The sequence below is a fragment of the Ochotona curzoniae genome, unplaced genomic scaffold (genome assembly GCF_017591425.1).
Source record: "Ochotona curzoniae isolate NIBS_2020 unplaced genomic scaffold, NIBS_Ocur_1.0 scaffold_1852, whole genome shotgun sequence".
Taxonomy (NCBI): Eukaryota; Metazoa; Chordata; class Mammalia; order Lagomorpha; family Ochotonidae; genus Ochotona; species Ochotona curzoniae.
The window spans coordinates 11,528,582-11,672,760 of record NW_024467087.1 but is presented as its reverse complement, the minus strand read 5'-3'; the positions used below and the strand labels follow the sequence as shown (position 1 = coordinate 11,672,760).

General features: G+C 39.7%; 2 protein-coding genes and 2 pseudogenes across 2 annotated transcripts in view; 1 reads left to right on the top strand and 3 right to left on the bottom strand.

The window, feature by feature from the left end:
• Positions 1 to 14,539: 14,539 nt before the first annotated feature.
• LOC121169611 lies at positions 14,540 to 14,661 on the bottom strand (annotated as a pseudogene).
• An 11,903-nt stretch (positions 14,662 to 26,564) lies between these two features.
• On the bottom strand, positions 26,565 to 50,135 carry LOC121169213 (annotated as a pseudogene).
• A 5,786-nt stretch (positions 50,136 to 55,921) lies between these two features.
• Positions 55,922 to 114,320, top strand: LOC121169463 (P2R1A-PPP2R2A-interacting phosphatase regulator 1-like). Its single transcript, XM_041000058.1, has 10 exons — positions 55,922 to 56,097; positions 65,312 to 65,390; positions 78,347 to 78,403; positions 88,142 to 88,185; positions 88,288 to 88,342; positions 89,631 to 89,723; positions 90,070 to 90,128; positions 90,676 to 90,737; positions 93,917 to 94,016; positions 114,202 to 114,320. The coding sequence occupies exons 1-10, from the start codon at positions 55,922 to 55,924 to the stop codon at positions 114,212 to 114,214; spliced, it is 738 nt and encodes a 245-aa protein (XP_040855992.1). The 3' UTR covers positions 114,215 to 114,320.
• An 8,540-nt stretch (positions 114,321 to 122,860) lies between these two features.
• MOSPD1 (motile sperm domain containing 1) overlaps positions 122,861 to 144,179 on the bottom strand; it is a 21,344-nt gene continuing 25 nt past the window's right edge. Inside the window, exons 1-6 of the mRNA XM_040999912.1 lie at positions 144,078 to 144,179; positions 132,841 to 133,093; positions 132,654 to 132,729; positions 131,065 to 131,282; positions 126,506 to 126,667; positions 122,861 to 124,418 (exon numbers count right to left, since the gene is read on the bottom strand). The exon at positions 144,078 to 144,179 is cut by the window's right edge and continues 25 nt beyond it. Of these exons, the coding sequence (XP_040855846.1) occupies positions 124,387 to 124,418; positions 126,506 to 126,667; positions 131,065 to 131,282; positions 132,654 to 132,729; positions 132,841 to 132,994 (642 nt within the window). The 5' untranslated portion in view covers positions 132,995 to 133,093; positions 144,078 to 144,179 and the 3' untranslated portion in view covers positions 122,861 to 124,386. The remainder of the gene's footprint in view (positions 124,419 to 126,505; positions 126,668 to 131,064; positions 131,283 to 132,653; positions 132,730 to 132,840; positions 133,094 to 144,077) is intronic.

Genomic DNA, 144,179 nt, shown 5'->3' with positions numbered 1-144,179 from the left:
CTTCAAAGCCAGTGCTCCCTTTCTAGGCAGTTGGGGACTGCGGGAGTTAACATGCAGCCTGAGTCACCCTACCCCACACCTGCAGAGGAGACAGTGAGCCTAACGCGCCCCCAAAGGCTGGCATACAGGGGCCTCATTCACAATTCACTGCCTTCCACAGGCACTGCCTCTCCCGGGCTGCTCTTCCAGGGGGCCTCTTTCGGACGAGGTCGCTACTGCTAACAGTCAGGACACTCTAATCTCACAGATAGGCCTCAACCTTCCTCCCTCAGCACATTTTTGAGGGAATGGTGCTCCCCCCTTCTCCCTCTCTCTCTTTTTTATCATCATCAAAATATATTCACAAAACACCCACATCTCTGTCCACACCATAAATCAGGGTGGGGAACCTTTGGCCTGCAGCCCAGATCTGGCCCTCAGCTTGATTCATCTGGCATGTGGGGGATACTGTACTGGCTGCCACAGCTGCAAGCCAGAGAATAATGCCTCCCTCCCCACTGCCTCCCACCCCCTGGACTGCTGGGGCCATCCCATTCCAAATGGAGTCTCAAAAATAGGCAGATTCAGATTGGGGGCAGCTCCTGTGGCTCCCTCAGTTGCCTGGGAACAGGAAATAGGACTACAAAGCCCAAGGGGTGATTTTTATAACAAGAAAAGTTAATGTTTAGTGACCACTTCACAAACTTCCAGGACTGAACTAGGAAAGCACATCACCTACGTTTTCTCATGGAGCTCTCCTGACCTCGGTGCACTGAGAACGCTTGCTTTCCCCTGCAGGGAGAGGAAAGGGGCTCAGGACCTTATCCCACTCGCTCCCTAACCAGGCAGCCACACAGCTGAGCTTCCCATTCACGCCCAGCGCCCACGAGGGCCTCTGCAAGCCTCCACCCTACTGCCTACAGCAGCTTTGAGGGGCTTGTTCTCATGACTTTGTGGTCACATTCCTTATTTGTCTCAGCACTATAAGGAGTCTTCAAATGCATCATGGACATGCATGTTATAAAAAAAGCAACTACGCATGGGTTTCAAAAAGTATTTGCACCACAATAAACTTATTTTAATTTCATTTCCATGCACTTTTGGAAATGTGCTCACACACACAATAGCCATGTGGTAGTTTTGTAGTGACAATAAATGCAACTCTAGTTACTCAAGGGTGATGGCCTCTTCTCTAAAGATTTTTTTTTTTTTTAGTATTTATTTTTATCAGAAAGTCAAATATACAGAGAGGAGGAGAGACAGAGAGGAAGATCTTCCATCTGCTGAGTCACTCCCCAAGAGACCACAATGGCCAGAGCTGAACCGATCCAAAGCCAGGAGCCAGCAGTTTCTTCCAGGTATCCCACAGGGGGTGCAGGGTCCCAAGGCTTTAGGCCGTCCTCGACTGCTTTCCCAGGCCACAAGCAGGGAGCTGGATGGGAAGTAGGGCTGCCAGGATTAGATCCGGCACCCATATGGGATCCCGGTGCATTCAAGCTGCTAGGCCACCATGCCAGGCCCTAAAGATTTATTTTTAAATAAAAGAAACAAAAGGGTGGAAATAGTGTTCTTTAACACACTACTTAGAATTAAGAAAATTATTTCCATGACAATGTAATGAGGGGGAAAGAAAGGGAAAGAGTAAGGGAGAGAGGTAGAGACAGACACACACACACACATGCAGAGAAAGAGAAAGAGGGAGAGAGAGAGAGCTCTTCCTTCCACTAATTCACTAGTTCACTCCTCAAACAGCTACAACAGCCAGATCTGGGCCAAAGATGAGATATAGTAACCCTATCAAGGTCCTCTATGTGGGTGGCGGGACTCAAGTGCTTAGGCCATCTTCCATTAGCTTCCCAGGAACAGGAAGAAGAAGAGGGAATCACCAGTGGAGCAGCCAGCGCTCTGACCAGTGCTCCAATATGGGATGCTAGCATTGCAAGTGGTTGTTTATTTGGCTGCATCATAATGCCAGCCTTGGTACTTAAATTTTTAAAGAACTGTGAAACTTTCCAAGTTCAGATTCCAAAGGGATACAAGAGATTTTCTAGGGCAGACTATCACAGAGATTCTCCTTTCCAACTTGCCTGTATAGTTACCGAGAGGGCAAGAAAGATACAGAGAGACAGACAGAGGGAGCAAATCTGCTGATCTTTTTCGCATGGAGCCCTCTTCAAGCTCTCCCAAGCTCTCCCATGGCAACTGTTGCCACAACTCCTCAAACCCTAAAACACAATGTTGGCATCTCTGGACAGGTGAGCTGAAATTCAAAATTCATGCCCCTCATTAAAATACTGTCTCGGGACACTAAGAAAGGTTTTGTTCAGCTAGAATTACCCAGCAGCTGAATGGTTAACAACTACAGGGGCGCTGGACATTAATTCAAAACCCCTAATGTCGCAGCATCTGTTTACCTAAAAATAATAATAAATAAAAAATAGAAAATACAAACTTTTGCCTGAAGCGAAATCTACAAATGCCAGTGAACCTACAAATGCCCTCTGCTCACACTCCGAGGTAGCAAACAACTGCTTAAGCTTATGTTTAGGAAGAATCAATGGCAACTCTAAACTGATTCAGGAAGAAAAGGCAGCTGATTGGTGACAGAATCCCAGAACCTCTGCTATAAGATTTCTTCTTAAGACCTGAATGAGCAGAGGTATAGAATAAAAAGAAAGTTTGGCTGGGTCCTCAACTCCACTAGTAGGGTGGTCTCTGAACCCAACAGCTGGTACTAACATCCTGGCAATGAGCTACTCGAAATGAGTACATCTTGTTCTCCCAACATCCTTGGAAACTGAAGCTTTGCTATGCTCATTACTGAGAAGGCTCTGGCACCTTTCAGCTCATTTGTATCTCTTCATCCTCTCACTAAACATTTGTTATCCGGCAAGCACAGCTGCAGGCTCCTAAAACCCCTGACCCTAGATTTCTGGGAGACTTCACTGAGAGGGGTCAAGGTAAAGAGTATTTTGAACAGCATTATGTCTCATTTTTAGAAACATGTGGACCCCACAAGACTGAACACAGAAGACCCACGCCTTTGCTTTCATAACCTGTGTGCGTCTCCTGTGTGGGCTCTCCGGAAAGCAGAAATTCAGAGGAGTCTGATCCTACCCAGAAAGAAGTGTATAAAACTGCAAGAGTCTCAGGAAGTAAATCAAAATAGCAGTGTGTCTTGCAGCCTGGTGACCTATTTCCTGGATTGGAGTTGGAATCGCCTTCCCACAGAACAGCCAATTGTGATGTGTTAGTATTTTCATGCTGTGCAGCCCTCTGGCATGGAGGCACTGCCCCATTCCTTCCCAAGGAAATTCCACTGCAGGCAATGTTATGATTAGTGGACTAATAACACTTGTCGTTGGAACACTCCAGACAAAGCTGCAGTGTGGACTGGTCTCCAAGTCCCTTAATCACCTATTTCGTCATCTTGACACTGGAGCCTTGGCAATAAGGATGGGCTTGTGGATCCCAATAATTAACCAAAGGGACAGCTGTTTGCTTGCATGGGGATATCCCTTCCTTCCATTCATAATCCCAAACTGATCTGGGGTGTTAACTGGTATGGTTACCACACTCAATACTGGATGGCAACTAGGAAAAAAAAAGAGATGCTGCAGGCAAATTCTGAAGCAAGTCACCTGCCTATTTACTGTTGACCTTCATGCACATGTATTTTTCTTGGGATTAGTTTGCTGTAGCTCTGCATAGAGGCCAGGGGGAGAGGCCAGGAAATGTTTATATGTTAATGTGCCTGCCACCTGAATAGGGGCACCATTGTTTCAAAATACAATGCAGTGTTCCTTCACCCTTCGCCTTGACAAAGTGGGACTGTAAGGAATGTGGGGTCTATACTCACACCAAGGACTGTAAACTAGCCTGATGGGTCTATGAGAAATCGGGTGGAGGGCTGAAAAGAGACTCTAGCCCTTCATTCTGATCTCTTTTGTCCAGACATCAAGCCAAATCAGCACTGATTAGGCACACATGACTGTTGATGGCCTTTGAATGAACTTGTTCAGAAGTTTAAAAAGAAAACGAGGGTTGGGTTTTCGATGCAGTGGTTAGGACTCCATTTGGGCTGCCCCATTGTTATATGGGACAGAGTGTCTGGGTTTGAGTGCCAGCTGCATTCTCAATTCCAGCTTCCTGCTAGTGTGCGCCTTGGGAGACAGCAGGTGATGGCCCAGCTGGGCCCTTGCCACCCACCTGGGATACACAGATGGAGAACTCAGCTCCTGACTTCTGCCTGGCCCAGCTTCGGCTGTTGTAGGCATTTGAGGAATGAACCACTACATGGGAGATTTCCTCATTTCTCTGATTTTCAAGTAAACAACAAAGAAACAAAGAATGTGACCACAAAGATAGGTAGCGGAGTGTGAAGCAGATATAGTTATACATGGAGGAGAAAAACCTTCAAAAGTATACTTGATCTCCTTGGTAATCCTGAAGGCCACCAGGGCCTCTTGACTACATCTTTAAGGGAAGAAATAAACATATCCAGAGAAAACTGAGATGACTGAGAGGGATGAGTGGTGAGAGTGAGAAAAAGAAACTAAAATAGGGTAAAGGTCAGTTATTGTTGGAAGACAGTATCCTAAGAGCAACGTCTGCAGGCCCTGAGCAGAAGCACTGGCTCTGTGGTGCCTGGAAGCAGCTTCATGGAGAAGTGCTTTCCCAGCACACAGTATTTGATTATTTGAAACACATCAGCAACTCTGGAAAACGGGACAGAAGGCAGACAGACTTCAGCAATTTCCTTACCACAGCTGTTGTGCTTGTTTCCCAAGTTGTTGGCCATTCCTACACCACCCATGGGGGTCAAACAGGTTCATTCCCAGGGTGAGATGACAGCCCCTCAGCCACCTGAGCAAATCCTGGGTCTCAGGTTCTACTGTACTCTGATATGTCAAGAGAAAATTTCTTCTGCTCTCTTCCCCACCCTTCCTGGGAAGTACAGAGTGTCCGGGTGACCAGACAGCTCATGAAGCAAAGGCTCAAACGTTCTCTGGGAAAGTCCCACCCCAATCCCTTTCCCACTGAGCTTTCCAAAATTCATTTGGCTTTGTTTTGGGCTCTACAACTTCTGAAAGTTAGCTTCCAGGGAAGCTCAAGATGAGGCATTCCTAATGTGGGATTTAGAACTCTTCATTTCTACCCAAGTGCCAGAATATAGTTTGGGGGCTGTTTCTCCCTCATATTTAGACAATGACGCAAAACCTGTTGATTTGTTTAGACACAATTGTCCCTCAGCAGGACAGATGGTATTCAACAGAATGGAATAATTAGCAGAGTTAAAAGAAATAATTATCTGGGAAAATACAGTTGGAGTCAAACAGGCCGGGTAATCTATATGACGAATTCAGTTTTCAAATGTGCATAATATTTGTCATTAAAGATTCTGCTGCCTGTTATTCTCAAGCAAAACAACTCTATTGGCAAAGGATGCTTTATGTTGTGCTGTTGAACACAAACATGATTTTTTAAGAATCGTGGGAACAATGACATAAAATGACAGTTTATTTTCATCTCTTCCTGGGGAAACTAAAGTTCCTGGTGAAAATTTTATGAGGCAATGGATTAATTACACTAAATGGCTTTAGAAAAATAACACAGCAGGGTGGGAGTAGGGAGGGTTATCTCATTAAATTGTTTCTTTTTTTGTTGTTGTTACTCAACTTTGAGCTTCCTTTGGTTTTTCAGAGCTTAGAGTCCAAAAGATGGAATTCTTGTTTTTTAAATAGACACATCTTGGGTGCATAAGATCGGTGCATAAGACTCTTTTCTAAGTACCCACCAATCCTCTGCCCACATAAGTGAGGTGGGGAAAGCCCACCTGAGACAGTTGATCTTGAGCTTGTCACACCTGGAATCCACAGGAGGACTAAATGTAGGGAGGAAGATGATTAACTCCAGCTACCTCATTTGGCCACATATTTTGCTTTGTACCACTCCCCATAGCCAAACCCACAATACTTTTTCCATGTATAATTTCAAAAGGCCCAACATAGTGATGGGATGTTCAAGTCAGATTGGCACTAGACAGCACAATCTTTTTTTTGGAAAAAGATTTATTTATTTATTTATCTATTTATTTATTTATTTGAAAGTCAGAGTTAGAGAAGGAGAGAGAGAGAGAGAGAGAAAGAGAAAGAGAAAGAGAAAGAGAAAGAGAAAGAGAAAGAGAAAGAGAAAGAGAAAGAGAAAGAGAAAGAGAAAGAGAAAGAGAAAGAGAAAGGAATTCTCCATCCACTGGTTCACTTTCCAGATGGTAGTAATGACCAGCTCTGGGCCAGGCTGAAGCCAGGAGACAAGTGTGTGAGTTGGATCTCTCAGCTGGGTAACAGTGGCCCAAATACTTGGGACACTTTCAGGACTTTGTTTTGTTTTGTTTTGTTTTTCTTTTGTTTTCTAGCCAGGCAGCTGGATCAGAATCAGAGTAGCTCTGACATGAATTGGACCCATATGGGATGCCAGTTTTGTAGGAAGTAGCATTACCTCCTATGCCACAATCACAACAAAATCTTGCTGATTTAAGTGGTCTTCGAGTTAGTGGATTGGGGATGATTTGAGTTTTAAGTGAGGCAATTTTTCTTGGTAACAAATATTCATTCTAACTTTAAAAATTTAGACTTTTTTACATCATCTACCAAATCTAGACATTATAGACTGTGTAATTTCATTCTTAGATATAACCAACAGAAACATACACACAAATACATACATATTCATAATAGCATTATTCAAAATAGTGAAACTCATTCGAAGGGCTACTAAGCATCCAGTGGAATACTACAGCAATGGCCAATGGGTATGAACACCCACAAATTTCCTCAGTATGATACTGAGCCAAAGTAGCCACCCACAAAAAAGCACATCTTATATGAGCTCATTTATATAAAGTTCAAATTCAAACAAAGTTAATCTCCGCTGTTAGAGCTCAGGACCATTGTTACCTTTAACAAGGATGTGACTTGGAGAGATGAGGAGCTCAGCAAATTGAAGAGTGGCCTCAGAAAAGATATGTTGATGTCCTGAAATCTGCAAGTGTGACTCTTAGGAAAAGGGTATTTAAAAATATGGTTAGGTTAAAGGGCTTGTGATAAGATCATTCTAGATTATTCAGGTAGGCCCAAAATCCAATGACAAGATTCCCTGTAGGGGATGATACAGAAGGATGAGAAAAAGGTGCAGCAAAGACAGAGCTAGAGAATGTTGGAGTTGTGCATCTGCAAGCCAAGGAATGCTTGGAACCACCAGCACTGGAAGAGATAAGGAAGAATTCATTTTTAGAGCCCCTGGAGGAGATACAGTCCTGCTGGCACCTTGATTTTGAACTTCTGCCTTCCAGAACCATGAGGGGGAGAAATTATTGCTGTTTGTAGTGACTAGCTTGTAGTCATCATTACAACAGCCACACGGAGGTATTCTGTTTCTTGACCTGGGTGCTGCTAGTTGCAAGGGGTATGTTCACTTTGTAAACATTTATCACACTGTACATTAATGGCATGTACATTTTACATGTGTATTATATACCAGTAGAGAATTTATTCTAAAACTCTATGACTCTACAATCTATTGTCCAATTACCCAGTATTGTGAGTAGCCAAAGAGGCTCTGTGAGGTTTTATTATTTATGTTTAAGCCACGCTTCACAACAGGAAGGCCTTTTTAACCCTAACAAATGTATACACAGTCTTTCCCACCACAGTAGAATGGTGAGAAGAACTTGGAAAGACAAAATGCCAGAAGCAACAAGCAAACAGCCAATTTTCCTATTTTCTTTTGTTGAAGTAGGTAGTCGAATCATTACAGGATAACAAATCATCAGGACAGGAAATATCTAGAAGTTTTGGATAATGAATAAGTTCAATAACAGAGGACAGATAGAGTAACCAATCCTCCATTTTCTCATCGTGAATTGACTGTGATCTCTTTGCGATAAACAGCAAACAAACACGTTATGCCAAAATTCTAGTTCTACTTTGCCTGGTAATTTTGCTTTGGACAGGAGAGGCATTACATAGAATTCATACGTTATTCAGATTGAAATTCAAAGAGGGAATCTTCTGTTGGAGACAAGAAACACACTTGGCAGCCTGCGAACTACAAACCAGTGGAGGTTTCAGAACTTTCCAAAAGAATGAGATGCTTCCAAACTGAGCATGTTTTCCATTTTCCACTTCCTTCAACCCCAGGCAGATGATTTCGAACGTGCACTCTCCTCTCACTGGCTTCGAAGAAGTCAGTTCTTGCCAGAACTGTGGACTCAAGAAGAAAACCAAGTGCAGATGGAAGTCACTCTGGAGAGTAGGCCCAAATTCCCTCAACGGGGATTACTGAGGAACAAAGCTGGCAGGGTGGAGATTTCAAGCATCACAGGTGCAGAGAGGCTCAGAGTGGGGGCTAGATCAGTGAAGAAAGGCCTTTTTCCACCTCCATAGCAGTCAGTTCTCATGCAGGTCTGCCTAGAGGGGCCCACTGCTGCTTAATTGCAATTACCACATTTATCAACTCAAGAAGTCGTAAGCGAAGAAGTACAGACAAATCCCCTGCTTTCCTCCATGATGGACTTGACCCTTTCTCAATAACCCTATCTAGGTGCTTAAGAACAAAGGGTTGGGCCACTTTGGGGGTATGGAGTAGAACAGTGTTCTTTCAACTCAGAGAGCAGTTTTGAAATCCAAGGTAGAAATGAGCGATGGTTTGGCGATGGTCTGGGCCGTCTGTAAGGGCTAAATTAGGCCAAACTTGATGACTCTAAATCTCCTCCTGCACCAGAATCTTTAAATGCATGTGTTTTGTTTTATATGGATGTCTTGTCTGTCTGCTGCTCAAGTGTGAGCTACAAAGACAGCAAGAGTTGGACCTCTGTTTTCTGTTTTCACCTTCAAGTTGTTATTATGTACATGCAGCTGTTAGTGCAAAAAAAAAAAGGGAAAAGAAAGAATGAAGAAAAGAATGAACGAAAGAAAAAAAAGAAAAAAAGTGAAGACAGAAGTGAAATGGCACATGTTACAAATTAGTCTACTCTGAAATAACCATAACAGTGACTTCTACAGAAAAAAAGAAAAATATACTCAAAGATTGCTCTAGAAAGAAAAATCTGAAATTAGGAGCAAAAAGAAGAACATTCTTCCCCCCTCCCCCAAAAAAAGTAATGAAAAGAAAGCAATGTTTGTAGACCAGATAACAACTGACTTGAAAAGAAGTTAAAATATTAGGTAATACAAAATCCTGGATCTGAAACCTCAACTGTAACATATATTGCATGATTTTTCCTAATTCAGTTTTGTCCGTATAGCATTCCAGCCAAATGTTCTAACCGAAATCCCTTGAGGAAAGACTGAACATGAGACAATAGCTCATAATTCAATTCCATCAGCAGTCACTGAATACTCACTGTGTGCTTGACATTCTGTTCGGTGCTGTGGGTAATGTGTGGGAAGCAGAAAGCACAGTCAAGACCTGCAAGATGCTGGCCATTTTGTTGGAAGAGAGAAGACTTCCAAACATAAAACAACTCAACAACTTAATCAGAAAATAAACACATGGTAAAGAATCAAAAGAAACATAATTGACTGCAAAGCTGTTGGGTTCAGGCAAAAACAGGCAATTCAACACCATAAAAATTCTGAAAATTCTAAAGAGAAGTTAGCAGGATACAAAGATGGTAGAATCACAGGAAGAAAAAAACAAAACCAGCCAGTGTCTCTCTCTGGACCCGATGTTAACAAGAAAAACCCTGTTGTTGCCATGAAGACCAGGGAAATGCCTCAACATCAAGTCAGAGTGATTTCTAGAATCTCAACTAGCCAAGGGCTAGCCAATACAAAATCGGTTATTTTATGTTGATGTGTCTGTGACAAACATTTTTGTTTATCGCAGTATAGATACTGAGTAACATCAGGATTGTAAGGAGTAATCAGTGAGTGTGTACAGCACTGATTAAGGAAGCAAATTTGAGTTTGGGGCTCTTAGAAAAAAGTGTGTTTTAGATGGAAACAGAGGAAGAAATCCAATTGCTACCTTTCTCTGTTTCCATTGGTTGTAATTCTTTAAAGAGGTTATCCTAGAATCATATTGGGTGACCCTCATCCCCCATGTGGCCTCAGCGACTTCAACTTCTCCAAGCCTCGGTTGCCACTATTGTACAATAGAAGTCATAATAACACCTGAATTGTGTTGAGGATTTAACTAATTAATATGAGGACATCTTTAAAAAGTTTATGGAAATACATATTATGGATAGCAAACTATACATAGATTTTGCACCCAAATAAATGTATCTCTTAATTCTGTTTCTCTGCAAACTGAAATATTCCTATGCATGAGAAGTGCTGAGCAGAGGGCCTTCCGCAGAGCAGGAACTCACAGATTTGTTAATCGTGCTAACTTCCTGGTTTCCACCAAAGGCCAGATAAATCTGTAGTTAAGAGTTTGGGATCTGGATTTACAGATAAAAATTAACCTATAGATATTGGTACTTGCTAGCAAGGTGACATTGGGAAATTCAAGCTGTTATTATTGGTTTTAATGTTGTTACTAGTCATACCAACTTCGTTTGCCAGGTATCTAAAACATTTATTTACAATGGCAGAGTTACAGAGAGGGAAAATTTCTATCTGTTCGTTCACTGTCCAAATGGCTACCACAGCTGGCGCTGAACCAGCCTGAAGCCAGGCTGGACTCCATCTGGGTGTTCCATGTGACTCGGGCAATCTTCTGATGCATTCCCAGGCACATTAGCGGGGAACTGGATTGGAAGTGCAGTGGCCAAGACTGCTACAAGAGACCATATGGTTTACTGACATTACAGGAAATGACTTAACCCACAGTGCCAAAACGCCAACCCCTCCCAGCTATCTATGCTAGGAATGGAAGTTAGCGGACATAAACATTTCAGGCATAATTATTCATTGTCAGTTCTGATTGTCAGGAAATAGTTCAGCGTTTCACATTATAGTCCCTCTGAGTCCAGTTTTTATTAGTCCCCTGAATGATCTAACTCCTGTCTCAGTGACCAGCCAATCTCTTTTGCTATCATCAATCTCATCCCATTTCCTGCAAAACAAGAAAGCTGTGCTACAGAACAGAAGTTCAGAGGCAGGTAGCTCAGCTCCTCTTCTCTGTGCTTGTCTTTTTTCAGAGCTACTCTTTGAGTTGACTTTAGCCTTAAACTTGAGTGTGGTGGGCACAACACATCCAGACCTCACACCCATGAAGGAAGATACCTGATCCCTTTTTTAAAAAAAAATTATTTCTTTTTATTTGAAAGGAGGATTTTTACAGAGAGAGATAGATAAGGTCTTCCACCCATTGGTTCACACTCCAAATAACTGTAATGGCCATTGCTATGTTAAGCCAATCCGAAGCCAAGAGCTTGGAGTTTCTGCCAGGTCTCCCACGTGGGCGCAGAGGCCCAAAGACTTAAACAATCCTCCACTGAGTCCCCAGGCCACAAGCAGGGAGTTGAAGCAGAAGTATAGCAGCTGGGGCTAAGACTAGCCTCCATATGGGAAGCGGGTGCTTGCAGGCAGAGGATTAGACTGTATGTCACTGCACCAGCCCCAAGAGACCTAATGTTTAGTAATGTAGAAACTTTACTTAGAAGCTAATGGCAATCTTTTCTTCAGTTCTCATCTGCCCATCCCTAAACTAGTCCTTGTACCTAGCTCTATTTTAAATATCCAGCAGCATAGAAAGATTGGTTCTGATCAATTAAGCCCCATCCCCTGGATCTGGGAGGAAGCCCCCAGAAAACTAAACTACTAAAATTATTCTTTCGCTAAATAATGTGAGAGGGGTTAATTGGGTGGTGGGTTCTCAAAGCACAATGGCCATCATGTTAAGCATAGGATATACACGTGCTCTAACAATGCAAATTAAAAACAAAACACCCCTACTACAAATAATTTGCCACTCCTTGAAAACCAGTTGAAGTTGAGGTCTACTCCAGTGACCTCTTTGGAACTGTAGTCATATCCGGAGTAACAGGAATGTCAGTGCCTGGAAAAACAGGCCCCTTTTCTAAAATGGGCTTTCCCTTCTGGCCAGACTCCTTGGTCCATAACTGTAGTTGATAGGATCTTTGGGAGAGGTTTCCTTGGCCTTTTGTTTGAATGCCGTGCCCCCTTTATGATTCTATACATGAATAGGAAACCAGCCCTTTCCAGCTGTGTCAGGCCCCTGATTAATGCCTCAGGAGCAAGCACGACTCAAACCACAGCGAGCCCGGTTCCTTCCTTTCCCAGAAGGAAGCTCACATGCTCTCCTTTTGTTTGAAGGCTCTGGGTTAAAAAATATCAGCTTTGGTTTCAGAGGAAGGTAAGAAGACCTGAAATCTGTTGCCCTTCCCATTTCTCTACTGCTTTAGTTGAGTTTCAAACCAATCAGCCTGAGAATCCAAGATTTTTCCAAGGATACAGTGAAAGCAACATAAAGGGACACAGGCAAACTGCAGAGCTCAGCATGACACCCTGTTCTGCAGGGCATGCAACCAAAGGCCTGTGGCTTAGGGTTCAATTCCCAGGATTGGCTTCCTCCTTAACCTGGTTTTAATTTTTCAAAACTCCCACCTCTCTTGCAGAACAGTTTCGGTTGCTTGCCTGACCTCTGCTTTGTCTCCCTGGGCACGTTGGCTTGTTCTCCCTTAGCTGGCCAGGCTGGCTGGCTGGCTGCCTTACTGTCCCAAGAGACAGAAAGGCACCCTTTACATCTCTTTGGTTTTGGTCCATTTTTATTGCTTTCTGGAATTAACATTAAGGACTTTAAAAACATCTTGGTAAATGCAGATGTGGAGGCTAGATAGGATTGTGGTCACTTTGGCCCTCATTTTTCTTGCTGCTTACAGGATAGGAAAATTCAGTGCTGTTTTTGGACTTGACCCAACACCTTTTCTGTCCAGAAAGCCAATAACTCATTCTCCAAGTGACTTGTTTGGCTCCTCTGGATGTATCACGTGTCATATATTATAGATGATATATCACAGTCATTGGCAAGCTAACTAATGCCTAAGCTCCACTAGTAGATCCCAGCATTAAGATTGCCAGAGGTAACCATACATTAATGTTAGTGAGACATGGTGGGCTGTTAAACCAATCTGCATTATTTGAGGTGAAAGGGTAGAAGCAAATAGACGTCCAAGTTTCTTGGATTAGTATCAGTATAATTTCTTTTGGACTGTAAATACTTCAAAAGATCGTATTTTCTACATTACTTGGAACTGATTTTTCAAATCATTTGAATGTTGTGTACAGAACATCAAGATCAATGTTCAAGGGCTATGAGGATTTCAGTGAAGGATACATACCATATGCTTTGGAAAAAAACACAAAATAGCCAAGGCAGTATATGCTTAAGTCCAAAGGCATGCTATGAAGCAGGCTGTCTGCGCAACAGAAGCACGGAGGACTTTATCCTTGGTTGATGTATAACAGCTTAAGCTCATTTCTAAACATTGCCCTTGGGCCTTTATATTCAGGACAATGACATACTCTGGGAGAGGTGGGGTGGAACACCACCGACCATCGAGAGTTAAATGAAACCTCTTATTAACCCATGACCAGTCTGCAGCAACAGTGCCTTGTTCAGTCACTAGCTTCTTATGGCTAAAGCAGGCCTATCCAGGAGGCTAAAAGAGCATATGGCCAGTGGTTTATATGGCAGATTGCCCTCTGCTAGGAAAGTGTAGATAAATGTGGAGGGGGCAAGGGAGTGGTGACCTGACTCCCTGGGAAACACTGCTGTATTTCGAGTTGCCTGGTCACTCTACTTAATAATTTTAAAAGAAGACATTATTTTGCTCAGTGGCCTGTGGTGAAGTTTTCAGTTTGCCAAGGAGGAGAAAATAAATGTCTGTGGGAGTGGGGAAATGGTAGGGCCCTCCTTGTGGGACTCTGCTGCTCTCTCACTTTATTAATTCTGAAATAAGACATTATGGCATTGGGGAGAGAACCTTGGCCCAGAAGTCAGGAAACTTGCCATGGGGTGGGCCCGTTAGCAGATGGAGGGGGAATGTCAGCCTCTGGGAACCCAAAGGAGCCATTTACAATGATGAGAACAACACAAATGTGACATTTTACACCGCTTAACACTTTGCAAAGCACTTTCACACTTATTACCATAAAACTGTAGAAGATTAAGAGTGGGAAAGGACTTTAGAACATAGTCAGTGTGCCTTCCTATCCCAGGCAAGAGACCTGAAGAAGTGAGCTTGGCAGGTAACGCCGTCTCCATTTTGCTAAACAAAAGCAAAGCAAAAACCTAATCACGCCAGCATCTTACCAAAGGCATCCAATGATCCTCAAAATGCTTTAGAAACTCCAGATAGTTGCTTAGATTTGTATTTCATCCTGCTTTTTTCTACCTCCCTATCAAAGTCAGGTGTTCTTGGAAGACACTTTTTAAATGCCTGAATGCACTGAAATTGTGAAATTGAAGAATTACTCCTTATAAACTTTCAAAGATTTCATTCTCATCTTTGAACACTTCAGTTGGTTATAGCAGCTGAGGTTACTCAGTTTGGTTGATTTACTCTGGTACCAGGGCTTAAATTGGGAGAATGTCTTGATATTTTTATAGCAAATCACCTTTCTTAACAGAACACCTGGCAGGACAATTGTCTGATATTGGCAAGATGAGATTCTACACTTGATCTTAGCCAAAAGGCCGAGAAGCGATAAGGTGAGATTCTAATAACGGCTTTATTTCTCTTTAAAATCACAACTGGAACTGTAGAGAATAAAGATGATATGCTGGCCCTTTGTGACCATTGGAATGTATTAAATGAAAAACAATGTTCTTAGTTTAAATCTTAATGTTAAAGAAACAGTTCTTATCAGAGTTACTCATCATGGCTTCTGACACAAGAATCAGTCTCGTCCAAGAGCATTAGGCTGCAATAAAACCAAGAAGCCAAGGCTGACTCAGAAATACCCATAGGATTAACTAGCTAGCCAATTGTGCACTTTTTTCTGAAGTTAAAATTTTTTAATTTGGTGAGAGGGTTCTATTTAAAAATCAAGATTTTTTAAGCTGCAATCAAATTCTTTGAAAAAAATCTCTTCAGCTCATAATTATTTAATGTTGTTAACATACTGAAAAAATCTAGCTGACCACTTTCCATTCCTAACTACTCATTTTTTTTTTCATGTTTTTTCTTTTTTCACAAAAAGGATCTATACAGCAATAAGTATCCTCAAGAGGCCAGCATTGTGACATAGTGTGCTAAGTTGTCATCTGAGATTCCAGCATCCCCAATGGGTTGTGGTTCAAACCTTGGCTGTTCCTCTTTCAGTATATATGCTGCCGAAGCGAGCATGGCTGTTCCTCCTTCAATCCAGCTCACTGCTATTTCTCTGGGAAAGCATCAGAAGATGGCCAACGTACTTGAGGTTCTGCAAGCATGTGGGAGATCCCACTGAAGCTCCTGGCTTCTGACTTCTGCTTGGTGCAGCTTTGACCATTGTGGCCATTTGGGGAATGAAGGAGTGGATGAAAACTCCTTCCCTCTCCCTCTTTTCTTTGTAGCTCTGCCTTTTAGATAGATAATGGATGGGTAGATGGATGGATGGATATATTGATAGATATATAGACAGATAAATCTTAAGAAACATCTAGTTCCTAGCTTCCCTCTCAAGGACATCTAGAAATTATGGTAAATAGAAATGGAATTTTACTGAGTGCTTTAATTTTTGTACAAACAGGGAAGCTTCCCTACTACACCACAGATGGATGAATGAGCTGTCCCCGACTTTGAAAATAAGATGAGAGCAAGCAGGAGTTGACATTCACTCTAGACATTAAAAAGCAGATTAAGGTGTCAATGTCCCATATCAGAGTACCTAGCTTTAATATCTGGCTTTGTCTCCTGACCCCAGCTTCCTGCTAGTGCAAACCCTCGGAGGCAGTGGGGATGGCTTGTGGGAGACCTATGGAACCATAAGAATGAATGAAATTCTGACTGTTGCAACTAAATGGACACATTATGTTTAGTGAAATAAGTCAGTAAAAAAAAAGAAAAATATATGTTTTCTCTGATTCTTGGCAGTTAATATAGAATGCAAAAAAAAAAGTATACAGGAATGAAACAGTCATCTTGTTTTTACCATTATTTATACTCCTGTGGAACTGAGGTCTTCTCAGCTTTTACTTGAATGCAACTGTTAGTAGCAAATTAAGCCTGTGATTATAGAGTAGGTTAAAATTATGTCTTTACAAAAATGAATGAAAAGAATGGAGGGAAAGAGGGTGATTGGAAGAGGGAGGGATGTGTGGTTATCTTCTTAGAACTCTACATATGAAATACAAGAAATCTGTTTATAAAAACATATAAATCAATTACAATGAAATAAAACCAAAAATTCTGTTTCTAGATGTCGCTTAACCACATTTCACATGCTCAATGGTTACGTGAGCCTAGTGACTGTGGTAGCACAAGTGTAGCACAAAGTTCTCCTGCACATAGTGTCTTCTGATTTCTTTCCCATTTCCTGATGTCTTTAATTCCCAAGCACACAGCTGCATCACCATCACTGACACCATAAACAACTGCTCTAAAAGTAGCCGTCCTTCTCTTTTACCCACCACTTTCTATATTGTTGCCAAACTTACAGGATGAATGGTATATTCCTTCCTCGGTCCCTTACAACATGTCTTCTGTACTTTCTTTACAGAAATGAAGCCAGACAGTGTTTTGAGTGCGGTTTTTTTTTTCTCCAAAAATTCTTTTCCAGTTCCCACTCAACTACAATTTCTTCTTCTCTATCCTTACCGGATTGTTGGTTAAATAAAATAAGAACCTTCCCTCCTTGATCCTTTACTCCTCCGGGATTCTTTAGCCTACATCTACCGACACTCCCCTGTCCTGAAAACACAGTCCTGTGTCCGCTGAGCTCCCTTTCTGTTCTTTGCCTTTAACTATCTGCTGCTCTATGAAAATGAGTCTCAATCGCACAGCACAAACAGCTAAATTCTCACCTACAGGACTGGTGTTATTGGAAGAACACCAAGAATAAATGTTTATATTGTCAATGAATGCTCCTAGTGATGTAGAGAAATCTGTGTCGCCCAACCTAAACCTGAGTCCCTCACAATAGCACAGGGGCCATCTGATCCTGCAAGAAGTGAGCTGTCCTTATCTAAAAGGCTGCAGTGTAAGAACTCTGAGCATGTGAGGAGTTGGAAGCTCAAAGTCGCAGAAACAAAAACTAAGGTAAAAAGACATGGGACAGTTCTGGTCAAAAGCGTTTTGTCTATACGGTAATTTTGCCGGGTTTTTCTTACGATATCAATCTTTTTCCATTTCATTTCACTTTTTTTCTCTTGGGGATGAGGAGTGTGTTAAGAAGTATTTTGTTAAATCTACACAGTGAGCCATGCAATAGCTCTAGCACATAATGGAAAACCAGTCACTTTCACACAGGCAGTATCACACAGTCAGCCTGAAGCAATTTACACCTTGGTGTTACGTGAAGGAAGTTAACTGGACAATGCTCTCTTTCCCTTCTCAAAATTAATGCATAAAGTACACTGTAACCTTGAGTAGCATGTGATGTCTGTAACTAACATTAAGGCAAATCAGAACTTACTTTCTTCTTTTTTTTTCCCCCCTTCAAGCATACTTAATACTCTGCTGCTTAGAAAGCTAGGAAAGTGAATATGGTTAAATGTACCAAACAAAAATTAAAGTCATGAAGACAATTCTGTGCAAGATGCTTAATTATGTTACATTTAACTTACAAGACCACTAGGACTTAAGCAATGTTCTTGAAATGCCAATCCCCACATGGCACTAAGAGCACGGAGGAAACAGGAGAAATTTCTGTAGGAGGGATGGTGCTCTTCCAACACTTGGTGATCTTTTACTGCTACAAGGTCAGGGCAGTTTTTCACCCATGATTTGTATGAAATTTGCTTCTAAGAGGAAAGCAAATTTAAAGGGACATGTAGTTATATACAAGATAATCAAAGCAGCAAAAAGAACTCCCAAAGTGAATACTTACTAGGCAATTTGAAGTACAATACTATCAAAAGGAAGCTTGTTTGGGCCAGCAAGTCTGCCTTTCTTGCATTTGAAGAAAAGTTGTAGAAAACTAAATGCACTTCTCCAGAACTCCTTTCCCACAGTCTTCTGCCAAACAGATTCTGTTGCTAGGTAAACATAACCTACCAATAATTTATGTACACACATGCACAAACACACACACACATATACATGTATCAAATTATAGTTAAGCAGATGACAAATTTATGTTGTGGCCCCAGAGAAAACAGTTTTTTGACATAATGAACCATTGCAAGTCTCTCTAACAGCTTCCTAGCCTAATAAACGCTGACTTTCATGTCTCAAAGAGCAAGAATCACGCAGTAAAGAAATGAAGCGTCAGGAAGCAATGGCAAAGATAATGGCTCTCTTAGTGCCAGAATTCATCTGTTTTAAACTTTGTGTGTAAGTAAGCAAGAGCAGCACAAAGTAAACCAAACCAGTTCATAATTTATCTCCCAACTTACCATCTGGTTTGAAGTGGTATTTAACAAGTCCAGTGATAGTGATGTCACTGGTCTAGCACAATGACTAATCTAAGGACGACTAGTCCAACTATCATGGGGTGTGAACCCGAGTATATAAACTTCAGTCACTCTCTGCCCAGACAACATATCCATTCCTATCTAAATTTTGTAAAAAGACATTACAGAGACTTGAGGCCCTTCAAGCTCACATTTCTCATCCAAACTAAACTGGTGTTTGTTTAATAAGCAAATGGTTCACCACTGGCCTTCAACTGTCCCACCACATCCTGGAGCAAACTATTGACTCACATTCAGATCCACACTGACATCTGCAGGTAATCAACACAGGACGTGTATTTATTCATTTTCAGACTCACAATTTTCAAACAGTTTTCCTACAGCAGCATGCTAATCCCTAAAACTCTTCTACCCTGGATGATAATGCATTTCTTTAAAATATACTCTGTGTTTGAAGTGCTTTCATAAGCTAAAATATTACATGCAGAGTATGAGTTCAATTATATAGAAGCTTTCACAAACATGCAATTGAGCTCTCTCTGCCTGGTGTAATTATGGTGATTTTTAAATCATTTTAAAATTTGAGTCCTTTTTCTTATTTGTTTTCATGCACTTTCTAACTTTATTGAAGATTCGTTACATAGATTTTAACCCCAAACCTTTAGTTTTTCTGATTTGTGTATTCACATTCATGAAAGTCTTAGGGAAAAACTTGTAAAATGTTGTTTTGCTGTAATAAACAGCTGCAAAATGGCTGCTATTTATAGAGGCTATACAAGCTCCTAAATACCAAGATAGTATAAAAACAGATCTGTGGCAGATTTAAGCTCCTTTAGCCCGAAACTCATGATTTTTCTATAGTGCCTTTCAATTGAGCAACATTTCTAAGTAACATTTATTGGATCAATCTACAGTTACTTTATTTGAAAAAATAGGATCCACCACCAAGAGGCTTCTTTTACAGTGACTGGGGAAAAGCCCATTTTTACCAGGTTTGTGAAATCAAGTGACTCATTCAGCTTCTGAGGTGTAAATCAACTTATAAGGAAGGCTTTATTCTATACCTTAAAAGTGAAACATAATAGAAAAAGACATTAAGGATTTCTAGTGGTATAAAAAGCATAACTGCTTAAGAATGTATTAATATGGGCCCGGCGCGGTGGCGCAAGCGGTTAAGTCCTCGCCTTGCAAGCCCAGGATCCCATATGGGCGCCGGTTCTATCCCGGCAGCCCCACTTCCCTTCCAGCTCCCTGCCTGTGGCCCGGGAAAGCAGTCGAGGATGGCCCAAAGCCTTGGGACCCTGCACCCGTGTGGGAGACCCGGAAGAGGCTCCTGGCTTCGGATCGCCATAGCATCGGCTGTTGTGCTCACTTGGGGAGTGAATCATCGGACGGAAGATCTTCCTCTCTGTCTCTCCTCTCTGTATATCTGTATATCTAAATAAAACTTAAAAAAAAAAAAAAGAATGTATTAACAGGGAACCAGGTAAGTCTGAGCAGTGGTGCAGGTGCGTGGTGCAGGTGCTTGGATACCACATAGCCCATGGCTGCGGCTGAGGGAATCCGTGCCAGGCCAGGCTTCCTGCTGGGGATCATAGCTCGCCATCCACCGCTGCTAGGTCAGGGGAGGGTCCTGGACTTCTGGCGCCGGACTTCACCTGCTGGCTGTCTGGTGACAAGCTCTGGGGTGTTGGGAGTATCAACAATTGCCTAGGGACATCCATGGATAATTGTACGTGTAGGTGAGAAATGAAACCTGAGGGACATCTAATGACAGGGCCACTGCACTTGCAGGTAAGTGAGGGGACTGAAACCTGGTGGTTTGGAGGGGAGAGACCTGACAATCTTTATGGGTCAGACTGATAGACCAGCCCACATGGGAGTCCTGGGTTGTGCTTGTTAGCATGGAACATGGCTGACCACCACATACTAGTGCACACACAATCTATGGCTCGGGGCATGTCTGGCAGGGCTAGATCCCAGTACCTGACAGTGGGTGTCGGATCAGGGTATGGGTCACATTAGACTGGGCCATGACACCAACCAGCATACAAGAGAATCAGGTCCAGAGGTGGGTTCTGTGAGGGATATGTGGGCCCAACCCTACGGAACTACAAGTCCCACTGGTTATCCTGAGAGTTGGAATGGTGGTGGGCATGACCATGGAACTCATCAATTCTCACTGGTACTGAGGCTGGGAACAAGCGGGGCAGGTCCATCCTGCAGCACCTGCATGAGTACCCTAAAACAGATGTGCGGTAGGCTGGGCCACGCCAGCTCATACAAAGGCCGGGATGGATGGGGCATGTCAGGTAAGGGATAAGCACCCGCTGGCATGTGTGAGACCTGGGTCTGGGAGCAGCCCAAGGGGGGGAGCCTTTTATCACCTCCCTCCCCCAAGATACAGGAAGGGAAAAAGAATGTGTAAACAATAGTCTCATTCACTTTCCTCTATCTCTTGACCCTTCGCACCCTAATCAAATATATAAAACTTATTAAAAATAAAATTTATACAATTAAAAAAAGAAAAAGTATTTATTAACAAATTCAGTCACCGGGTATCCATAAACATGTAACTCCCAATATATGTAAATGTGTCACATTTCAAATATTTATAGATTTTTTTGCTTATTGTTCTCTAGAATATATTTTCTTGAAAAAAGGTATGGTAGTTAGAATTCTAAGTTGACTTGCTAAAGTGAAGGTAAAACTTTATAGGAATGTAACAGAAATACAGGAAATTATTTTCACAATTTAGCTAAAAGAAAAGTTGACATGATTTTAGAAATAAGTTATTTCTCAGCTTGTTTAGGTGCATGAGAAAATAATTACAGAAATAGAAAAAAAATAGGGCATTGCAAGCACTTCTCTGGAAATTTCAGAACTTTAAAAATGTCTTATCTAGACATGAGTTATTTAGTGCATGGGCCATCCTAAAGCTTTTACTTTAGTTAACAAAATGAAAAAAGGTGGAAATTAGGAAAATAGGAAATAAATTTTGCTATGGAAACTAGGAAAAATAACTGAAAGAGAAAAGAGGTGAATCAAAGAGAACAAGTTTAGACACTAGTCCCTGCTACCTCTTCACTCATTCATGTAGGCCACATCCGTGACAAATGCTAACTGCACTTCATTTTGTTGCATGGTGCTGTGGATGCCAGTGTGAACAAGAGAAGCTTGGCATTATTCTCATATTTGCTAAGCTAGTATGCAAGATAGCCATGGAGTAAATACGACAACTACAAGTAAGACAAGTGCTATAAAAAGGAAAGCACAGGAGTGCTTCAAGGAAAACCTAACAGTCTAGCATTGCCTTGACCATCACCCCCCCAACTGATCCAGATGGTCCAGCTGATTGCATAAACACATTTGTGTCTCTCTTACAATCTATATAATTGAGTATCTTTTCATATGCTAAAGGTCATTCCTGTGACCTTGTATCCATGTTTTTTTTTCTATTACTCTCTTGAGATTTCTAGCCTTTTCTCCCCTCTAAATACTGAGAATTCTTTATCTATTTGGAATTAATCCTTGCTTTCTTCTAATGTTTGTATGATTTTATCTCCATTCACATTTTAAAATTTTTATTTTGAATTTTATGGTACAATTCCATAGGGTCTGCGATTTTCCTACCCCTTCTGCAAGTTCCCACACCCCTTATAGATTTCCCCCATATTATTACAATAAATAGGCAGTCATAATTCCATCAGTCTGTTATTTAAGTGTTCCCTGACATTGCTGGTACAGATAATGTCAAACACTCCAGCATCCTATTGTCTAGACATGTCCAACGGTTTCACTGGGACTCCATCTTTGATTTAGAAGTAGGGATGCATACTGCATTGTATCTTCACATCTGAATATGATAGTCTCTATTACACTGTCACTACACATTCCCTTAAATGAGAAGCCATGAAACAAATTCAACAGGTATGAATTGAAAACAAAAAATTTACAGCACCTTGGAGTCAAAAAAATGCGCTCCTAAGAAATGAAAAAGAAAACACAAAAGCCTCTTGGGCAAAATGACATCACTGTGTGATCCAAGAGCCAGCGATGTAAATTATAAGATCAATAACTCTTTCTATACTGTTTTTGCTGCATCCCACGTGTCTTAGTGTTTTTTGCTTTGTTTTTATTTTCATTTCTTCCAAATAGTCTCTTTTCTCCTGTCGAAGTCATAGCATTTATTTATTTTTTAAATCCATCTTTCCCCTAGTAATTTGGTTCATTATATGTTGAATTTTCACATACATTTAGGTTCATTTCTGGACTTTCTTCTTTGTCCCATTGATCAATTTACTCTTGCACCACTATCATAATGTTAGCAGGTTATAACACCTGGCATAATTTATTCAAAAAAGAATTTGAAGTGCGATGTGTAAAGAAGGGGGGGGGGTCAACTTTAAAGAAAGTAAGCTTAACCCTAGCCCTAGGTAACCAGAACTATACTCGCTAATCAATGTGAAATGACAGAATTAAGAAACCACAGCTTTGCAGCCACCATCTTAAAACTTGATTCAATAAGCGTAAAAATATTTAGAGACCAGGACATTCACCTAGTAACATTTTTACAGTAATTATTTATTATTAATTATAAAGAGGAGAAAGACGATTTTATAGTAACAAGTAGAGATCTTGATCACGTGACTACATTTGGCATCTCCAGTGAGACACAGTGTGATCATGTACCTCTTTGTATGATGCACGATGAAAATAACTGATGGGAAACCAACTGGCACTCATATGGGGTATTGGCATCATAGGAAGCAGCATTACCTACTACATCACAATACTGTCCCCTATTCATTTGGGACAGCAAGAGCAAGATAGACATTCCATCTGCTAGTTCACTTCCTAGGCCAAAGCCAGCAACTGGAATCTCAATCTTGCTGCCTCCCAGGGTCTACACTTGTAAGAAGCTGGAAGTCAGAGCAAAGCTGGGACTTGAACCCACCCACTCTAAATGGGACAGGCACCCTAACCAGCAAACTAATCATTAGGCCAAATCTCTGATTTTGTGCTCACTTTGGCGGCACATATACTCACCGTTTCTTTTATTCATTTTGAAGGGGATTAGATGTGTAATAAAGATGTAGGAGTGTGTGTAAACTTACAGCATATAGGTATTCTCATACATATGTTTTCCCTAACTGTTGAAACAATGATGCTCCAGTCAGTATCAATAGTCACACCTCATGCCCTCAGCTTAGTTTTCAAATGCTATTCTCTACTGAAAGGAATTAACAGTGGCTGTTGTTGTGGCATAGAGGGTAAAGCTGTTGCCTGCAATACGAGAATTCCATATAACCACGAGTTTGAGTCCTGGCTGCTCTACTTCCAACCCAGCTACCTGCGATGGCCTGGGAAAGGCAGTGGGAAAAGGTCCAGGTGTTCAGCCCCTGCACCTATGTGGGAAACCTAAAGAAACTCCTGGCTCCTGATTTGGCCTGGCCCCAGCCCTGCCCATTCATTGTTGCTGTCTGCAGAGTGAACAAGCAGATTAAGATCTCTCTCTGTCTTTCCCTCTCTCTGTGTAACTTCTTCAAATAAGCAAATGTTTAAAAAAGAATTAAGGATCCTTAGAGAAAAGACTGATCCCAGGGGCTAGGACAAGGAAAGAATGAGTCCGGGATATCTTATGCCATTAAGTGAAAAGCTGGTAAAACAAAAATAAAAGGGAATTGTTGAAAGCACACAGAAATGGGCTTAGAAGCACTCTCTGAGCAAATGTGAGAAAAGCTATCACAACAATCATGGCAATAGATTAAAACACAATGACAAAAAGAAGGCCATACTGATGCAACTAAAGGAGAAGGCAACTTTTTCTTCTTTAGATTTATTTTTATTGAAGAAGCAGATTTATAGAAGGAAGGAGAAACAGAAATCCTCTATCCACTAGTTCACTGCCCAAACAGCCACAGTGGCCAGAGCTTAGTCAATCTGAAGCTAGGAGTCAGGAGCTTCATTTGGGTCTCCCACACAGGTGCAGGGTCCTAAGTTGTTGGGACATCCTCTACTGCTTTTCCAGGCCGCAAGCTGGGAGCTGGATGGGAGGTGGAGCAGCTGGGACACGAACCAGCACCCATATATGATGGCAGCACTGCAGGTCAAGGATTAGCTTGCTAGACAATACACCAGCCCAGGGAATTTTCTTCTTTGTAGCAGAATGCCAGTTAATAAATGTACAAGAAATTATTGAATTAACAAGTCACAATTATACCAACAGGCAACAAAGATTTATGAATTTTGTAATGGGGATACTTTGATAAGGAAACATGGCATTGAAATTCCTATTTCAATACAAATGATTAATTTCAGTAGAAAAGACTAACTGTCCAGTGGAAAAGCACAGCAGACACCACCCTCATCAAAGGATCAAGGCTACCATAAATAATAAAGAGGAAAAGTGACAACACATACCTTCTGAAATGACATATTGGGAACAGAGTATTACTTTAGTGTTATTTCAGCTCAAATTTTTAATAACCTGGCCAGTACTTTTGGAAAATATAAAGATCACAAAAGACAGTTACAGAACTGCCAATCTGAAGGAAAGTCATGACATGTAATGATTAAATGCGACACATTAAGTTTGAATTGACATCTGGACCAAAAGAATATTTCTCTTTTCCTTCTGCTTAAAAAAGCATTACTGGAACCATTTCAATGGGTTTGTAAATGAGGTGGCTGTTATGGTTCCAAGTCAGTTTCCTGATTTTGATAGTTGTTTCAGGCGGTTCAGAAACACACACAGAGAGACTAGGAAAAATGGCTCAACTAGTTAACCTTCTCCTTGCAAAGCACTTGGATCCCATATGGATGTCGGTTTGTGTCCCAGCTGGTCTACTTCCCATCCAGCTTCCTGCTTACGGCCTAGGAAAGCACCTATGCAGCAGATTTAGAAGAAGCCCGTGGCTCCTGATCATCTCAAATCCAGCCACTGTGACCATTTGCGGAGCAAAGCAGTGGATGGAAGACCTTTCTGTCTTCCCTTGTCTCTGCAAATCTCCCTTTCCAATAAAATAAATCCCACCCCCCCAAAAAACACATATACAGATAATGATGAAGAAAATGTTGCTAAATATTACCTGAGGCATCTAGGTGAATGATATACATGAGTTCTTGCAACTCTTATGAAGCAGAAACTACTTCAAAATGTGGTCTTTTAGAATGAAGATCATATATTTTTAATTGAAAATAAGATGGGTGTTGTGCCACATCAGGGTAAGCCCCTGACTGCCTGGGATGCCTGTATCTTAGTACCTGCGGCTGAGTCTGGCCTCTGCTTCTTATTCAGCTTCTTGCCAGTGTGCACCCTGGGAGAAAGCAGCTGATGGCTCGGCTCAATGTTGGCTCCCTATATCCTTGTGGAAGACCCAGATTGAGTTCTGGGGCTCCTGGCTTCATCATGGCCCAAGCTGCTGCTGCCATTCAGGGAGTGAACAAGCAGAGAGAAGATCTATCTCTCCCGTGACCCCAGATACAGGGGGAAAAAATTATAATATTAGTGTGGAAACAATGGTATTACCCACTTTTATCCTGTAACCTTTGACCCTTTGCACCCTAATCAAGTACGATTAATAAAAATTAAATTAAAAAGAAGAAAGAAAAAGATCTCTCAAATATATAACTTTTAAAAACCTGAAAATAAAATTTAATATTTTATCTTGGGTTGTGCACAAAAGACTTATTTTTTTCCATATGACTTCTAATCTTGTTCTAAAACAACTTATGGAGGCATATAAATATATAAAAAATAGAAGATAAAATGAAGTGAAACAAGGAATATATATGAGTCTGCCAAGAACCTTCTAAATGGTCAGATTCTATGAAAATTCTTTAAATGCTGACATACAATGTGGAGAGATTACTTTTTTTTTTGGAGGGGGGTGCCCAAATGTCAATATAGCTATGAATTCTTCTGTGGTTCTGATAACCTTTGACTCAGAAATTGACCTGCAATTAGCACATAAATTAACTATTAGGGTACAAAACCAGAAAAAAATATTAGTAAGAACAAAAGAAGTAAGACTGAAAAAAACACTACTAAATTTGATAAATGCTTACATACTTTATTAAATTTGCATACTAAGATATACACAAGGCCAGCATTTCACAAAACTATTATCCCAAAAGCAGTTATGAAATACAATGATTATATAAGTCAGTGAAGCAAAAAAGTATATTTAGGATTCTCTTAAAGTATCATCTCTTATGCTTTTCAAATAGAAGCCTGAAATATATAATATTAGAATAGAAGAAAGAATCTGACTGTATAGCAATGATCACTTCAAATATTAGATTTTATATAAAAATAAAGCAGTGCTATCAATAAAGCTAATCTGTGGGTTACCATTTCCCTCTTTTGTTTATTTCAAAACAATCCCTGCATAAAATTACCTATCCAGTCTATTTGAACAATAAAAACTCAAAAAGACCTTTGTTTAAACAATAAAGTGAATAATCTAGTCTAGTTCTCATATCATCAGAAAATTTTTAATCTCTTCCATAGTCTTCTCCCCACAGTGAATTAATTTAAAACTGTAAATTTATCACATGAATAAGGTAATTTCTTAATAGCCCCATGTTAGAGCCCAAAAGTGTCCCTTTAAGGCAAAGAAGAGTTCAGAGTGAAGGTGGATAAATTTCCTGAAAGACAAAAACCATCTATCATCATTACAGGGGAGACATATCTTAAAATGGCTCTCTGACAAACAGAATAGATACACTAAATAGTATGGAGGAAATTTTTCTTTAAACTGGCATAATAAGAGACAATCTTCATAATAGATGTGTTAGGCTTGAAGACTTGCAGAAACTTCCCAGGTGAAAGCAATATGAGGATTAAAGCTACTAATGGCTGTTATGGCTATGATAACAAGTGAAAATAAAGACCATGTCTGATGCTGTGACAGAATTACTGTGAGCCACGTGATGCTCTGTAATAACTGAAAGAGAACGGCTTTCCCTTCCAGCCAGAGTGTGTGAGTGCCTTCAAAGCACACCATTTTCCTTTAAAATCCAAGGGTCTTTGCCTTCAAAGACACAAATGCAGTAGTTTTCATTTTCTTACATTCACTTAAAAATGGATTAATGTGCACATTAAACAGAGACAATCCACCTACGATAGGTGAACATTAAGAAGTCTATCACAACAGACACTTTCTACAGTGCAATAAATAACGAATGACAACAGAGTACGCTGAGCTTTCTTAAATAGCTCAATCAGAACTTTCTTTTAAAATTTGAAAAATGTATGGCACACCTTATACTTATTAGCATGTATACTGTTTACCAGTCAACAGTTTCTTAAAAACAGAATAGAGCAACAATGACATTTTTAGCTCCTAAAAGCATGTTTGCAAATATTAAACTGCCCTTACTAAAACGTGGTAATAATGAGAACTGGCTTCCCATCTGGTGGCAACATGATAACCAAAACACCAACAAGCACGATAAAAGAAACAAATCCAACTGACAAAAATAAATCAGAAAAAACAGCAGCTGAAGCAGTATGTAGCAATCACACACCCACAAAGATCCCCTTTTCTACCCTACTTCAGGATATACAGCCTGGATGGCACAACCACGTACCCCAAGGCACCTAAGGCCTCACTATACCACCCGATACCCAGACAGCTCCGAGGATGCTTTTGTACAGTGATTTGTATGTAAATAACATTATTCATTCATTTGTAGATGCTCCACACATCTGGTCAAGGCAGGGATTTCTTCTCCTTGATAACACCACCTAGAAATACCAACAATATTATATATATTCCTTAGTGCAACAGATTTGTGGGGAGAAATAACAACTGGGGTGGCAAAGTCATGAAAAGATGGGATGACAAACAAGCATCCTATAAATCCATTTGCATTCTCAACATAAAATCAATCCTCACCTCATACATTCCAACACAAGTAAGCAACAAAGGTAGTAATGAAAGCAACTACGTGCTTTTTCACCTCAGTGAGAAATGGCAAGTAAGCAGCTCAAACAGGAAAGGGAAACAAAATAATGTACTTGAAGCTGATGTATGGGGAAAAAAACTTACATAATCAAAGCAATTTATGTTTTACTGTGAAACAAACAGACCGGAAACTATGTGGTCAACATAGAACAAAAAAAATCTCTCAAGCAAGAGAATTTCTGATCAACTTTGTCATATCACTGCTGGGGAAGAAAACCATGGCAGAGAATACACATCAGTGCCTTCTTCAAAAGTTTACACTTGAAAATAGGCAAGGCACTAAGAAAAACATATCCTCTAAACAATCAAAAATGAGCATCTGAGATTTAGTTATCATATCCAAAGTGAGATCAGTTAAAACACAGGTATTAGTAAGATCACTACATTTGCAAAATGGAACTTTAGAGATGCCAAAACATAGTAACACCAGAATGGTGGAAATGTGAAACTTTAATCCACAGTATGGATCAAAGTTCCCTGTGTTCCTCACTCAATGTCTTGTGTAGGAAACAGCAGGTAAAATACGGAATCAAAAATTGTTAAGTCACTTGGGTGAGAGATCATCCATCAAGGTGAACGAAGAGTATGGATTGGAGCATGCTACTGAAGACTCTGCGGAAGCGCTGCCTGTAGCCTGTGAGCCTGAGGACAAGCCACTGCTGCTACTACTGGCATCCAACATATCAGAACTGAGGACAAAGCAAAAACAATTATAAGCAAATGCATCCATCAGGGTAAACATAACATGCAATGACACCATTTCAAGAGCTCACACATTGGTAAAACATTTTAAATGAAAAGCTTCAACGCAACAACAACAAACCACACAATGTACTATATGTAGATTCTTGCACAATCGTAACGTCACAGAGATTCAAAATAAGATTTCCAAGGTGCTATATCATGTGAGTGCCCACTCACAGCCACCAGACTGCCCAATGCACAGTAAGTGTTCCACTTGCTACACCATGATCTTCCCGAGGGTGTTGTTCCCTTACCGTCAGCTCAAGAGATTTCTATCCTGAATTTCTCTTCTACCTTCCCATCAGGCTTGGAAGAAGAGGAAGGACCACTTATTGACCACTCTTGGGCCACCTGAAATGTTCTATCAGGCACAGTCCTTCTACCCTGAAACAGTCTTTCAGCTGCCCTAGAGCAGACTACTTCCCCTTTCCAAAGAGGCCTTCAACTCAAACCCATTCTGTTCTGATTTCCCCCTCCAATGAAGCCTTTTATATTCTTCACATTTTTATAAATGACTTCCCTTCAGAGGCAATGTCTTCCTATTATCTTCATAATTCCCCCTTTCTTTGATTTCCTTAGTTACTCTCCAGTCCAAACTTCTATAACAAATGTTCCATATTCCTCTTATATGCTGTATCTTGTTCTATATTCATAGACTATCGATTCACACAACTGGCTTCTATCTGCTCCTATCCGTCCACTAAAGCTCTTGGTCCAGGCATGAACAACCTCTGTAATCCAGTCCAGGGACACTGTTCTCTTCCAACCCAGGGGCTCACTGCTCCAAGCAGGCAGTCTAATCTGCCTCATAAATCTAGCTCAACACTTCGGCAGGGAGCTGAGAGCCTTCACAACTTGGCACTAAGTTCCCTTTCTGGCTTTGAGTCCCATCAACCCAAAAAATAAACTTCATGGCTCTATATTTGCCCTGAATGCACTTATTCTAATACTTAACTGAGAGCCTGCAAAGTACAAGAAGTAATCAAGTTACTGGAAATACAGTGGTGTGCAATACACACAAGATCTCTTCCTCATTGATTTTACACCATAGCGCAGTAGTCAGGCATTTAAATAATCATGCAAATAAACATACAGTTACAATTTGCGATGTAAAAAACAAAGAAGAGCTATAAGGAAGCTATGAGAATCTACAACATGGGTAACCTGAACTCATTTGGAGGAACAAGGCAAGGCTCCCCTGGGGTGATATTTACTCGAATCTAAATGATGATCAGCTATTAATTCGGAAAAGTTTGAGAGGGAGCAAAGATGGCTTTAGCAACCAAAGGCAGGCTAATGTGGCTTCAGGACAGACAACAAAGACAAAGCTGGAGTGGTGCCAAGGCAATTTTGCAATTTACGCACACTTTTTATTTTCCAAAAAGGAAGAAGACAGAAAATTGGAACAGGAATTATGAACCAGGAAATACAGGCATGAGTTTAAGTTTCATCACTAGCTTTTTTGATGAAACCTCATCCTGATCTCACATGCTGAGTTCAAATGTTGTGACACTTCAATATCACTTCTGTGAATTTCCAAATTAGTACATGTCAAGCATTAAGTAACCTATGGTACATTTGGAGGTTCCTGGGGCCTTACAGCATCCTAAATGAAATCAAGTCTCCCCATCCAATGCTTCTCTAACCGACTTTTCTTGGAAATGCAGTTTCTTTCTATTGCCTGTAGACCGTTTTTAGGTGGAGACAGACTACAAACAGGCTTCGGAAAAGTAAAAATAAAAAATAGAAACAGTATATTCCACACTGCTCCTACTCTGTGCTCACTGCTGTCAAATGCATCATTAATAATACTGCTTTTAAGTAAGAAGCTTGGAAAATTTAGCTGGCTCTAATATTTTTTAACCCAACGGCAAAACGGTTCTAAAATATGAATTATTCAAACTACTGAAAGAAAGTTGCAGCACAGATAATTCAAGACATCAGAAAATCAAAAGACCTTTCTATTTGCCTTTGGAACATATGTGAATTTTCCTCCTGCAGTTTTTTGCCTAGACTAATATTAAAATGAATTTACTTTCCTGAAGCACATATTGGCCAGGCAGCCGAAGGACACACTCTATGCTACTTGGCAGGAAAAGACAGGCTTAGATTAAAATTTGGCCACCAAGCAGATAATCTGAATATAAATAAAGAATTCCTTATTCCAACCAACAGACTTACAGTGAGCCCTGGGTTAAAAGATTCTGCTTGCAGTAAAGACTGCTTGCGTGGGTGAATCTTGTATTTATTCAAAGCACAACCACACATGACTCATGCAGTGAAATTTGTCTTCTAAAACTGTTGGTTACCTGAAGAGAAATAAGCTAATGGAGAAGTTACTGAGAAACTAGGAAAAAGTAAATAAGTCTGAACATCTCACTTTAGAATTTCTTCTCCATTATTCAATATAAATGTATATAGTTTTGTCACTAACAAAAATGGTGTATTTGCACTTCGTCTTCATGGCAATTTAGATTCAGATATTTTCACTAAACTCAAATTCTAGCTCTGTTCTAATTAGTCTGCCACAACTGCACATGAGCATGTAGGTAGAATACAGGTCATAAATCCCAAGCTGTCGCTACAGCTGTAGAAAGGCAGATTTAGGAAAGGAGTTTCAAATCCATAGGCAGCTATGGGCATAAGAGTAATCTTTATAGAATCCACTGCTAAACCTTCTCCAAGAACTATGAAAAGGAAGACTATGATCTGTCTTCCTCCTTTTGTAGCACAAACGCTGATGGAGGGGTGAAGGAACCTTTCATACACTGCTGATCAAAAGCCAGACAACAGTAGGAAAGCAAAGGATCTAGAAAGCTCACGTTGGGTATCAGAGTACCTGAGTCAAAAGTGAACCAATTTATTCCAGCCACTGAACATATATACACTGTGGCTATATTTGATGCACATAAATGAAAGTATATATTGACTGTTAAAATGGAGCTTTCTATCCAGAAGCAAAAAAAAAAAATGTCCAATGAAAAGGTAACAGTAAAATTAGCATGGTCAGTTTGACTTAGGTTATCATCCCATGTGCACGAGCAACTTGGTCAAAAAAAGCTGAATTCGATTACTCATAGTAGGCAGGTCAATGTACTAGAAATTAATCACAGTGCCATTAGGTCCAGGAGATGCGGGTGCAGACCTCCCGACCCCTGTTGGGGGTTAAATTGATCTGCATGGTATGACCTCTGCTATTTACTATTATACCTTAGGAAGGCCCAGCATCATCTTTCCACATAACCGTTGAGTTTTTCAGATCACATATTTATTTTTTAAAGATTTGATTCGTTTTTATTTGAAAGACAGTTACAGAGAGAAGAAGAGACAGAGAGAGACATCTTCCATCCATTGGTCCACTCTTCGAATGGATGCAGCGACCAGAGGCGAGCTGTACTGAAGCCAGAAGCCACGAGCCCCTTCCAGGTCTCCCACATGGGTGCAGGGGCCCAAGGACTTGAGCCATCCTCTACTGCTTTCCCAGGACATAAGCAGGGAGCTGGAACAGAAGTGAAGCAGCTGGGACACAAACAGGTGCCCATATGGGATGTTGGCGCCACAGGCAGAGGCTTAGCCCACTACAGCATGGTGCTGGCCTCTCAGATCACATATTTAAATATGATCATTTTGAAAGCTAGGTTGGAGGCAGGAATATACAAGTATGAGCACAGATTTCTAAATCATTTACATAAACATTTCTAAAGTAAATAGATGTATTCCTGTTAATTTATTAAATAAATCATGATGAAAACAATTTTTATACCAGTCATATATTTATGATTTTTTTCTTTTTTTGGCCATGGCGCATATGACATTAGAAATAATGTAACAACACTGAAGTAAATGTTAACAAAAGAAGTTAAGAACCATCATTAAAGTGGGTGTTTGGAACAAGATCCAGGATGCTTTGGGATACCTGTTTCCCCTATTGGAGTTCATGGTTTTGAGTTCCATCTCTGGCTCCTGACTCCAGCTTTCTGCTAATGAGCATCGTGGGAGACAACAGGTGATTGCTCAACTACTTGGGTCCTTGCCATCTACATGAGAGACATGGACTGAGTTCCTGGACCCTGGCTTCACCTTGGACCAGTTTCAGAGCTGAGACACTTACAGAGTGAACCGGCAATGGGAGAACTCTATTTCTATCTTCCTTTCAAACAAAAAGAATATGAATAACTTTTTTTTAAATCACTGATGCACTGGGCATGAGAATTCATGGGAGACTTTTTCCTTTGATGCAAGAGAAAGAGATTAGCACAGAGCTTCACTGCACAGCCAGCAGCCGTAAAGTCCTGCTCTATAGCATGCTGCAGATACACACAGTCGTAAAGAGTTCACAACATGCAAACTGAATCAAAGCACCATGCAAAGGTGTGTTTCTGAGTTATGCTCACATTTTCAATGTTCATAAAGAATAAACACAGAATGTTATAATTCCTTTCTTGTGGCTAACAATGTTTACCAGATGTGGTTGGCAAAGGTTTCAGAATTTTCAGGGTTTTTTGTTTTGTTTTGTTTTTAAGATGAAATAAAAAGTATGCCTAACTGGACACAAACTTCAAATGGGTCTGTTCTAAAACTTGATTCATACTTCAAGATGTCAAACTTTAGATATTATCGAATATATAAAATTCAATTTACAGGTTGTAGGCCTCACATTTTCTTTGTGGGATCGGGAGGCAACAAATTATAAAGATTTAAATGATGAGACAACATTTTCTAATGAAGGGATCCTTTTTCTGACTTCCAAAAGGTAGTATACAAGCTGCTTCCTTAGCTGCATTACCAAGTAGATTGTTATCCTTGGCAACAGAAACCAGAATGCAGCTGGTTCTTGTCTCTGTCCCCATTTCTAAGAATACAACTCTGATGTTTGATTCTGATCAATGGAACTACATTTAAGAGACAGAAGAAAAAAATTCAGCAAGAGCAGGATCTATTTTCTACAAAAAGGAAAAATTTGTATTTAAAATATCTTAATTGGAGATATAAATGTCAGCATCATTAGCATATAAGATATCCCAAAAATTTCACTGCAATGTTAAACTCCAATAACCTCCTAGGAACAGATGCTACAATCTGAGTCAAAACATTATTTGAAAATTTAATGAATTGCTGAACTGTCTTTGAAAGTCTTGTAAATTCTGAGTAACAGTCCTCTTTCAAGATTACTGGGACCACACACCAGCTCCACAGCACTCCATGAGTGGCTCGTGAATAAAGCAAATCACTATGTACACCAACAGCCTTTTTTGTTTACAGACTCAAAGTTTCCTTCGCTGCCAATGATGGTGTTCCCAGGGCTCTCATAGCTAATCACACATCCCCTCCCAGTGTGGGACTAGTGGCAAGAGAGAAGTCTTATGGTAGTCACCATCATCCACTTAGTGTTTTGCTGCTCAGAGAAATCACCACCCGGAAGGGAGAGGCACTCAGGTAAATACTTCTCCCTTCCCTTCCCTCCCCTACTTTTTTTGTGTGAACTTCTTTAATGGCAACCTACATAGTCAACCCAAAACATCATATCACCCGGATGTTTTTAGCGTGGCAAAGTGCTGTTGTATCTTTTACTTCACTTGGTCACTTGGTTAGTAACGGGTAAGCAAATTTATTTCCAGTCATGTGCCTATATTAAAACACACTAGACCATAGAACTCAAAGGCAGTTTTCACTAAGCATATTTTCACCCACTAGTCTTCATGACAAGTTTCTAAAGTTTTCTCTTTGCAATCATCTGTATACCTCAAAAGATAAAACTTAGCACACTGTGCTGCTAAGGAAAGACTGAGATGACAGGGAAGAGAGATGGTGAGGGGGGCGGGACTGAACATATCTACAACAATCTAAAAGGCATTTGTTCCAAGATTAAACAGCGCTGTTCAACAAATCTAATAAAGGAGAATCTGATTTCTTGGTCAAATAGAAGCATGGGCTACTACACAAAATAACGAGTAAGTGATTCAGGAAGAAGGAATCGTTAACCCTTATACCTTGTAAGTGGTTTACAAACCTCTTCCATTTAAAAGGCACTAATGTGCTTTTGAAATGACTGCACATGGCCGTTTGTAAAAGATCTTCAAGTCATAAAACTCAATGAACAAAAAAGTTCTGAAAGGCACTTCACAATTGTGTCTAGAACATAGGTACTCAGTGAGTGGCTTGGAACCTATTCAAAGATTTCGAAATATTACCTAGTTGCTGCCACTATCCTTTCCCCTTCCTTTCAATATACATCAGCATGCAAAGCTCAACCTCAGGCATAAATGAACTTTCTCACAAAAGCACTGAAAGCCCTCAAGTTACAGATCTAAACTAGGACAAGCAAGACTGAAAAAAAAAGTCCTCTCCTTGCACGTAACAGGATCCCATATGGGTGCCAGTTCATATACTGGCTGCTCCATTTCCCTTCTGGCTCCCTGCTTGTGGCCTTAGAAAGCAGTGGAGGACAGCCCAAAGCCTTGGGACCCTGCACCCCATGTGGGAAACCCCGAAGAGGCTCTGGGCTCCTGGCTTTGGATTGGCTCAGTTCTTGCCATTGTGGCCGCTTGGGAAGTGATCAGTAGAAGGAAGATCTTCCTCTCTCTCTCCTCCTCTCTGACATTAAAAAAAAAAAAAAAAAAAAAAACGAATGCTTATTTTCACTGCCAAGTCTAAATGCTATAAAATGCAGCCAGAGGGGCTGATGTGATGGCTTAACTGGCTAATCCTCTGCCTGTAAGTGCCAGAATCTCATATGTTCATGTCCTGGCTGCTCCACTTCCCTTCCAGCTCCCTGCTTATGGCCTGGGAGAGCAGCAGAGGATGGCCCAAAGTCTTGGGACCCTGCACCCACATGAGTGACCCAGAGAAGTTTCTTAGCTTTTGAAGAATTTTCCTAGGTCGGAGGAATTTTCCTAGCTCAGCTTTGGCTTTTGCAGCCATTTGGGAAGTGAACCAGCAGAAAACAGATCTTTCTTGCTGTCTCTCCTTTTCTCTGTAAATCTGCCTCCGACTTCCAGTAAAAATTGAATAAATCTTAAAAAAAAAAAAAACTACAGGCAGAAAAGCTTTAATGTACATTACCACAACAACCCAATCCAGACTTTTTCTCACACCATCCAGCTACTGACCCTGTTACACTGCTCGGTCTGGTGAGAGAGGCTGATCTCTCGGAAGCTAGGAGCAGGAAGTTAAAGTGCCAAAACAGACACACATATTTCCCAATAAAGTACCTATGACTTTAAAACTTCTCCCTCCAAACTGTACTTTTAGTGAGATTTCCTCTTTCTAGAATATGACTAAAAAGATGCTCATCTTTTAAGTTACCCCAATATAGTTTTTATATGGCTCTTTTGATTTTATTTCATTTTTACCATGAACTGAGATCAGAAAATTTCGTAGCATCCGAAGGTAGCACATGGGTAGTGCCTTGGAAGAGTCTCTTGGGCTGGCTCTCTGTCTCCATTTCACCTAGAGCAGAAGAAGATGACGGTAATATATAACAATTTTATAAATACAGGCTTGATGCTAAAATGGAGTGATTTTTGTTTAACCAGAGCTCAGAATACTCTTTTAAGCCATTACTTAAAAGCTATTTTCCCATGTGCTTTAACATGGAAGAACTATGTTTCCATGTAACCTCAACCAGAACATCTATAGGCCTAAAACAAAAACAAAAACAAAAACAAAAACCACACTATTCATTTGATATTGCATATGAGGCATCTAGGTATGGAGTTACATGCTCTTTAGCAGAAGAGAAAGTTGATTCTATCAGACAAAGTGGATCAAGGCCAACCATATTACAACTAAAGTATTCCTAAACTGCTGAGGCTCACACCGACTACTACTTTGCACTAGTTGGTTAACAAAGACTACTGATTTTATGTATTTTAGGATGTGAACATTTCCTGAGACAATATCAAGCAAATCTGAAAAATATACAGCATGATAAACAGTATCTATATAAAAGGTAATTTATACTACTCAGTGAAAATAAAGATTTAAACATAAAATTGAAAGTAACATTGTATTTGAAAGTAATCATTGTTCAATTCATAAAATTGGTATTATACTGGCTACCCCAATCTATAGATTTTCTCAGAAATGGTAATACAAAAACTACACCGACAGCAATAATGCTTACTAGTTTTCTGCAGTTACTTAAGATTTTAATTCTTTTTATGTAAAAGCTATGATTTTACTAAAAAAAATGCACATTTCTTGTTTTTGAAGTTTACTACATGAGGTTTAAAATGGAATGTTAAATAAAATTTAATTCATAAACCTATCTATATGGTTCTACAGTATGAAATCAGTGACTCTGAACTTAAATCCAGAAAAGATTTTTACAATGTAAAAAAACAAGACCAAATTCAATGTTAATTTTTTCATATAACCACTTAACTTAGATTGTTTCCTTTGCAGCTCTCCTGAAAACTTCTGAAGCTCAAGAAAAGCTATGATTTGTATTTGCTTTTTCCATGCTTTAACACACAGATTTTAAGAGCTGTTGCTGGATTTTCAACTCCACAGGCCAAACAATTTGGCCCTTTTTAGTAAGGAATCTCTCCATCTGCTGGTAAATTTTGGAATAGCTATGAAACTCAGCAATCATACTGAATCCATCAACTTCTGCAATCAATTTTTGACAATAGCTGTATTTATAAAAGTTATTTTTATTTAATAGCTTCTGAGAACTCTCCTAGGATTGTAACTCCTTGCAAGATTGAAAAAATAGCTTGTAAAATAAAATTCATTCAGCAAATAGATAGAGTCACTATGTTAGGATCCATTTTCCAGAGCATATCAACTTTAATTTAGATTGCCTGAAATACACCACTGTTTCCATTTTGGTATGATCTATGACTGGAAAGTATGGACCAAAACACAAGTATTTGATATGAAGACAGTTTTTTTTTTTATTGGCCCTAAAGGTGATTTGCACACAGATGCTACTTATTGAACTATTTTCTAAAAGTTATTGTCAAAATTCTTCATTCTAAATGATACCCGACAGTCACTACCATGTGATCACATCCACAGAAATAATCACTAAACCTGTGCTAAGTTTCTTTTCTTATTGGAAAAAATAAAAACAGATGTCATCAAATGATTGTGAGAAGAATCAGCCTAACAGTGACTGAGGCCTATGTTTAGTGCTCTGTGGTTCAAAATAAGGAAATGAAAAGAACACTCCTCATTATACCAAAAAATGTTACAGACCAGAATATAAGGCATTTTAAAATTTGCAGAGTGCGATTTGTGACAGAGTAAGTGTACCCTTGCACTTGAGCATACCACATGTTTACAGATATATTTCTGAAGATATTAGTATATATAACTACAACACAGTATCAGATCACTGGGACGCAATATATTTGGAGTTTACATTGATAATATGAATACTATTCCACTACAAAATGTAAGAAAAATATAGATGCTATCAAATAAATTTATAAAGGTTAGAATTAGTAAATAATGCATTGGAAAAAAATACTTCACATTTCTTTAGAAAAATAAAAAGGAAGGCCATGTCATGATTTTCAGACAGGATTTCTATTATTTGTTTACTTTGAAATTCAGAGTTAAACGGTGGGGAGAGGAGAGACTGATCTTTCAGCTGCTGTCTCACCTCCCCAGAAGGAGGCAACAGCCAGGGTTGGGCTAGGTTGAAGTAAGGCTCTAGGGTCTTTATCTGGGATGAGGATGCCAAGAGCTCAAACACTCAGCCTGCTTTCCTCTGCTCTTTCCGAGGCTATCAACAAGGACCCTGACTGGAAGTAGTAGCCAGGACATGATGCAGTACCATATGAGACGATGGTATGCATCACAGGCACAGCCTGTCAGCTTTACCAGCTATGCCACAAGGATGGCCCCAGAATTCTACTTTCTTGCTCGGCTTATTACCAAAAGTGTGATACCTATCATTTCTTTTCTCTTTCCAGCTTTACTGTGGTGTAACTCTCAAGTGTAAGATGTACAATGTGATGACTTGATACTATAAATGATTACTGTAATGAAATTTCTTAACGCATTTCTCACCTTACCTAGTTATATTGCGTGTGTGTGTGTGTGTGTGTGTGTGTGTGTGTGTGTGTGTGTGTGTGGTGAGCACATTGAAGATTTAGGCTCTTGGCAAATTTCAAGGATATAAGATGGTATTGGCAGTGACAGTGTACTGCTGCATACCTTTTCTCTTCAGAGGACCAAGAACACTGGGCCTGATGCACTTAACTGGACTCTGGCTCCGCCTGCTTGGATGAATAAACAAACAGGATAAGGTGAAGTGCTTCCAAGATGCAGGATAAACAGCAGGTTGATCCACTAAATAAATGAATCAAAGTGACAAGCATACAGGGAGAAATAGGAAAATGCTTGTGTTCAAAACAACTAAAATAGCAACAGGACTTATCTAGTATGTGACAACCTGGAATAACACAGCATTTAATTTTTGGAAATCATCCTTACGATAAAATGCCCACAATATATTTTTTAAAAGATTTATTATTATTATTATTATTTTATTGGAAAGGCGGATATACAGAGAGGAGAGACAGAGAGGAAGATCTTCCATCCGATGATTCACTCCCCAAGTGAGCACAACGGCCGATGCCATGCCGGTCCGAAGCCAGGAGCCTCTTCCGGGTCTCCCACACGGGTGCAGGGTCCCAAAGCTTTGGGCCATCCTCAACTGCTTTCCCAGGCCACAGGCAGGGAGCTGGAAGGGAAGGGGGGCTGCCAGGATTAGAACCGGCGCCCATATGGGAACCCGGGCGTGCAAGGCGAGGACCTTAACCACTGCGCCACCGCGCCGGGCCCCACAATATATTTTTTCACAAAGAAATGATTTTATTAAACTACACTGTGGCCATCATTCACGCTTTTAGGATGATGCACCACATCTAAGAACATACAGATTTTTAAACCAAAAGGCCCAGTGTCAAAGCTCCTGTTACAAAGGCCAAGACAGGGGCCCGGTGCCATGGCCTAGAGGCTAAAGTCCTCCAGAACACACCAGAATCCCATATGGATGCCCCTGTGCCCGTGTGGGCGACCTGGAGGAGGTTCCTGGTTCCTGGCTTCAGATCACCGGCCGTTGCGCTCACTTGGGGAGTGAATCATCAGATGGAAGATCTTCCTCTCTGTCTCTCCTCCTCTCTGTATATCTGACTTTGTAATAAAAATAAATAAATCTTAAAAAAAAAAAAAAGGCCAAGACAGGCAAGCTTTTGTTAACCACTATCTTGGAGGAACCTAGCAGTCTCTAGGGTTGGTTTTTCTGTGTGAATTAAACTTAAAGAAATTCAAAAAGGAAGAACAACATAGCCAACCTGAACAAAGGGAGAGAGGAGGAGATAGCCTTGGGGTTAGGGGGCTATCTTCAGAGGTTTACAACCACAACCGGAGGGGAGACAGGAAAGAGAGATAGCATTGAGACTTGCTTGCTCCAAGATAAGCCATCACACCAGGTGTTCTTGTAAAAGCCCACAATATTTTAAAGGAAAAAATACATTATTACAAAGTTACTTGAATTTTGACTGGTAAACACTCTTCCCTTCTTTCAAACGCTATTTTAATTTTATTGGAAAAACAAAAAGAGAGTGCTCTTCCACATGGCTCATTCCCCAAATGCCTGCAACAGCCAAGGCTGTGCCATGCCAAATTAGATACCCAGAACTCAGTCTTGGTATCTCACGTGGGTGGCAAGGACACAAGTATCTGAGCTACTTCCCAGACTGTTTATTAACAGAAAGATGGAATGGAATTGTAGCTGAGACTTGAATGTGGGATGTACGGGATGTTAAGGCATGACCAGACTTAACTGCTGTTCCATAGGCTAGACCCTGGTGTTACAGGTTTGTTTACTTAACCTTAAAATGAGTATATTATCCTGTGTGGGTATATGTTCCATCTGAAAATCGATCAGTGCTAATATAAAAAAATAAGAATCTGATGAAATCTTAATGGTAGAATACAGGCAGCGGGTATATTGTACACTGTCAAATTCTTTCAGTTTTGCTGTATGTCTGAACATTTTCCATAAAGAAATATTGGGGAAAAAGTCAATCTGTGAGTCAACTGTACTGAGTGGTCCTTAAACATATTTAAACCTCAAGTTCACTTACCTGGAGAATCGTCTTGGAATGGGACTTGGTGGCATCCCACTGCTACTCACAAACATTTGTAAGGATGGTGAAAAGCATTGCTGTGAAAAAGCATATTTAATGTTAAAGTAGTTAGAGTGCTCCTAGTTTTCTAACTTACTTTTTTAATTATTATTTTAACCATACTGATTTATGGGTCCCAGTTTTCAAAAGGTTCTTTTCAAAATGGCACAAACAACATCCTTGGCATGGCTTAGGTATCTTTATTTTCAAATTACTGTCATGGATTTTCATTGATTTTTTTTTCCCCCATCAAGTCATGGATCATAAACAATGGAAGATAATAAAATCCAAATATAATCTCTATACCCAACAATACTCTTTCTTCAACACCTAAAACCACCTAAATTCAATAACTATTTCCCCCCCCCCCCCTTTCCCTTAATCTACAAACACTTTCCACAATTCAACACCTCATCCCAATCTCAACCCATAAATCACACCACCCCCTCCCATCTCAACACCCCACTCCACTACAACACCCCCTATCCCCCCCCCCACTCCCCACTCACAACCAATCACTACCACCTACTCTCTTCACCCCCTCCCACTCACCCCCCCCACTTCCCTCCCCTCACCCCAGCCCCCCCCCCCACCTCCCCCCCTCCGACACCCCCCCCCCCCCCATTTACCACTCACCCCCCCCACCCCCCCCCCCATAAAGGTTTCTCAAATGAGCAGACATGGGCAAACTTTACCAGGCTCAAGCTCTCATCCCATGACTGGCTTATCTGCATCGCTGCTTGCACTTCCCTGAAACAAACGAAATGACAGACCATCAGTATTTACAAACAAGACATATATTAGGCTAGGGCTGCCTTCTGTGAAGCACTAACCTTTCATGTTCAGTTTCTCTGTTCATCATGCCCATGCCTTCCTCCTGAAAAGATAAATGCATGTGCTAAAAACATAATTTTCATCCACATAGTTCTCTATTTCAAATGACATTGAAAAGGTTTTCTACCTCACCTGACACAAGCCACAGTTGAGCAGAACTAACATACTAAGATGGTCACCCATGCCAGATCTACATTTCATCCGTATACACAGAAGACTTTTAATCTGTCTCTTACTACAGCTGCAACCTATATTTTATTGTCTAAACCTTCAAAATAAAAATATATATAAAAAAATCAGATCTGAACTAGTAAGTAAAATTACCCTTTTGATTTGATGCAGTCTGCTATTATGAATACGATTAGGTGAGGATGACAGCAACTGGAAAGAAAAAGTAAACATTTACTATTTTCTGAATCACAAAGCAGGCAGTCTGCTGTCAATGCTGGTGCACAACCTTTTTCTAGATAATTTTTCAGTCTTCTTCGAAATTTAGCTAAGTCCCTAACATCAATGCCCGAAAAGCAGTACATGTAGTATTCAGAAAGTACCCAGGTGCCCAACCTCAAAGCACCACCTGTCCCCAGACCGGCCCTGACCCTAGTACTTTCCCCAAATGAATGCAGAGCTGGGTACTGTTAGGAAAAAAAGACTCTGGGTCTTAGAAATATACATTACCCCACTTATCTAAAGTTAGAAAAGGAAAGAAAAAAAAAACAGCATTTTTTAAAAATAAGCAGTATACCAACAGAGGAAGACAGGCTAATAAGCTCAATATGTTTGTGTGTGTATGTGATTAATGTTGACCAAACACACATCAAAACTGCAATAAGGAGATTGTGTTTACATGCTCTAAATCAGCTCTGATATTTGATCACTAATGCTATTATCACAAATCTTACTAGAGAAAAATCAATGTAAAAATGCAAAAAATATCTGATTACCATTTTCATTTAGAAATGTTTTAGGCACCAATTATGTTCACTCAAAGTTATGACAATCTGATATGAAATGTAAGATACAATACATATCAATATATGATAGGATTCTAATACCCATAATGTAAAGAACTATTATCCATTCTCCCCCAAATTAGAATTGAACTGGTAATTCTATACAATTAAGTTAGCTAAAAAAAAATAACCCTTTAGGAGTCCCTAAACTACTAACGCTTTATTTTTTTTAATGTTAATGCAGTGAGCAATAGAACATGGTAATGAGTGACTTGATTTTTAGGCAACAGCTAATTCAAGAGAAAACTTTTATAATGTTATTTACTAAAATATGCTTTTAAGATTTCCTTCATCGGGGACCCAGTGGCATGGCCTAGTGGCTAAAGTCCTTGCCTTGAACACGCCAGAATCCCATATGGGCACTGGTTCTAATCCCGGCAGCTCCACTTCCCTTCCAGCGCCCTGCTTGTGGCCTGGGAAAGCAGTCGAGGACGGCCCAAAGCTTTGGGACCCTGCACCCATGTGGGAGACCTGGAAGAAGTTCTTGGATCCTGGCTTCGGATAGGCACAGCTCAGGCTGTTGCGCTCACTTGGGGAGTGAATCATCGGATGGAAGATCTTCCTCTCTGTCTCCCCTCCTCTCTGTATATCTGACTTTCCAATAAAAATAAATAAATCTTAACAAAAAAAAAGAAAGATTTCCTTCATCATTACCCACACATTTTCGTTGTTTTTTTCTCCTAGGAATTGCAGAGCAAAAAACTTTACCATAGGTAAATATTTTTTCAAGGCATTCTCCTCCCCCCTCCATGTTCAAAGTTACAAATTGTTTAAAAACCCCATTTGAAAAAAATGTTGACCTGTCAGGCAAGGTAGAAAGTCTTTCAGGATAACGTCATAGAGAGCAAGGTGGGTGCTAGTTAGAATGAAGAAATCAACAACAGAGAAATCACCTACTTAATACACAATTTATCAATTTTAGAAAAAAACTGAAAAGTAGACCAGAAAGAGGGGTGAAAAGCAGCCAAACTGCATCTACTTGCAGGAAGAAGATAGTGACATACTGCCTGGTGGGGAGGGCAATAACATAAAGCAGGTGCTCATTAAAGATTAAGCAAAGCAAAACAAGTGGGATAGGAAATGAGACCCTGACATTGACAATTAATTGGGCACTGGTGTTTTTTGCAAGAATAGTAGCCAGATTACAAACTCACAAGTAATTAGGGGACAAGGGGTTAGAGGCAGTTTTGCCAAAGTTTGAAAGTTTCAAGAGGGAAAGGGGATCCCTAGGAAAAACAAAACAGCATGTTCTTGTCATACAGGATGTACGAGCTGGGAAATGTGAGGAAAAGAGACACTGAGGAAGAAAGACACTAGACAAGAGAGTTCACAGTGAAGTACAGGCATCAGAAGGGGCACAAAGCATTAGGGAGAAACATGTGGAGGTGAAGACACTTATAGAAGAAAGCTGATGTTTATACAAGATAGATGTGTAGCTTTGTGCAGTAGGAAGGATCACCCACTCAAAGTGAAGAGTGACTACACTGGAAGCTGGCCAAGTCTAATAAAAAATGTACAATACTGTTTTGGACAAAAGCATGGGGTCAGTGGCAACCTGAATCCAGCATGCTCCAAAGATTTCACCCTCTTCCCTTTTAAACTACTAAACCATTAGACTCCTGAGCTCATCAAAGGTTATACGAACCCCCTCCCCCCCCACAGGGCTTCTCAAGGTTACAAGCAACAAGAAACACAATCGCAGTCTCGGAGTCCTTGTTCTCCCTCTCCTTCTATCTAATCAATTGGCATACCATGAAGCTCCCACTTGTGCCCATCCATCTGCTAACAACTTACACCCTCTACATTACTATGAAACACTTGATAAGCACATTAACGTTTATAGAGTGTACTATGGTATAAGATATGTAGTGTCGGTATTACGCAGACAGTTGTGTAGGTCGATCTAAACGTGACACAAGATTTTGCTGAGTTTGGAAGGACTGGAAAGGAACAGGGAATGGGGTAAAAGCCAGCACAAAGATCAACAAGGTACAGTGAATTACCACATCCCTTTGGAAAAGTCAATATTTTAGTGCAGGGCAATGCATGTTTGTCAGGGAGTAGTGAGAGATGAGCCTAGACCAGTACTGACCGGAATCTTTACATCTTGCAAAAGAGATAAGTGAAGTACAGAGAGGTAAATGCATCCCCCCCCCCCTTGTTTGCCATGCTACTGTTATCACAGTGCACAGTTGCCTAACACTTATAAACATCTTTCATACACGTAGCAAAAATAAGTAGTGATATTTTCCAGTATCCTTAGGGAAGGAGGTGAAGAGAATGAAACCTCCAGATAGCTAACGGTTCCCCTTTTAAGTATTTTTAGGCACCTCAGCTGGAAATCTTGCTTAAATGTGTTACATTTTTCACTTTCTTAAACAGATTATAGCAAACAGAATGGCACTGGAAGTGTTCTATTCTAATCCCAGTTCTGCCACTTACTAATTGCAACATTCTGAGCAAGTCACTTACAGTGTCTGAGTTTTAGCTGCTGCTACTTTTAATTGAGAAAAATAACTTTCGCCTTGTCTACTTCAGAGGGGTTGCTGTAAGAATCAAAAGCGGGAAAGCACTCGGGAACATGCCAGATACCATACAACTGTGAGTACTCCTAGACATTAAAAAGAGGTTAAGGACCCAGGGATCCTTAGACACATTATTGCATGGTTCTGTACCAACAACACTCTCAGGGGGGTACCATAAGGCTCTTTACACATCCCCATAGAAGATGTGTGAGTTGAGAGGAGATGTGAGGAAAAGAGCCACTTTATACCAAACCACAAATTAAAAAAAAAAAAAAAAAAAAAAAAAACACCTTTTTCCAGTGCTTTGCTCTGCTCCTTTGCAAGCAGCTATTAGGATATCTTTAACCTAGACATACCTCTTCCGATTTGCTAATTCTCACGCATCACTGAGTTGGAGGATTATTATTGTGATTGTAACTTTTAGATGATTGTGAGGCCAGAGAGACTTCCCTTGTAAATAAACAGATAAACCTTTGTGCACAGACAATGGAAATGTAGTTCGGCTCTTTGCTTCCATTTCCGATGTCTTCCAGAGAACTGAGACTGTTGGATAAGTGAGCTCCACAAGTGAAATCAGCACTTCATAAAAACCCTACCATCATTTCTCGTGATGTATCGGCTCCATGAGGCAATCCCCGACAGCTTAGGCTGCAGACAGCAGCCACAGTCAGCAACTCTTTTGAACATATAAATACAAGCACTCTGAAGGAGTCTTGAGTTTTGAAAACCAGCGCCGTCCAACAACACTGTGCTACTGGATGAAGTGCTTCTCACATCCTGGGACATATAAAGACCATTGTTCCCAGCTAGTGGTAAAAGCGAATCCTAACCTACCTCACAACCATGATGAGAACAGTTTCAACAGTGAACTTTTGTTTAAAATATCAAGTCCCACAGCAAAGAAAAAATTGTTAAGGTCCCCTTTGTGTGTGAAAAGCTGAATGGTCTTAGCAGTAAACAAGGCAGTAAAAATCAATCTCTTTTAGACAAATGTGTATAGCACATAATCTTCCCAAATAATTGCCTCAGGATGTATTTCCCCCATCGAAATCCCTTCCAATACTTACTCAGATACTTACCAACAAGCTGTGGTAGTTCATAAATGCCGTACTATTTCTCCGACCTCTAAAAGTATAAGGTTCAAAAACCTGTGAAAGGTCACTGAAAATTAAAAATGAAATGATTAATGTCTTCTAATTGAAGGTATTGTCTACACATATTCACACCAATTCTGTAGTCCACAAGGAACCCTACGGCGGCTCTCATGTCCAACCGAGAAGAAATGCCTCACCGTCAGGTGTCTGCAGAGGTGACCAGCTGGTTGCTGCGGATGACACTCTGTCAGGACCCTGAACTCCACAATAGTTGGGGGGCAGCTCAGGGATGTGCGAGGCAGGGCATCAGACTGGTTGCTCCCAGCTGCTTCTGGCCAGAGCTATGCCCTCAAACCAGTTATCTACCACCAGATATGAGCAGCTTCGTTTGTTTACTTCAAAGGACCTATGAATATTACCGTTTCTGTGTTTACTGTGACCTGAAAAGGGCCGGAGGGCCATGTTCTCTAACAGGAGATGTAATCAGCACATCTTCTACCCATTCTAAACATGAGTTCTACCTTTGACTCCCTGTAACTCAACTGAACAAACAAACCTGAGGTTTTGCTCATATCTTCAAATGTCCTCCCTCCTAGACCATATGTCCAAATCCTTGCTCTCCTAACCCATCTCAAATGCCATGTCCTCCCTGAAGGGATGGCACAAATCTTCCATTCCACAGATCAAATGCAGCCATCTCCTCATCTGAACCCAGAGAACACACGGAGAAATGGGATGCTTCTTGTGGCACCTGGTTTATCTTTCATTAAACAAAACAAAAGTGGATGTGTCTTCAAGGCCTTGGTACTCAGGTGCTTTATTCACCTTTGGATAATATCCCTGCGGTGTCTACTAGGGAATCAAGCCCATGGTAAGACTTTGAGAAGGATTTTCAAGGCTGAACTGGATTGGCCTTCAAGGAACCACTGAGATCACTGCATTCAGCTCTACTAATTTTTAAATGAGAAAACAGAGACTCAGAAAGGTTAAATGACTCATTCGTGATCATAACTAGTTAGTGAAAATTGGGATCAGGCCTCGTTTCCTCACCCCTTCTTTGTCACATCATGCTACCTTTCAAGCAATTACTTAAATTGTGATTCACAAAAACGATTTTTTTTCTACAACAGCCTAAATGCAGGTCAACAGGATCACCCAAGTTCCTAGCAATTGCTGGCTTACCAGACTTTAAAAAGGCAACAACAACAACATAAAGAAAACAACAGATAAGTTCATTCCTAAGGTACATTTTTTAAAAAATGTTATTCCAAGAGCAGCATCATGAAGCTAAAAATTCACCCCATCGTTACCTCAGTTTAAAACTGTAGTTAATAAAAGGAGAAACAGTAAAATAAAAATGTTTTTGTCTCCAAAATCCAGAAACTATAATCAGCTTAATAGACAGCGATTAGCTTTTTGCTTTCACTTGCTTGATTATTGTTTTTGGTTAATTCCAATCCCATCCACCTTTCTGGATTCATGCCATTTCTACAGTCTCATCAATTGGTTCCCTACCTAAAATGAACTACCTCTCACAGCAAAACGTGATAGATTCAGAAGGTGAGCCAAACTAACCTTTCTGACATGATTCTGCCTTAAAAAGAAAACCTCTGGTAACTTGTTCACACAAGAACATAAACCCCTGTCGCCTAAATGCAAGGGTCCATAGTCCTTTCCATTGTTTGCTGAAATGCGTACTTCCACTGACAAACTATGGACCACCGTTCTTTTTTCTGTTTACTGAAATGCATTTCAGGCAGTTTTAGAACCTGAATACATTAGGACAAATCCAAATCACTTAATTTGATGTGAACACAGCATTTAATTACAGTGATTAGATAAACTGTGATTTATTAAAGTAAACCTCTGCTAATGCCAGGTTCCCTACACTAAGCTTAGAAATAGCAGCTCTTAGAGACAGGTGTCAAGTTGCAAGTCTAGTTCCAGGGGCTTCAGAATGACATTCCCTGGTGTAAATCAGCCAAGGCCAGCAGTCTGTCAGGAGAGCCAGGTTTCTGCAGCTCCTTTCAGGCTGGGCCACTGCCCCACGTGGAAGGGACCCCATTTCCCTCATACTGCCCGGAGTTTCGGGCTCAACTTTCATTCCACCTTGGGGTCCAAGTCTCTGACAAGCAAATAAGTTCCCACCGCCTCAGTTTGGAGAGCACCCATGAATTGGAACTCGCAGTTTCGGGAAGGAAAACTGCCTGAACCGGGTCAAGGAGCCCTAAAGCCTACTCCATCTTCCCCAATCCTGCTCACCTGAGCCCATGGATCAGGGGAGCACTGTTGGATCGCCTCAGGGTGCCCCCATCAGATGTGTCAGGCTCAAAGTCCAGCTCCATTTTCTCCTGGGCCATGTCGGAGACTTGTAGGCAGGCACAGCGGGTTACAGCTCAGCTCCTGGTGCTTAGCTTTGGACTCCCAAGACTCACTGCAGGACTGCGCTGCTAGGGACTGGCAGCTGGGGGCGGGGGCTAAGGGGCGGAGGCTTGGGGGCGGGGGCTAGGGGCGGAGAAAGTAAAAGAGGAAGAGGAGGAGGAGGGAGCGAAGATGCTTAGGAGGAAAAGAGGGTTGTTGCGTGGGATGGAGATTGGGTGGAAGGTGACGGGCAATGAGGGAAGACCGTGGAGAAGTGAAAGAAGACAGGATGGAGGGAGGGATACGACAAAGGCAGGAGAAAGGAGGGATGAACAAGTAAGAAGGCAGGGAGGATGAGAGGCGGAGGGCAAAAGGGAAAAGAAAAAGAGGAAAGGTGGACAGCGGCTTGAGTGCAGGAGCGGGAAAGAAGCACGAAAAGTGGGGCAGAAAGGGAGGAAGGCAGAGGGAGAAGACGAGCAGGGAAGAAACTAGGCAGTGGCAGAATGCATGCTGTTTTTTCCCCCGCTGTGTGAGGACTTCAGGCGGCGTCCGGTTTGGTTTACACACGCCGCGGCAGCCCAGGCAACGCTAGCGCCGAGGACCTGACAGCCGGGCAGGGCCCGGCCAGGAGTCCTCGGGAGCACCAGATCCCCATGCTCAGGGACCTGGTGCAGTTCTCCATGCTCAGGGACCCGGTCCCTGGGGCTTCTCAGTCGTGGGATAGATGCTTCCTCCGTCCCTGCCCCCCTCCAGCCTCGAGGACAGGTGCGGGGGAGGGATTCGCCCCTCGGGCGCCTCAGCCCCGGGTGCCTCCTTTTCCTCTCGGATTATAATGGCCCGGGGGTAGCTACTGGGGCCAAGACCAAAATCTACAACCTGATTTCTCTTCCGCCTCCCACGCTTCCGAAGCGGGAGCTTCGGCAGGGCCAGTGCTTCCGCGTCCCGGTACCCATTAGGTCCTGCGCACGCGCCCGGCGGCCCCTCCAATGGGCCCGCAGGCATGGAGCATGCGTGGGAGCCTGCCCCGCAACCCTGTCCCCCCAAAAGGGAGGAGCGTTTCTAGGGTGCCCGATGACTTCCTCATTGGCATTGGCTCCAGGCCCCTGGCGCCCTGTTTCAAAAACGACCAATGATTTGGAGAGTCGGGAGCATCATTTCTCTGGAGCAATTTGGGCCAGTATTCAAGAAAAATAGACACGGGGTTTTCGCATTATCTCATTCCCAATTGGTACGGTTTTTAGAGAGGCTGGTTTCTGCTGAAGATCATCCATTTGAGTGCACTAGTGAAACAGAAAATAAGCAAATGGAGTTAAAACTGAAGCAAATCTCACGAGAGCTCCCACGCCAGTCAGTCAATCATGCACAAGATTCCAGGACATTAGGCACGATCCTGAAGGACAGAGAGCAGAACCAGATTCTCTTTCTCTCTTTCTAGAATTTATGAAGATCCTAACAATTGTGAGGTCCGGAATGATTTATTGAACAGACACCTACATAACACTTAGTATGTACTAGGTGCTAATCTAAACAGCTATACAGGTATTAGCCTATTTAATCCTCACTGTTTGGATGGGCCTGAAGTGGAGAAGGTCTCTGTGTTGGTTTATGCACACGTAGCCAGAAAGTATAGCAAAAGTAAGAGGTAGAAATAGGCTTCAAAATGTAGCAAAAATATTTTTGCCTGTGTCTTCAATTAAAGTTCTCCATGTTAAATTCCCTAGTCCTGTTTCCCCTCAATGCTTATCCTTTCTGCTTCTATAGATCTTTTTAATCTGCTTGTATTTTTTGCCAAGCAGAGCCAGCTCCGTTTTTGAGTGATGTGTCTGTGCCTCAAAGCCTCAGCATTACCCATCCCTACCTCACTCAGAAGATGAAGATAAATTTGTTTGTTTAAGATAGCAAACAATCACTTGATGGTCACCTGCGCAGTCCCTAATGCTGACGTGTCCAACAGTTTAGCAGAATCCCTACCTTTTAGGAGCTTCACAATTTAGGAGAAATTCAAGGATATGTAAAAAGGGCACTTGGCTATGATTTCCACATTTGACCTCTACCATTCTTACCTATCTGGCTTCTTTGCCTTTCATGTGGTTCTTTTGGGAAGTCTTGAGGGGGGATGTTTGTAGTATGTGGCCTTGGTCTCAGTTTGTATTTGACTTTGCCTTGTGGCAGTTAATGGTTGAACTGTACCTTTAAAGTTTCCATGACAGCTGGTCAACTGAAGACCTGATTGTGACATAGTTATGAGACACCTCTTGTAGGTGAGAGGCCTAGGCCAGGTGGCAATAGACTGGCATATAAGCCTAGAGTAGCAGAAGTGCCAACATATAGGTCTAGTAAATTGGAGGTATAAGATCATGGCCCACCGCAATGGAACCGGAACATCTGATCAGGAAATGCAGTCAGGTTGGTTTGATAATAACATAGGCAGAAAGCAGAAGAAAAATGATTTCTTTAACTACTGTGTTTGCCTTACAGCATTCAGACCTTTTCCCCCTTGCTTTTGTAGAACTTGTTCCTTTTAATATGTGAATCAGTTTCTATTTGGGAATTCTGTCTATATCCCAACAGGTTTGGGGTTCCTGCCATATAGCTATTCTCTAGTTCAAAGATGGTTCCTTTTCATTAATAGCTGGGGATTTGTTGCTACTGTATATGTTGAATCATTTCATCTTACTATTCCTTTTGTAGAAACATGATACTTATTTTACCTAATTTCTTAGTGTTATTGGAATAATACATTTTAAGTTAAGTGTAATGTTTAAGCATGGTGAGATTTTTTGCCTGTTTGTTCAAAATATACTCATTCACCCTGATTGCCTCCCAAGAATAGTTACAAACACTTTGAAAAGTAAAATTGGGCCCGGCACAATAGCCTAGTGGCTAAAGTCCTCACCTTGAACATGCCTGAATCCCTTATGCATACTGGTTCTAATCCCAGTGGCCCCACCTCCCATCCAGCTCCCTGCCTGTGGCCTGGGAAATCAGTCCAGGATGGCCCAAAGCCTTGGGACCCTGCACCCGCGTGGGAGACTCCAAAGAGGCTCCGGGCTCCTGGCTTCAGATTGACTCAGCTCTGGCAGTGGCAGCTGCTTGAGGAATGAACCATCGAACAGAAGATATTCCCATCACTCCTCCTCTCTGTATCTCTGCCTTTCCAATAAATGAATAAATCTTTAAAAAAAAAAAAAAGGAAAATGAAGAGTAGAATGCAGATAAGATCTACTTGTTTACTGTTACACTCTATATTTTTCTGCTATTCAGGCAAGTTGGTTTTCAGCTCTGTTCTGTGTAAAATCACCATCTTTTTAAAAATTCATTCTGACTTTACCCATCAGGAATTATAATTTTTGTAACCTTTTCTAATACACTGGGGATCTTTTTTTTTTAAGATTTATTTTTAGTATTATTTTTTTTTTTAATTGGAAAGGCAGATATACAGAGGAGAGACAGAGAGGAAGATCTTCCGTCCACTGATTCACTCCCCAAGTGAGCGCAACAGCTGATGCTGCACCAATCCGAAGCCAGGAGCCTCTTCCGGGTCTCCCAAGCGGGTGCAGGGTCCCAAAGCCTTGGGCCATCCTAGACTGCTTTCCCAGGCCACAGGCAGGGAGCTGGAAGGGAAGCGGGGCTGCCGGGATTAGAACCGGCACCCATATGGGATCCCGGGCGTGCAAGGCGAGGACCTTAACCACTTATGCCACCGCGCCGGGCCCCTACACTGGGGATCTTAACTGTGACTTTCAGGAGCAGTTTCAGCATGAATTCAACTGCTTTCTAATTATGTGACATTGCTTTCTTTTTAATTGTATCAACTATAAAATAAAACTGATTTTTCTACCAAACAGCTATGAAGGGCACAGTGCAATGACTCAGTGGCTAATTGCTCGCCTTGCACACACTGGGATCCCATATGGGTGCCCGTTCATGTCCCAACTGTTCCACTTCCCATCCTGTGGCCTGGGAAAGCAATGCAAAGTACGGCCCAAAGCCTTGAGACCCTGCACCTGAGTGGGAGACCCTGCACCTGAGTGGGAGACCCTGAGGAGGCTTCTGGCTTCGATCTGCTCAGCTCCAGCCATTGCAGCCACTTGGGGATGACACAGCAGACAGAAGATCTTTTCTGTTTCTTTGTCTCTGTAAACCTACCTTTCCAATTAAAAAGATCTTTAAAAAAGCAAAAACCAAAAAAGCTACCGTCTAAATATCTATCTCTCCATATATATACATATGTATTTTTTCCCTAAGCACTTAGGGTCTTGGTAAGGTCCCAATCTATTGATATGATTTTGCAATACTGTATAAATATTGTTTTATTTAGCTTAATGATGCAACATGCACTTTTACATTATATGAAATTTAATCTCCTTGCAGCTATTCATCTAAAGAATGAAGTCCTCAGCAAATTCATAAAGAGTAGAGTTAAATCTATGGAGTTTATTTTCTTAAATATCTCCTATTTGAGTATCTGTCCGAGTTACTGTTTCCATTTCAGATACTATTGGGAGCTATGTATTATAAAGCTGTGCTCACAATGCCCAAAGAACAGGTCACTTAAAATTGTCACCACTAATTAATGCGACATATGGAGTACTGAGATCTCATCTCTAAGTTAATAATATAGTAAATCACACACATTCAGCAGAAAAGGTAAATGAACCTGTTGAAATGGAAATTATTTGTGAAAATAACCATAACAGTAGTGCAGCACTTTGCAGCTTGCAAAATGTTTCACATGCTTGTCTCAATTGGCTCAATCATCAACCCTGCTCAGATAATCAGTGGTGAATTGAAAATAATGGGATTGTCTTGAAGCAGTTCGTGACAAGTTATGACATGTAAAATCATTATCATTTATTCTTTGTCCATGCTGGGACTAAAATAGGAAAAGCGTGATTATATTAGGTGGAATTAGATGAACTAAATCCTAGGCAAGAGGATGGTTTGAAGTCTCCAATCCTGATGGAAGACAGGTTAATAATAGATAGCATTTATTGGACACTTATCATGTGGCTGGTACTGTCCTAATCAATTGAAGTATGTGATTGCATTTAATGCTAACAAAAATTTTGTGAGGTCAGCCTCATTGCATTGCCCATTTTCCAAAGTAGGAAGCCAAAGCCCAGAGGGATTACTCAAATGATCGCTACTAAGTACCACAGGCAAGAATCCTGTCTGTGTTTGAGGAAAAGGACGAATGAGTTGCTCCCTGCACACTATTTTCTGTATTCATAAGCATGGAAGAAATGCTTATTGAATCATTTTATGACTAATTTTAAATAACTTGTCATTCATGAGTGTGTTTTTAAGATTTATTTCCTTTTATTGGAAGGCAGATGTACATAGAGAAAGAGAGACAAAAAAGTTCCACCTGCTGGTTCACTCCCCAAGTGGCTGCAATGGCCAGTGCTGCGCTGATCCGATGCCAGGAGCCAGGAGCCAGGAGCCAGGAACCTCTTCCAGGTCTCCCACATGGGTGCAGAGTCCCAAAGCACTGGGCTGTCCTCAACTGCTTTCCCAGGCCACAGGCAGGGAGCTGGATGGGAAGTGGAGCTGCTAGAATACTGCAAAGGGAGGATTTAGTTAATAGGCTATCGTGTGGGACCCGTTTCTTTGTTTTTACAAAGATATAATGCATCTGCTGTTAAAGGCTGGAAAAATACATGTTAGAAGGTTAAAAGCTTGGTAGTCTCAGTCTTAGGGGCTGAAAACAGATTTCAGAACAGAAAATGCAGCACTCCTATACCCTTCGCTCCTCCTAACCCTTCCTAAATAAAGGTAGAAGAAATTGTTCCAGGGTTAGTGTAATAACAGATGGAAACAAAACAAAACAAAACAAACAGGGCCCGGCACTATGGTGCAGTGGTTAAGGTCCTCGCCTTGCACGCCCGGGATCTCATATGGGCACCGGTTAATCCAGGCAGCCCCATTTCCCATCCAGCTCCCTGCCTGTGGCCCGGGAAAGCAGTCGAGGACGGCCCAAAGCTTTGGGAACCTGCACCCGCGTGGGAGACCCGGAAGAGGCTCCTGGCTCCTGGCTTCGGATCGGCATAGTATCGGCCGTTGCACTCACTTGGGGAGTGAATCAGTGGACAGAAGATCTTCCTCTCTGTCTCTCCTCTCTGTATATCCACCTTTCCAATAAAAATAATAAAAATAAATCTTTAAAAAAAAAACCAAAACAAATAAACAAACCCGAAGATCCTGAACTAAAAGGAGAGGATGCAGGACTTCGGCGAAGGGAGGGGGTGGGAGGATGGGTCCCTCAATGAGGAAAGGCGGCTGCATAACTGCGCATGCGCCCTGGCAGGGGCGGGCAAACCCGTGCGCAGTGGCGCGAATTTCTTGTGTAGTAGGCCTGCGCTGAGCCCTGCGCGTGCGAAGAGGTAGGAATCTCGTGAGTCTCAGAGGCGGAAAATTTTGATTCTTATTTTGCCTGGTAAGGCTAAGATGAATTTGCTTTGGCTGTAAGAGGTAAAGATTTTTTTGGTGGTGATTGGGATAAAGTTTTCATGTTTATTAATTAAAGGTTTAGAGGTTGGAAAATGACGGTTAGCGCCCAGCCGTCATGACTGGGTAGGTGTTTCGAAGCCAGTTCTTCACAACTTCATAACTTTTATAGTTAGGGATGTTGGGGTGCCGGGGATGTGGAGAGGCCGCTCTCACTTATCTCAGAGCTTTCTTTTCCTCCCTTGTCTCTCTTAAGTCTACCCGACCATGTATGAAGGAGAACCGGAAAAACTTGGGAACTTCGAACTAAGTAGTGACTTCATCTTGGAGACAGGAACGTCACAGGAAAAAATGGAAATAGACTCCGAGCTGCCAAATCCCACCAACACAAATAACTCCATTCTGAAACGATCCACCAGTGCCCCAATGATGAATGGCATTGGGTGAGTGCGGTTGAGAAAACGGAGGAGGCAAGTGGGTCGGGTGGGTCCTGAGAAAGTGGTTTCCCGTGGTGTTCTTAGCCTTTTATGACTGGAAAATTCTGCAGGTATCTCCCTTGCCCGTAATAGTCTCCCTTTAGCCTGGGACAAGTGAGATGGGTAGATTTGAAGAAAAAAAAAAGTACCCTTGACAAATCCTCACCCTTGGGCGCTCGTCCCTCTCTTCCTCCTCCCATTTGCCGCTAAGGTTGACTCGAACATGCTCTACTGAGGGGCCACCTGAACCCACAAGTAGCAACCACTTGGTGTGGAGCACGAATTTTCTTCCTAACTATATCCCATCTCTTCCTCCTTTGAAAAAAAAAACGGAGCGTTCTGCCATGACTTTTCTGCCAGTCACTGCCAGCACATCCAAGATGGAAATAATTGTCAAATAAATCAGCTGGGCCTTTGTAGAGCTAGTTTTTCTTGAAATTGGATTTCTTTATAAAAACATTTGTGAATTTCTTTGAGATGCAGAACCACAGAGACGAAGGGAGAGACAGAAAGGAGGAAGAAGGAATTGATCCCTTAGTCATAGCATAATGACTGTTGTTGTCTCTTAAACTGTATCTGTCTTTAGTTTTACCTAAAAATAGTCTCTCCTGCTCATTTCTAGTTTCTCTTTGCATAGAACATGTTTTTCCATCCTTTCGCTCTCAGTATGTGTGTATACTGGTGTAATGCATTTTTTTGTAAGCAGCACATAGACAGGTGTGTTTTTCATTCTTCAACCAGTTTGTATCATTTAAATGGGAAATATACTCCATTCACATTCAAGCTTATTATTCATAAGTAATGATTTGGTCCTGTTGTTTTCCCATTAATATTCCTATTGCTTATTTTGAAGCAGCTTTGTTCTGCTACTTGATTTTCTGCATTCACGTTCATTAAGGTGACCGTCTCTATTTCCGTGTATAGTATGTTTCCAAGTATTATTTCGAAGCTTAGCCTGGCGGTGATATATTCTTTCAGTCTTTGCTTGTAGTGGAAGCTCTTTGTTTCACTTTCATTTATGAAATTAGAATTTTGCTGAGTTATGTTCTGAGTGGTAGGATTTTGCGTTCAGAACTAGGACTTTCCAGTTTCTCCTGGCATTAGGGTTTCTGTTATGAGATTTGCTGTTAATCTCATGGGAGACCCTTTAAACGTGATTGGGCATTTCTCTCTTGCGTGTTTTTCGACATTGTTTTACTTTTGAACGCTTGACTAGAGTGTATTGTGGTAAGGATTTTTTCTCATCATGCTGATTTGGAGTTTTATGTGCTTCCTGTATTTCAATTTGCATTTCTTTTTTCCAAATGGGAAAATTTTTTTGTTATTTCACTGAATACATTTTCTCAGCCATTGTTTCCCCCACACCTTCAACCTTCAGGAACTCCTAAGATGTATGTATTTGGTTGTTTGATGATATGCATAGATTCCAAATACTGTTTTTGGACTTCCTAATTTTTTCTTTAATTCATTCTCTCTCTCTCTCTCTCCCCCTCTCTCTGCTTCCCTCCCTTTCCCTCTTCTTTGCTCCCTCCTTTCCTTCCTTGTCTGACAGACATTTCAGAAGACTTCTACATTAAATATTGTCTCTTCTGCCTCATAAAATCTGTTGTTAAAGCTTTCTACTATATTTTTTGTCTTACTAAATACTTCATTTATAATATTTCTTGCTGATTTTCTTCAGTAGCTCTAACCCATTGCAGAATTTCTCATCTGTATCATGGGTGAATTTCCTTATTTCATGTAACTGTTTCTGAGTGTTCTTAAGTAACATTACAATCAATTCTTTGGGATTTCTTTTCTGCATCTTTCCAGCCTCCCTTTATTCATAGTTCAGTATTAATGTATTATTGTGTTTGTTTTTGAGAATCGTATTGTTTTCCTTTTCAGTGTTTCTCGTGCTTCCATGTTGGCCTGTGTAAATCTGGGGGTGTCACTTGTTATCATCTTTTCCAGGAGATATTTTAAATTGAAAACTTTATTCTTGTAGTATTTCCTCTCTAGTTCTGGGCTTGTGCTGGATAGGGTCAGGAAGCTCTGGCCAGTTTGTAGGTGAAATAACCATTCCGGAGTGAAAGCCAAATTGGGTTTGGTGCAGCACCCCTTGCTACAGTTGTCGGAAGGAGGGGAGGTTGGAGCTGGCTGATATGTTCACAATCACAGCCCTTCCCTGTGTGTAGGTGAACCAGCTGATTCTCGGCCTAGAGTGAATTCCTGGTGCCTGTGCACACGACCCACCCAGGCACATGCTCCAAACGGAACAGCAGTTCATTTCATGGTGTGTTCCTCAGTCTTCTGGGAGATCTGTCCCCAGTATGCAAGGACTTCTGTTTCTGCACTCAGACCATGTAGTTGCATAGGAACCCAGTGACAAACTATTTTCCTCTGAGCCCTGTGGCCTCTGCCTATCACTCTCACAGTCACAAGGTACAAGATCTCTGCTTTCCATCCTGCAGGCTACTATTCTCAGCATGAGCTGCCTGCCATTCCCTGAGGGGGCAGAGATGAACAGCAGCCCTTAGCAAATGAACTTGCTCTTTCAGTTTGGGGAGGGGAGAAAAATAAGGCGATCTTCCTTCATGGTGGCAAGTGGGTTCGAAACCGCCTGCCTGTTCCACAGGCTGCACTCAGAGCCACTGAGGAAATCTCCCTCAGTCAGTGCTGCTGCTGGTGTTCATTGTGGTAGCCTCCTCTCACCCTGCCTGGGAAGATGGCACCTCCCAGCTAGGCACCAGCTCTGAGTATATGGAAATTGCTAGAGACACACAGTCCTTGAATGTGTCTGTTCTCACTCCTCACCTAGAGAGTCTTGCTTCTGCTCTGTAATTCTCCATAGAAAATTTCTTTTAATCTCCTGTGAATGTGGCGTTTCCTTGGTTTCCTAGGCCTTCTTTTGTTTTCCTGGCCAGTGCAACTTCTCCCTATTCAATCATCTTACATCTCTCCCTGTTTCGTAAAAGGCTTTGAAAACGTGTTCTTGAATCTCGTATCCTAGTACAGTAGTTTTCTAGATATTATGAAAATGTCTGAAAAATACATTTAGTACATGTTATTCTCTTTAATCCTCACTTTTGGACCATCCTATTAATTGATAGCTGCATTTGCAAGGTCAGAGGTCATTCAAGATGGGATGAGACCAAACCTGTCCTCTCTAACATGTGAGGAACCTTGGCCTGTCCATCTCTAAAATGAAGTAGTTAGCAGTGGTGCCCATACTAAGGGCTTGGATCTCTGGACTCAGCATGTTCTGTTCACACTAATGAATGCATAAATTGATTAACACTAAACAAATGCAGTTGTCAGGTCATTTGAGGTAGGAGATAATTGTTATAAAATGAATAGCAAACTAAGATTTATCAAAACAAATTCATTGCCTTTTAAAAATAGGAAGACGGGATAATTAAAGATGGAGTGCTCTCTGTGTATTGTACTGAGAACAAGAACATTTTGTAAATTTAGGGTTTCGCTCTAATTCCATTGTGGGAATAAAATTGTTTTTAGAACTATTTGGCTAGTAGAAGAGAGAAGTGGGAAGAATGTTGGTTGTGTTGGCAGCCTTCACGAAAAGAAATAGCTTACAAATAGAGGATGGAGGCCATATACTTGTACTTGAAGCAACATATGGAATCTGTTTAATTTATTAAACATACTGGGAGGAGTATACCTTGTCATATCCCTTCTTGCTTGCTTTGTGGTAAAGGGGAGTTGAAGGGATTTTAAAAAATTATGCTGGAGTGTAATTATAGTATTAAATTGCATGGCATAATATCCCAACTCACGCAGTAAAATTTGCACAAAAAGGCAGTGGTTAATAACATGAATCTGGTGGGGGTTAAAGAAACACAAATTGGACCGTGGACTAAATCTGTTCCTGGCCCATTAAAGGAAGTGACGGGAATGATGTGTGATATACCTGAGGTTCGAGCACTTACTCAGATGATCTGCAGGCACATTTGGCGCTGCTGTAACAAGCTTAGAATGGAATCAGAAAAGTTCATCTTTTCCGAAGTTTCCAGATTCGAGAGGCACGAAAAATAGAATCTCCATCTTTTCATTCACACCTCATAACTGAGATAGAGATAGTGGGCAAGGCTGGGTGGCAGAAAAAGTCCAGGTTTCCCACATGAGCGGAGGGAGCCTCGCTGAACCATCACCACTGCTTCCCAGGGTCTGCAGTAGCTGCAAAACGCAATTAGGAGCAGATCTGGAAGTAGAACCCAGGTACTCTGATGTGAGATGCATGTGTCCTGACCCCTACGGCAAATGCCTACCTCCAGACACGTTGTTCTGAACCAGAATTACACCGAGTTTTAGCTAAATTCATGCTTGTGTCAGTTTCTTTCAGTTGCCTGTGTATATTGCCAATTTTTCTAACTTTTCCTTACTTGGGTTTCTAATTTCTATTGGCCTGTGTCTGGTTAAACTACACCTGACAGTAAAAGATTCTATTTTCAGGATGTTAAATATTTTTAGAGCTTTTTCAAGCCATTTTCTAATTTTGCTTGATGATGGGACCAGCATTGTGAAACAGTGGGTTAAACTGCCATCTGCAAAGCTGGCAAGCCCTGTGAGTGTCCAGGATGCTACACTTCTGATCTTGCTTCCTACTAAGTTGCGTGGAAACGCAGTGGAAAATGGCCCAAGTCCTTGGGCTCTTGCACCCATGTGGAAGATCAGGATGGAGTTCCAGGCTCCTGGCTTCATCCTGGCTCACCTTTCATACCTCTCTCTCTCTTCAGCTCTCTCTCTTCAACTATCTTTCAAGTAAATAGTATTTTTTAAAAAATATAAAACAGCTTTAGGTAGGCCCAAATTCAAAATCATCATAATAATAATTTAGCTTGATGTTTCCTACATATGGAAGTCGTATATGTCTCTTGCAGTAACATGTCTTCCTTAAATGTTTAGTGTAATTAGATTCCTTAAATGTCTACTCTATAGTACCAGATTATTGTTTTTGAGAACTTGTTTGACTATTTTGTATGTATCTTTACAATTATCAATGCCAGAAGTTTGGAGGAATGGGCGTTTGATGTAGCATTTAAGATGTTCGGCTCAGAATGCACACATTCCATGTGAGAGTCACTGGGTCTGGATCCTGACTCTACCCCTAATTCCAGGTTCCTGGTAAAACATGCTTTGGGAGGCAGCAGGTGATAGTTCAGATATTTGAGTTCTTGCATCCCCGTGGGAAGCCTGTGTTGAGTTTCCAGTTCCTGGTTTTAGTCTGGCCCAGACTTGGCTGTTGTGGGCATTTGCAGAGTGAACCAGCAAATGGAATAGCATTCTCTCTTTTTTTCTGTCTCTCTGTATTTTAAATAGATAGATAAATAAATTTTGAAACTTTACAGTTTTTACCCCTTAGTTGGCAGACTTTCTAGAGGAAAAAAAAAGCAAAATTTATATATTTGAAAGGCTGAGTGACAGAGAGGGAGACACACACACACACATAAAGGGAGAGAGAGAGAAAGCTTGCATCCACTGATTCATTCCCCCCAAAGAGCCGTAATGGAGTGCTGAGCTCACAAACAGGAACTTACACAATTACACCACTTTGTTACTGATGTAACTATACTGAAATGTAATCATCTTTTTGTAAAATGTAGTGCTAGGATTTTTGCCAGTGCCTCCTCACTTTAACAACCTCCAACCTGACCCTGCTTTTAAATTATTGCTGTCTCAATTGTAAGACAGACTACTATCAAAGGACCACTTGGTTTTGTAATAAACGTCCTGTGAAATACAGCTATGCTTATTTGTTTACTTATTATCCATGGCGACTTCCCTAAGAACAGACTTGCAGGGTCTGTCACTGTGGCCAAGTGAGTAAACCCCCCACTTGTGACGCCAGCATTGCGTATTGGCACTGGTTTGTGTCCCAGCTGCTGTACCTCTGTTGCAGCTCTTTGCTAATGTCCTGGGCAAAGCAGTAGAGAGGATGGCCTAAGTATTTAGGCCTCTGCTATCCACATGGGAAAGTGGAAAGACTTTTGACTTCTGGCTTCAACCTGGCCCAACCTTGGACATTACAGCCATCTGGGGGGATTAACCAGCTGATGGAAGACCTCTCTGTGTGTCCCTCCCTCTCTCTGTAGAAATCTTTCAAATCAATCAATAAATGAATATTTTATTTTAAAAAATGACAGACAAATAATAGCAATAGAGATATTATGGCCCATAATGCCTAAAATACTATCCGGCCCTTTGAAGATAAAGCTTGCCTCCCCCATTCCCAGGCTTGCTTATTGAACTCTTACCAAATGTGAAAGCAGAGTAGGCATGAAAATAAACTTGATTGTTTGGAGAATGTAACTGACAAATTTATTGTAGCTTAGATTGAGCTATTTAACTATTCAGTGCACTGCATTGAACAATGACCCAGTTATATTATCTTCAGGTTTTCTAAGTTATGGATTTCAATAGGATTCTGTAATTTCAAGGTAAATGATGCGTATCAATTGAGGTACATTCTGACTTGATTATTTCTTTGTGTAATTGTCTTATTAAATGAAGCCAGTGGAAGATATTATAAATACCTAACCCATTAGGCTCTTCAAATTTCCTGATAAATGACTTCCACAACAGATTGCTCTTCTTATATGGAAAATGAGTGGGAAAGGAAATCAGAATTAGCCTATTGACACATTTTCTCACAATATATTGAGTTATTGCCTGTCACATGCAAATTATCATGTTTCAAAGACATATCAAGGCTCAATACAGTTTTTTAAGTTAATAGGGAAGATAAATACTCAATGAATATGAATGTTTGGCAAAGTAAAAGAAATGTTTAGAGAAAGTAGAAAATATTAGTGGTATGCAAAGAAGGGAGAGAGAAATTTCAGTGAGATTGGTAAGGGATGAGGAAAATGCTCATGGAGAAGATGGAATTTGAGATACACTTTAAGGAACTGATAAGATGTACACTGGGAGAAAGGGCACCTAAAGGCTGGGACAACATTTCAGTTATGTTTTTAGAAGAGTTGATGACAAAAAAGCACAGGTATTCCCTAGAGGGCTTAGTGGTCAGCATGGCCTGAACCTGTGGCCTCCAATGTTGCTGATCAGTCCGTGCAAATGCAGCTTATGAAAATATATTGTCATGTAGTGATTCCTTATGTTTTCCTGACCAGGACTGTATTGTACTGTGAGAGTGTGACAAAATGATTGCCTTTTTATAAATGAAACAGTGTTTGTAGATGACCAGCTGTTTTCAAAGATTTCATTTATTTATATGAAAGGCAGGGTTACAGAGAAACAGCAGGAAAAGGAGAGAGCAAGAGAGGGAAAAGGAGAGAGAGAGAGATCTTCTGGCTGACACTGCAGGTGGCCACAACAAACAAGGCCGAGTCAGGTAGAAGCCAGGAGCTGGGAGCCTCATCCAGATCTCCCACATAAGTGCGGAAGCCCAATCACTTAGTCCATCTTCTTCTGCTTTCCCAGGCGCATTATCAGAGTGCTTGACTTGAAGTGGAACAGCTGGGTCTCAGGTTGGAACCCTCATGGAATGCTGGCATGGCAGGCAATGGTTTTATCCACTATACCACAATGCAGGGTCCAAGGGCCAGAATTTTAAAATAGTTCAGTAAAAGCAAGAAATAGAAACTGTTTGAGGAGACTTCAAAAAGTTTGTGAAAAATGGAATTAAGCCTTATTTTGGTGCAAGCATTTTTAAATATGTGCATAGTTTTTTCATAATACACATGAGCTTTTTGAAGACAGTTATATGTTGGTAATTACATACTGTTTTGAAACTTTACAAAAGAATGGAGCCAAATCGTGGAGAGCTGGCTATATGCTAGTAAAGTGCATGACTGGATCCAGAAGACAATGAACAGCTAATAATTGAACATTTGTGAGCACGCTGGGTCTTTGGAGTGCTAGGTAGTGCTAGATTAGGGAAAAAAACAGCTGAGGAGACCTACTAAATATTGTGAAGTCGATGAAACAGCATAAAGGCAAGGGACCTGAAGATAAGGTGGATCTAGGAGAGAGGGTAAAGAATTGAAATCGGTAAGATTGGGTATAGGCAGCAGATTGAAAATGTTCAACATAATTTCTTATTAACATTGGAAAAATGTGGATAAACGATGTGTATGGGGACCTTGTTGTTTCTTTTACAACTTCTTGTGAATCTTAAGCTATTTCAAAGTAAAAGAGAAAATGAAAAAAGACAAGTTATTCAAAGTTACAAGTTCAGACAGGACTGAGATAATTTTGGTCACTGACTGTCACAGTGGAGGACATAGGCGCTGTCTTCAGTGCATAGCAGCTGCTCAGGTCCAGTCTGTTGTTGCCACATGGGAATGGGGCCCGACTGCATATTTTCAAGAAAAGCCAGAAATCTGGAATCTGAATTTTTCATTTGAGATTTCATTGAGATTTCTCAGTATGTACAATGAATTAAATATGTACATGTATATAGATATAGATATTAGGGGTATGTGTTTAATACAAAGGTTACATTGCCACTTGGGGTACGTGTATCCTTTATTACAGTGCCTGAGTTCAGTTTGTGGCTCTGTCCAGGCTCTAGTTCCCCGCTAATGTACACAGCTCCCTACTTATTTCTACCCACATTGGAGACCTAGCTTGAGTTCCTGGCTCCTAGCTTTGACCTAACACAGACACAGTGTTTGAGAATCTAAAAGGAATCAAACAACAGTCGGGAGACCTCTTGTCTGTTTTTGCTGTTCAATTCAACTCAGTTAAGTTAAAAAGTACTGAAATATTCTTACTATCTTGTTGGCCAAGTAAAACGTATCTGTGGAAAGTATGTTTTATCAACTCTGGATATTGCTATTCCTTTTCTTCATAGGATGTGGGCAATTAAAGGATTTGGTACTTGCGTATTGTAGCTCTGATCATAGATTTAAATCAGATCGAATTTGACACTGATGATGTATTTACAAAGTCACAGGAAATTATACTTCTTGGTAGCATGGTTGATTAGAAGTAAAGTGATGTGCTTGGAAATTCCTTATCCTACATGGAGACTTAATTAGGCTCAGGTAACTAAAACTCTGTGTGTATGTGTGTTTCTAATTTCTCCATTTGTACAACTGTCTTCACCAAGACATCATTTATGTTGATAACATTGCTATTTTCAATATGGAAATTTTATTCCTTGAAAAATATTTTATAATAGGCTTTATGTGACAAACATTTTCCTTTTTCTTCTTAGTGATAGTTCACAAGCTTTCCAAGCTGATACTGTGAGGATTAGAAGAAACAGTTCAACATTCATAAATCGGCCAAATCTGGTAAGGAAATGCTTATGGCATGCTGCTTGCCTGAGATGTGTGCTTGTTGGTTTTAACCGGGGATTCCCAAACTTGCACCTGCGAGAAGGGTTTACTAAACTACAGACAGCCCAATTTCACCCCTAGAGTTTTTGATTCAGTAAGTCTGTAGTGGAGTTTGAGAATTTGCATTTCTAACAAAGTCTCACTGTGAGAAACTGTGCTGTAAACATTACTGAAGGCAAAAATCAAGCACATCATCTATAGTTCGGATGACTTCTGCAGCTGTAGCAGAATTAGTTTTTAAGTCTTATGTGGATTTAACACTGAGATTTGTTTTCATGTATAAAACCAGCTGGCATCCACTTTTGGAAAATTTGTAGGATCTTCTAAGAATTGTTTTCAGGCTTTTAGTTTGACTTTTATCTCACATTTATCTTGACCTGTAAATAAAATTTGCTTTTCATGGTATTATAATAAAATCTCTAATAACGATTGTGTGATTTACTCTGTAAACACAGAAAATATACTTGTAAATCAGTAAGCCAAAATGAATAAATGATTTATTATATGATTTTGTTATTGAATTGAGTTTCATATAACAACTGTTTTAAGTGCACCATTCACTGACATTTAATGCATTAACAAATTTGCTCAACCATTACCTCTAGTTTCAAAACATGCGTATCCTTGTCTTGTTACTGATCTTAAGGGGAAAGTTTTCAGTCTTTTCCAATGAATTTGATCTTATATCTGGAATTTTGGTAAATGTTCTGTATCATTTTAAGGAGATGCCCTTCTCTTGCTGAGAATTTATTTATTTATTTTTTCACTAAGGGCCAATGTTGTGGTACAGTAGGTTAAGCAAACACTTGTGATGCTGGCGTCACATGTTGAACCACCAACTCAAGTTGCAACTAGTTCTGATTCAGCTGCCTGTTGCTGTCCCTGAGAAGGAAGTAAAAGACAGCTGATGTACTTGGGTCCTTGCCACCCATGTGGGAGACCAGAATGAAGTTCTAGGTTCCTGCCTTCAAACTGGCCCAGCCCCAGCTGTTGCTGCCATTTGGGGAGTAAATCAATAGATGAAACATCTCTCTCTTTGTCTCTTCCTCTGTCTCTCTTTTTGGCTATGCCTTTCAAATACATAAATAACTCTAAAAATCTTAAAGAAAACATTTTATTAACAATACTCGTATACATTTATGGGCTTCAGTGTGACACTTCAAAACATATATACAATCTGTAGTGATCAAATAGAATAATAAACATTTTTCCCCTTCTTTACCATTACTTTATAATTGGAAGCTTGGAGCATCTCTCTTCTCTATTTGTTCATACAATAAATAATAGGTCACTGTAAACTGTAGTCTTCCCTCTATGCTGTGTATCACTAGGAACTTACTCCTTCTGCCTCACTCTGATTTGGTCCCCATTATTCAGATTCCCTACCTCTCCCAGCTTCTAGTTACCACTATCTTTCATTGAGATTTTTTTCCAGCTTCCAAATGAAAGGGATAATATTGTATTTTTTCCTTTCCATATGGCTGCTTTGAGCATCAAATACTTTATTTCAAGTGCTTCTTCCAGACCTCTAGAGATGATTCTATGACTTACCCCTTTTGTTCTGTTCATAGGGTGTATTACATTGGTTTTCTTATGTTAAAGCACCATTGCATTCCTAGGGTAAATTTTTTTCATCTTTGTTCTTCACATGTGTTTTTCTTTTCTTGTATTAGCTTTGTTGACTTTCATATTCAGTCATGCCACCCTCCTAGTATATTAGAAGGACCAGCATTACAACTGTGTGAATAAAGCTACCATCTACAGTACTGGTGTCCCATATGGGCACTAGTTAGAGTGAGTCTTGGTTGCTCCACATGCAGTCCAGCTTCCTGCTAATGCACCTGGGAAAGAAGCAAAAGATGGCCTAAGAGCTTGGGACCCTGCATGCCCACAATGGGAGATATAGATGAAGCTTCTGGCTCCTGGGTTTGTTTTGGCCTAGCCCTGGCTGTTGTGGCCATTTGAGGAGTGAACCAGTGGATCTTTCTGGCTAGGACTCTCTCTTAGTGACTATCTTTTGACTAAATAATCTTTAAAATATTTGAATTTTTTTCTATTTTGCTTATGAGAGAGCTGGAATAGGATTGGTGTTAAAATTTCAAGTTTTTGGTGGAGTTCACTAGTGAAGACATCCGGTATTATATTTTTCTTGTTGGAAGATTTTTTCATTATCTCTTGTATGGATCTGTTGAAATGTTCTATTATTGAGTCAGGTTTTTTTTTTTATTTTTAAGATTCACTTATTTTCGTTGCAAAGACAGATTCACAGAAAGGAGAGACCAGGGGAAATACCTTCTATCTGCTGTTTACTCCCTAAATGGATGCAAAGGCTAGAGCTGAACCAATCCAAAGTTAATAGCCAGGAGCCTCTTCCAGGTCTCCCATGCAGGTGCAGGGTCCCAAGGCTCTAAGCTGTCCTCCCATGTTTTCCCAGGATACACGCAGGGAGCTGGATGGGAAGCGGAGCCGCTGAAACACAAACCTACGCCCATATGGGTAGATTTATTTTCAGATCTCTGAGTACTCTCCATAGTGTCTTCCATTATGATTGTACTAGTTTACATTATTTTGTAATGGTGGCTATCTTTCTGTATTTCTGTGTGTAATACATTCTTACATGTCTTTTGTAAGGCTGTGAAAGTGCTGACTAATTCTTTATATTTCTGTTTGGGAAGATCTTTATTTCATCTTCATTCATAAATGAGAGCTTTTCAGGGTGTAATAGGTTCAATGGAAGGTGAGACACAACAGAGGCAAGTATCTGGCTTGTGTAAGTGATGGGATGTAGTACCACAGGAAAAGAATCCCACGCACAGATGTGTTATCTTCAGACATACTGTATTTGAAGCTCTTAGGTGCTTCATAGTGGAGATTCTGAATATGCTAGTTTGAATTTCAGGGTAGAGATCTTGGCAAAAGTCTACATTTGGGGATTATCAGTAGACTGTCATTTAAAGCTAAATAAATTAATGAAATGACCATGGAGAGGATAAAGAGAAGGGGCTGCAAGACAAAAATGTAAATATCATCAGTCAGAACAAGAGTGCAAAGACTTAGATGAAATTGTCAGAGAGGTGAAGGGAGATTCAGAGGAGTTTTTTTGTGCAAAACAAAGGGCAATTATAAGTGGTCAGATGTTCTTTGAAGTACTGAAAATGAGATCATTCATAAAGTTCTTATATTTGAAAGCAATTTTTGTGGCGAGAGATGGGATGACATTAATCCAAATTGCACTGGGTTGAGCAATGACTGATAGCTGAGAGCCTAATAAATGGCGCTATACACGCAATCTCAGTGATTTGGGGGAAATCTTGCCCGGCTGAGAACCTATTGAATGATGCTATGCATACAGCCTCAGCTACGTGGGAGCAGTCTGTTCCTTCTCCAATTCCTCATCTAGAAGAGAAGAATGTAATAGTATCTGCATTTGGGTTTCCGATGATGATTAATCTTTGTCAAACACTCAGCCTAGAACTGGTACGTGCTAAATGATTACTAAATAGGAGAGAATTTTAGTGACAGTACATGCATACAGTAGAATTTTTAAATATGTATAATATTCCTTAGGAATTCTAGGATTTTAATTCACATAAAGTTTAGCTTAATATAATACACATTTATAATAAGCCATCTTAAATAACAGTTGGCATTTGACTGAACTGAAATTATATTATCTTCATTGTTAGAATTTCAATGCTCACTTAATTAGCTTGATATATATGTATATATCAAATTAATCACTATTATAAGACTCATAAGAATATGAAGGGTCTTTTTTTCACAAACTTCTTTTTTTTTTTTAAAAGATTTATTTATTTTTATTGAAAAGTCAGATTTTACAGAGAGAAAGCTACAGAGAAAGATCTTCTGTCCACTGATTCATTCCCTAAGTGGCGTCAGTGGCCGGAGCTGAACTGATCTGAACCCAGGAGCTTCTTCTAGGTCTCCCACACGGGTGCAGGGTCCCAAGGCTTTGAGTAGTCCTTCACTGCTTTCCCAAGCCACAAGCAGGGAGCTGGATGGGAAGCAGAGCTACTGGGACATGAACTGGCACACATTTGAGATCCCAGCGCATGCAAGGCAATGACTTTAGCCATTCGGCAACTGTGCTTATCCCTATGAGGGCAGCTTGGGAGAAAAAAAAAAAAAGGTTTCTAGCAGCCGGTTGTGTATATACTAAAACTGAGATGTCAAGGAAGTAGTTACAGGATGTGGTTAAGAACTTGCAATTTCTAGGTGGAGGAATCCACTATGGGAGGAGGGGGGTGGGAGGGGTGGGGGGACCCCCCCAGTGCTTACAAAACTGTATCACATAATGCAATGTTAATAACAAATAAAAAAAAACAAATGGTAAAAAAAAAAAGAACGTGCAATTTCTAACATATTGGTCACTCAATACCATGTTAATTAACTTCAAAAAAAAAAGTGTGTGGAAAATAAATGTTATAAAGAAAGCTATTCTAGATTAAAAAATTTTTACACCATAATAAACTTACTTTTAATTCCCCTTTTCCATGAAATAACAACATTTTAAAAACTTATTTGAGAAGTTGGGGGACGTGCTGGGCAAGACAGAGATACACATGTTCTGATTCATTAGCCAGATGTCCACAAGGCCAGGATCAGGCTGGACCAAAGCTGGGACCCACATGGGCAGCAAGAACCCAGCTGCTTCTACCATTCCCACTGCCTTCCAGATTTGTTGTAGCAGGAAGCTGGACTTAGACATTGGAAATCAAAGGCAGGTGCTGGTATGTGGGGCAAGGTGGGCTCTTAGGTACTTCACAGTGGAGTATCATAACCCCTAGGCCAAATGCCCATGGAACTTTCTGAAGTACCTTTGGGTACTAACCTTCAGTATAGAAAAACTGAATTATTTAGAATGATGTATTGAATTAGAATACTTTTTCTCTGAGGGACAGAATTACAGAAGATGTAAACATAAGGAGCATTAATTATCACAAATAATATACCGCAAGGAAAGCAGAAATGTCTGGGTTTGTTTATTGCTTGGTACTGTCATGAGAGCTGTAGGTTCCTTCCATTTCTCTGTGCTTCCTTCCTTGGTTCTTTCACTAACCTGTATGTTAAGTAGAGCCAGCGTTCAGAATCCATGCACAGCACGATCTTATATCTATTTACGCATGTGCAGATGGATATGTACAGAGCAAGGAATCATAAGAAGGATTCTGTTTCTACTTTGGGCATCTCCATAGTATTTGAATATTTTTTACGGAATAGGAATAATGTAAATGTTTTCATTTGTAGTTGACACATTGCATCATAAAACAGAAACGCCATTCTTGAAAAAACATGTAAATATTGCTGAAGATATTATAAACCATACACTTAGGAGGTCAATTCCATTGTCTGGTGTTATTGGAATTAGTGCCACAGGTACATAGACTAGGTAAATTCATAGTGAAATGAAGATTGGGGGTTAACACATGTGGGGGAGGGAGGAATTCATATGGAGAAAAGACTTGTGGAGACTGGTTGTATAACAATGTGAGCGTATTTGACACTACTGGATTATGCACTTAAAACATGTAAATTTTATAGTATGTGTATTTTACCCCAATTTAAAAATTTAGGTTATTTTTCTGCATTTGAATATAGGTAAATGATGTTTCAGAAAACATTACTGTAAGGAGGCCAGTGCTATGGCATAGTAGGCTAAGCTTCTGCCCACAGTGTCAAAATCCCATATGGGTGCCAGTTTGGGTCCCAGCTGCTCCACTTTCAATCCATCTCCCTGCGTAACTCCTGGGAAGCCAGAGGAGAATGGCTCAAGTTTTGGGCCCCTGCACCTATGTGGAATATTGACAGGAAGCTCCTGGCTCCTGCCTTTGGATCAGTCAACTCCAGCTGTTGTGGCCATTTAAAGAGTAAACTAGTGGATAAAATATCTCTCTACTTCTTTTCTCTCTCTCTCTCTCTCTCTTTCTCTCTGTTCTATTCTGTGTAACCTTTCAAATAAAAACACATCTTAACAAAATAAAACATCACTGTGACAGAGAATGTGGAGGCACCATGGATTTTATTTATCACAAGAATAAAGATACATATTTCCCAAGCATTATAAGAAGTGCTTATCTCACAATTATTTTTGCTTAATTAAGTGCACATATTTTCTTCAGCACTTTCAGGAAATCATTCAAAACCTTCTAATGAACCGAAACCCAGGGCATCTTCTGACTTTGGGGATTCGATCATGCAGGGTCCCTACACCTTGCCCGGACATCTCCTGGCACTTCTGCTGCATCTGGGCACAGTGGCACCATGTTTCTCTCCCTTTACCCTCTTATTGCAAAGGAAACAGGGAGAATGTCTCATCTCTCTTGCTGGGAAGGCTGTTTTACTTGAATGATTCAGCTGTTTTAATATGTGTGTGATTGGATTTGGATTTTGTTCATTCGCAGCTTTGAACCCTAATTTCAGTTTGTATTTGCTGCCTGTCTAGTTTGCACTCAATTTGCATTAAGTGTCATTGAAAGCTACTTTAAATCATTTCTGAAGCCAAGTAGATATTTCTAAGCATAGCATCTAATTTTTCATTCAGAATTTTATTCATTATCTAATGATGAAGATTTTGTCTAGTAACTATAGTAGGAAAATGATTACAGATAACAAATCCAGGCCCGGTGCAGTAGCCTAGTGGCTAAAGTCCCTGCCTTGAATGTGCACGCATCCCATATGGGCGCTGGTTCTAATTCTGGCAGCCCTGCTTCCCATCCAGCTCCCTGCTTATGGCCCGGGAAAGCAGTTGAGGATGGCCCAGAGCTTTGGGACCCTGCACCTGTGTGGGATACCCAGAAGAGGTTCCTGGTTCCCAGCTTTGGATAGGCTCCTGGCTCCTGGCTTTGGAATGGTTCAGCTCTGGCCATTGCAGCTCTTGTGGAGGTGAATCATCAGAGGGCAGATCTTCCTTCTCTTCTCCTCTCTATATATCTGACTTTCCAATAAACATAAAATAAATCTTTAAAAAAAATGAAAACAAACCCAAGAAAGTTGGTTTTTTAAAAAGATTTATGTTTATTGCAAAGACAGATACACAGAAAGGAGGAGAGACAGAGAAAGTAGTTTTGTAATGATGCTTTTGCAATATTAGTTCTCTGTGATTTTTTTTTGAGTGGAACTGAAGTTGGCCTTTGCTCTGAATTCCTGCATCTGGTAGAGTACCTCCAGGCTCCACCTCGGGCTGGCATTCTGGCTTCCTGCAGAGGATGTTTCCTCTAGAAAATGAGAGAAAGAGCAATGGGAAATTTACACAAAAGACAACAATGGAGTTAATGGGCATCTCCGGAAACTTTTTGTTTCCATTCCAGTACTTTGCTTCCTGAAAAATGAGTGAAGGTAATTCCATTTGCAAACACCACCTTAGTACTTAACTGAATAGAATTTTCTTCAAAAAGCCTTGTTTTCTTCAATCTGTTTCCCACATTATAACTAGACAGGCAATCTAGTACAAATGTTTCATCTACATTTTATCAAATAAAATCTTCCTATGGCGTATGATTTTTCTAGTCAAACGTCACTCTTTCTTATCACAGACATGTCACTGCATTCCTGCTGATATTATCAACCTGTCAGGCAACCGTCTCATATTCCCTCGATGCAATCTTTCAAACAGAAAGTTTAAGCCTTTGCCATGCTTTATGTATTAAAAAATAATATCTTCTGGGAAGTCACTTATAATTAGTTTACAACAGTTTTCCAAGCTATGTAGTTAATTTTTTTTTTTAAAGTGCACTGTGGCATAATAACCTCCACCTCTGCCTGCAACACTGTCATCCCTTATAGGAACTGGGTTCACATCCCAGCTGTTCCACTTCTAACCCTGCAGGCAAACACATGTAAACCATCTCTGTTCTTCTTGTGGTACCTCTGCGTTTCAAATAAAATGAATAAACAAACAAACAAAAGAAACCCCACCAACTTTTTAAAATAATGTGTCATTGTATAACAACTAAATTACTACAATTTCTATATGGATTATATGGATATATTTAAGCTCAGGTTCACACATCTTTTCAATTAAATTATGAATTTTACAGGCCCGGTGCCATGGCCTAGCGGCTAAAGTCCTCACCTTGAATGTGCCAGAATCCCATGTGGGCGCTGGTTCTAATCCCGGCAGCTCCACTTCCCATCCAGCTCCCTACTTGTGGCCTGGGAAAGCAGTCGAGGATGGCCCAAAACCTTGAGACCCTGCACCCAGCATGGGAGACCCAGAAGAGGTTCTGGTTCCTGGCTTCGGGTTAGCGCAGCACCGGCCATTGCGCTCACTTGGGGAGTGAATCATCAGAGGGAAGATCTTCCTTCTGTCTCTCCTCCTCTCTGTATATCTGACTTTGTAATAAAAATAAATAAGTCTTAAAAATAATGTAAAAATGTTTTTAAAAAGATTATGAATTTTATAAACCTTAGTGTTTTGTATTATGCACACACACACACATATTATATCACTTCCAGACATTGAAATAATGAAGACATATGCCAGGTATTCTGCTAGGTGTAACATGCATTACCACCTTTATCATATTTAATGTAAGTAGATGCTTGAAAGATAAACTCTAATATTTGTTCATGATAATATTTTCTGTAAAAACACACAATATATAGCATGTAAGCTTTGTTTAGAACAAATTTCCTGATTTTCATGAGTAGGGCCAATTGGTTGCGTTACGCATTTATGCTAGAAATTTCCTTGAAATATCAATCGTAGGACCCGATTAGTATATGCCAGTCTGTGTTACTGACCAGTTAATAGCCCATAGCTGTCACATACTCTCTCTTTTAAATTTTAAAATTTATTTATTTGAAAGAGAGAGAGAGAGAGATTCTTCCATCTGCTGATGAACACAACAGTCAGGGCTGAGCCACTGTATAGCCAGGACCCAGGACCCAGGAGTTTCAGCCAGTTCTCACTTGTGGGTGGCAAGAGCCCAAACACTAGATCATTTTCTGCTGGTTTTCCTAGGCCATTAATGGGGAGCCAGATCAGAAGTGGAGTAGCATCATCGCTTCTGGGTCTTTTGGTTAAGATCAAGTATAGAAGAGGAGTAGCTGGGGCACAAACTGATCCCCATATGACATACTGGTGTTGCTGGCAGTGACTACCTGCTGTGCCACAATGGCAGCCATGACAGTCTCCTTTTTTATACCCCCTCTCTAGAAAGGAACTGAATGAGGCTCAGGGCTGATGATTATCTGAGCATGTCTACTCTAAATTAAATAGATGAGGCTGCTAAGTATAAATTGTTTTTTCAACACCACAGTAGATAGTTTTTCCACCATTAGAATTTTTGGAACATGGTATTTAAAGTTTGCCATGGCATTTAAAGTTTGCCAGCATCTTCACTCTTTTAGCTTTAGAGCCCTGTCTCTCTTCATGGACTCCTGGTGTTTCATTCACACACAGTTAATAAAAATATAATAACATTGCTTAAAAGAAGCCTAGAACTTTCGCTTTTGTGTCACATGCTGTCAAACTCCTTGTCTACAAGGCTCCACTCGATGCCACGTTTGTCATACCTTTCTTACCTGTGTCTCTCACCTCCTAGCTCTCTGCACATCCGCTTCCTCTTTGCTCTTTATTCCCACCTCATTTTGCCTCCATTTAACATTCATTACCTTGTCTCTTATATAATATTTATTTACATTATTGGTTTTTGCAGTAGATCTTAAGGTCTCTGAAGCTATGACTTATAAGTGTTTCTATATAGTCAGTTTTTACTCTGTGAAGAGAAAAGCAGATTCTTAAGCATAAGGACTCAAAAATACTGAAATGTGAAAGGCATAATGAATTATGCCATAATGAATTATTACAGTGAAGTGATTGTTGTTGTTAAATAGAATTTATTTGCGTTACATTTGCCAACCATCAGGGAAGGAACACAGAGCCGTGTATAGAAAAGAATGTAGATGGCCTTTATTGCAGGGAGCTTTGGTCACGGGGTTCCCTTCCCCGTGTAACAGAAAGACAGACGTGAAGCAGGGAGCTACAGAAGAAAAGAAAAAGCCAGGCGGAGTTGTGCAAGGGAGTTTTAAACCACCCCACCCCCCGACATGGAAGCTGAAGCAGGGGTCACTTCAGCCCTTATTTGGTGGGGAATATTGGCTGGTGCCTGTCACTGGTGCAGCAGCAATCCTGTTGCCTGAGAGGTACGCCAGAATGCTGCTGTCCCTTCTGATCTCAGCCTGAAGTCAGGGTGACATACTGGGCTGGAAGCCAGCGCCACACTCCTCCAGGAACAGTGGCAAGCATCATTTTGTAATGGATTTTCAATTATCCACCTACAAGTTTTTACTGTCATTTTTATTATCTTACCTTATATCTTCTTGTTTCTTCTATCTTCTGAGTAATGGTTGGAAAAAGCAAACTGATTTTCGCACTTTAAGTAAAATACAATGATACCTGAAAAATTTCCTGGAAAGTGGAATTAAAAGGTCATTTACTTGAGGGCAAAATTTTTTGAAGTCCATGCATAGTTTTTCCGATAATACACATTTTCAGGGACTATCAAAACCTCTTGATGCCTGGATTTCAAAAGTCTTCTGTAACGAAGTTGGTCTTTCAGTCCTAATTTTCTCAAAAATTTTTAACTGCTCTTGATAATTAGTGAAGTAATAAGATCCTTCAAAATCCATGTTACGCATTTAGAATCCAATCGAAATTGAGATTATCTGCAACATAGAGCCATTTATTTACCCAACATATTTTTTGAGCACTCATCTCACTCACCGGCTTGCTCCCTTTTGACCATCATCACCTATTGGCCTTAATTAGGAACCTCAGATTGATCTTTTCCTCTTTCTGGTCACTTCTCTAACCTGCCTCGTTCTCTTCAACTCTGCCTTTTTCATTCAGATCTTCAGAACCTTTGATTGGTCTGCAGCCTGCTTCTAGTCCCTTTCCCTTCTGCTCCCAATTAATTCTGTGTTAGGCTGAATACATATAACGTTCCTTTTTTTCACCAGGTGTGTTCTTGTTTAAAACACCTTTGGGGTTAAATACTCCTAGGAACGTACACGAGGAACCTATGCTTTGAGTTTCCCGTTGGGCTCATAGGCTGAAGCCCAGAGACAATCTGGTTTCTGCCAGATTTCCTCATGTTTGTTTCCTGCCACTCCTCATGTACCAAGTTGTAATCATCTTGAACATCTCTCTTCCTGAAACTTGTCTCCCTGCCTGAGCATCTGTTCTTATGCTTGGAAAGTCTTCCTGCGTCTCCTTCATATGAGTTCATACCTCCTATGTGGAGCTTTTTCCAAGCCCTTATATACAGGCCTCTCTTCTTTCAATTCCCACAAATTAACATTCTATTCTGGCACTTACTGATAGCCTGGTTTTCCTTAAATACATCACGAATTGCTCTCAGATAGAAAAATGTCTCATTTGTCTCTGGAATTTTAGACCCCAACAAGGTGTTATAGCACATAGTAAGTGCATATTGAATATCTTTGATTACAACTATATGCGCCTTTAAGACCTGATGTGAAAGTAAGATTATAGTAAAATATCTGCAATTCTGAGAAGTAATCAGGGTACAGATGGAATGTACAAGTGAATTCAGAAACTAAATGCTTTTTTTTCACAATTAGCTATAAATCCCTCCTCTTTTCATTTACCTCTTGTGTGAGTCCTCTCAAGCTTTGAGAAGATTAAAAAGGAGAAGGTAGTTCTGAAACAGAAAAAGGTGCTAGACAGTGAGTGTCTTAGTAACCAAGAGTAGAATGTTCCAAACTACTTGAACTTTATTGCCTCAAGTCATTGTATATTATGAAATTTTGGTTTCCCCAGCTAAATTGCTGGGGAGTTAGCTGCCAATTTAATGCTTGTTTCAGCTTTTTTTCCTGGATATTATCTCTCACTATGTTTTAATGATGGGATACACACAAACAAAATCTTCTATTAATATTCTGCCCTACCTTTCTGTATTTTGCTCCTTTTTGAAATACATGGGCTTTTAATCAGTATATTTAATCAAGATCCATTTTGAAATTTTTTAAAAGATTTTTAAAATTTTTTATTGCAAAGTCAGATATACAGACAGGAGTGGAGACAGAGAGGAAGACCTTCCATCCACTGGTTCACTCCCCAAGTGACTGCAATGGCCAGAGTTGAGCCAATTCAAAGCTAGGAGCCAGGAGCTTCTTCCAGGTCTTTCATGCAGGTGCAGGGTCTCAAAGCTTTGGGCCATCCTGGACTGCTTTCCCAGGCCACAAGCAGGAAGCTGGATGGGAAGTAGAGCTGCCAGGATGCAATCCAGTGCCCATATGGGATCCTGGTGCATGCAAGGCTAAGACTTTAGCTACTAGGTCATCGCACCAGCTAGTGAAGCGATTGCACTTCACCGGTTCATGTTTTGTGCATGTATGTATTCATATGTGCGTGCATATATGCTTAAAAAAATCAAATTCCAGTTTGGTTTTTTAACTTTTGAATTTAAATGCTACCACCACTGGAATGCATTAAACACACATTACTTTAGGAGTCCACCATTGACTAATGTTTAGAAATAACTAGACAAGTTTAAACTTAAAATATTATCAGACTAATTCTCCAGCTGCAGAGTGGGCATCCCATATGGGTGCTGTTTCAAGTCCTGGCTGCTTCACTTCTGATCCAGCTCCCTGCTTGTGGGCCTGGGAAAGCAGTGAAGGATGGGACAAGTCCTTGGGCCCCTGCACCCATATGGGAGACCTGGAGAAAGCTCCTATCTCCTCGGGTTGGATTGGTTCAGCTCTGGTCATTGTGGCTCTTTGGGATGGAACCAGAGAATGGAAGATCTCTGTTTCTCTCTGTCTTTCCTTCCTTCTATAAATTTGCCTTTGAAATAGAAAGTATTCTGTAAAAAAAAAAGTTAAAAATTAAAGCATGCTGACTTTTACATTTTAAATTTCAGTTGTTCACACCATCTTCCATTCGTACTTCAAACAACCGCATCGATCAGATAAAACAGGTAAAAGTCTTTGAAAATAGAAAGCTGTTCATTTAAAAAAGTGAATTTTAATTTTCTTTTAAGAAATACATATGTTTCAATAACTAAGTGAAGTCATATAATTGAATTTTAATTTCAGGAATGATTTTGTAAAAGATTTATTTATTTTTATTGGAAAGTCAGATATACAGAGAGGAGGAGGAGAGACAGAGAGGAAGATGTTCCATCCGATGATTCACTCCCCAAGTGAGCGCAACGGCCAGAACTGAGCCTATCAGAAGCCAGGAGCCAGGAGCCTCTTCCAGGTCTCCCACATGGGTGTAGGGTCCCAAGGCTTTGGGCCGTCCTCAACTGTTTTCCCAGGCCATAAGCAGGGAGCTGGATGGGAAGCAGGGCTGCCGGTATTAGAACTGGTGCCCATATGGGATCCCAGTGTGCTTGTAAGTTGAGGACTTCAGCCACTAGGCTATCACGTGGGGCAGAATGATTTTTTTACAACAAAAACTCCAAAATCCTTTATTATTTGGGATATTAAATATTGTAATAAATTGATAGTTTCCAGAAATATTGCATACTGTTATGCCTTGAATCTAGGTTTTTTTCCAGGGACCTCAATGAAGAATGTTATATAAAAATAGGTTTGTAATAATTGTAGCACTGTTTTTCACTTAAACCCACTGAACACTTTCTTGGCAGAGAAATTGGCCCTTATCTTTTGGTTTGCCCCTTAGTGATTTGGATTCAGGGATACATTGCACTTCACTGGTTCATGTTTTGTGCATGCATGAATTCATATGTGCACGCACATATGCTTAAAAACATAATTCTAATACAGAATTAAAACCTAATTATTCAAGCATTAGCCATAGAACTGAAAAGATCAAATCACCTCTTTATCACAATTGGTGGGATTTTTCAGACTCAACTCTAAGCAGACTGTGTTACGGGGTGCGAGCGAGATCGCACCAGACATGTCTAAGGTTTATTAAGGAGTCTTTATTAACTAAGCTTGGTGATAATAGAGCATACTAGAAACAGCACAAGGACGTGGGGGGAAGAGTAAACAAGGAGAGGTGAAGGAGCAATCACTGGCTGCACTCCATAACAACTGTTGTTTCAAGGCAGAGATTAACTGTTATGAAGCACTTATTATTCACTTACCACTAATAATAATACAATAGATATTTTATATCAGTCATCTTGTTTCATTTCACAATTACCTTATATTGTCACACACTAAAGATAAGAGGAATTTAGTATTTTTTACCCAGTGATCTTAAGATAATGAATATCAGAACCAAGATATAACTCTAAATTAGGTCATCCACCAGCAAAAAGTATGTGAAAATATTCTTTTGCTCTTTTGTAGACAAAATTTTCTTTTACTGTTTTCTTTTACTGTTTGTGTGTTTATTCAATGGGTCTTCAAAAAGTTCATGGAAATGCATATTTTGTTATCTACGCTTGGATTTCAAGATTTTTCTGCCCTCTCTGTATATCTGACTTTTCAATAATGATAAAAATAAAACCTTTAAAAATGCGATTTAGCGAAACAAGTATTAAAAATGCTACTGCTATTATATTGTGTGTGAAGGTTGCCTTATATCAGAGGAACTATTAAGGGAGGACATAGGAAACACTCTCCAAGATGCAGGAACGGGGAAAGACTTCTTAGAAAAGTCACCCAAAGCACAGGCAGCCAAAGCCAAAACAAACCAATGGGACTGCATCAAACTCAAAAGCTTCTGTACAGCAAACAAACAACAAAGTGAAGAGGCAACCAACAGAATGGGAGAAAGTCTTTGCACACTGTACACTGATAGGGGGCTAATATCCAGGATTTACAAAGAGCTTCCGAAACTCAACAGCTGCAAAGCAAAAAACGCTGTGAAGAAAGGCGGAGAAAAATGAACAGACATTTTTCAAAAGAATAAATTCAAATGGCTAATAGACAGATTTCCCTTTTTTATACGATATCACCCCTGTTGGATCAGGGCCAACCCTAATGACCTCATCTTCATTATCTCTGCAAAGATCCATCTTCAAATAAAGTCAAAATCTCAGGCCTGGGAGGTTGGACTTCACTATATAAACTTGGGGGAATTCATCTCAACCCATAATAGTGTTCATACTATTTTGTTATATAATTTGACACATATTTTTGACTTGTTAAATAAGATGTAAACTCATTGTTACCCAGTAAGAACATACAATGTCTTAAGTCAAGAAAAACTTATGAACTATCTCTGCATTTATAGCATCTCTTAAACTCATATCTTCACAAATGCAAACTTTGGTAACATGTACTACCTTTACGTTTTATCTTACTTGGACCATGAAAGTTAAATTGGGACTGAAAACAAATGTGAAGAACTTCCTGAGGTGAAACTATTTGCAAATGGATTATAGCAGTTATAGTCTAGGCCATGAGTATGATAAGCACAATTTAGATAGAATCTGTGTCTGTGAACTTTTTTCCCTGCTGGCCAACTTTCATAGTAAGTCTCCTACAAACCTTATCACCCTGTTCTAATTTAGCAGAACACTGATATTAGACTTCTATGATTTTTGGAGTTTTCCTTGTAACACAATAAGTACCTAGTCTCTTTTATGAAGTATATCTGTTTAAGAAAATAGCCTAACTTGCTCTAAAGGAAGTTTACAGATTGATGTTAGTTTACAAATTGTTTCATGCTTTCAATAAGCATTTACTGAGCACCAAATAAGCACTTAACAACAAAAATATTTCAAAGATAGTCTCCTACAGAAAACAGAAGTTGGTAATTTTACTCATTTCATCTTTACCTGTGTATTTAAAAAATAAATGCTTATTATTTCAGGAAAGTTACAACTTTGCTCGGTTTAATGTTCTTTGCCTCTGCAAACTGTATTGGTAACTTTAATTCTTGTTTTAACAACATGATACACCATCGAACATCCATTTTTAAAATAAGCAAGATAAAGCTGAGAAAGAATCCACTTCCTTTGACTAAGAACTCTCAATAACTGATATTAAGTAATGTTCCAGATACCACTGTGAAGAATATGAAGCAAAATTCTTTTCTAGTTTTAGGAAAACTCTCTTGTTGATCGAGTGAATTACAAAACACATACACTTTCACTGTAGAGGAAAACATCTACATAAATATTAAGTAGAAGAGATATAGTAACCACTGTATTTTACTGAGAAGACTTACTCTTGTTTAAAAATACTGACAGTTTTAAATTAGCTTCCACAACTTCCCTTATTTTCTCTAATTGTACCAAATTTATCACAGTCACATAGTTAACATTCAAAGCTCTGTTCATTTTGAGTTTTTCCTTATTTTTTACTGTACCCAAATTAGTTTTAAAATCCTATTAATTCTTCTTTGAAAATATCCTCACTGTTCCCGCTATCATTTCCTTCTTTTGTTCTAGATTACTAAAGTAATATCTTAATAGATTTCCTATTTCAGTGAAATTCATCTTCCCCCAATCAACACCAAGATAACTTTTCTAAAACATTTTCACCTTTTCGGGCCCGGCGCGATGGCGCAAGTGGTTAAGGTCCTCGCCTTGCACGCCCGGGATCCCATATGGGCGCTGGTTCTAATCCCGGCAGTCCCGCTTCCCTTCCAGCTCCCTGCCTGTGGCCTGGGAAGGCAGTCAAGACGGCCCAAAGGTTTGTGACCCTGCACCTGCGTGGGAGACCCGGAAGAGGCTCCTGGCTTCGGATTGGCATAGCATCGACCGTTGCACTCGAAGATCTTCCTCTCTGTCTCTCCTCTCTGTATATCCGCCTTTCCAATAAAAATAAAATAAATTTTTCAAACAAAACAAAACAAACAAAACATCTTCACCTTTTCCTCTCATAAACAGGCAGGAAGTTACAATGGCTTTCCATGATCTATTTTTGAAAGATTTTTTTTTTGTTATTATTTGAAAGGCAAAGTCACAAGACAGAGAAGTTGAGACAGAGGGAAAGATCTTCCATACACTGGTTCATGCCCCAGATGGCTGCAATGCCCAAAGTTGGGCCAGTCCAAAGCCAGGACCCAGGAGATTCCTCCAGATATAGACCATGTGGGTGCAGGGTCTCAAGGACTAGGGCCCTCCTTCCCTGCTCTCGCAGGCCATTAGCAGGGAACTGGATTGGAAGTGGAGCAGCCAGGACTTGAACTGATACCCTTATGGGAAGCTTAGCCTGGTAGGCCACAGCACAACCCCCTCCCCTGTTATTTATTGAACTGTAAGGTTAATAATGGCTAGTATGTGTTGAGTATTTATTATATACCAGTTTCTGTGATAAGAACTGTATACCACTTCTTTGTTGTTATAGTCCTTTCCATATGGATAAAGAAAGTAAATTTCAGGTTATGCCACATGGCCAAGGTTGCACAGGTAGTAAACTACAGAGCTAAGATCTGACTCAGTTCTTTTAGATCCCAAAACTTATGGCCCTGAGAATCATGTTTAAATGCTTTAAGTTCAAGCTTCAGTTATTTAAACCTATAAATCTGGCTTTGTCTTACCTCTATAATTTTGTCTCATTACTTTTAGCATGAACTGTTTCACCAAGTTAGTTCTTATGATCTCCAAATCGGCCATATTCTTTCCCATCTCTAAATGTTTGTTCAGATGGCTCCTTCTGCTTCCTTCCCTTGGCTTGTGCAGATTTTTAGCATGTTTGAAGGCTGAGGTTCAACTTTAATTGTTTCACACAACTCATGTCACTCTTCCCAAAACATTTATCGCTTATACTATAGGCAAGAATCTTTAAACTCTTTAATCACACAATAAAAATATTTGAACATATGCCTCCAGTTTATTTACTTATACATTTTGGAAATATACTACTGTGCTAGTATTTCACGTGAAGCCTGGAACATGTGAAAAATATACATATAAAAAGAATAAGATGCAGAATGCTATCTGAGAAAATTTAAAATTTTATTAGCTATAGAGCACAACTGAGAGTGGATGTGAATTCCTATGCCCAATAGTCTTGAGGGATTAAAGTTATTTTAGGTAGTTTCTTGATAGAGTAGTTCAGCATCATGTTCTCACAGTAAGGTGGCATATGGTGAACTATGCTTGGAGTAGTAAACTCTTTGCTGCTTTCCTGACATTTGCTTCAATTTGTATCATTAGTGTTATCTTCTGTCCAAACTTCTTTTTAGGGATCTTGTCAAGATAGTTGTTCATTTTGTAGAAATTAGTTAAAAACTAGATAATATTCTTACATCCTTATATGTGCCTGATTTTGTACAGGTAAACTTCAATTAGTTGCAATTAAATAAAGCCGCCCCCCCCGCGCCCCAAATGCCCTTTGCTCGTGAGAACCTGTGTGCCGAAAGTGCGCACCCTGTGTCAGTCTGTATTTAATTGCAATAATCCTATGATAAAACTGTATTAGATAAGTAAATCTAATAAAGACATTGATTTGTCTGTGGATTTCATACATAAAATGTCTGCTCCATTCTTTTGCTTCTTAAAGAAAAGACTATCTTGTGCATCCCTTAGACTTTCTTCATGCTGATTTTAGAGAGCGTTCATGTTGTGTAGTTTATGTAAAGTTTAGCCCCCAAGTATGATTCTAGGTCTCTTTAGTGATACCTCCTCTGCTTATTTCATGGTCCCCACATTGTATTTGTTCCACATGATCCTAGCAGATATTTTATTTTGTGTGAGATATGGTTTTAAGAATGCTAGGGTAGGAGCATAGTAGGCTAAACCTCTACCTATAGTACTGTCGACACCCCATATGGGTGCTGATTTGTGTCCTAACTACTCCAGTTCCAATCCAGCTCCCTGCTTATGGCATAGGAAAGCAGCACAGGATGACTTAATATGTCCTTGAGCCCCTGAACTCACGTGGAAGACCTGGAGGAAATTCCTGGCTACTGGCTTTAGATTGGCTCAGCTCCAGCCATTGTGGCCATGTGGAAAGTGATACAGCAGATGGAAGACGTGTGTGTGTGTGTGTGTGTGTGTGTGTGTGTGTGTGTCTCCTTCTCTCTGTAACTCTGCCTTTCAAATTATTATTTAAGGAAAACCTTGTACTAAGAGAAATAAACCAGACAGAAGGACAAATATTATGATTTCACTTACATAAGGTGCCTAGAATAGCCAATTTCTTTTGTATATCTTTATAGAAAAATGTCTATCTTGTGTTGGCATTTGGTAGCCAGTAAGATGCTTCTTGGGGTCCGCACATCCAATATGGGGTGCTTAGCTACAAGGGGTCAAGTCATGCCTTCTTGTCTGATTGCAGCGGCCTGCTAATGCTGGTGCTGGGAGGTACCAGCTGATGGCTCACATACTGGGATCCCTCAGCTGGGGACTCATGTAGAGTTCTTGACTCTGGCCCTGGCCTGGCTCTGCCCTTGTTATGGACATTTGAGGAGTGAACTTCTACATGGACAGTCTGCCTTGCTGCCTTTCAAATAAGTAAACACTAATAAATCTGGGGAGAAGATTTATTTGGGTTTTTTTTTTTTTGAAAGGCAAAGAGAGAGAGAAATCTTCTATCTGCTAGTTTACTCCCAAATGGCCAGGCTGCACCAGGCCACAGCCAGTAGCCAAGGGCGGCTTCTGGATCCTCCACAGGAGTGTCATGGGCCTGGGCGCTTACACCATCTTCTACTGCTTTCCCAGGCACATTAGTCTCGGGAACTGGTGAACCATCAAAACCACTTGAGCAAGAACCTCGGAGTATGCCCTTCATCTGGGACCTGGGGAGGGTGGGAAATTGGGTGGGCCTTCTCCCTTAATATCCCCCTTTAAACATGAAGGAAACAATATGGAAATAGTGGTCTTTACCCACTTTCCTGTAGCCTTTGAACCTTTTTACCCTAATTAACTATGTAAAGATTGTCAAAAATATAATAGTAAAAAAATTTTCAAAAAAAAAAAAAAACAAAAAAAACAAAGAAGAAAATCATTTGCCCAAATGTGTGAAGATTTATTCCTGGGTTCTCTGTTCTGTTCTGTTGGTCTTCATGCCCATCCTTATGCCAGTAAACAAGGTTTTTGTTTTCTTTTCAGCTTATCTGCATTTGTTACAATCCTGTTAAAGCAAAAATAACCTATATGCTACTAGTCAGATACAGAAAGACAAATACCACATACTGGCTTTCATATGTGGAGGTGAAAGAAAATTGATTTGAACTTAGAATACAGATTACTAGCAAGTAGGAAAGGACAGGGGAGGGGCTGAACAAGGTTGAATAAAGGGTAATAAAGCACAATTAATGGGAATTAACAGCTTCTAGTCTGTAATATCCTTGTGAGGCGACTAAAGGTCACGGCAATGTATTGTGTGCTATAGAAAGAGTTGCACAAGAGTAGTTCATCAGCTCTGAGCATGGAGAGAAGATGGGGAGCTGGAGGTAGTGATTTCCTTTTTGATTAGATTATTGAAATATTTCATATGCCCCAAACATGTGTACAAGTATTACAAGTTAATTAAAAATTTAAGAAGTAAAATTAAGAAAAACCTTTGCCCCTATTTTAACTGGATTATTCCTTGCTGTTGTTGAGTTCTAGGATTTATTACATAATAATACTTTATCAGAAAAATGACTAAAATATCTTCTCCAATTCTCTGGTTGTCTTTTGACTCTGTTAACATTGTCTTTTGATGTATACTTTAAAAAAAATAATGAAAATCAGTCTGATTTTCTCTTGTTTACTGTGCGTTTGCTGCCAAATTCAAGAGGTCAATGACAAACCCAGTGTCATGAAAACTCAGACTGTGGCTTCTTAAAGCATTTATGGTATCAGCATTTCATTTTGAAATCTTTGGTCCATTCTGAGTTAATTTTTACACATGATGTAAAGAAAGAGGTCATATTCATTTCTTTGAATTTGGAAATAGTTTTCCCCAACATCATGGCTTGTTAAAAAGACTGTCCTTTTCCAACTGAATGACCTTTCCATTGTTTTCGAAAATCATTTGAGCATGCATGTGAGGATTTGCTTCTGGATTCTCTGTACTTTTCTATTGTTCTGTTTGTCTGTTCCAGTCTGTTTGTTCTTACGGCAGTAAATACTTTTTTTATCTTCTTTACAACTTAACTGTATTTGTTACAGTCTTTTAAAGTGAAATAACTTGGATGCCACAATTGCATTCACAAGCCTTGCTGAGTTATTATTGGAACTGCTTTACAACAAACTGAGGAAAGTTTATAATTTTGTTCCCTAAACAATAGCTTTCTTTGGGAAACAAGCCTTGTGGAGAGTTCTTTCCCCCAAGTTGTTTCCGCTAAACTTATTTCCAGAGGGAATCAGGATGCACAGCTACAGTGTAAAATTTTAAAAGTGGGTCCTACAAGGTAAAACTCAGATCATTTTAACAAATATTTTCTTTTAAACACAAAGGTATGTATCAAAACCCTTAAGTGACAAAAGATTTAGTCTACTGTAAGGAATCTAGCTTGATAGCTAAGCACTTTAAGACTACAAAGTTGACAATAGGTTGCATGTGTTGTACAGCAAATGTTTCCTTGATTACTGAAGCTTTGCAAAAGTTTTGAGGTAAAGTGTGGGTCTTCCAGTTTTGCTCTTCATTTACAAGATTGCTTTGGCAGGGCTGGTCCAGTAGCTCAATTGGCTAATCCTCCTGCAAGTGTCAGCATCCCTAATGGGTACTGGTTGTGTCCCAGCTACTCCACTTCCACTCCGGCTCCTTGTTTGTGGCCTGGGAAAGCAGTGGAACATGGCACAAAGCCTTGGAGCCCTATACCCACATGGGAGAACTAGAAGAAGCTCCTAACTCCAGGCTTCTTATCATATCAGCTATAGCCATTGCAGCCATTTGAGGAGTGAACCAGCGTTTAGAAAAATTTTCTCTATCTCTCCTTCTCTGTAAATTTGCCTTTCAAATAAAAATAAATCTTTTAAAAACAATAGTTTAAAAACACTGCTTTGACTATTTAGAATCCTTTGATATTCCATATAGATTTTAGTATAGGTTTTTCTATCTTTGCATAAAATGCATTGGGATTTTGATAATACTTACATTGCATCTATAGTTCACTTCTGGTAGAATTGTCGTTTTGTTCATTTTAAGTGTTTCAGTCTATAAACACAGGATGTTTTTATATATTTGGGTTATTTTAAACTAACTGCGAAAATTATACTTGTAAGTATTCAGAAGTCAAATAATAGAGCACAAAGCAAGAGTGAACAAGTTACTCCAAATCTCGCTATAGATTTTGATAACCACTGTTAGCAGTTTTTGGTGAACATCCTTCTGAGTAGTTCTTTTACATCTTTTACAATTTTACATAAATAGTATCCATTTTCTCCACTTAATATATAATTCAATTTTATGTTAATTACTAGTTTTAAATAATGTTTGCCTTATTTATCTAAATATATTCATACCAAGACATTTAGTTTATTTTGGACTATTGTGTTATCATTTGTTACTATCTTACTATTAATTGCAAGGGAAATATCTAATTTTGAATTTTCATGCTTTCTCTTTTGAATGAAGAAAGCTTTCCTCTGATCAATTCCTGCATATCTATTGTACTTTAACAATTAGTAAGATACTTTGATGTAGTAATTTGTGCAATGGCAATGATGAAGAATAAAGAAGCAGATTTCTTGTTCAGAGATTTGCTGACACCCTAACTCTTCTGAGGCCCAATGAGAAGTGGTAAACATGCATCCAAATGAAATTTTGAAACTTTCAACCCAAATGACACATTGTAATGGCATAAAAAGCTGGGTCTATGCAATTTGTTCTCATTTTTTCCCACTTTTCAGGAGGAGGGCATGAATTTGGCAGCGAGGGAAGCAATGACTGAATGGTAAGTGCCATGCTTTGAATTACTATTCTGATAATTTCATATTGAGTTATATCTTCTCTTGCACATAACCAGGCCATAATACTGATTTGTTTTCTTTTGTAGGGAAGTACAAACAGCAATACAGATCAGTCAATCGTGGGAACGGTGTTTGAACTTGGTATGGTATTAACATTTCAATTTTGTAAAAATGTTTTAAAATTCTTACTGACATAGAATGTGTGCTGTTGCTATTCCACTTTAATTTCTAGAAATATAGGCTCTCATGTAATACCTAGATTGTACCTGCTGCATAAATAATTTTTGATTACTCTTCAGATTTATCAACAAAATAACTGTCATCATATGAAAGTTGGATTAAAAATAAACAGTTTGTTTGATAGAAAACTGTGATTGTTGTGGAGTAGATTCCTCTCTGTTCTACTGGAACTAAAATAATATTTGTGCTGGTTAATATGCTTGTATGACAGTAAAACATTTAGTCCTCTCGACAGAACTCTATGTTGAATTTTAAACTAAAGACAATGGATTTACTGGAAAAATAGTGCTGTTTTATGTCTAACACATACATTTACAGCAACATTTTAACAAACTTTAAACATATTTAAAATGTAGTTTTGTCCTTTATTAACATTTTAAGCATCTCCGTACACATTATGTTTTCTTAACTGTGATAGTTTAATGATGCTTAATTGCTCTTTGGCCATTTCAGAATAAGTTTTGAGCAGAAATTTGAGTAGGAAAGCTTCTGATATACCAACTTCTGATATTTACTGATATCCTAGGCCACAAGCAGGGAGCTGGATGGGAAGTGGGGCCACTGGGATTAGAACCAGTGCCCATATGAGAACCTGAGATTGTGCAAGGAGAGGATTGAGCCATTGTGCTGGCCTCCACATTGTCTTTTAAGTTGTTTCCTGGAATAGATGTAGTTACCACAGGGCAAATCTCAAAAGAAAAACTTAAATTTAGAGTTTATGTATATGTGTATATTTCAAAAGGTTCATGGAAAATGGAACTAAAAATAAGATTTTTTCATGCAAAACACTTGAAACGCATGCAGTTTTGCATAATTCATATTTTATGAACTTTTTGAGGATCCTTCATATACATGAATTTCAATGTTTTGGACCCAAATAAATTTATTTTTAATTTAATTATTTTCATGAACTTTTGAAATAACCTTTGTCTGTATGATATGTCTCACTCAGAATTGAGTGTTCACATTCCAGCTCATTCTGGGGGTGCTAGAGGAGCCCCTCAAGTGTCATGTGGTTCTGTTCCTACCAAAGGCAAAGTCTTCCCTAAATTGTCAAAGTGAATCTTGGATTTCCCCAGGGCAGTAACATAGTGGGACAGACTCCTTTACTTTTTCAATGGCTATTTTATTAAGTGTTCGTTTAATAACAATTGATACTACAATAGTACATTGGTTTCTGCTTATACAGAATGACAACGATGTAGAGAAACCATCTTCCCTAACGTGCACTGATCTTATTTCGGTACTCCCAGAGGTTTCTCCCAGAAGTGGAATTGGGAAGGTAAGATAAAAGTACCTTAAAATTTACAAAACATAAGGTTTTGGAGAATAGATTTTGCTGTAGTGTGTCTGATTCTATCAGTTTATTTATATTTAATAAAACCAACTTTTAAGTCTTATTTAGATGAATTTTGGTAGCTGTGCACAGTTCTATACTGCACACATATTCAAGGTAGAGACTAGTTCTCATATTATAATTTCCCCATGATCTGTTCTACTCAGTATCCCTTCCCATCATCTTGTCAGCTATCGGAAACTTCTGATTGGCTTTCTGAGGAAGGGGTGGTTTTAAAGCCTCTATTCCAGTTTGATTTCAGCAGTCTTTTTCTCCATCATTACATACCCAGGTTGGCTGTACCAGTTCGCCTACAGGTACTACTCCAAGCCTTACACGCCGATTTGTGATGTAAGTTTGTTATATGAAATTTGTACAAAATAAGAATCTTAGGAGCTTAGAGAAGTTACAGGTCTAGGTTTTGTGCAAACCAAATAAGTGATTCATTTTTAGCAAAATTAAAATTTCATTTGTTTCAGTTTCTCATTTTATATAACGAAGTAAATCAAGAATGTACAAAGTAACAAAATATATACAAAACTAAGCAGGTAATGATCATAATCTCCTCTGACCAAGCTTATTGATTACATCAGAGTTTTTTCTAGAACTTGAAACAACTCCACCTGTGATTCTCACCTTGATTCAAGGCAAGTCCCAACCAGGACTCTTGGTCTTTCCAGAATGTAGGGTTCAAAGTTTCAAATCCCTGAAAATTAAAAAAGCAACTTGCTTGTGAGACATTCTGTTTCTACCCATATTTAGAGAAAATTAACCAAATATGTGTTATTTACTAAGCAGTATTCAATTTTATGCCCTTAGGGCAGCTATAATGGAACTATGATTACTGATTTTGTTCAATTCGTTTTTCTGGTAATGATCATGATGATTTTTATTTTAGAAGCAATCACAACCCCACAAATATTATCAGACCAAGTATCCTTGGACCAATAAAAAGAAAAGGTATTTCAACTACCATAAGAAATAAATATAATGTTAAGTTATTTTTGTAAAGTATCAAAATAGGTGCTGTGCAAAAATTGTTTTTAAATAATTTGTTTATTTAGAATGCATTTGATAAGTTACTGGAGGCCTTTCCTTTTACTCAAACAGAAATATTTATAAAGATATTTTGAAAATTACAAAGTGTTCTGTAAGAGCCTTCAAAAAGTTCATGAAAAGCATATATTATGGAAAAATGTCATGGATCTCAAATTTTGTTTACAGCCAAATGATCTTATTTTAATTCCGCATTTCCATGAACTTCTTGAAGTATACTTACATAAATGTGAATTTTGAAACTTAATTCCAGTTTAGTACAGTATTATGATTTTCCTTTTATAAATAAACTTACCAACACTTAAAAACTTTCTGAAACAAGGTGGGGAATAAATGAATGAAGTGAGTCAACAAGTGTTTTGCTCAATGTCAACTTCGACCCTACTGCCGCAGGCACACACTGATATATCAATAAGTTGACACAAGTTAGATCTACTTATAGCACTAAAAATATATGTGAAAGTGTATGATCTTTGATGTTCAGCTTCTTCATGGGGGTTATTTTTAGTTTAATGTGGAAAACAGCCTATTCACTCAGTAGTAAAAGTGAGAACATATATATTTTTTTTTAATTCTCGCAGGCCTGACTCTCATGTCTCAATACTACCTCACTCAACTATGCTCTTCTTCCCTTTAAAATATCACTGTTTTGTATTTAGTACATGTCTTAACTACAGTGAAGAAGAGGAAATAATAGGGATGGAGTTTAAATGTAAATATGTGTTTGTGGAAAATCTATTAAATGGGAAAGAGGAATGATTACCATGGTATTATGGGGAAAAGAATGGAAATATGTTTCAATGGTCCATGTGTTTGAAATTAGTTAATGACAACCTTCCAGCAACATACCAAACTCAGCATATTTGTTTTATATCCTGAAGTAAGATTTGATAAACTCTGAAAAGCACGTTTTTCCAAACTAAGTACATTGCTTTATGAAGCTACATCAATGACCAAGCCTGTGCTCTAAAATTTGAGCTAATATATCAGCAGTTTAAGAGCTGTTGGAAAGTTGGAGTCACTTTAGTGTTAAAAGTGAACCTAAACTGAAGATAATAATTTACCAAATTAAATTAAATTAAATTACCAAATTACAAGGATTCTTCTTTTAAATCATTTATGTGAAAACTTTTTTATTGTATTGAAAATACCTGAACTTTTTTTTAGAATTTATGATTTCAAAAATTGTTTTTAAATATCAGCTTTGGCGTAAATAGACTTGGTTCATGCAAGCCCCTTGTTTTGCAGTTTCGGTTTACCTGTTGGATGACTGTTTTATTTCTTCAAGATGTTCCTTAGAGAACCCCAAAGCAAGTTTTGTGTATTCTGAATATTTTTAGAATATTTATTGATTGATTGATTTACTTTTGATAGGCAGAGTTGCAGAAAGAGAAAGGCGGGGAGAGAGAGAGAGAGAGAGAGAGAGAGAGAGGAGAAAAGGGAGAGAGAGAGAGAAAGGGGAGCGGAGAGAAGGAGGACAGAGATCTTTCCTCTGTTGGCTTACTCCGCAAATGGCCACAAAAGTCAGAGCTGTGCCAGGCCAAAACCAGGAGCCAAAAACTTCATCTGGAGCTCCTATGTGGATGCACAGGACCAAGCAGTTGGGCTGGCCTCTGTTTACTTTCCCAGGTGCATTACCAGGGAGCTGGATTAGAAGTGGATCAGAAAAAAGAAAAAAAAAAAAAACAGAAAAAAAAAGAAGTGGATCAGCTGGGAATCAAGGAACACCCAAATGGGATGCCACCATCGCCTGCAGTGGCTTAATCCACTACACCACAGTTCCAACCTATATAGTCTATTTTGAAGTCAAACTTTCCCATGAACATCCTAACATAAATTTGGTAAAAAGCAATCTGGCCATTTTTGGCCTGTTGTGGTAACAGATAAATAGGCAACTAATCTTATTTAGATATGTTGGAATATAAATATTAGTTTGGGGAATAACAATGTATGTCCTATTTGGAACCCATGAATACAAATGATACATGAGAACACATAGTATAAAAATGAAAAAGATACTGAGGAGGAGTGGAAGCTGAAAAAAATGTGGACTCTATGAATGGAGAAGAGTGTGAGAAAAATATTATTGCCTTCCTCTGGATATATGGAGGCAGATTTTATGATGGTAAATGGTCATGATTTTCATTCAGGATAGGAACAATAAAGTTTCAACTGGATATTCTGAAAGCTGTAGAATTGGGCAGCTATAAATATTGTTTTTACAGTACTGTTGGTTTTAGCAAAGAAAACTTGAATTTTCTTTTGTTAGGGATTCACTTTGATTTGTCCTGTTTTAAATTTAAACCACAAAAGATAGATGAGCAGCTTTTCCGTACAGCTGTAAATGCAGTCTGACAAGGGAGAGATGCCAGACTTCTCTTGCGCCTTATGAGCCATGACTATACTGCTAAGGAAAGGCTGGGGGATCTCGATCTCTAGGGATAGTTTTAAATGATGACTTTAAGGTTTTATCATTCAAATATACTCCATTCTGGAAGTTATGGGCCTGAATGTCATTTTTCTTAAGTCCAGGTGTCGTTATTATATGAATGTGATGCAATTTTCAGATTTTAGCATTTACTTCAAGATAAAGATTTTAACACTATAGTTTTTAAGATTAGATGTCTTCTTTGATTATTAAAAATACATTTATTTTGTCCAGTTCATACTAGGAAAGAATTTATCTACGTAGTTCATTATATCCATTTAGCAAAATAAAGATAGCAACAACCTAAAACTTTAGAATAAAGTATGCAATTAAAGTCATTAAATAGTTTTACTACCTAGCTATATAAAATCATGTTGTAAATTCAGTTAATATTAAAAAAAAACTGTAAAATAAAAAATCAGATTAAATGTCATTCTATATGGTACAAATATGGTTCTGCTTAAAAATTAATCACATGTATATATTCAAATTACTCAAAAGTGATTATAGATGGATAATAGTAACTTGAATTGTTTCTTTGTGTTTTTCTGTGTTTTATAAATTAATTGCAATGAATAAATACTGCTTTGTAATGAAAAACATAGAAGTAACATTAAATAAGACCTACCTATTTTGGTCTACTCCTTTGTCTTAGGTGAAGTGGCACGTGAAGATCCACCAAAGAAGGTTTTCATAGCTACTGACAACAATGTACTTTCTTCTGATGCTACCAAGCTGTCAGAAGACAATGTTTCGTGAGTGTTAACATGAAGTTTTAAACGTCCATTGGCTGTTTTCACTTGGTTTTTAAGTTTAGTTTGTTGCATACATTGAGAAGTATGGTGGTGTGGTATTAAATATTTGTATTAGTTATAAAACTAATATTGCAAAATGAAACCATCAAATTCAGGTCTTCTAATATACCTGACTTTATTATTTGCTAGACACACTTTTAGGTATGAGGATTTGACATTAGACCAAGAGGTATTAAAGATGTACATACGAAGTTACGTATGTTTGAGAAGTCACATTCTGCCCATCTTTTTTGTCCTAGACTGCTTTTCTTCTGGCACTGAGAGTATTATTCAAAAAGTATGCCTGAAAAAGTATATTTTAATAACAAAAATGAGAAGTACAGGGATAGATTTTTAGTTGTTGTTAACATTGCTTTTCTTTTACTGCTCCTATGAAACTGCTCTTTTGATTAGTGCCAGTTGTTGGTATCACAGAGTTTGCATTCATGTGCAGACCGAGTACACAGAAAGCTCTTTTGAATTCTTTGATCAATCAGTAACATTTTCTTTTCCTGTTGTATCTTCAGATACTCTTATTAGAAACAGCCATAGTGCTGATCTTGTAATTTACCCGATAAAGTCAACACTGTCAGTCTCTCCTGTGTCATTTTCCGAGACTGTTCTTCATTTGTTCTGGTAGATAAACTTTCAACTGAGAGATTCACACATCACAAGATGCTCTCACCACTGGAAAAATTTACAGTGAGAAAAAAAATGAGAATGAGAATTGTATGGTCGAAGTTGGTTTCCTTTTCCCCCTCAGTTTCCTAGAAAGCTGTTTATCTGTGGAACTTCCAAGTGTGATTTTATATGTCCATAACACCAAATTGGTAATATTTTCACTGATGTTTTCTATATAACAAATGTGCAGAAGATACAGTCATACATCTTAAGCTGTTGATGTTTAGAAAATATTGTACCTTGGCTTTTTATTTCAAGAGATTTCTGTTAATTTATGCAAATATATAAATAAATAAAACCTTAAGTTCTGTTGAAATGTAACAGTTCAGGTAACCAAGAACTAGCTTGTCCATTTCATTATGTTTCCCCGTATGTCTGGAGTGTACCACCTCCTCTGGGAAAATTCATTTTATAGTATATAATGCGTTATTATGAAATATAGTCACCTCACTCTGCTGTGAAACACTAGACCTTACTACTTCTCTTTCACTCTTTTGGTGCCCACTAGGAAGGGTAAGGAAATGGAAAAACCTATTTCCCTGGTTTTGCTGTTGTTATCAGTTTGTGCTGTGTGTTTGAATTGAAATATTGTGCTTTACTCCGTAAAATATACACACTTTATATAGTAATATAAAAAGCTCCTAAATAAAATGTCAAAACTACTGTAAAATATTCTATGTTTTGAGTCCTATGTAAAACTGTAGTTGTTACAAAAACTAGTCAACAGGGTAAAATTATTTTTTATTTTGTGCTTAACATCCATACTAGTTTTTCAAGTTAGGAAAACTCATTCCTAGTTAGACCATACTAACCCAAAGAGTGCCTATTTTGCGCATTAATCCTTAGATGTCTAATTTGTTGGGAAGGGAAGGTAGGGGAAAACAAGAGGAACAAAGCCTAATTGAAAGAAAGAAAACAATATGTAATTGGACCTTCACTCAATTTGTGCTCAATCTGATTAGCACTGATCAATTGGTATTCTAATTAAGTGTGAAAAAAAAAGACAATGTTGAGAAATTGCAGTCTTTAAACATTTTTATGAATTCTCTTTTATTCAACATCATGAGTATAGGCTAAATATGTTAGTGCTTTTCTGCAAGAATCATGTGCTTACGATTTTTCCCAAAGGGCCATAATGTTTGTGTGATCCCTGAGTTTCTGTTGTAAAGATTTGAGTTTTTGAAATAGGGAAAGCCACATTAAACTTTTTAATTCTAAAGTAAGTACTTTAAGTAATTAGAATAGTATTTGTATTTTGAAAATAAAAATATAGCAAAAATACTATTGAAAGGGTTATTGTTAGAATTTGCATGAAGTTTGGCTTATATCAGGGAGAACATAGGGTATTTGTCCTTTTGGGATTGACTTATTTCGCTGAGCATAATGAGCTCTAGTTGGGTTGGGACCATCTAGTTGCAAATAGATTAATTTCATTTTTTTTTTAATGACTGAGTAGTATTACGTGGACAGACGTGCCACAATTTTTTTTAACCACTATTCTTTAGACGGGCATCTAGATCGATGTCTTTGCTATTGCAGATTGTGCTGCTGTAAATATAGAATTGCAGATCCCCTTCTCACACGCAGTTTTCATTTCCTTTGGATATATTCCTAGGAGTGGGATAGCTGGGTCATATGGCAGGTTTATTTGGCGTTCTCTGAACACTCTCCATACTGATTTCCATAGTGACTGTACTAGCCTACACTACCATCAGCCAGTGAAGGAGGGTACCTTTCTCCCCACATCCACACCAGCAGTTGTTGTTAATAGAGTTCTGAACGTAGGTCAACCTCACTGGAGTTAGGTGGAACCTCAATGTGGTTTTCATTTGTATCTCCCTGATAGCTGGGGAGACTGAGCATCTTTTCATATGTGTATTAGCCATTTGCATTCCTTCTTTTGAAAAATATCAATCCATTTCCTTTGCCCATTTCTTCACAGGATTTTTGGTTGGTTGGTTGGTTGTTTTACTGTTCCTGGGTTTCTGAAGTTCTTTGTAAATCCTGAATTTAGTCTCCTTTCAGTTTTGTGGTATGAAACAATTTTCTCCCATTCTGTTGCTTGCTTCTTCAATTTGTGATCATTTCCTTGGCTATTGATTTTATTTTATGGTCTCTCATTTAAGGGAATGTATAGTAACTGCATATTAGAGACTATCTTATCCAAATATGAGGATACAATGCAGTATGCATCTCTACTTCCAAATCAAAGACGGGCTCCCAATGAAATTGTTGAATATATCTTGACAATAGCATGCTGGACTTTCTGCCGTTGTTTGTCCCCGCAATGTCAGGACACACTTAATTAGCAGAATGACGGGCTTATGACTGCTTATGAAGGACTATACTATTGTAGTAATATGGGAGAAATCAGCTGCAGAGAGGGAATTTAAGTAAGGGGTAAGGGAAATCCTAGAGCCTATAGAGCCGTAAAATTAAAAATAAAATGGAAAGAAACTCAAAAATAGAAATATATACTTATGAAATTAAGTTGAAAGCTGTTTTGAATTCCCTCAGCTAATGAAACAGGAACAGTTATGTAAAAATATTTGAAAAAGATTTTTCTAGTCACTGGAAATCATTGGGATGGTAGAAATCTAGTATATGTATGACTTTACGTGGGCAAAATAATTTAGAATTTTCAACAGTGTCCTAAATAAAGTTGATTGAAATGGATTTACAATTGGGGGAAGGTTCTATTCCTCCAGTTACTAGGTGAAACTGAGTGTACAGTAATGGGGTTCATTGTGGTCTCATTGTGGATACTGGAACAGGATTTTGTAAGTTGGCTAAGGACATGTGAATGATAAATATTGTCACAGTTTCTCAGCTTCTCTGCTTGCCAGAGCAATACGGTACCAACTGTTAGCACAACAGAGGGCTCTCATTGCAGTGATATTCCAGAGGAAACTGTAAACCACTGATTAAAAAAATTATACACATGGGCTATTCACAATGTTAGTCAAAAAAAGTTTTGTAGTACAAAGAGTACAAAGTTCAAGTACAAAGAAAAATGATGGAGTAAGTAAAAAATAGGGATGAGACTAAAGTTACATAAGGAATTTTTATCAGTAAATCTGGGTAATCTTGACTTGCTACACTTTTCTCACTTCAGACAATTCCTTTTGTTTCACTGAGTTAGGCATCATTGTTTTAGTTGCATACTTAGGATGCCAAAATATACCAAAATATTGTCAAAATCAAGGATTTCATAGATGGTTCTCCATTCTGTTGCCTTTTTTAAAGATTTATTTATTTTTATTGGAAAGTCAGATATACATAGAGGAGGAGAGACAGAGAGGAAGATCTTCCATCCGATGATTCACTCCCCAGGTGACTGCAATGGCTGGAGCTGCACTGATCCGAAGCCAGGAGCCAGAAACCTCCTTCAGGTCTCCCACGAGGGTGCAGGGTCCCATGGCCTTGGGCCATCCTCGACTGCTTTCCCAGGCCACGAGCAGGGAGCTGGATGGGAAGCAGGTCCGCTGCCGGGATTAGAACTGGCACCCATATGGGATCCTGGTGGTTCAGGTTGAGGACTTTAGCCACTAGGCTACACTGCGCCAGGCCCATTCTGTTGCCTTTTGAGATATTGTTTTGGGAGGATCCATTTATTGATTTTCAGACATGAATATAATTTTTAAGTGATGCTTCATGGTTGCTTGTTAAGTTGTGGTGAGGCTGTATTTTGTTATCCTGAACACGTCAGGGAATCAATCATCATTACCAGTTTTCCATAGTGAAGGATATGTGGCAGTTTCCTAGAGCTGCCATAACAAAAAATTGCGGACTGGTGACTAATCGGAAAATGTATTCTTCTTACAGTTTTGGAGGATAGAAATTCAAGATCATGGCATTAACAGTTTTTGTTCTTTCTGGAGGTTCTGAAGGACAGTTTTATCCATGTCTTTCTCCTACCTTCTAGTAGTTTCTGGCTATCTTTGATTTGCAGATGCATCACTCCATCTAGTGAGTTCCTGTGTTTCCAATAACCTTCTTATAGACAACAGTTACTGAATTTAAGGCTTCCTTAATTTAGCATGACTTCATCTTAACTTGATTGTATCTGACAAGACCCTATTTCTTGGTAAGGTAAGAGCTTACCTGGGCTTAGGAGCTCCAAATGTCTTGTTTTGGGTACATGATTCGATCCATGACAATGTAATTTTTAAATTTTGTTTTGCTTTTTTCATTATTTGTTTTTTATTTTATTATTATTATTATTACTATTTTCCATGATACAGTTTTGTAGGTGTAAGGATTCTTCCCTCTTTCCCTCCCGTTTTTCTTTATTCTTAAATTAGTTTTAAAAAAATTATGTATCTTGTAATTCATGTTCAAAATTGTGAGAACAAATATTGTGTGTATTACTATATCTTCTTTTAAAAAAGATTTTTTAATCCTTAAATATATGTTCTTTAAGTATTTTAACTTTACTTATTACTTTATAAAAGAACAATATTTTAAACTCACCCTTGTGATTTACTTAGATTTGTGTGAAAATTCTCTGTGATAATGAATTGGATTCTCCAGTGAGGAAAAAGAACATTGTTCTTTTTGAAGATCTCTTGTATGCATGGATTTTGGGTTTTTTGTTTGTTTGTTTTGCAGTTAAGTAAACTTTTTAATTCCATTTTCTGCAAACTTTCTGATACACTCTTTTACACAGTTGGAGATCTTTGTGGCGTTACTGACAGTAAAGTAAATTGGTATGTGATTGTTCATGCCAACCTTTTGGGGAGTGACGAGACTAAGTTCTCCAAGAATATAGGAATTAGGAGATCTGACTTTATAGTTCTAGCTCTGTGGGATTTGGGGCAGGTTTTTTCACCTTTTTGGGCCTCAGTTGTCTGATCTGTAAAATAGAGTTGATTTGACACTTGGCAAGGCTCTCTGCCTCTGACCATTCATTGATTCTGTGAAAACAGCTGCCCTCATCATTGCAAACATGACGATGGAACTCAAGGTGGCAATAAATTTTAGAATACCTTAAGGAACTATTTAAGAAATTAGAGAGCTTTGTATCAATATTTTTATTCTTTTTGGCAACAAGAAACTTATTTTGCTCAGCCTCGTCAATGCTTTCCTCTCTTGTCTGACTTATGCATGATTTATGATGAAATGTGGAATGCTCATTTCCCCTTGGTTTTTTGCTTTGTGTGAATAAATGATCCTCTCAAGATTTTCATACCAATAACAAGTTCCCACTGACAAAAACCTCACCAAAAATGTTCTTTGTACTGTAGCTACAGCTTCAGCAAAAACAAAATAAAGATACATTTGATATGTTTATTTCAAAAAAGCAGGGGAGACATGGTCAAAAGCTACATCAACCATAAAAGCACTACCCCAGAAAGCATTTGAAAGTACGCAATTAGTACTAAAAAGCAGACTACCAGCAGAAGAGCTTTTTCTTTTTTCTTGCTAATTATCATATGGCTATAAGAAAAGCCCTCTAAGGTCAATTTAGCTTATTTCTTGGCATGGCTGTAATGTTTGGTAACTCTCCATTAAACACAAATGAAAAAGGACACACTTAAAAGTCACAAACAGCTGGCTTGTGGCTTTGTGCTGAGGAAGGAAATACTTAAAAATTACATTATCGAGCAGAGGAACCTAATTATACTTTCCATTTCTAGCCTTGCTGTTCAGAGAGTTGGTTTGCTTCCTTAACTAGACATATATTAAACACCATTGGGCTTTACATCAAGTCCTAATCTTGGATAATCTTTTTATAAGAGTTGGGTTGTTAGAAGGAACGTACTGAGGCTAGTATGTTAGGGCTGGTTAAGCAAGTTCTGCTAAAATTTCCTTTAATGTGATTTGGAATACACTTTCATGCCATGTGGATTAGTAGAATTTTTTTTCAAAAGGTAGAATATACAAGGCTGTTGAGAATATAGGAAAAGTGTTATTGGGATTCACTGTGGTGGATTTCTAATGTCCTTTTAAAGTAAGTGTGATGGTTTATGTCAAAAGCTTTCAAAGGCTGTACTTCTTTTGGTATCACAGTTCTAGTATCTTAGGGAAAAGTACGGGGCAGATTGTAAAGGATGCTTATTGTATTATGACTTGTAAATGTGAAAAATTACATGAAAAACTTACACATTTCAACAAATTGTGCTGTGCAGCTGAATATCCATGTGCAAAATGATGAAGGAATGAAGTGTCATGTGCTACAACATGATGGATCTAGGAACATTATGCTAAGTGAAAAAGCCAGTCACAATAAGAAAAAGAAAATGTATAATTTCTCTCGTATAAAATGTTTAGACTAGACCAATTCATAAAGGCATGGAGTACACTAAAAATCACCAGGGATTGGAGGTGGGAAGTTATACTTCATGTGTAGAGTGTCTGTTCAGGGTGATAATAAAGTGTTCAAAGAGATAGTAATGATGGATGCACGGCATTGTGAATGGTAGTTAATGTCATAGAATTGTATACTTAAAACAGCGAATTTTATTAAAACAACAACAAAAAGCCTAATCTGACACTAAGATCAGTTCATCCAAAATTTGTCATAATGTCCAAGAGAATTAAAGAGGAGAGTCCCTAGTACCTTTGGTTAGACTCAGTTCTTTAGCATTGTGAAGGCCATTAGATGGAATGTGGTGTGAAGCATTTTCAAGCTATTAGATCTGTGGTTTCTTCTTGGAGGAACACCTTGTGTAGTTAATGTTAAAGTGTTGGGTTAAACAAATCACTGTAAGTTCATTACAAGGAGATCTCTACACCCATTAGGAATGACAGTGCAGTCACATATTACTTGACATGGAAAGATATTTACACTATAATATAAAGTTTAAAGGCAGTGTGATTAATGGTATCTCATTTTTGCCTTATTTATACCTTTTGCATGGATATATAACAGAAAGAAATCTGTAAGGTGTATGCCACAATGTTTACATTTCAGGGAGGTGGGAAGATGAATTGCTTTGTTTTCATTCATTCTGCTCTTTATATTTGCATTTTTTTCTACATGGAATATTTGTTACTTGTGTAATCAAGGAATAATAGATATTAAATATATTTTAGCAATTTATGAGCAGTTGGTAATCATGTGAGGGAGCTGAGGCAGTTGGGACTATCTTACCGTTGTTTGAATGTTCATCAAAGGAGAATTGAAGAGCCTAAGAACATTTCGAAAGTCCTACTCACTCAAAAAATCTTCCTGATATTGAACTAAAATCTGCCTTCCATGCTTTCACCCTAATTTGTCATACATAATGCAAAAAAATAAGCAAAATCTATCTCTTCTCACACAGATTTTTACATATTTGGCTAAGGGTACCATGTCTCCATAAATCTTTTATCCTCCAGATTTCTTTTCTTTTTTCAAAGATGTGTTTATTTTTATGGGAAAATCAAATATACAGAGAGGAGAAGAGACAGAGAGGAAGATCTTCTGTCCACTGGTTCACTCCCCAAGTGGCTGCAACTGAGCTGATCCAAAGTCAGGAGCCAGGAACCTCTTCTGGATTTCCCACATGGGTGCAGGGTCCCAAGGCTTTGGGCCGTCCTCTACTGCTTTCCCAGGCCACAAGCAGGGAGCTGGATGGGAAATGAAGCAGCTGGGACATGAACCAGCACCCATAAGGGATCCTGGCACGTGCAAGGCGATGACTTTACCTATTAAGCTACAGCACTAGTTCCTTTCCTCCAAATTTCTTATTCTAATCTTTTTTCCTCTGAAATAGTTTCTGTTCGTCACCTGGACTATTTATTATGCTCAACATTTTTCCAGTTTATCCAAAAAACTGGATGATCATAAAGTGTGACACCAAGAGATGATCATTTTCACATCTCTGTTGCTATAAAAGTGTTAGCCTTCTCTGATTAAACAACTTCAGAATGCATCCAAATTAGATGTGACTATACCCTGAGGTACCCAAAGCTTACACAAAACATTCAATTGTCTGTTGCTGTCCACCTTTTAATTCCTAAGGCTATCTAGTTAGATAAAACATTTCAGGCCAATTCTTTTTCCAATCTCTTTGTGTTTATTAAACATTAATAGAGCTGGGGATTATTTGTTTGATTTTTTCCATTTTGTTGTTGTTGTTGTAAGGTTTATCTATTCATCTGAAAGGCACAGATATGGAGAGGGAGAGACAAAGACAAAGAGATCTTTCTTCTGCTGGTTCAATCCCCAAATGGCCACAGTGGCCAAAGGCTGGGCTTCTGGACACTTGGGCCCCAAGCACTTGGAACATCCTCGATTGCTTTTCCAGGCTATTTGTAGAGAGCTAGATTGGAAGTGACGCAGCCTGGAATCAAACTGTGTCCCTTGTGGAATGCTGCTGCTGCTGCTGCAGGTGGCTGCTCAACCCATTTTGTCACAGCACCAGGCCTGTTAGTAGTAGTTGTTGTTTTGTTTTTACCAAATACTGAACAAAAAATAAGATAGCCTCCACACTGATGGAGAGGCCAAGGGATTTAACCTCTTGTCCTACACCATTTTCTAGTCTTTGTCCTAGTTATTGGTGCCAGTTTGACTGACTTGGTCAACATTAGATCTGAGTTAGACAAGGCCAATTGATACAAGGGAGTTGATAGAGATGGGCCCGAGTTAGGGTGATGTACACTATCATTTCTTAGCCCCCACTTGCTCCCATCCTGTCCCACCCAGTGTATACTCTGATCTTTCCAGCCTAGTGAATCTGTGGCCTATTTTGCCATTCTTCTTAAATAGTAGGCACTTTTCAAAAGAACCCAATAAGGAATATATACAAATTTAACTAGCACTAAGTCCAGTGGTTTCCATTCTGTATCTGTGCTTGTATGCTTTGCTTTTTTCAAGAGAGTATTTGCATGATTGTAGTTACTGCCTCTTAGTAACACAGTTTAGACAGAATGCCTATTATTCAACACTTGTTACGCAGAAAAAACTGTAAGATTTTAGCTTTTAAAGATTTCCATTTGTGGGCCTGGTGTGCTAGCATAGTGGCTAAAATCCTTGCTTTACACATACCAGGATCCAACTGGATGCCAGTTTTAATCCCAGCAGCCCTGCTTCCCATCCAGCTCTCTGCTTGTGGCCTGGGAAAGCAGTCGAGAACAGCCCAAAGCCTTGGGACCCTGCATCTGCCTGGGAGACCCCAAAGAGGCTTCTGGCTCCTGGCTTTGGATGGGCACAGCTCCGGCCATTGTGGCTGTTTGGGGAGTGAATCAATGGATGGAAGATCTTACTCTCTCTCTTCTCCTCTCTATATTTGCCTTTCCAATAAAAATAAATAAATGTTTAAAAAAATGACTTCCATTTGTAAAGTTTTAAACATTTTACCAATGTAATTTACATATTATAACTTGCACCCACTTTAAATTTAATATTAAAATATAGACCATTTCTATCACCACAAATTGCAATGCCCATTACAATCAGTCTGCCTTCATTCACATTGCAGTCTACTCTAATCTCCTTTTCAGTACTATAGACTACTTTGTTTAGAATTTCATGTGTATGTGATCATAAGGCATATTTGTTTTTATATATATTTATTTTTGCTTGGAATAATGTGTTTGATATCTGTCTATGTTGTTTACTATATCAGTAGTTTGCTAATTTTTTATTGCCGAGTCATTATTTGATTGTCTACATGTAATGCAATTTATTTATGCATTCACCTGTTGATGGAAACTTGGATTATTTCCAGTTGATGGCTATTGCTAATACAACTGCCATTAAATATGTGTTTAAGGCTTTGTGCAGATGTATGCTTTATTTTCTTTTGAATCAATAGTTTGTAGAATTGCAATATTGTGTGGTGAACTCATGTTTAACTTTGTAAGAAATAGCCTATTTTTTAAAAAAATTTATTTTTATTATTTTTTATTGGAAAGGCGGATATACAGAGAGGAGATACAGAGAGGAAGATCTTCCGTCCGATGATTCACTCCCCAAGTGAGCCGCAACAGCCGATACTATGCTGATCCGAAGCCAGGAGCCTTTTCCGGGTCTCCCACGCGGGTGCAGGGTCCCAAAGCCTTGGGCCGTCCTCGACTGCTTTCCCAGGCCACAGGCAGGGAGCTGGAAGGGAAGCGGGGCTGTCGGGATTAGAACCGGCGCCCATATGGGATCCCGGGCGTGCAAGGCTAGGACTTAACCACTTGTGCCATCGCGCCGGGCCCAAGAAATAGCCTATTTTCCACATGATTTTATCATTTCATCTTACCATAGGCAGGACATTACTCATTTTTTAAAAAATCTATTTTGTTTATTTGAAAGAGTTATAAGAGATAAAAAGAGGGAGAGACAGAGAGAGAGAAATCTTCCATCTACTGATTTACTACCCAAACGGCTGCTGTGACAAGGCTGGGCCAGTCCAAAGGCAAGTTAACCAGGAGATTCATTCTTTTGAGTAGGGGCATTGGGTACGTGAAAAGATAAGCATGGTTTCGACTCCAGTCTAAAGTGCTAGTTTTATCTGATAGTCCCCAAATGTTAGGCAGTATAGGGAAGCCATTTGTATAGTAAGTCATGTAGTCCCACATTCACCAGGCTTTTAACTAAAGACATTTGGAATCTCTTGCTTGCCTTGTGAACTCAGGGGTGGTGTGCTTGGCATTAAGGATTGCCTTCCCATCATTAATGGTCTGTACCAAAAGATACAATATTGCTTGCCTCCGTGACACATGAGCCATGTAACACATGACATTTGTAGACTATTTGAGACCATTAGGTAATATCTGCTCTGTACCCTTCTGGTTCTTAGTTTTCTGTTTCTATGAGAAGCTTTCCTTTGGTCTCTTTGCCATTTAAAAATATTTTCCTGGGCCTAGCGCAGTAGCCTACTGGCTAAAGTCCTTACCTTGCATGTGTTTGTATCCTGGCCTCCCCGCTTCCCATCCAGCTTCCCTTTCCCTGCTTGTGGCCTGGGAAAGCAGTCAAGGATAACCTCAAAACGTTGGGATCTTTCACCCGCGTGGGAATCCTGGAAGAAGCTACTGGCTCCTGACTTCGGATCGGCTCAACTCTGGCCATTGTGGCCATTGGAGGAGTTAATCAATGGATGGAAGATCTTCCTCTCTGTCTCTCCTCCTCCTGTCTGTATATCTGACTTTCCAACAAAAAAAAATCTTTAAAAAATAAAAATATTTTCCCTTAATAAACTGAATGTCAAAGGATTGCACCTCCACTCACATTCATACCATATCGAAGTTCTGCTGATGGGAACTCTTGATGAGTTCTGATGAACCCAGGGAGCCTGTGTTCATTTGTGTGTCTGTGGAATTTGTATTACTCAGTGATACCTGAAAGCAGGGAAAAATATATCCATGATTCCAATTCTTGGAGTAAGTTGAAGCCCAATACTATTTTCTTTAAATGAAAATGGATTTTTTAAAAGAAGTAAAGTTGATTTCTTCCAAGGTCGAATAGTAGTTGTATGATTTGACATACTAAGAAGATTAACAGGACCTGGGGACTGTCTGGCTACCAATATGTCATTTTTTCTTGGTTATATTGTGCTCCCTTACAAAGGACTTGAATTGGAGACAAGTGAAGGTCATACTGAAATTTCTTGCCACTTTACTTTCTGTTACTCCTCTCCCTCCAGCTGCCCCACTGGTAGCTGCGTTGGTTTGCCCTCTTCAAAAAGGAGCTGGTGTGTCAGAGGCACACTGTCCTCTTCTCTTCTAACCAAGGCTCCCATCCCAGCAAGTCTTAATTTGAACATTCTGATTAAAGTTCTTCATAGGCAAATTAAAGTTACCATTAACTGGGAGGAGGGGAGAGGTTTGTATTTGAAATCACTAGTTGAATTCTAATTTCAGTCTTTGGCATTTGGGGCTGGTGAGAGAGTGATGCAACTGGGAGCCTCTGTCCCTTTCTTTCTGCTCATTAAGGTTTTCCCCAAAGCATGCCATGTGTTCGGTAGAACTCAATGAACCTTTCTCTCCTGTACTCCCACTGTTGTCCCCATTTATGCCAATGTTAGAAAACTCCCTTTTAAAGAAATTTAAGTAGAAATGTAAGTTATTTTGAAGAAAAACACTAGGTATCAGATGTTGTATGGGTGGGATTTCTCCTTGTGAAATTTACTCAAAGTCTGCAATGGGCAGACCCCTGTATTTCATAGTACATGCTGGCCTACCATGTTCCCAGCACTCCTGACTCCCTTCGGCCTGTTCTCCTTTCTCTTCTTCCAATAGGACTCATCACCTTCAAACACACTATAGGGTTCACTTACTATTTTTGATCGCCTCTGCTAAAACGTAAGCTTCCTCAGGAAGGAATCTTTTTCTGATTTTTTTTAAAGATTTATTTATTTTTTACAAAGTCAGATATACAGAGAAGAGGAGAGCCAGAGAGGAAAATCTTCCATCTGATGATTCACTTCCCAGGTGGCCAGCAACAGCCAGTGCTGTGCCGATCTGAAGCCAGGAGCCAGGCTCCAGGTCTCCCATGCAGGTGCAGGGTCCCAAGGCTTTGGGCCATCCTCGACTGCTTTCCCAGGCCACAAGCAGGGAGCTGGGTGCGAAGTGGAGCTGCTGGGACTAGAACCAGCGCCCATATGGGATCCTGGAGCATTCAAGGCAAGGACTTTAGCCTCTAGGCCATGGCGCCAGGCCCTTTCTGATTTTTTTTTAAGTGAACAAAGTACTTAAAAGCATGTCTGGGAGGTGGTCAATAAATATTTGGCAACTGGGTAAATGAATAACCTTGACATTATAGTTCTTCGTATTCAGGTCCCACTCTATTTTATGACCTCATCTTTTCCCCATCCTCTGCTCTACCTGACACCAATACTAGCAGTTTTTCCATGCACACCACCTGCACACCCATCACTGTGAGTTTAATCACATTTTTTTCCTCTGTCCTGTATAATTAACCCTGGGTCTATGCAAAGATTTCATTTGAAGAAAGTTCTTCACAGCCTGGATTCATATTAATGAATAAAAGTGAAAGAGCTTCAATGTCCATCAGTAGTTTATTAGTTAAATATATCATGGTAGTCTGAACTTGATGGAGGGAAATTTGGTGATATGCATCAAAATTACAAATGCACAGAGCCTTTAAGACTTTATCCCACAAATGCACTTGCTGGTGAGTGCTTTTGTCATCCCTATTAGACATAGCAGTGACAGCATTCATTAAATTTTTATGTAGAGCTATATTTATTGATGTGGGAGGATCATAAAGCGAACATTAATTCAGCTTGTGTCAGGCAGTGATAAGTGTTTTATCAATTTTTATCTCATTTGATCTTCATAACAACCATTTGAGGTAGTTACTATATTAGTCCTTATTTTACACAGGACAAATGGACTCATGAGAGAAATTCATTTACTTAGCCAGGACCTGACAATTGATAAGTAACAAAGGTGAGATGTACAAAATATATTATGAAAAAACAGTGTGTGCACCAGGGTTCAATTTTGTAAGAAAACAAAAAACAAAAAACCAGCATACCTACATAACTTTATATGTATGTACACAGAAAGATCATAAAGAAATACATGTAAACTGTTAATAGTTAGTGGTACTGTGCATGATTCTTTTATTTTCTCCTTTTTTCTTAACATTTTAAAAAATTTCCTGTAAAATTTGTGGGCTGACACAGGAGAAGTGAAGTCAGGAGGCACAATTAGCTGTGTAATTGCAAAGGTTACTAAGCTTCAGAAATCTGCTAGTAATATGGAACCCCATAGGAAGGAAGTGTTTTTAGGCTGAGAGGAAAAACAAACAAAAACAAAATAAACAAACAGGAGAGAGGGAGAGCTGTCCAAAGGGAAGGAGTGTGGTGTGGTTCCTTGAGCCCCCCCCCCCCGCTTTTTTTTTTGCAGGAAAAGGCAGAGAATCTAGTGCCAAAGGCACACGTGGAAGTGGTAACCTTGAGGTGAAAGTGCCACCTTCCCGCGAAGCTGAGTGAGGGTGTGAACAGGTATAGGCTACAATGCAGGGAGGCAAAGCAGAGGGAATGTTCAGGAAGTTGCTGCTTGATGATCAGGGTGCCTCTGTCATTGAAATCCAAAGCTAGACTCTGCACTGTGGGGTCTAGTGCAAGGGTGAGGTCCAGGATGTGAGGCGAGGGGGAGGATTTGGAACAATCACTGAGAGAAATTTGATACAGATATATAAAAGGACTGCCTTAAGGCCCCTCTGAGGCTGGCTGGCCTGGCTTTGTAGTGGAGCCAATTTCATGACCTTCTCCAGCAGTAGCTATCAGCCCAGGAGCAGACAGCAGAGAGAATGCATGGTGGGGTTTTCGCAGGCCTGGGGATTGGCAGAGCAGGTGCTGCTGAAGGTCATGAGGAGAGTTAGTTTAGAGGATCCACACAAGCAGAGCTAAAATGGCTGGTCATCAAGCTGACTTGAAAGGAGAAAAGGAAGCCAGCAAGCTGCCATTGGCCTTTGGGAGATGAAGAGGGAGCATGGGTGTGCTGGAAGCCTTGGGGGCCAACAGATTGTGCAAGAATACCAGTCGGAGACTAAGATCAGAGGGTTCTGGGAGGCTTTAGGGGTTGAAGGATTTTCATATGGACTCTGAAATTCAGTGGCTGCGAGTAGCAAGGAAACAGCCCACTATGAAAGGATATAGGCAGCATTCAAGCAAAGAGGCCAATAGGTAATATCTGCCAAAATTACAACTGTACACTCTTCCATCCATCAATTATTGTGCCTTGATGAATTTATGCCAAATATATACATATTTGTCTTTGTGCACAATGAATACATAAGGTGAGTCAGAGTAGCAGTTAGACAAGAGCCTAAAAGTCCCTCGACAATGATTTGATTTCAGTAACTTATGGTTCATAAAATGGACTGCTAGGTAGTCATAATGTGGTACCTGTTGATATGGCATGATCTTCAGATTATATTGTTAACTGAGACAAACAAGGTTTAGAACAGTGTGTACAGTTTTGCAGTGTATTTCCAAACATGCACAAAATATTGTCATATGGATGCATGAAAATCTTGCCTCCGAGAAAGGAAGGCTGTTGGCAAGTGGACTAGGGTTGGAAGCTCTTAGAAAGAGAACCAAGATTAGGGGACTTTTCGCTTCTTTCTTTTTCTGTACCCTTTGCATTTGAGATGTGACTATATTATCTCATGAGAAAATAGAATAATTAAAAAGTATATATGTGGGCTATATAATATTCATATTGTGTATTTACAATATGCATTTCTACATAATATGAATATATTAATTTGAAAATGAATATCAATCAATTGAATCTGTTTTATTAAGTCATTGAAACAAAAACACAAGGACAACTTCCAGCAGAAGTTTGCTTCGGATTAGGCAAGCTTAATGGGTGGGAACTTGGATGAAGTGCTGTTGACCAAGTGTTGATAACTATGACAGCTGGCTGATGGATATATGAGGGTTCATTTTCATTTGAAATGTGAAATTGCCATCTTTATATATCAAAAATGGTTAAATTTTTTCAGTTTCATGTGGATTAAACATATGTTGTTCTCACTATTTTGGTAAATTTTTCGTAATAGAATAAGTTTAAAAAGAAAAAAAGAACTCCCACTAGGCCCTTGCTAAAAACATTCATGTACTTCCTCATCCTAGCTCTTGTATCTCATAATTGAGTGGAAATTCCCATTCCCCATTGACTTCAGAATCACTAGTACTGTCTTACCGATTTCTCTTTATTATAGGACTGAGTACTGTTCTCCGGATTTTTCTTATTAACAGCAATCTCTCCCCATCCTGTTGTGTGCTAATTGGCTATTGCCTTATCCTTATTACTGGTAAAGTTCATCCTGTTCTCAAGAAAAATCACTTCTTCAGTTTCTTACAATCACTTAACTTTTTCTTCCAACCTCCCAATGTATTATTAGCAACATGAAATTATTTGGTGCCACACATTTATCCAGGTTACTTATATGTGTCAGTCTATGGCTGAGGCTCTTGAACATTCACTATACATCAGTGGAAATTGCATCAATATGCACACTTCTGTTCAGTCTTTCAACCTTGAGTTGTTTGGTTTATGTCTCTGCTTCTTAAGTTACCTCAGAGCCTATGGAAACCTCAGCTTGCCCCTTACACCTGTTAATCCATGACTTGTCATTTGTCTTCAGGAGGCAAGTGGCTTATACGTAACTGCCCACATACCCAGGCTCCTTCTCTATATCCTACAGTCTGTCAATCCCCTCTGCTTGCATATCTTGTTGGAAGCCCAAGTTACGTTCTGTTGACTTTACATGTCTCCTTTACCTCTTCCCCGAAAGAGCTCTTCCAACCCCATTTCTAGGATTTCTAGGTTGATTTTACTTTCTCTGTGTTTTCCAAACATCCCTTATGTCATGGAGTGATGCTTGCCTCTTTATTGTCCCTCCTGTCACAGACTGTAAACTAAGGAGGGACAACAGGTCCTGTTTTCTTTGGGTTTCACACACTTAGCACAACATGGTTAAATGTTCAAAATTATATATATATATAATTATTAATTTTAAATACTTAAATATACAGGAAACTGCATAGAATAGAACTTTGATGTAGCCTTTATCATGCTCAGATATTCTATTCGGATATGCACACATGCATTTTTCTTTCTGGAACACTTGGAAGTAAGCTACAGATATCATGTCCTTTTGGCCCTTAATCCTTCAGCATTTTTCCTAAGAACAAGAACATTATGTTACATAAACACAGTAGTGTTCTCAATTTCAGGAAATATAGTGCTTATTATATTGATATGCATGGGTCTTCAAAACATTCATGGAAAATACATGTTATTAAAAACTATTCATTGCTTTCAAATATTTTATATCAAAATCAACATAGCTTTCAGTTTCACCATTCATGAACTTTTCGAGGTACCTTCATGCAATCTAAAGCTCAAATTTTAACTGCCCTAGTATTGCCCTTCATTGCAGTTTTTTTCTCAACCAATATGCAGTCTAAGATAACATATTATATTTAGCTTTTGTATTTCTTAGTTCCCTTGAGTGTTTTCAAATCTGTAGCAGTCCTCAACCTTTAGTTTTTGTTCATGACATTGACATTTTGGAAGAGTACATGACATTGTAAAATGTCCTTCAATATGGGTTTGCCTGATGTGGCCCCACGATGAGTCAGGACACACATTTTTTTTGCAGGAATGAAACATGAAAAGACACACGATGGTGCTCAGTAATGTCAACTCTGATTTCTTGGTCAAGATGATGTCTTCCAGATTTTTCCACTGTAAAGATATTGTTTTCTTTTTATACTTCATAACAAATGGAGAGATACCTTGAAAGTATGATGAAAGTATCATGTTTTTCATGAGGATTTCTCTAACTGGTTTGGTGGGTGACAAACAGCAATTTTCAGTGTTATACATACATATGTATCTATTTATCCACAAGAGGTGCCTCCTTTTCTAGCAGCCTCTAGTTGTTTCCACGCTGGCAGCTGGCTCCAAAACACATGATCCTTTACAGCACTTGGAAACCTTAGATGAGGTCCTCCTGTAAGCCTGTGGCCTTAATGGGGGCTCAGAATGGACTCCAAGGCTTCCACCAAACAGTGTCCGTGCTAAGGCCTGCTGGCAGCAGCTGTTTGCTCAGTAGGCCCCTTGTCTGTATATCCAATGGCTGTTTACTCTATTTTGCCTCAAACTTGAGAACAGGAGAGTAAATGGGAGAATTTTTGCCTCTATTCTGACTTCTCTGAAAAAATACGAAATAGAATTCAGTATTTAGCACAAACTCTTCTGCCATTCCAGAGACCCACATCTTGAGCCAATTTGATCAGGACACTATTTTCTGCAGACTAATGTGCAGAAAAGGAAAAGGGGCCATGACTCCATGGAGGGCAGAAGGAAGTGTATGTGCTGGGGCTGGTTTCTGTTTCGGACTGTATTACGTTTTGGGGGCCTCTGTAGTGTAGTATCACACACTAAGTGGCTCCAAGCACTGAATGGATTCTCTTCCTGTTTTCTGGTAGCTTCCTAGACTTGTGGTTGAAAAGCTATAATCATTGCCTTTGACATTCTTCCCTCTGTGGTGTTCTCTCCAAATACACCTCTTGTTACGGAAACATCATATTGGACTTGTGCCTTCATCTTAATGTGACTTTATCTTAGAATAATTACATTGACAGAGACCCTATTTCCAAATCAGGACACATTCACTGGTCCCACGGGTCAGGACTTCCACATATCTTTTGGGGGGAATTATAACTCAGTTTGTCAGTGGGTCATGTCTGAAGTCTAACCCATCTGAGAACACAGAGTACAATTCTCTACTCCTTTCCCCAGTATACAAAAATTCTGTCTCTACCACTTTGGTTTTACTGACTTGCCAACATGTAAGGAAGATAAATGAGCTTGGCAGAACATGCTCTGCTCCTTGAAATAGACTTACTACAATTTTCAAGTGATCACAAGCTATTCATATAACCATTACATAGAGGACAATAATAGAGAGCAGTTACAATCTGCATAGCTCTTGCCCTTACATTCTTTCATATCATTTTCACAATTTGGTTGTGATGTAAATACATTTGTCACCATTTGACAGAGTGTGGGCATGAGACCCAGAGAGACAAACTTAGTCCTGCAGGCCATACAGCTTAGTAAATTCAGTGTAAGGCAGGATCATGTCTATGAACCACAGAGCCCAGTTCCATGGCAGGCAGTCAGTAAATATTTATTGGCTTAATCAGTGAGTGGATTTCAAATCTGCAACTGCCTTTCCTGATCAATTATCCTTTCTGTTGTACTCCATGCATAACTGAAGGCTACAGACTATGGCGTGATCACAAGACACTGATGGAGCACACAACTTCAGATTTCTTTGCCATGTTTAATAACTTTCCAGATTCTGAGGCGAGAACTATGTCCATCTACATTTGATTATTTTTCTTACTTTACACCTGATAAACTAATAAAGAATCGATTTGTCAACACACAAACTCTTTGCTTATAATTTTACTTGAGCTTCTTACCATTTGTTTAAAATAATGCTTGCTTTAAAGGCAAGCTTTATCACATCAAGAGACTTGCCATAACAATGTGTCAAGGAAGGAAATAATTCAGCATGTTAGCTTAGTATCTTGTGCTAGGATGAATGGTCCAGATGAGATGTACTGAAGAAGTTTCAGAGAGATGCATGGAATAAACAAAGGCCAAGATGGGTCTTCCAGGACACAGGATGTGCTAGGAATCACTCAGTGGCAGGTGCTCCCATCCCAAATCTCTGTGTAACATGTTGGTCACAGTTACCTGTTATCATCCTAGGGTTCGGGGTTTGTCCATCTCCTCTTCCGGTTTGCTTGAAGAGGTAGGGAGAAACTGGCTTGAATTTCTACGTTCTGCTTTTACTGTCCTTCTCAGATGCTAGTTTAACTCATACTGTTCTACTCTCAGCTTTGTGTAGTGACCTTATGCCTCTCATTCCAGAACCACAAGACTCCGTACCCACCCTAGTTTGTCCTCTCTTTCCTGCCCTAAGCTTTGATTCATACAAGAAATGTTGAGAAAAATTTAACATGCTTATGCTTTCTTTCCCTGTTAGAGAGAAGATCTGATTCGGTTGGATACAGAATTTTTCAGGTTGGCTCAAGGTGTAACCAATGGACAACTCCACCTGAAACATCACTTCTGTCAGTTTAAATAAAAGAAGGGCATTGCATTCTCTGATCTTTCCCCCAGTGAACGAACGAAAAAAGAAAATCCAGGGTGGGGAGTGGGTTTCTCTCCAAAGAAAAATGGAACAAATGAAAGGTTTTGGAGGATGATCACATCCCACATTGGAGTGCCTGAATTTGATTTTCAGCTCCAGATTCTGGCACCAGATAGGAGGCAGCAAGTGATGGCTTAAATACTTGGGTCCCTGGCCCCCATGTGGGAAGCCTGCTTTGGGCTCTGGCTTCCGGATGCTCACTGTCTCAGGCAGTTAGGAAGCATGCAAGCAGGTTGGAGTGCTCTCTTTCGCCCCCTTTCAAATATGTTAAAAACCAAAGCTAAAAATTAATTTAAAAACAACAAGATTATTTTAAAAATCAAAATCAAAGCAATGAATGCAGGATTATACTTGAGATTTCCTTTTATTGGAAACACAGATTTACAGAGAAAAAGAGACAGAAAAATCTACAGTCCTGTGATTCACTCCCCATATTGCCACAATAGCCAGAGCTGAGCGGATCTGAATCCAGGAACTTCTTCTGGGTCTCCCACATGGGTGCAGGGTCCCAAGGCTTTAGGCTGTCCTTTACTGCTTTCCCAGGCCACAAGCAGGGAGCTGGATGGAAAGTGGAGCAGCTGGGATACAAACCGGGACCCATATTTGATGCTGGTATTTTTAGATGGAGGATTAGTAAACTAAGCCATCACGCCAACCCCAAGATTTCTTAAAAGGTTGAAATAATTAGATTCACAAGAAGTTGCTCCTCACCCAGCATCCCCAATAATTGTACCTCAAATGATTGCAGTATGATATAAAGGCCAGAAAAATTTTTGGAGGTGCACAGTGTGTGTGGCTTCTAGCCATTTTACTACATGGTTAGATTCATGGAACTATCACTGCAATCAAGATACAAAGACCTCCCTAATGGGCCTTTATATAATCCCACTCCCCACCATCCTGAACCTTTGGTTGATCACTAATTCACTGTTTTTCTCCATAATTTTGTAACTTAAAACTTCGGTTTCTGGCACCTTAGCTTTCACAACATCTTAGGCTCAAAAAATGGCTTCTCCAGCCCTGACTTAGATTCGTGCCGGGTCTCCTCCAAATGTCCATCGAAGCCCTGCCAAACAAACAAACAAACAAACAAGCTTGGCTGAGTTTTTAGGGGTGTTGGAAGCTTTGATATAAACCTTTAGAGCTTGGACATGTGTTTCCTTCCGTAACTGCCTGCACTAATATGTGATGCTTAGCTTTAGATTAGCCATTACAACAATGCCCTCTTGTGCTGATTTGTCGCACACTGCGCTGTCTCAGACAAATACCTCTTTTTTTTTTTCTGTTCCTTTTGCCTAGTGAGAGGGGGAAAGGTACTGGAAAACCTAGAAGACCAACAGAAGATTCCAGAAATCCAATAACTACAGATTTAAAATCTGGCCTGCAACAATTGGGGCCTTTTAAGTGCAAGTGGTTTATGCGGTGGATTTAAGTCCCTAGGCTGATGTGTCATCTGTGTGATCTCTACAAGGATTGTTCCGTGAGATAATACAAGCTACAGTCCAACTCCCCAGGACACTTTTGTACATACAAGAGCATCATCAAAGCCCACTCCATAGTCTGCAGTAATAAAATCATAAAATTATGAGTCAAAGTCATGCTAGGATAGGAAAGGGTTAATGGGAGAGGTATCATGGAAATGCTATAGCTAGGATTAGTTTGGGTCTCTTACCCGCTTTCCCCTGGACTATTTTAATGTTTTTTCATTTTGAGCAAATTTAACTTCCTATTCACTTTGCAAAGAACACTGTGCTCTCTGCTGAACTGAACAGCAGCACATATGCAAAGCCAAGGTCAGACGCATTATGATGTGGTTCCCTTTAAAATAAATGACTTCAGACTAATGGCTCCCTTCACAGCCAGCCCCAGAGACAGAGGGGGGAGTGGGCATCTGCCTTTGAGTCGGGAGACATTGTGATCCAGGTAGCGGCCCCGAATTCCTGACTCTGAGAGCTTTGCCATCCACATCACTTTTGATTTCCATTTAGATGAGAACACAGTGAGGGAGAACAAGAGAAAATGCAACGAGTTCTGTACCCACTCCTGGTGCCATTGCTTGGCTCCACATCCTAGCCCACAACCAAGGACTCCGCGTGCATGACGAGTGTGGTTGTTGATGTCTCCAGCTGCGCTCTCCTACCTCCCCCTCACCCTGTTGTATCATTTGTAATTTCCAAAGTGAAAAGATTTTCTAATTAATTAAGTAGGCCTGATTTGTTCTCAACTTCCTTGTTTTTCTAGGGGAATAATTTTGTAGCTACTCTTATGTTATTTTTTTTTTAAATCAACCTATATGGGAAGTGGAAAGAACACAGAACTGACAGGTGGTTGGGGAGTTTGGGTCTTGGCTCTGTCTTTTACTTACTGGGAAGCCTTCTTGTGGAAGGCAAGTTCAACTGTCAGAGTCACAGTTTGCTCATCTGCAAAAGTGGGATACCATCTGCCCTTCCAATCTTCACAGAAATGGTACAGACAAAAAGCAACTGTAGGAAAGGCCTTGTGAAGGTTTTAGAAGGGGGATACAGCTATTCGCACATTATTAAAACACAATATTGAAAATGCACTATTTTAAACACCTGCTTTCCTGTTTAGAAAAATACTCTTAAGAGGCCAGCATTGTGGTACAGCCGGTTAAGTCACTGCTTGAGACAACAGCATCTTGCGTCATAGCTAGAGATCTGGAAAGCAGTAGCAGATGGCCCAAATACTTATGCTCTGACACTCGTGACTTGGATCAAATGTTTGCCTCCAGCTGTCATGTCCAGTTGGAAAGTGAGCCAATAAAAGGGAGATTCTGTCTCTCTCTCCCTCCCTCTTTCGTCAGTCTGCTTTTCAAATAAATAAATCTTAGGGAAAAAAAGACCTTTGAAAATAACTCAAGGTCTTATATATTTTACCTTAGATGTTTCTGTTGATTTGCTGTTTTTGTTTTGGTTTATTCTGTTTCAACTCCTAGTGTTGCTCATTATATATAAATAAAGTTTATATACACATATATGCATATGGCCAAGGCCAAGCTTGTCTCCTACTAAATGTACATGATGTATATTTAATATAATATATGATATATTTAGCATAATTTATAAATTTATATTGGAGATATTAATGAATAATTATTAAATATATGTTTGTTAATTGAGTTTTTAAATTTGGTGAATCCACATTTATAATAAAAATTATATTTAATGAAAGAATTATATTTAACATAATTATTTAGTTTTACATTTATAGTTAAATATAATTAATTATGCTTAATAAGCAATTCTTATTAAATATTATATTTAATACTAATATCTATCATAGGCAGACAAACTTGGCCTTGGCCATGCAATGTCATTTGCTTCAGTAGAATATTAGGTAAAGGGATCCAAATACTTGTTTCCATGGCAGAGGAGACACACTTAGGATTTGATTTAATGTTATATATAAGTAGCTTTGTTGAATCTTTAGCATGTTTTCAGAAAGGTGTACTGTCTCACAAGACTCAACTGTGTTCAGGTCATCTGCTTCTGGAGCAGAAAGTCAATCATAACCCTGTTGAGGCCTGTCACCAGGCCGGTTGGCCTACCTCTGCTCCTGATCTTTTTATGTGAGGGCAGTTTGCCTCATACTGGGTCTCTGGGGCTTGGTGTTCAGAACTTCATTAGGTTCCTGCTAGAGGTTAATTAATCATCACTTCAATTCATCTACTCATCCATGCAGCTCCATCAATGCAAGTTCAGGTGCCACTGGGGTAGCAAAAGAGAAGAAAACAGCCTCTGTTCTCTCAGGATCAGAGAGGTTTCTGAGATCTAATGGTTCCACTGAAACTGGGGGTACGGGGTTCCAGCGAAACTAGGGATATACTCCAAAACAGCCCTATCATATTGTCGAGGAGAGTTTAAATGTGGAAGGGTCCATCTTGGTGTTGGAACAGCCACAGGCTAAAGTTGCCCAACTGGTCACAAAGCGAAATAGCCATCAATTTGCCCTTCCTGCCTGTGTGACATGATAATCTGATTTTTATATTTTTACTGATACTTTGGGTGTGCAGCAAATCTTCTCTGCATTCTAGGAGAGCTTGTAGTTTGCAACTTGCTTCATATTTGGGTCAACAGTCATTAACAATAGGGAGTAACTGATGATTGCTCCTGTTTCTGTTTTCTCACCACTGAAAGGCTACATACACAATGCCATGCTAGCGGGTTGAAAAGGGAAAAGACCTTTCAGTGGAGACAGCACTGCGTGCATGCTAGCAAACAGGTTGAGTTTTTGCCATTAGTTGTTGTTGCCGAGAAAGCTGGTTGTTTCTGTGTTGTGCTACACACACTGTCTCAGTTTCTTCTTTTACTGAGTTGTCGTCAAACTGAACTCCCTCTATGAGAGGAAGCATGCTGTAAGTCATGGACTCTGAAACCAAACATACCTCAGTTCATTAGTTGTGGGACCTCAGAGAAGTCAAAAAGTCACTCTCTGTGTCAGTTATCTCATCTGCAGATTGGGCAGGATGGAATCAGCCTTGCAATATTGTTGCAAGATTGAGAGACAGTTATTGTGTGTCTACCCTGGGTCAAGCACTCAGTACTTCTTTGACTTTGATTGCCAGCACAGCCTGCCTGGGAATCTTGTTAACATGCCCACTCGGATTCCGTTGGACTCGTGTGAAACCTGACACTGTTGTTGTTCAGTAAGTTTGCAGGCTATGGCCAGGCTGTTCACTGGGTAATATCCCACACTTGGAGCAGCAAGGGTCTAGATAGCATTTGTGAAATACCCAGCACAGTTAGTGCTTAACACATACACACGTGTGTGCGCATGTGAACACACATGTACACACAATTTCATTCTTTTGCCTCAAAATAAACTTCCATTCCAGTTCCATTTTCCATACATTTCTTGAAGTTCCCTAACACGACCACCTACAAATAATGTAATCAGTCTTTTAAAAATGAGAAGAGGAACTAGGATTTCAGCGGGTTAAGTTGCTACCTGCTTAGGATCCAGCGAGTCTCTCGCTGCTGATGCACATTGGAAAGCAGCAGATGGGCCAAGCACTTGGACTCCTGCCACCCACATGGGAGACCCAGACAGGGTTCCTGGCACCTGGTTGCTGTGTCTAAAACCTAGCTACTGCAGGTTTTGGGGGTAGTGAAACATGCAGATAAATATTTGTCTTTATCTCTCCCTCTACCTTTCAAATAAATCTTTTAAAAAAGACAAAAATGAAAACTTTTCCCACAGAAGTCAGTCTTCCAAAAGCTATAATTCCATAGCTTTGATAAAAAAAATCTCATCCAGATTGGGCAGTAGTTTATTACACTATTTAATCCGCTCTTGTAAATTGTTTCAAATTTTCTGTAATGGATTTTTAAGTTACGAAAGTAAACCACAACAGGAATTTGAAAGCCACAAAATTGTCCCGAATGATGCTCTTCTGGCAGATGTACATCATTAGGCATCTGTTCAAACCCACAGAATGTGAATCGCAATGTGAAGTGTGGGTCTACGGATCATAACAAGTGCACCTCTCTATGGTGGGATGTTGAGAGTAGGGGAGGCTGTGCCTGTGTCTAAGGGGCAAAGTAGTGTATGACCACTCCCTGTACTTGCTGCACACTATTGCTGAGAGCACAAAACTGTTCCACAACATAGGTTATTTTTAAAAGCCACAACCAGAAAACACCTGTTACCTAACAGTCTGAGAATAGAAGATATAAGTTATCCAGTACAGTGATTAGCTCCAAACACGTGTTTGTTAGGAAAAAGAGAATTTGTTAAAATTCTCCACATGAATTCATTCCTAACCTTGCCTTTTGGGACTTAAGATTATGCAAAAGTGATCTGCTTTGGGATTTTACCTCTGTGTGTGTGTGTGTGTGCCACATTTGCATTCTGCCTATCCATCCCAGGATTCAGCACATAAAGAAAATTGTTACAATAGTTGTACATATTTATGGCCTGCAGTGAGGGCATTTCAGTATGTGTATACACATTTTTTTTAACAGCACAGTTCACATTTCATTTTGTCAAGACAGATTTTCCATTGTCTACCTACATTCTCAAGAAATCAGTTAATTTAGTCCTTTCATTTTATTAAACCAGGCCTTTCCACCCCCGCCCCCAAACCTGGATCACAGCCAGAACTGCCTAACATGTGTTCATGAAGTCAGTGATTACAAAGGAGTTGCCCAGCTAGCTGGAAACTGCACTTGGTGAGCTAGATATGCACCCCCCACCACCACCATCTTCCTTGAACTCGGTCCAGTTTTTTAAAAAGGTATTTACTTATGTGAGAGTTTTATATGTAATTCGAGAAAGAATGCATCCATCTCTGTTTACTCCCCAAATGCCCACAACAGCAGGAGCTCAGCCAGGCTGAACCCAGGAACCAATAACTCTACCTAGGTCTTCCACATGAGTTGCAAGGCCTCAAGAACCTGGCGACCTTCTGCTACTTTTCCAGGTACATTAGCAGGGATTTGGATCAGAGGCAGACTAGCCAGGACCTGAGCTGGCACTCTGACATGGGATGTGGTCATAAGCCGTGGCTAAACCACTGCACCACAATGTGCACCCCCGGGCCCAGACTTGTTAGGTATGGAAGATGCCGTAGTCTAGGGCACTTATCAGTTTAACTTGTTGACCAACTCCTAATTACTGATATTTCAAGCAAATCAGAAAGCAAATGAACACAAAGGAAACAGCTTAGGCTTAGTCCACTTGCTTTTTTGTCCTCTATATTATTACAAAGCCTCTCCAAATTCCTTATTTCTCCTTTCCTCCTTCCCCCCTCCCATGTCGCCTCCCCCCCCCAGTGGCTTAAAGGGCCTTTGATGTGGTCAGTGGAAGTGCCTCCTGCTGATGTCTTGTAGCTGGGTCAACTCTGTCATTCTGTTTGGTATTTAATCCTAGAGACTAATGTTCTGTTCTGGTATGTTGTTTATCACTTCCAGATTATAGGTGTAGCAAATATTTTCCTAATGAAATAATCACTAACTTGACATTCTGCTGCTGAGATAACTACGCTGAGGCTCTGCTGGGCTCCTCTATTTAAATCATCTAATGAAACCACACAATCCTAGTTTGGTCCCCAACTGTTTTCAGGTCAGCATGGTTCCTTTGCAGGCATGTGCCCTGTACATGTCAAAGCCTTAGATGCCACTTGAAAATTTCATACTTTTTCATAATAGTGAAGTTTTGAAACCTTAGCCATCTACTTCCTTGTGCATGTGGAAACCCTGTAAGCGTCTCCTTCACAGCTGCTATAGTCTATGTATAGCTTGGTGAATGAAAATATCTAGGAGTCACTTGTAGCTGGAATCCCTTCCAGAAACCCAAGACTTAACATGATGACTTTATACAACGCTTTTGGAAGCAAACCGAGGTGGCAGAATTGTGCAGGCCTAACGATTCAGAGGTGGCAGAAACACCTGCAGTGACAGATAATTACAATTATTGCCATGTCTCTTGCTGTGTGCTTCCTGTTTGCTGGCTGCTTTCAGGATGAATCATACTTATTTTCACAGTGACAACTACTTCTTTAACTCTTCCCTCATTAACTTGTAATACCCACGACCCCTGGGTTAGCTTCATTCGTTACTCATTAGCTGTCATTCATCCCCTTGAATCACAGCAATAAAGTCTTCTTCACTGTCAGCAGGAAGTTAATAACATGTACATCAGTTTAAATTCTCCCTGTACATTGTTATAAAACAACTCTCCTCAGGTCTGGCACAGTGACTCAGTGGCTAAAGTCTTTGCCTTGCACATGCTGGGATCCCACATGGGCATTGGTTCGCGTCCCAGTGGCCCCACTTCCCATCCAGCTCCCTGCCTGTGGCCTGGGAAAGCAGTCAAGGATGGCCCAAAGCCTTGGGACCCTGCACCCGCGGGGGAGACCTGAAAGAAGCTCCTGGCTCCTGGCTTTGGATCAGCTCAGCTCTGATCTTTGTGGTCACTTGGGGAGTGAACCAGTGGGTGGAAGATCTTCCTGTCTCTCCTCTCTGTAAATCTGCCTTTCCAATAAAAATACATGCATCTTTTTTTAAAAAAAAATGAGATTAAAAAAGAGAAAACAACTCTCACCACATGGCACAATCATCTTTACCTTGCCTATGAACCAACTTCTCCCATACATGAATCAAGGCCAACCTTCCAGAGCCAGCCCAGTCCCAGGACTCGTAGCACTCAAAGAGTTTTCGAAGAGATAAAAATGTATGCTCATACATAGCACTAGACGTATGCTTCAGCTAGAGAAAAAAGTGGCCCCACGTAAGGGGCTGGGTGAACCAGGAATGGGGAAGGGTGATTTTTCACTATATATTTTTTGTATTTTTGAAGCATGTGATTGGAAGTTTAAAAGAATGAATGAATTGCCTTGGTTAAGATAGACACGTTTCTAAATACCCATTTCACTCTTCCTGTTTTTCTTATTTAACTCCTAGAAGTATGAGGCAACTTTGATTATCCCTAACACCCTCAAAAATACTTAAATCAGTGCAAAACTTATGTCTCTATTTTTCTTTTATTTCTTAAAGGAATCTCTGTTCTTTACAATGTGTTATCACACACGTACATACACATGCGTGCACCTGCATGTGCATGCACACATAGAATATTTGAGATGGATAAACAAAGATAGCGTCCAAACATAAGGTTGTTTCTTTTTTTTTTTTTACAAAGTTCAAAGTAGATTAACATTTATGTGCTTTCAGTCATTATACAATGTACAGACATAATCCATTTAACAATCCAGACTCCACAAATGGTTACACAATGAAGGTTTTCAAAGAAAGACTAGTCATAAAAGCCTTCAGAAGCAGAGTACTGTTTCCTGCTAAAATCAACCTCAAGCATACATTTGTGTTCATGTATATTCCTTGAGAATGCTACAGTAGCAGTGCATAAGTTCATTCTGTAAAAAGATCTGAAAGAGAATTTTCAAGAGACTTTTTAATGCATTGTGCTTTCAGATACAAATCCTAAGGAAAAAACATCAATTACTATCATAACAGTTGAAACTGCATATATATGTCAGAGATCTAAGAGACTATAAAGAAAACTAAGTAGTTGTGCTTAGGGGATTTTTTTTGGTAAAGTTGTTTTAAAAATAAATAAAAACTTAAAAAATCTCTCAGTGACTGTTATAAAATAGACACAGGTATCAAGGGTTTCCTATTCTTGGCTTAGCGTTTTGGGATGAAAAATCATCTCCACATTAACCACCTGCTACATGATAATCCGGGCATGTCACAGTCAGGGAGGCAAGGGACTGGGAGGAAAAGAGAAAGTGATTTCCCCCTATTAACATAAAGCAATAACTAGAGGACCAGCCAAAAAAAATAAACAAATGCCTCCCTTGCTCTAAAATGTAGATAGAGAGGTAACTCTATTGCTATTAGGCTGAAAAACAAGCCATGTGCTTGGTATCTGGACCACAACCCATTCTGTAGTTTACAAGATGAATGGAAAATGTCCTGTCTTCTCTAACTCCCCAGGATTAGTATGATCCCTTGGAATTTTTTGCTTTTCACTTTTACCCACCACAAAATAATTGTGAAACTCTTACTTTAGAAACACCATGGCAACTGTTCATAATAATAAGAGGGGATGGCTTAACTTACATAGTAATATCGATCTTTGAAGCTAGGAAATACATGTAGGTTCTACTTATTAGGCTGATCAATTTGCTCTTTTAGGCTTTAACTTTGAAGGGCACATGATGCTTAACAATCAAAGGGAATCAGAAAAAAAAGAAATGTTTTCATTAAAGTCTTTTGCACAATAGATATAGATATAAAAAATTTCTTCAAAGAATTTCCTAGGTACCACTCAGAAGCGTCATTGTTGTCTGTAACATAATGTACTGGAGTCTTTCAAATAAAATTATAGAGCAATTTAAAATATATATTATACATTTGCTATTATTTGAAATAATTCAATACTTTATAGCATGTTAATGGAGTGAAAGAGATAAAAGGCAGTCCACATTTATATTTTCAAAATAAATTTCCTTCAGAAGTCTACTGAAATCCTTGCTCATGTTCTAAGTATAGCCATTGTAATAAGACCTGAAAGGAAAAAAGAGACAATCAAAAACATGCATTTTACAAAATTTTTCATTCAATAAGCGATTATTGGAACTTCAGTGATTTAATAAAATACAGCACACAGGCAGGCATTCTACCAAGAACTCAAAGTCCATTTGAGTTTAGTTGATACTATACAGAAGAAATCAAATTTGCAGCAATGGGTAGTTGCTGGCTAGATTTAATGAAATCCCTAATGTCTGGCCATAGCTAGTTTAACCACCAAACATACCTCCTACTTTATCCACTCACATCAGCTATAATAATAGTAGGCATGCCATTTTAAAATGTCAGCAAGTCCAGCAGACTTCATCAACAGAAACAAGAACATTTTTTTATCCCATGGTTCTAAGGCCACGAAGAGATAGGAGAATCGTGGTGATGCTTTACCTATTCTGTTTCAAAGGGACTCCATATAACTACAAGAATATGCTCAGTTCCAAATGAGTAATGAGGAAACTGTGTGACAAAAACTGACCTTAGGCTGTAAAAAACGAAACAAAACAAACAAACAAAAACCAAAACCTGACCTTAAAAGTAAGAACTGAAGTCTTAAAAGATGAGCCAGAAATATTCAATGAGATTGGCAGGTGTTTCTGGAGAGGGTGTGGCATGATCAAGAGCCTGAAGAGAGGACTAGGATTCTAGACAAGCAATTCCAGAATTAATAGATAATTAAACAGAGAGACTACATCCAAGGATTTTATTGGGAAGCAGCTAGACAAGATAAGCTCTAAGTGGTCTTCAGCAGGCTGTGAAGAATCTTAAATGCCAAAGTAAACAGTTTTACTTTGTTCCACAGACTGTGAGGAAGCACACGCCAAAGGATTTTGACTAAAGGGTGATCGTGAAATCAAAATGGAATGCACATCATTCTGACAGCATTGATGAATGGTTTGGGGGTAAAAATAAGAGGCAAGGGTATAGACAGAGGTAGGGGGAAAACTTCAGAAGACAAGTGTGAACTGAAAACCAGTGGGAACAAGTGAGAATGCTGCAACAACTAAAGAGTTGGCATCCAGGTAGAGGTGAGGAGAGAATATGAGCAAACACTTATTCATCAACAGAACTCTACCTGGCACATGCACTGTATTGAATTCTCAATAAAAATAATTAGCTGGAAGATTTCAAGCCAGAATATGACTAAAAGAATTGAGTGATCAGGACTTAAGGGGATTGCTTTAAAGAAGAAAGTTGGCAATATTGGACAAGATTACTCTGCTCATCCTTATCACGGTCTGCACTCTGTCCAGGTGTTTCTCTAGGAACAGTCACTAAAAGCACAAATGCTGCCTCATGGAATGTGCTCATTTCACACCTTACATGTTTCCTACCACTGCAAGCCAGCAGAAAGGATACTAACTGAATAAATATAATATTAGGTACTAGATAAATAAGCTGGAAAGAATTAAAGGCCAAGTCAAAGTTATATTTTCAAATGCACATAACCCCAGCAATGCTTTTGAATTCATCCTCATGTCTTTTAGTTTATTTATTGAAAGATTTATTTATTTTTATTTGGAAGGCAGATTTTACAGAGAGAGAGAAGGAGAAACTGTGAGAGAACATCTTCCAACCACTGGTTCATGCCCAAAATAGTCACAACAGAGCTGAGCTGACCCGCAGGAACCTCTTTGGGGTCTCCCATGCGGGTGCAGACTGGAAGGCTTTGGCTGTCCTGTCACCTTCCCAAGCCACAGGCAGAGACCTGGATGGGAAGTGGAGTAGTTGGGACAGGAACCAGTGCACATATGGGATGCCACAGGACAGAGGACTAACCTGCTGAATCACCTGCTGGCACCAACCTCCCTTCTTTTTAAAAGAAAAAAAAAATTAAAGTACCATCATTCCTATACACATAAAACTAAATATATCCTAGTGCATCTTTATTATTTATTAATTTAGGGCTTTTTTTGGTTTAGTTTTTACCAGACTCAACTTAGTTCATACAGATAGGATGATATGACATTCTTCCCTCCCTCCCCTTCCCTTCCTTTCTCCTTAGGCTTTTGAGATGACATATTTTAAATTTACACTGCAGTCCAAGTGCATGCTTTTAAAAGACTTACCTAAGATATAAGCAGCCACTAGTTTCTGATTCACGCTTAAGTGGAGGTAGAGAGGCACCAGCGATTCCACATCCCCCAGTGTAGGAAGCATCAGGGCTGCAATGCACACCACTCCCAGGAAGACGGTCAGTAAACTAGGTCCTGAGGACACACTTCTGTTTTCTGTAAAAAGAAGAGACATCTCTTAAGCTCACTTCTAAAAACAAGACAAAACTTTCTTTACATATACCAGCTACAATTTGTCAGGACTCTGGTTTCCTATGATGTTTAATTGGGCGGGTGCATTCACTGTCTTCCTGACATATTTTCATTTCATGAAGGGCTGGTCCGGATGCACCTCCTTCTTTAAGTCAACAAACAACTGTACTCCATCTGAGCCAACTACGTTATGGCTCCGTTACATTATGAGAGTAGCAAGCAGAAATCTCAAATATATTTGATGTTAATAGCAACAGCATTTTTGAGGATGCAAGTTCTTTGCCTCTGCTCTATCCCATTAGTAGCAAAGAAGAAAGCTGCAGAAATAATACCTGGCAAAAATAAGTGAAATAAGTCAGTCACAGAAGAACAAATACTACATGAATCCAATGACATGAGCAATTTTAAAAAGTCAAACTGTTAGAATCAGAGAGCAGCATGATGGTTTGCCAGTCTGAAGGAAGAGGGTAATGCAAAATGCTAATCAATAAAGCACAAATCTTAAATTACACAAGATGAATAAGTTTCAGATCAGTTCTGCAACATTGTCCCTATGGTTACCAACACTGTATGGCACATTACAAATGAGTTATGAGGGCAGATCTTGTATTAAGTGTTAGGATAAAATGAAATTAAAAAAAATTCTTGGGACCAGCGCAGTGACCTAGCAGCTAAAGTCCTCGCCTTGCACATGCCGGGATCCCATATGGACACCGGTTCTAATCCTGGCTGCCCCACTTCCCATCCAGCTCCCTGCTTGTGGCCTGGAAAGGCAGTCGAAGACAGCCCGAAGCTTTGGGACCCTGCACCCATGTGGGAGACCAGGAAGAGGTTCCTGGATCCTGGCTTCAGATCGGCATAGCACTGGCCGTTGTGCTCACTTGGGGAGTGAATCATCGACGGAGGATCTTCCTCTCTGTTTCTCCTCCTCTCTGTATATCTGACTTTGTAATAAAAATAAAATAAATCTTTAAAGAAATTTTCTCAATGGTTTGGCTATTCTACAATCCTGGCTATATATATACAATGTGCAATGACTTTAAAAAGGTTTAAGAAGAAAATGAAAATTAAAAGATAAGTTTATTTTATTGCAAAAATTTCAAAGTTGATGCACATTTTTTTCATAACAAACATGTTGCATGAACTTTTTGATGACCTCTCATTTTCTAAGAAACCCAATAACACCATTTAGTTTTGTGGCTTTCCCCCCCCCCCCACTATCTTTTCATTAAAAGGAATGGGCAACAGCAAATATACTATTTGTGTTCTATAATGAAATAATGCTGTCCATTCGATTATTAAATAAGCTTTCCCAAATTATTAATATGCTAGTTGTTTTGTTTAACTGAACCTCAGCAAAGCCAGAAAACAAATTTTACAGATGATGCTTGGGATGAAACAATATAAATTTTAAAACAGATCTTATTTAAGTTAATATATGAAGTAGCTATATGCGTTACAAGGATGAATTTTCAAGAAAAACATTTTTTCATGGTAACCATTCTGTTCATTGAAAGCCCATAAAAATTTTCGAATTTTTTTTAATACTTAAAGAAATTCTAGACATCTGCAAAAACAAAAGTACCTTTTTTTCAAAATGGAAATATCTTTTGTTCCTGGTTCATGATTATAAGAAATGATATAAAGATGCAGAAAATGTTTTCCCTGTAATCCATTGTCCTAGATCTGACATCATTAACATCTTGATATATAGCATTTCAGACTTAATAAACACATAAAAGAATAATTTTTCGTAAATTATTCTTTACAAAGTATATATACTGCTATATAACTGCTTTCCCCCCCTCACTGAGAAATCTATTTGAAGCTCTTCCTATGTCAATATACAAGCATCTATCATTTTATCAGATTACTGTAAATGCCTGCCTGGCATCTCATCTTATGAATATTCATAATTTAATAAATTCACAACTGATGAGCTTATAGGTCATTTTCCAATGTTTTATTACAGACAATAATAAAGAAATGTAGTTCTCTTAAGCCAGAGGGTAGAGAGGCAAACACAGCATAGACAAGGCAGTTCATTAATAACATAATTGATACAAACCCAACAGACTGAACTGTACCTTCTAAAACCTTTTTTTAATAACCTGGCCTTGATATTTTGTCAAAGTGTGCTTTATGAGTCTCTCCTAATTCAACAGTTATATTTCTGTAAGTGAAAACATTCACCAAATATAAAATCGCATTTATACACATAGGCATGACCTGCAAAGTTATCACGGAACACTCACAGGAGTACAAGCAGATTTGGTTAAAGTGTGGCATTACCAATTCTTTTTCTTTCTAAAACTTGTTACTGCTATGTGCTACATACAATAAACTTAAAAGAATGCCCCATCTTTACTGACTTTAATACATTTTGAAATCCAAATTTTCCATGATGTAGTCTTCAACCATTTTATAGCTACCTGTAAATCTCACACACACTGTTGTGTCTCTAAAAACTTCTAATAATGTTTTTGTTGAAATGTTTTCCAAGGTAAAATTTGCAAAAAAAAAAAAAAAAAGACATTCAGAATCTTCCCACAAAACATCCTCAATTTATTTCAGAGACACATAATGAAAAATCTGGGAATTCTGCATGATCAAAGTTGTACAAAAAGCTACTAGGAGAAGTTAAAAAAATATATCACTTTGTCAACTTAGATCAAATCAGTTTACAGTCTATTACAGAAGCAAATCTGCTTCAACTTACTGCCAAATTATTAGCTAAATGAGGCGAACTGCTCATTGACGGGGCAGTGGACAACACTCTGCTGTGGAGTGGCCCCTCTTCTGCCAGAGCCGGAGGAGCCTTGGGCGCTTAAGATTAATCCCAAGGCCCCTGAGGAGATGTGAGGAGTGATTTTCTGAACTCAGCTCATTTACACATCTTTTCCCTTTTTTTTCTTTTAAAATTTATCTTATGATACAGTTCCATAGACTCTGGGATTTCTCCTCCTCCCTCCCTAAATCTCCTCCCCTCACTGGTTTCCCCTATATTATTACAATAGTATAGTCCTTCATAAACAGTCACAAGTCCATTATCTGCCACTGACATGATTTCCTCTTCAATTCTAATAAATTCAAAACTGAAAGAAATGAAGTTCTGTAATTATATATAGGTTCACATCCACACCCTGAAATCTTAATCCTTGTTATGCTTTGGCTAATACACTAGCTTGTTAAATACAAAAATGAGCACAAATGGACTATTTTACATTATGAATTTAATGTTAAGAAAAACAAATATTCATTCAATAGACATTGCTGTTCTAGGGGCGGCATTTTAAATGTCAACAATTCTGACTGAACCAAGTGTCATTGGACAAAGGCTCTCTTCCAGTTTCAAAAGAAAATAAATAGGTGGTCCTGTCGGTTAATAATTACTGCTGCTTAGGAAAAAATGCACAACGCTGCAGTCTCTAGCTGTGGTACCACTAGGACATCTGGACGCTCCTTACATGAAGAAGACATTTGGCTGCAGTCAGGGACAGAGGTCCTATTCTCTGTTTAATTGAAATAAACATCCTATGATAAACTGACTTGGACCTATGAGTTCATGTAACAAGTAGATTTTATAGAAAAAAAGATCCCTCACACGAAAATGTGAGTATACTGTTGCAATTTTAAGGCCAGCTATCATATTCATATCACCATCAAAAAGTTTACTGTTTTTCTGTGGAAAATTTTGTCATCTTCCTCTCACAATAGGTTTGGTAGGAGATAACAAGAAGTTAAGAGGGAAAGAGAATGATGTCCAAAAGGGTGAATATGAGGATAGAGTCGATGTTGAAAGAATATATCATAACACTTCTGAATATCTAAGCTGGAAGGAAATGAGGAATGGAGAGGGATTCAATTAATAGCCCAGAGGGGATATGATAATCTACTTAGTTTAATTAACTTCAACTTTAATGAGATTTTTTTTTCAAAATAATATGAACAGTGCACTAAGCTTGGCCCAGTGCCAAGCACAATCTCTCTACTCCTTTGAACTAATTAAATGAGAAAGGATATAGGGAAGTCATAGAAACAACAGTATATAATTGTCAGATTGTGCTAGCATCATAAAGTATACTGCATTCAGTCCCAGACTTTACAAATGTTTAAAAGGCTATGGCAATGTTCCCCCACTCCTTATCGTCTAGTCTAGGGAGTGATACTCCTCTGAAAGTCTAGCTTTAGGCCACTTGTTCTACTTCAGGGACCCGTTGCTCTAGTTCCAGGTTTTGAAGTGGTTGAATAGGTTTTCAATTGCCAAATCATTTTTCTAATAATTAGCCATAGAGTCCTGATTATTTAAAGCTAGAAATGTGTACGACATCAAAAAGTCTTTAAAATCAAGCTAATATTACCTGGTTGAAATGACTGCTCAAAAAATAAACTTTCACTTAAATGCTCCTTTATTCTCTTTTCCTCTTCTTCCTTATGTTGTTCTTTTGCGGACGGCAGAAGAGTGGCAACGACCTCTTTCCTTCCTAGAGCCTTCCTCTGGCTTTGCTCAGAAACTTGGAGGCGGAACTTGTCTATTACACCATAGTGACAGGATCGAACGTCTCTGTGACGGATCACACTGAAAGCAGCAAATAACAAGTGCAGCAAATTTCAATTCAGTAAAAACAATATTACCTAACTTATATATACCTAGCATCTATCTGCCTATCTAACTTATATATATGGCTAACAATATATATACCTAACAATATTACCATATATATGTGTGTGTGTATGTATAAACACTAACAATATTACTTAACAGAAACAAACATTTGCTAGGATACTAAAACAATCATAGTATATATGAACCTCAGAGAAATGGGTAATTCTGAAATATTTGATGAAAGCATACTCTCAAATACAGAAAAAGTCTTAAATTTAAAAAATGAAGCAGTAAGCTTTTTTCTAGATATCTGCGAGAAGCAATATTTACTAAATATGAGACTTTCTTATAAATATTTCATAAAGTTCTACTGACAGCTTATTCATTATTGTTAAAGTAACAAATGTCACCGTATATTTAAAATACAATTTCATGCACACAAATAAACAAATAAGTAATCCAGTATGATCAATACACCTCTGTATTTCCCTAAAGAGAAGATACTATAAAGTACTGTAAATTGTATGAGTTTTCTGTAATTCTATTTTTTGTATTTCATTCTTAGTAGGGAACACAAACTCATTATGTCAAAAGTAAAAGAGTTATTTGGCAAGAGACCACATTTCACTGGAATGGTCCCCGATTATCATGTACTGACAAAAAATCAAAAGAAATGTGCAAAAACATGTTCTCAAATATACATCATCTTATGGCTTTGAGAGGATGTAAATATATTCACAAGGAAGGAATTCTGCTGCTCATTCTCACAGAAGACTTAAACAAACACAGTTCACTTCGTAGCTTAATGGTTGGTCAATGGATCCATCTGGTCACAGCTAGTTCGAAAGTGAAAATTAAATATGAACAGCTTGAACAAACAATCATTTATCTGACACTCTAAGATGAAATTATCTGGAAGGGTTCAGGTAACCTTTTACAGATGAGCAGTTACACACATGCTTGCTGTTTATAGAGATTAACTTTCGGATTTTTTTAGCTGAGTCATTCCAGATGAACTTATGTTACCATTGTTCTTAGACGTCAGTATTAGAAAGCTCAATTCTCTCTATATATAGCATGCCTGCTATGAGTAAAACCACAATGGGGAAAATGTTCATGGACACATTCACAGTCCATTAGTTCCAACACTGCAAAATATTAAACAGTGGGTCAACTTGTGTCACTTTGGACTTCTTAAAAAAAAATTTTGATAGACTTACACACTTTGAGCAAAAAAGTTAAAATACAGTAAATGTTTGTGTGGGAACAACTTTAAGATCTTTTTCAAACTAAAAATAGATGAATATATTTCAAAATGTTTTACCAGAAGCGATTTGAACTTACATATCCACACAACACTGAGGCTTTACTGCACCTGCAGCGTCAACGACAACATACTTATTTGGAGTAGTACACAAAACTGCAAGAAAAAGTCACATTGGCCATTAGTATTAAAAAAAATTAGTTACTACAAGTCAAAAAATTAGTAAGCACTTGTTTAAAACGTTTAAAATACCCCTCAGAGACTCACCTTTGAACTTTAAGGCAAACTCATAGGGATTGTACAGAGTCAACACTTGCTTATGTGTTGATTGATCATCAGCATAAAATATGAGCTCCGTGGGAAACACGAAAACCGGAAGATTCCCTCCCACTAACTCTGGTTGTCTTTTTTGTTGATGCATTGGCACTAAATCCCCGACTGCAGCTTCTGTTTTTACAATCTCGGGTTTATTTTGGACTTCTCTGAGTTTCAGCTAAAAACTCCAAAGCATTTTGGCAATCTAGAAATAGAAGGAGAGAAAAACAAAACAATGTGCTGAATGATACTGATTTTCATTAACCTCCTATCCTTTCACAAACAACATATTGATCATGTATTCAAATAGGTCTTCAAACGTATTAAACGGCCCTTTTAACTTTCCCCCTTGTCTTACTTATATAGTTTTTACCAATTATGTAACACCATTCAGGATTTCACCCATAATGAATGATAAAAACACTTGAATAAAAGAATAAAGGTATCTCAAATTATTCATCCCCTTTCCAAGAAAAGTGTTTGTTACTTCCATTAAGCCTCATATTTTTTAAAGAAAGTATTGTCATAGCCAATTTAACTGAGCCAATTAGAATTCTTAAAAATTAAAAAGTTTTAAAAGGCAAGTTTCCATAGCTTATGGGGAAAAAAACGGGTCACCAAGCCTTTATTACTTTTTTGGCAGAATGGGTGGGACAGATCTTTCTCATCCTTTTTCTATCAAAACCCAGACAAGCTAAAATATCTCAAATGGAAGCTGAATACTCACACTTATTAAACGATTGTTTGGAGTTTTCAACGAAAATTCAAAGTCAGTAAAAGGGCTTTGGTATGCAAGTGGTACCATGGCTCCCGTCCCACATCAAGTACACAGGCTTTCTGAGAGCTATTTTCTCCCAATGTCAGAGACCTTTTTGGATTCCTTCTAGAGTTCTTGAATATATTCCACAGAGTTGTAGCTGGCACAGGTCGGCCTCTTTGACAAGTGTGATATTTCAGTATTTCTTAATCTCACTTGTATCAATATTCCTGTTTAGCAAACACTGAGTGTGGCCTTAGGAAAGTAAAATACACTCTGTCTCTCTGTCATTTAAAAAATAATAATAATATAAATCAAATCAGTACTGGAAAAATCCAAAGTTAAAACATACGCTTACAGAAAATGTTTTTCATCCTGTAGATAATGCCTTTCAAAAATAGTCTATATGGGCCAAGCGTGCAGTGACCGCCTGTGAAGCTGCCAACCCATGTGAGCACGAGTGTGAGTTCTAGCTGCTCCACTTCTCATCCAGCGCCCTGCTGGTGAGCCTGAGGAAGGCAGAAGAATATGACCGGACTAGTTGGGGCCCAGCAACCTTCATGGGTTACCGAGGGTTTCTTTTAAAAAGAAAGGAAAATAATAATCACTATACATTCTTAGGAAACCAGAAGAGACATGTTAATATAGTACTATTACTATCCACAATATTCTCTTTCCATCTGGAAAGCAAAATTGAATTACTCCACATTCTGCCTACCAGGATAAATTCCAAATGAATTAAAGCTCTGAATGTAATAAAATCAACAAAGTTATAAAAGCATCAGAAGAACCCCCCAAAAGTCTGATAAATTGAACTGTATAACTTGAAATTCTTTTTGTGGCAAAAACCTGATAAATTAAAAGAACTTTGTAATTCATGTTACAGACAAACCTATTATGCACAACACCTATGTATTAATACAACAGGAGCTAGTGTTGTGACATAGTGGGTGAAGCTGCCACTTTGAGTCTGAATGTGCCTCTTCCTTCCCATTCAGCTCCCTGCTAATGGCCTGGGAAAAGCAACTAAAAATGGCCCAAGTGTTTTGGCCCTTGCACTCATGTGGGAGACCCAGATGAAACCCTTAACCTGGGGCTTCAGCCAGGCCGAGTGCTGGCTGGTAGCTGCACTCATCCAGGGAGTGAGGCAGTGGATGGAAGCACACCCTTTTTCTCTCATGTGAGAATGTGCACTTTCTGTCTCTGACTACAAACTCAATACATCGTCAAAAAAAAATCAATAAAAGGCAATTTAATACAAAATAAGCAAAGTCCGATATTTCGTAGGAAAAGGAAATAAGAATTGCTCTTAACTTATAAATGGAGGTTTAACCTCACTCACAATAAGAGAAATGAAAATGAATGCCATAAGTACTGTGACACAAAAACGAATTGACCCATCCACCCATCGGGATACAATTGTGTGTCTATCACCTCAATGGGATAAAGATGTGTGTGAAAAAGAAAAGTAGCAGCACTTGACCCGGAGCGGTGGCCTAGAAATCCTCGCCTTGAGCGTGCCTGGATATCATATAGGCACCAGTTCTAATCCCGGCAGCTCCACTTCCCATCCAGCTCCCTGCTTGTGGCCTGGGAAAGCAGTCGAGGATGTCCCAAAGCCTTGACCCTGCACCTTGTGGGAGACCTGGAGGAAGCTCCAGGATCCTGGCTTCAGATCAGCACAGAACTGGCTTTGCGGTCACCTGGGGAGTGAACCATCGGACGGAAGATCTTCCTCTCTGTCTCGGATGGAAGATCTTCCTCTCTGTCTCTCCTCCTCTCTATAGATCTGACTTTGCAATAAAAGTAAACAAATCTTTAAAAAAAAGAGAGAGAAGAAAATCTCTTCTCAGCCTTTTGGCTAAGATTAGAAGAAAAAAGAAAAATAAAATAGCAGCATGCGGTGTAGTTGGATATGGCTTCATTTTCCAGACCTAGTGTGAAGCAAGGAAATCAACAAGCTATTTCTTTCTTTCCAGAGTTTATTATCATTTGTAACAAAAAGGAAAATGAAAGACTATGTACACCGGTTTTCCTGGATATGGCAAAAATCTTTGGAAGGACGTTTCCATCTGCGCCAGTGGAGAGAGCCTGCTGGCTAGGAATAAGGGAGACAGAGGAATTTCCCCTACTTACTGATTGGTGTCCTTTGATTGTTAAATCCAATGAATATGTACTGAAAAAAAAGACACAGAGACTGAACAGAGAATACCAGGGCCTGCTATGTAAAAGGTGTCAGTTTTCAACCACAAGAAGAAATTTAGAAACAAGGTGTGACAATGTCTTATTACCTGCATTTTGAAATTAATGATTTTGGAAACCTTAACTACATGTTAACGGGAATGATTTCAAGCCCTTTAAATAATCTGACACGCAACAGAAACTCATCAATTCATCTCAACTGCGAACCTAAGAAAACGTGTAACTCTAATGTAAACATTTTTACATATAAATGAGGAGATGTGTCATAAATCCGACTGGAAAGTCAAAATTCATCACATAGACAAGTTCTAAATTTGTGATTCCAATCTTAAGAAGAAGCTGGTTTACAAAGCACAGAGGAGAAATTCTACTAGCTTGGATTAATGGCTTAGTGGAAATTCTTTAAATTGTGAAATGTTCTCTTTGTGAATTAAAAACCAACATATTTTCCCATGAATTGTAACTAGGCTAATTTCTTGTCACTATTAGAAATGTCTAATCACATCTGATATTTTTAGTATCTTTCTTTCATAGCTTTGCTCCTCGTTGTCACTTTTCTTGGCTAAGATGTAAGTTGTCTCTTAGACTCCAACTTGGGGAAATTAGGAAAAAGTTGGCACTAGGGCACCGGAGCCATGCTGGTGAACTCTGCCAACAAACTAATGAAGCATACCACCTGCCTGATGGTCTTCTAGAGTCTTAACACTGTCCGTTGACTCCAGTCCACATCACAAAATGATCAAGTGCAAAAAATCCCAGGGAGAGATAAAGAGGTTGCTTTCCAAAGGTGAAGGTGTATGCCAAGCCAAAGAACGGCAGCTCCCAATCTTTCTCACTTAAAAGATGAGAAAAGTAGGCCCATGCTAGTTGAGAGACTTAACCCAGGGCTGCTCGGGGTACTGGCAGCAGAATTCTGGTCTCTAGATTCATACGGTTCTATAATCATCATCTCTATACCCCAATTTGGCAGGCCTGTTTCTGATGCAGATTTCCACACATTCTCTCATCTCTTTTCAACATCAGACTTCTCAAAGGATAATCCAGAATTCAAGTTACAGTCAAGTCTACACTGTCTTGATTTATATTTCCTTAAATCAAGAGCCCATTCCACATATTGAATTGCACACGTGATCTTTTCCCAGTTACGAAACAGTAGCTGTGGATGTCACAGCTTGCCCTATTTTAATAGGGCAAATAACCTATAACTAGTTTGCCCAATTCTTCCACTCCAGACAGAAACATTTGCTCATTCTTAAAAGCCTCATTCAAGTTTCCCTTCCTTGCAGCATTGCTCTACTACTTTTACCTATATGGATTTCATCCATTTTAAATTTTAGCAGACTGATCATACAGACTGAACATTTTGGCATTTGTTTTATGTGAATTAGCTTTGACACAGCGATGAGATTTGAGGCGTAATATCATTTTGGATTTTGTGGGGGGTGTTTTGGTACCTTTCACAGTTCATAGATGAGCACACAGGAGACTGAGATTATCAGCTATGCTACAGATATCTACAAAGACTGTGTCCTTCATTAGGATAAAGGTCCTCTTTCCCTAGCTAAATACCCTTTGTAAAAGATAGGCAAGGGGTTTTAATTAAAGGAAAGATAAACCTTACAAAGCAACTCAAGCTGGGGGGGGGGGGGCTGGAGTATAAAGGAGAGCAGAGCCAATCAGCCTGCTCAGCTGCCCCTCTTCTCCCTCCCCTTCTACCTGGTGTTTCCCTCTCATCTCCTCTGGCTCCTCGGAGCCAAACGGGGACAGCAGTGTTTAGAAATCTGAGGTTCCACTGTATCCCCAACCTTACAAGCAGACAGTTGTCTTCATCCTGGACCAACAGCACAGAAAAGCTAACCTGGATATAGAAATGTCCTGAGAAAGAAAACCTATGTGTGAACACCACCTTGTGACCACTTTGTAAACTACTCTCCCACAAAAAGCAACATTTAAACACTCTGAAATCTTCACATATACTTACTACTGTTAGTCCAGAGAGACCAGTAACCCACCTTAAAGTCAAAGCTGAGAGCCCACCAATGAACAAAGAAATCACTTTAAAAGCGTGTTCTCATATTTTTTCCTCTCCCCTTTTCTTTGGAAACAGAGGGTACCAAGAGTCAAATAAAATTACTGGTCCTAGGGGATTCTCGTATTGAAGTGGCTCAAAATTTGGAAACAATTAAGGATGATGTGAAATATACCCTTTTCCAGAAACTTGTGACTCTGCCTGGCTAGTGTCCCAGCTACTTCAACTACCTGCCCCTGGTTTTGCTGTTAATTCTGAATAGGATTCCCAGCTCCATCTTCAGGCTGGTTCTTTTTTTATCTAGGCCCAGGAGCCATCTCCTTCCTCCATACTTAGGGCAGCCCTTGACAATGGCCATCTTAATATTAAGTAGTGAAGACTGGCAATTGCCATTGCTTTAATGCCACTAGTAGCAAAATCTCTTTCTTTCCCTCCTACTCCGTCCACTCATCTCTTTTCCTCTTTGAAACTCCAGTATTGATTGTGAAGATTTCCAACAGCTAGTTTGTGTTGCAAGTCAACCCTTCTACAGACGATGCTGTAATGTTTATTTTACATCTTAACAGTCACTGTTTGGTATTAGGCAAAAGTGTATTTTGACATACACTTATAGTGGTATAATTTGATATCTTTCTTTAAATGCAATTAGCTGCTATAAATGATAGCAGTCAGCTATTCCACATTCAATGCATAAAAGTTGTATGTTTTAAAATTTAAAAAAACAGAACATTCTGGGCCAGCACAATGGAGCAGGAAGGGTACTCCTCTGCCTGTGTTGCAGGCATCCCATACGGGTGACAGGCAGTTTGTGTCCTGCCTCACTGATTGCAACACAGCTGCCTAATTGTGGCCTGGGAGAGCAGAGGATGGTTTAAACCTTTGGGCTCCAGAACCCACGTGGGGGACCTGGAGGAGGCTCCTGGCTTTATCTTAGCTCTGACTGTTGCAGCCATTTGGGGGTTAAACCAGCAGATCTGTCTCTTTCTCTCTGTAACCCTGCCTTTCAAATAAAAGTTACTCAATCAATCTTTTTTCCAAAAAATATCCTACAGTTATATCTTCAGAATTACTTCGTTTTCTTTCAAATGTGTTAATTTCCAAATCTGTCCCTGTTTAAATAAGCATGCTATTTCCATGTTTTACAACATCCCAATACATCTTTAGTTATTTCAAGATGCATGTGCAATTAACAAAGCAAAACTTATTAATCCATTATATGACATATAAAGCATCCTCAGAAGTTTTAGAATTCACTGAATATTTACTGAGCATTTTCGATATATAAAGGAAACACGAAGGGGAAAAAAATGAAAACTCCCAGCCCTCCAATATTCAGTCTAGCAGTAATGAGAATATAATGGGGCACAACAAAATGCTGTTGATATAGAGCACTGGGGGCAAAATGAAAGTGACAACTGTTTTTAAAAAGTTTGCAATGGGCCCAGTGCGGTGGCCTAGTGCCTAAAGTCCTCTCCTTGAACACCCCAGGATCCCATATGGACACCAATTCTAATCCTGGCAGCCCTGCTTCCCATCCAGCTCCCTGCTTGTAGCCTGGGAAAGCAGTCGAGAACGGCCCAGAGCCTTGGGACCCTGCACCCGCGTGGGAGACCCTGAAGAGGTTCCTGGTTCCCGGCTTTGGATCAGCTCAGCTCTGGCCATTGCGCTCACTTGGGGAGTGAACCATCGAATGCGGATGGACAATCTTCCTCTCTATCCCTCCTCCTCTCTGTATATCTGCCTTTCCAATAAAAACAAATAAATCTTTTTTAAAAAAAAGTTTGCCATAAGAACATTTGGGGAATGCATTCTAAAAATACAAGAAAACTTCAATATGTTCATTGGATTCCAACACTTTTTGCATCAAAATACATTTTTAATAAATGTATTTTACAGAGAGAAGGAGAGACAAAGAGAAAGACCCATCTGCTGGTTCACTCCCCCAAAATGGTTGCAATGAGCTGAGCTGATGTGAAGCTGGGAGCCAGGAGCTTCTCCTGGGTCTCGGATATGGATGCAGGGTCCCTTTTACTTGAGCCATCCTCAGTTGCTTTTTCAGGCCATGATCAAGGAACTGGTTCAGAAGGAAAGCAGCTGGGACATAAACCAGTGCCCATTTCAGACGCTGGCACTGCAAGACGGGAATTAGCATGTTAAGCCACCACATCAACCCCACAAATTTTTTTTAATTGTAATAAAATTTGGACCCAGTGCGGTAACCTAGTGGCTAAAGTCCTTGCCACCCAGATCCCATATGGGCGCCAGTTCTAATCCCTGCTTGTGGACTGGGAAAGCAGTTGAGGACAGCCCAAAGCCTTGGGACCCTGCACCCACTTGGGAGACCAGTAAGAGGCTCTGAGCTCCTGGCTTCAGATCAGTGCAGCTCTGGCCATTGCGGCCACTTGGGGAGTGAATCAACAGACGGAGGATCTTCCTCTCTCTCTCTTATCCTCCTCTCTGTATATATTTTTAAAAAGATTTATTTATTTATTGTAAAGTCAAATATACAGAAAGGAGGAGAGACAGAGAGGAAGATCTTCCGTCTGATGGTTCACTCCCCAAGTGAGCGCAATGGCTAGTGCTATGCCAATCCAAAGCCAGGATCCAGGAACCTCTTCCTGGTCTCCCACACAGGTGCAGGGGTCCCAAAGCTTTGGGCCATCCTCGACTGCTTTCCCAGGCCACAAGCAGGGACCTGGATGGGAAGTGGAGCTGCCGGGATTAGAGCCAGCGCCCATATGGACTCCCGGCACGTTCAAGGCGAGGATTTTAGCCGCTAGGCCACTGCGCCGGGCCCTCCTCTTTGTATATTTTTTAAAAACTGAACAAAATTAGATATGTGAGACACAGACAAGGTTCTTCATCTACTAATCCAGTTTCCAAGTGCCTATAAATGCCAGGGCTGCACTGAGGTTTGGCCAGCAGCCTGGAACTCAAACCAGGTCTGTGACATGGGTGGCAGGCACTGAAGGCATTGCTGCTGAGTCTCAGGATCCGCATTCGTAGAAAGCTGGGGTGAAGACTCACAGCCTAGAACCAAACTCAGGCACTCAGATGCAGGGCACAGACGCCTGTACTGCTAGACTGAACACACACTCTCAAACCGACCTTTCAAATTCCACCTTCCATGAACTTTTTGAAGGTCCATCATATGTGTAGAGGCAGGAAAGGGGACACTTAAAATGGACTTTGGCACTGCAGTTGTTAAAAAACAGCAGGCCTGGGGGTGGGGAGGGGGAGGGTGATCAAAGATAAGGCTGGAAAAATAAACCCGAGGCAGGTTGTGAAAGATCCTGCCAGCCAAAATCGGAGGTTGGCGTTGACTTTCTATGCCAGTGGATCACAAATTGTGGTGCCCAGCAAAGCAGTTACTTCACCTGGCAAATTCTTGGTTCCTATCCCAGGCCTACTGAATCAGAAATTGGGGGATTGGGACCTCCTAGCCACCTGTGGCTTGACTCTGGCCCTCCACTGCCACCACTCCCCTCCCCCAACCATGACAACTCCCTCTGGCAATGAGAAAGCTCTGAAAGGATTTTAAGCAAGGAATAACCTGATAAGATCAAAAGCAGGAGATTTGATTGTCATTGGTCAATCAAGCACAGCCCCTGAATCCAGAGTAGTTTCAATAAGAAATAAATAGCTGCTTGAATGGAAGCACCATGAAGAGAAAAGGAGGGCCCAGATTAGTTAGAATGACAGCAAACAGATTTTTAAGAGGCGTTTTACAGGTGACCCAGGCACCTAGGGTATGTGATACAAAAGCTGCAACTGAAAATGGTTTTTTATATAAATGACAATTGTTAATCGCCCCAAACTGCTAACTTGGGAAGTAGTCCACACAGACCCTAAACAAAGGGGAGGTCAAGAGCAATTTCTATGGGTATCCATAAAGTCAAGATTAAAGGGCGTTGTTTGTACACGAGACCTTTCAGTGTAAGTGGACTGTCCTATTTTCTTCTACTAATTTACTGTCAATCAATCCCTGAGTCTGACAATTTCTGGATGTGCTGACAAAATGAAGTTTTGACCCCTACAAAAGCTAACTCAGACAATGGATCCGGTGACGTAATCACGGTTCTGCCCACATGAGACACTACCAGGCCTTTCCTCTTTGCTTCCAACTTCTTTCACCAGAGCTTGCTTTACCCAGGAAGTTGAAATTGAGTGAAAGACTTAGATTTGGACTGTGCCTTGAAGGTCAAGAACGTCAAAGAAAGCCGTTATTTCTAGTTTGGGAGGCAAGATCTTAGCTGAGGCCACGCGCAGTTTCTTGAGGAAGAGTGGCAGAGGTACACGGCTAATTCACGTGGGGGAAAATTGTGCAGGGTGCAATTCCTATTCCCAGCGCAACTCTGGCTGCCTGTCACTCTGTCCCCTTTAATTGACATCTATCTTGGCTTGTTCGAGTAACTTATCTTGATTAAAAATGGCACTTTTATGCAATTTTAGAGCAATTAGGGACCTTCCAGCTTAAAGCAAAACTCATACGAGGGAGAAATTGCGGGCCTCCGAGAATAAGTTTTACTTAATATATTTCCTGCAAGACAAGACAGTCCAGAATGTCTGAAGATGAAAAAATATTTAATAAAAACCTGAAAAACCTTAAGAAAAAATACACATTATTTTTGTAACTCTGTATTTATTATATTTTCTATCTCTGCCTAAAACTTTTTTTTTTTAATACTGTCCGTTGCATTTATTTAGAATATGAAGGGACTCTGTCACAACTACCCTTCACAGGTTAAAAAAAGAGATTCCCAAATTTCACACCACCTGGTGTCTGAGCAGGCCGCGGCTGCTGTGAATTTCAGAAATGCTTTAGAAAGTAGTTTAATCTTGCATCCTGTTTGGATATGTAGATATGAATAACTTGAAAGTCACACTTGGCCCCGCTTCCTGTTTTCCAAACTTCCCATTGCTTTATATTCAAATATATGTGGAATTTAAAAGGTGGGATACACCCCTTAATTCCACATCCGGAGTAAAATATTTCACAAGCAAATAGATTTCCTAGTTCTTAGTAAAAACACGTATAATATTTTCATCGTCAAGAATGTATGCGTACCTTGCCTATAAAAGTAGACTTTCCCCCCCTTTTTTTCTGGAATTCTCATGAGGAGTACAATGAATTTCGACAGATCAGTACTGCTTTTTAGGCAAGATCTAAAGGGCCCAATTTTGCAGCTTTGTCTTTTGATTCCCCTCAAAAGTTAACAAGCGAGGAACATTTACATTCACGGTTAGCTCTGCGCGCAACATTGCATTCGTCCCATTTGATAGAAAGGTTCCTGCAGTGTGGGGAGGACACACGTCGGTAACTTCCCACACACAAAGGTGAAAGCCCAGGAGGCTGCGGACAAAGTGTAAAACAGTGTGCCCTAGCACTCCAGCTCCACCTGACTGGGGCCCAGCCTCTCAGCCCTCATCCCGCACTCCTCCCCACTCCGGCTCGCTCCATGTGAAACCGGTCATGTGAGCCTGTTTACAGCCGAGCAGCTGGTGCAACCGTCGGGATCCGTGCGGAGGTCCAGAGAGGGGAAAGGAACAGGCCGTGTACCCTCTACACCCCCCCCCCCGCCGCCTCATTATTCCGAGAAGGTATTCGCACTCCCCACCCCCACCCCCTTGCCGCCTGTCCAATCTAATCTCCCTCCAGACAGAGTGCAGAGCTGAAGCCACCCCGGGACGCCTCCATCCAGCCCCGCTGATTTCCTTCCAGTTGCTCGCGGGAGGGGACGATCTGTGGGGGGATACTGGCAGGGCTGGAGGAAGGGCGAGGACGGTGTCACCCCGGACTGGGAATCCATCTCCCGCCCCAAACCCTCTTCACAAGTTCGCGGAGAGTTGTCCCAGGAGCCACATCCCCTGGGCAACAGAGAGCCTTGCCGGGCAAGCACCGGGAGGCTCCCGAGACTGCCTTCGTTTAGACAAGAACGAGGCGCACACTAGCTAGTCAGAGCCTGCGGCGGACAACCACGGACAGCAGGGCCACTGACAGAAATGGGGCGCAAAAGCAGCCCTGCGCCTCCTCCCCACCGCCCACCACAGCCCGCCGGCGCGCAGCCCAGCTGTCAGTCACACAGCCAAGCTCAGGCTTTGGCTACGGGTCATTCTTGCGGCGGGGGTTCTCGGCCACGTAACTTCCACGTTTTCCCGAAGAGGGAGGAAGTGGGTGACGGGACGGTGGGGGACTCTCACCTTGGCAACACTAGCTCCTTGAAAAGCAGCTGCGACTGCTCCTCCGCTTCTTTGTCAGCGTCTCCCGGCTGCACTGCCTGCTGGGATACCGGAGGACTCGAA

Bases quoted from the DNA above. Each gene is read 5' to 3' on its own strand.
- LOC121169463 (XM_041000058.1), top strand. From the start codon at position 55,922: ATGTATGAAGGAGAACCGGAAAAACTTGGGAACTTCGAACTAAGTAGT. The intron at 65,391-78,346 runs GTAAGGAAATGC...TTTAAATTTCAG, and splicing joins TCATAAATCGGCCAAATCTG to TTGTTCACACCATCTTCCAT. The intron at 88,343-89,630 runs GTATGGTATTAA...CTGCTTATACAG, and splicing joins GGGAACGGTGTTTGAACTTG to AATGACAACGATGTAGAGAA.